The following is a 133,763-nucleotide window of genomic DNA, read 5'->3' as shown; positions in this document are numbered from 1 at the left end:
GACCTTTCCGATTTGGATATTCTATTCTCATATTTGGTATGGAGTTTTGAGTTGATAAACCTAAACCTTGAAAATTTTATTTCCATTTTTTCTTGCACATCATGTAATTTTAAGGAAAATTCTTTCCACTTTTATCATGAAATGTTCAAAATTATTGAGTCAAGTTTATCCTCATACGAGACTTTGTTTTATTACTAATTAGTATATATTTTGTCAGTTTAATCAATAATTGACCATAATTAACAAACTATTCTAGTTATTTTTTTTAAAAAAAATCTTTACTAATTGTAAGATATTATTCTTTAAACTTCTATGCAAATGTGCAACAATTCATTTTTTATTTTTTTTTGCATTTGACATGAATGGTAAAAAAATAATAAAGAAAAAATATAAATGTTTAACTTCATGTGTAAACTAGCGATTACACTGTTATAAAATTTAAAATAAATATGCATATTTCAAAAATAATAAAATATTATAATCAAATTATTTCAATAAGTACGTAAGTTATTCATAATGTAAGAAAAAAGAGTTAAAGTTTCTCGTATAAAGTGACAAATAGCATAGCACGAATAAACAAAATATGTAAAAATGTATAATGCTCAATAATAAATTTGAAGGTAATTAAATCAATTATATATTTTTTATTTCATGCTAATGTCTAAAAATTGATTGTAGCAAAGACTAGAAATGGGATCAACACTCCATTCTGACTGTAAAAAAAAAAAAAAAAAGAGGAAGGAAACAAACATAAGATTCCACATTTGATTAACGATAAGATATTGTAACTAAGAAGTATTTTTTTATTTTAAACTCTTCAATCATCCAAAGTCCTTTATATCGAAACCAATAGGATTCGATATTGGGTTTTTAGAAATAATGCTATAATGTTACTTTTAGGAATTAGAGATCCTAAGTTTTGATTTCCCTAACCCTTCTCCGCTTTTTAAATCCCATCATTTTCCTACTAATTTTTTTTAAAAGAGTTACTCATAAAAAATGAAAAAGAAATGCTATAATCATTTCATAATATTTTAGTATTAATCAAATCTAGTCTTTTCGCTATGTTTATTGCCTTGGTTTTCTTATTTTTCTTCCTTGAATTTTGCTTTTCGCGTTTGCATTTTGAGTGCAAATGTGGAAATCAATAATCACAAGGTAGAAAAAAGTGAATAGTATTACAATAAAGGATAATTTCAAAAGCCTTTTCCAAGGTTTCTGATAATTTCGCATTGCACACCTCTACATTCAAATATTATACTTATTGTGCTTTTTTAGAGACTCAAAATGACTATAGCAATCTTCATAAACTTTGCAAAAAATTCTGGCCATAATTTTTTGAAAAAGGGAAAAAATAAGTGATAAAATGCTTAACAAACTTGAAAAATGTATCACCAAGAATCTGCCCATTGCAAAGTACTGTATTACCCCTATGCTGCTTCTTTCCAACAGCTTCAATCCACCTTTTTTTTCACTATTAAAAGTTTTCTTATCCTTTCCATTGTCCAAATCCCCATGTCTCACAAATTTTAGTGTTAATAATGCTTTTTAATTGACCCATCTCTCACTCGTTCCATTTATTCTCAATTTTTTCTCCGACAAAAGTTTAATAAATAATTGCAAACACAAATATACAATAGTAAATTTGGCCAAAGGAATATGGAGGGAATGATTTAGGCCTGAGGCGAGACTATTTAAGAATAGGAGAAAAACAAAAATATATACATTGAATAATTTGATTAAAATATAAGACTCCTTAAGGGAAATTTGAGGCATTAATATGACTTTTTTTTCCCCTTACATCAGCCAAATAAAACCTAAAACTACCATTCTAGAAAGGTATGCATAATTTTTTAGGGAGCTAACTATATTATAATTGTCATAAATCTTTCGGGAGGTTTGTGAAATTATCCCTTGGAAGAAAGAGGAGGTATGTTGACATGAGATCTCACAACATCTAAGATGAAAGGTTACGAGGCATAAAAGAGATTAAAAAAGTAATAATTTGTGAAAGAGCATTACACTGGAAATATTTTTCCTAAAGAAGGTTATTTTGGAAATAAACTCCTCGAACTAGTAATGTCCTTAACATTTTGACCAAAAAAAAAAGGTATAACTTGAAAACTTGACCGTTTTTTAAAAAGAGAGGGATAACTAGCTAAGAAATAGAAAAGAAAAATTATGGTTGTTTAAATTATAACTTCGGGGTTAATACCACTTTGTCCTCCCAAATTTTGGACGATTACCCACTTCAGTCCCTAAACTTCAAAATGGGACATTTAAGTCTCTAAACTTATAAATACCTCCCACTTAAGGAAAATTGTTAACAAATCCTGAATGCCATTGGTGGTCGAAGTGTCCCATTTTATAAGTTTAGGGACTTAAGTGGGAGGTATTTATAAGTTTAGGGACTTAAGTGGGAGGTATTTATAAGTTTAGGGACTTAAGTGTCTCATTTTGAAGTTTAGGGACTGAAGTGAGTAATCATCCAAAGTTTGGGGGGACAAAGTGGAATTAACCCTAATTGATGATATAACCCCTCGATTGAACAAAACTCTACAAAAAACTGTAGTGGCTTTTGAAGTGTCTTCGCAGAGTCCATTTATCGAAACACTCATACAAAAAACTGTGAGTTATGAAAGGGAACAAAACTCTACAAGCTTTTTTATTAAAAAAAAATAAAGGCTAAAGGTAAATCAAACAAATTCGAAAACTACCAATTATTTCTACACACTTCCACACAACAATTTCTCACACTTTCGGTGGTAAATCAAAGAAAGCACATGCATCAGGCAAAACTGTGATGAACTTGCGCAATTCATCCACAATCTCTCATCTCCTTGATTGTAATTAAGATCGATCACTTGCCAAATCTCCAAAATTTAGCTGCCACCAGTTAAATACTCTCAACTAATTTATCCCTGTGCCCAACATGCCAGAAACACAAAGAAAGTGGAGAATTTGGAACTGCAGGTCTAACTTGCCTGTTCAATCAAAATGCCAAAGATTCAAGATGCCATCTTCTGGATAAGAAATCCACCAGTTTCTGGTGGATTAGCAAAGCCCAATCATTTATTGCTTTTCTGGTATTTCAAACATAGGTACAAGAGCTCAAAATATTTGTCTACGTTGTTTCAGATTAATTGATAGTGTGAAGATTTTAACAACTGGGCGAGGGTTGGGTGGTACGGGGGAGGGAGTGTAAGTGAAAAGTCTCGAGTTCGAGTCCTCCTACTTACATTTAAAAAAAAAAAAAAGCAACTCAAGAAGCAATAATAAATTATACTTGACTGCATTTTATTCATTTAAGTGTTTACCTACTGAAATTTGGTTCCACACCACGGTGAGGAATATGCAAGCCTGCTTGTCTCGATCATCTAATTAGAAACAGGGTCTCATAAGTTGAGTTGTTGTCTAGTAAGCTGTGAAATTCTTACAATAATTGATGTAAACTAGTACAATTTTAATATAGAACTTAAATTTGTAATTTATGTAACTAACTTTTTGCAAAGTTCACAATTAGAAAGAAATTATATGAATTTACATCTGATACTGTTAGATTTACATAATTTGTTTGAAATTGAACTTGTGAGGCTCCAAATCCTCATCTAATCTCGTACCAGATATTTTGCCGGCCAAAACACGTCTTGATATTTTGTATAGAGTATTATTAAACATCGTGAATTAAGAATACAATTTTTTTTTTGTCTCAACAAAAAAAATGTATGACCACACACTATCTTATGATCTATCACAACTTCACACTTTCATGTACTAATTTTTTTTTTTTTTTTTTTTGTACAATGAGGAATATTTGATTGAACAAGACGAGAACCTATCCAATTAACCATCCACATAAACAACAAAAAACATTTTAAGGGGAGAACTTTGAACATCACATTATTGTATATGTAATTCTAGGATTGAATATTTTCATCGATATTTCACTCTTTGTGCATTTATTTATTTATTTTTCCTCATTCAACTTTGTGGCAACAAGGACAACTCTTGAGGACCAAAATGCACTCTATTCTATTGAAAACCTTTTGTTATGACTACACAATAAATTGCATGCAAGGACTTGGGTATTCCACTCCTGGCTATATACGATCGTACATACCATGTTTACAAAAAAAAACCCATATACGATTGTACGTATCATATTCGCATGTGAGAAGGGATGAGTTGGATGGTTCAGCAAAAGGGAGTGTAAGTGAGAAATTCTGATTCAAACCCTCCTACTTATACAAAAAAAAGAAAATTTTTATTCAAAAACTAGTTTAAAATTAATAAAAAAAGAATTTCAAACAAATATATCAAGGGTTTGACAATTACTGACATCATACTACTTTACTTAACATGTACATTTGCCTAAAAACCTTGTATGCAAATAGTTTATAATCTTGTGGGAAGTGGCATATTTTAGACCCTAAGTATGGTTGGGATGCTTCTATATATATAGAAGATTTAACTATTAACTAGTTGAAGGGAAAATTACTTGATTAGTCCTCAAAGCATTGCTGAAATTTTAATTTAGTACATAAGTATGAAATTACGCAATATCATCTTCAAAATTTTAATTTTCTTTCCTTTTAGGTTTACTATAGGTGGAGGCTGAATTTATATCAAAGAAAAGCATGCATTTCCATTTATTGTAGTGTGTAATCAACTCATCATCTTTTGCATTTGTCTTTGTTACAGGGCATACATCGAAATTGTGTGATTCTTTTTTTTTTTTCTTCAAAAGATTGATTTTCAGGCTATAATACAATACAAATTTTAAACATTAAGGACTAACTGCACTCCTTCATATTTTAGAACTATATTAGAATTTTGAGCAACTAAATTTGCTATACTTACTAGTGTTAGATTAGAATCAGGAGATGGTGGGTGGAAAGTATTGGAGGAAATTACAATAGAAGGCCTTGGAATTTTGTGAATTTTGTGTTTTGATCCTTAACAATAATCAAAACATAATATTAGCTCTCATGTTTCATTCTCAGTCACCAATTTGGTTCAAAAGGTCACCTCTCTACCATGCGTGTTAACTACACGACAAAAATAGCCACACATGACCCAAAAAAAAAAAAGAAGGAACAAACACATGCATTAATCACTAAGTTCAAGTGTAAGTTAAAAAAATAAAACAAATCTTATATATATTGACAGCGTGTACGCTATCATCGTTATATTCATACAGGTATGCAAAAATTTATATAATTGTCATTCATCCAAAACTGATAGTATATACACTATTAGTGTAGAAAATATTAATCCCAATAAATAATACATATATAGTTATTTAACTTTTTTTTTAATCTCTTCATTTCAATAGCTATCTAAGTTGTGTATTCACACATGCTAATCAACTTTTCTGCACAAAAAATTGGTTTGATACATATAGAGACCAAACTGCATGATTTGTATGTAAGAAACTAAAAAGGAAGGAGAATTGCAGACATGAGGGACCATTTTTGCAGTTTTTCCAAACACTAATCCAAACCATTGGTGAGTGGTTTTTCAGGAAAAGTACACATAATCCAACAAAATCCGTTAGTATGCGCACTTAAGGTTATCCCATGATTTATGTTGTAAAGCAAAAAGCTAAGCCGGCAGAATTCAGAAATGCTCACTTTTCAGTGTTCCCTCCTCCGCTCCTTCACGCTCCCGCCCCCTTAAATCCATTGTTCTAAAAAGTAAAAACATCTCATGTCAGATTCTTACATCTCAGCTTAATATTAGATCTGCTAACCAACTGTCAGGTTCCCTTTCCTCTCTCTGTCCCTGTTTAGTAACTGTTCAAACTTTTTTTTATTGGCTATTGTAACTTCCTAACTGTCCAAGCAGCTTTTCAGGTTTTTCCACCTCCTAATCAGAGTCCTCATGGAGTGATCAATCATTGCATTGTAAAAAAAAAAAAAAAGTATTTGAACGAAAGAAAACTAATCACCCTGAATTCTAGGGAGAATCCAAAAAATTCAAACGTTGTTGCTTCAATCTTCTACCATATTTCCTCAATTTGGGCTCCCAAGAACAAAGGGTGTTTGAAAAGCTTTGTTCTACCATACTTAACTATTTCTTGCTCTTTTTTTTTTTGCGCTTGAAATCTGGGATGGCTTCAGTTTTACTCCATTTTTAAATTGAAATAAAATATGTCGTGTGCATATATGTATGCATAGTTTATACTACTAGGACATAGGATCTGCTTTGTTTGTTGATCTTACAGGTTTCTCCATGTGGGTATGTTCAGTTTTTTTATTCTTTTTTCTGAAAATTAGAGTTGAATACAATCTTCTTTTGAAAAGAAATTTTCTGGGTTTTCCTTGAATACCAAAGCAATCAAAGCATTTCTTCATTTCTTGAAATATTTAGATTTTTCTGGGAAGTGAATATAAGGTTTGTATTTTTTGGCTGAGACTTTTGAGAAATGTTCATTTCTTCTGAGAAAGAACAGATCTCATTGACCGTTGACAATGGGGGATGTTTGGTAAAAGCTCTTCTAATGGAGTCAAATTCGAATTCAATTAATGGGGTGTCTGCAGCTCCTGGATTGGATGAATCCTCGGGAGAGGTTTCTGGGACTTTTGCAGATACTAATGCGGTTGCAAAGCAGGAAAAGGATCAACTTGAACTAAATATGAAGGATTTAGAAGGTAAAATTTTCTGGGATTCCGATTCTTTTTGTGGGATAATATCTTGCTTCATTATCTGAAAATGTCTCTTGTTGGGTTATGCAGGAGAGATTGAGAGTTTGAAGATGAAAGAGAGATCTCTAGTTGAAAAAAGAAGAACAGCACTTAATAAGATTCTAGACATTAAAGGTGATATTTAATGTTTGTTTATTTATGATTTTCTTGAACAGTCCCCCCCCCAACCACCACCACCACCACCACATTCTTTTTAAATTTTTTCTTCCTTTTTGGATGTTTCTGTGCTTCTCTGTTGTTTCTTTGCTAAGGAATGGGATTCACTTGTAGGTTGCATCCGAGTATTTTGTCGTGTTAGGCCCTTTCTATCTACAGAGAAGAGGACATCTCTGCAACCGCTTTCAATTGAACCAGAGAAAATTGTAATTAAATATGGTGGACAGAAGAAAGAATTTGGATTTGATAAAGTCTTCCCTCAAGAAGCTAGCCAAGGTTAGTTACTAAGTTTCGTTTCATTTTCTTGTGTTTTCCCAAGTTTGGCTGGTTAGCTTTTCTGGGTATATAAAGGCTTTTATTTTATTTAAACACTCTGTAGAAGATGTATTTGTTGAGGTTGAGCCAATTCTCAGATCTGCACTTGATGGGCACAATGTATGTATATTAGCTTATGGACAAACAGGCACTGGCAAGACATATACAATGGTTAGTTATTCAGTTCTTTGTTGCCTGAATGTGAATTTTATCTGCTCATTTTAATTTGAAAAGACTGTCATCAGTTAGTTTTGGGGCAAAACATTTCAATCTGATGCTGTATGGGATAAATGATAACACCAAACTCTTTGACTGTTGTTCTTTAGGATGGAAAAAGTGAGTCACCTGGAATTATCCCTCGTGTTCTTAAAGCACTCTTCAATAAGACATCCTTAGAGAGCTGCACTTCCTTTGCATTTTCCATCAGCATGGTGGAAGTTTATTTAGGTAGTCTCAGGGATTTGCTTGCTCCAAAACCATCCTGCAGATCTTATGCTGTATCAAAATGGTAATTATTCTCAGACACCTTATTATTAATGCCAAGAGACAAGAATGTATTCGACATTTAGTTTTTAGATACTTTTGGCTGACTCTACTACAGCAATCCCACTATACAAATAGATTCAAAAGGATCAGTTGAAATTGAAGGTCTCACTGAGGTGCAAATTTCAAATTTCACAAAAGCAAGTTGGTGGTACAATAAGGGGCGGCGTGTTAGGTCTACTTCATGGACTAATGTGAATGAGGCATCAAGCAGATCGCACTGGTAGGTTTAGGGCTTTATGGGCAGATTTATTGCTAGCTATTAGATTATTTGACTTGATAATAATGTGATCTATTTAGCTTAATGTGTTTAGCTTAACAAGGATCTCTATACACCGCCTTGGGGATACTTCAGGAGCCAAAGCTGAAGTAAGCAAATTGTGGATGGTTGATCTTGGGGGCAGTGAGCGCTTACTGAAAACAGGAGCTACTGGACAAACACTTGATGAGGGGAGGGCTATCAATCTTTCTCTTTCAGCCTTAGGAGATGTCATTGCCGCCCTTAGAAGAAAGAAAGGCCATGTACCATACAGGTGCCTGCTCAGTTTATTTTTGTTATTGATCTTTAAGGTGAAAGTGCAGTATGTGGTTCTAAGTTCTTGAAACTGTTTGCAATGGCTTCCCCATTATCAGAGGATTTATAGACTAACTAATGGATAAACTTCCACAGAAACAGCAAATTGACTCAAATCCTGAGAGATTCGCTAGGTAAAAACAATTGCCTTCATAAATTTCAACTGATTATGTTGTGTCAGTGATTTTCATTTACTGTTCAAATTGCAAATACCTTGTGTACCTTGATTCCTTTACTTTAGGTGATCGATCAAAAGTCATGATGTTTGTGCATGCGAGCCCACATGAGGAGGATGTTGGAGAGACATCTTGTTCGTTTTCTTTTGCTAAGAGAGCAAGAGCAGTGGAGTGCATTAGAGAACTTTCAAATGTATGTGTTTCAAATATCTTTGTCACCATTTCTTTGTTCCTTGTACAAATGACTACAGATCATAACCTATCCTTAGCACATTTCACTCAGGAGCTGAAAAGGCAAAGAGAAAAAAAGATTTCTGAACTTGAGGATGAGATGAAAGAAGCTGAGGAGGAGTGTCAAAAAATTCGAAAACTGATTCTAAAGGTTGAGTATCTGCTGCCTGAGAATAAAAGTATTTCTTTGGTGACTTGTCAAAATCTTGAAGAAGAAGAAAAGAATCCCACCAGCCCAAAAGAATATTTAGGTGAAGTGTTGGGGACCCCTAGAGTGTCTGCCAAAATTATTCGGAAGACTGTTGGAAATTCATTGCCTCGATTCATGAATTCTACAGTTGCTAGTCGGCAAAGAAAGAGCACTGCAGAAAGAGAGATGATTAGCAAAACAAGAAGTGTTAGATCAGAGACTCGAAGTTCAATCCAAATTTCAGGGTCACAGTCCATCAGCTGTTCTGATCCCCGATTTAAAGGGCTTTTGCGGAAGGCAAACAAAAAGCCAAGATATGGAGAACCGATTAGTTTGCTGATGGAGGATGCTAAATGTGAGGGCCTAGATTCAAATTCGCCTGCCATGACTCCATGCACCACAATTGCTTCTTCTGATCCCTACTTGAAAGTTGGACTTAATCATCATAGAAGAAGGATGTCTGATGTTATATAATAGAAGAAGGAAAGTGTTAACTACTTTAGGTCCAAAATATGTGATTTTTTCACTTTCAAGATGGCTCTTACCGTTCTCCTATTTTTCAAAGGAGCAGTGTGTTTCTTACACTTACAGGTTTTGGATAAAGATTTGGAATTGTTTTCAGCTCGAGGGGATCATCGAATTATTTGTTCCCATGATCCTCACTCTGACATGTTTTATTTGGGATTGAGGTCTTTGAAATGTTCACTTTGTGCCATACATTTAAGCTGCATATAATGTAAAATCTTGGTTTGAACTTTTTGATAAATGGTGCTTAAACATTTTCTGTCTATATTTTTCAATCATTAAAGCTGTCATAAAGCTATCCAGCTTCTCATTCCTTATCCCATTTGGATGTTCAATCTTTCGTGTGCTTTAGAAGTAGAACTTCATGTTTAACTTCCTAGCCACTGCTCTTGGTTCATTGGATTCTTGAGAGGATAGGACCTTTCTGTTTTGCTTTATATGTTCTGCAACTACCTTGCAGAGTTCTCTACTTTTCTCCATGTGTTGATTCTTTACTTGAGATTGTCAAAACTTGGTTGGAGATTTTCTCTTTCTCATCTTTTCTTTGACAAAACTATTTGGAAAATTTTTAGTGCATTCAATCTCAATGTGGTAAGAGACCAAAATGGAACAACTATCAGGAACTTCTATTGGAAGGGAATAAATTTCGACCCTCATTCCCTTTCTCTGCAATAACAAACCATTTATATGATCATTCATTCAGAACTTCAACTACGAAGTCATTCCTGAGAAGGTAAATGGTCCAGGGTCTAGTTATTGATTTATTATACGATGATTTCTTAGATAGTCCTGATGTGTCAAGCTTATGCATTAAATTACCAGTCTATAGGATGATTTTCCTTTTTTTTTTTTTATGATTATATCAAAAGCGATTCAAGGTCTTGCAATGAAAAGGGGGGAAAAGAACTGTTTGAAAGTTGAGCCAAGAAACTCAAAGTCACTTAGTTAATGTTTCTGCTAACTAAATCAAAATTTGAGGACTGACATGATGATCTTTCTAATAGAGTTGCTTGTAGTACAAATTGAAAAATCTACCTGAGTTGAGTGAATTATACAAGAAATTTTCAATATTTGTTTTGCTCAAGATTCTCAAATTCCTCTCAACAAAGTTGTGATTTTTTTCCCATTTGTTTTGTAAGTACTTCATATTTGTGAAATCTACATAACCCATACAAGTCAAGTGCAAAGAAAATGTAAAACAAGATATTAGTGTGTTAAACTTGTCGTAAAGGTAAATCTTTGATTTTTGGCAAAAAAAAGAAAAAAAAGTTTTTTTCAAGCCAGGCGCAAAAGAAAAAGAGTGTATGTTTAGAATCGAATAAGAGGTAAGGACGATTATTGTTGGCAAACTATGTACGAAACAAAAATTTTTTCGAAGGATATATGAACCAAAATTGATTAACAAGACCAAAATGAAGACCAAAAATGCAATTTGCCTGAATTACATCTTGTTGAAAGGGTGCTAAAATGTTATGAAATCGTTAAGCCGATAATTATTCTTGCCCCTCTCCCTTTCATGATGGACCTACCACCTTCAAATTGATCAAACTTCAGTTTCACTCAATTCCTAATACTTTGACTATGGGGCTTGATATGCCATCAAGTAAATAACTGCATAATTTAAATCTGCCAGCTCAAAACAAATAATTGCACCACATGCATTTCATTCGGCTGGTGATACTGTCAGAGCAAAAATTAGGATTCCGAGCAAATTTCTGTTCATGCGACAACTTTGCCCATACTTAAGATTTTGCAGTTAAATTTCAAATTTTTGGGATTTCAAACGAAACTCCTAAATTTTAATTGCTTCTCCTACATTTCACAAATCAATTAATCATTCCTTGTCTACCCCACAATGCTTACCGTCGTCATTCTCCTTGCCCCTGTGTTTGGATTGCAAATTTATCTCAAATAATATTTCGCTTATATCATAAACACATTTTCCAATCCACCTTTTCATATTCCCAACTACTTTTTATCTCACACACATTACATCACAAAAATTGTTACAGTAATTATTCCAAATAATATTTCAAATAATACTCTAGCCAAACACACCTGACACCCCAATTAGCAATGCAAGCAACAAATTAGAACCCAAATGAACCTTGTGAATTGTTTATTCATTTCGCACCTATTGGCGACTCTATCAATATCCTCCACTACTGCGAATCACTTCTTTTTCTTTTCTTATCTTCTGAAATTGAAATCAATGATCGTGAAGAAAGAACAAACAAATGGGTTCCAGAAGACATTTGTTTTTTTCCCAAGCATTTAATCACCCTTTTATTTGTTGAACTTTGCATATTATTTGTTTGGAAAAAAAGTCAAACGGGAAGTTTGTCAATTTCAATTAGGGAAGATTTAGGCCTGGCTTGGATTGCATTTTCTATCGGAAAATGCTATTTTCTGCAGGATGGGCCCCACATTTTTACAATGGAAAATACCCTACGTTTTTCACAGCTTCAGAAATTACCCATAAAAAATTTTGGACTGTTCGAACTGTAGCTAACAAGACATATACCTGTGAATGGTCCTCACTTTATTACTTTGTTGTAAACGGTCAGGAATCTTGCATCAATGCTTTTTTGGGTTAACTTTTGTTTCAAAACATATCCTTTGAACTGTTTTCCTTTTCCGCCATCTCAACGCACTCCTCTTTGGAGATTGCAGGGATCATTCACATCCCAAGATTTGTCTATCGTCTTGCAGCAGATTAGCAACCATTTACTCGGTCGGCAGTAGTTTGTGCCGGGGGAGAGCCTAGTTAGTTTGGCCGTAGATTGTTGCTACTGCGGCTCAAACGTTGCTACCTAATGGCGGTGGCGGAGGCCTATTTTTTCGGCGGAGATACTACATACCAGGTTCGTAGCCCTTTTATTTTTACTAGATCGAAAAGCAGCATTGTTCTTGAAGAGGAGAAACATACTGCTGAACTTGTGCATTCGCTAATTAGTACTGTTGAATGGATTTGTACATTGGTGTTAGCTGTACGGATCCGCCAAAATGGCAGGCCATGCTGGCCGTGGTTATTTGGTTGCCGAAATTGACGTCACTGTTTAACCAATGCAATGATCGTAAGCATTGTATTTGTGGGTAATTTGGAGTGCACATTGTATTGAATACATCTACATTTACACTATTTCCCTTTGGTTCGTGAAACATAGCTCCCTATCCTGCTTAATCCGCCATAATTTCTGAATTGTTTGTCGATTGTTTTGGGTGTACCAAGTGTATCTGTTGTAGGGAAATTTGCTGGTTTGCTCTCTGTACATCACGATAATATTGTACCTACATTTTTTTGGATTGGACTCTGACATACAAGTACCCCTTACGTGAGTGTGGTTACGGGTTGCAAATTTCTCTATGATTGCCAATATGAATCTTTTCATTTCAAAACACAGATATGAAGCTGTCTGTGTTAAAATTTGATGCCATTGTTTGTCATATTCTAGCATCTGAACACGCCCCTGCTGAGGTCATATCGTTTGAAGTGTGTATTGTATTATGGGTGCCATGAATATCCATTATTAGTATCAATGCTTGTCACCAATTGTAAAATAAGCAACCTTTTCATAACTGGAATTATATAACAAGAACGTAATTTGATTTATTGAAACGGGGGCCTGTTGTGGATCCAGCTCGGGGTCTTTTAGAAAGTTTTTGGTATTGCTATCCAAACCACTATTTAATACAATTGAAACAGGCCAGATGGTTGGTTAATATTATCAATGACGTCTTATGTTCTGAACCTTTCGGCAACAGAAAACTTTTTTAGGTACGTCTTTGTTTTGGTTGCATTCCTTCCAGGCATTGGAATACCCTCTGATCTGTGCTGCATCTATTTCGATCGCCTGCACACCGTTTGATGTCTTCGAGTCCCCATAAATTAAAAGGCGAATTACTTATGTTTGCCTTGTATTCATGGGTGCATAGTAAATTGTCCTAGTAGTATATATGTTACTGCTTTGGGTTGCATTTACACGTACTACACCTTATTTTTCCTAACAGTAGTCTTATCGTTTAGGAACCTCCCCTACGCCGTGTTCTAGTACCAGCAACTGTTGTCAATCAGAGAATGGCTCAAACGACTTTGAGGTGTGCTTGAAGTACTACCACAATCGTACTTCCGCGCAGGTTTTTCAAAGACAACCCTATTTGTTGTGTGGTTTTTAATGCCTTTCAATATTGCCATTAATGGTCGATTGATACTACTTTATTTGAAATTTACGTCTTAGATGGCCCGAGGCAAGACTAATGACAGTGGAGGTTCTAGTACCATAGCTAAGTGGGAATTCGAAATAGAGTGCTATTATGTTCAGCTGTTGCAGGAACACAAAGAAGTTGGCAACTTGTCTAAAAATAACATAAATACTTTTGTGTTTGAGGATGTATGGAATAGGTTGAACATAAGGTTTAGCCATAAGTCATACGATTATGAGCAAGTGAAAAGGAAGTACTACAGTTTCATGAAGGTTGCACGACTATTCAAGGAAATTGGGGGCCAAACTGGCGTAGGGTGGAATGAAACATTAAAGTGCTTTGCTGCACTAGATTATGTTTGGAGATACTATGGCCAGGTTAGGGACTTCTACTTAGTCAATCCAATTATCTAATACTCTTTACGATTGTCGCGTCCAGAAACGTCTTAATTTGTTTCATTCACATTCAAGCTAAGGCTGTTGCGTATTTTGTGTAGGACAAAGACATAAGTCTTGTCAAGAATCAGCACAGCGACCATTACTGGAATTTGGTTGAACTTTTTGAAGATATTGGTGCCCTAGGAACTTACGACTAGTCTTCGAATGACCCACCTCTAACTGGGAAAGAGGCCCGATCAAAGCAAATGAACTATGGTAGAAATGAGGGTAACTATACAATAGGTACAGAGGAGTCTGCGCCAGGGTTGGAAACGCCAATTGATGTAGATGCTGAGAACTGCGAAGCGGTCTTGACAAGGAGCCACAATGCCGGGGTGCCCAGAAGGGGAAGCGTAAGAATAGTCGAGGTACTTCTTCGTTGCAAGAGGGTTCAAGGTCTTTGTCTGAAAAGAGAAAACGTGATGAAATATATAATCGTGCTTATGAGGAGTTTGGCCTTGCAGCTAAGGCAAAGCGTGAATACTACTCCAGTAAGTCTGGATCATATAATTCTCCTGACCCCAATTCTCAGTACTCCGCCGCCAACTGTGTACAAGAAGTGGACAAATTGGAAACATTCCTCCTTCCCGGCCAGACCAATAAGGCATACGCTTTCTTTAAGGAAGATGTATGGAGGCAGATGTTTATAGCAATGTCTGCTGCCCAGAGGATTTCATGGATTAATAGCATGTAACGTGATAGGTTGTTGATCTAACAAGTCATGTTGTTCTCTCTAGGCCTGTTCACCTTCTACTTGAGAGCACTTGGTCAATTTTAACATAGGTGGTTGTACGCTTATGCAGAACGAATTTCGTGTTATATTAGGGATTAGTTGTACTTAGATGTTGTCCGAACTTGTATTTCATTGCTTTGTAGGGCAAAATTGATGTTACATTTTTAGTTTTCTCCGCTTTTATGAACAGTTGCCTGTTTTTTTGGCATTGAGTTTTGTTGTATGAACTTGGTTTCCATTTGCGCCTTCTTTGTTCACCCAAATATATCTTCTTTTTCTCTCTCTCGGCTGGATATCCTTCAACTCTTCAAACTTCCAATGCACTAGGACCAACTTTGTATCCTTAACTGGAGACCATATCGTTTGCAGGTAAAAGCCACAATGCAGAATGCCCTTGAACCACAACATGGTGATTCATCGTCAGATGATGAAGAATTTGAGTTCTTAGCTTTGTTTGGTGTGAATGCATCTTTGAATCCATGTTACACAGTAACTGGTGTGGTTGGCGAAAAGCGAATTTGTCATGACTCTGCACAAACTGGAAAAGACTGGATCGATAAACTTAAAGCAGGACATCATGATAGAATGCAAAATGCCATGAGGATGGATGTTCCTTCTTTCTTAAAGCTATGTGAAATCTTACAAGCAGGAAATTTCATTAAACAAGATTATCGCAAAAGGGTTCAAGCTGAAGAGGCTATATGTATGGCTTTACATTGTGTTAGTCATGATGAACAGCACCGAAATCTTGCAGAGAGGTTTCGGCACTCCACTGAAACGATCCACAGGAATATTAAGGAGGCATTGCAAGCTATTGTGCGTTTAGCCCTGATTCTGATAAGTCCGAGGGACGAAATTGCTGTGCATCCCAAGATATACAGCAGTAACACCTTCTATCCATGGTTTAAGATAAACACATCTAATCGTCCCATCATATTTTACCCGTTCTCTTGGCTACAATTTCAGTTGATAGTGATGCGTTTGGTAATTGCCCGCTTTTAATACTACTATACACTTAACTTTGCTCAAATAATAGGACTGTATTGGTGCTATTGACGGCACTCTGATTTTTGCCTCTGCGTCATTGACTCGGCAACGTGCTTTTTGTAGTAGAAAGGGCGAAATTTCACAGAATGTGCTAGCTGCTTGTGACCACGACATGCGCTTCACTTATATTTATGCTGGTGTTGAAGGGAGTGCACATGACGCTAGAGTTTTTCAGCATGCTGTCCTATCCCCTGATTCTTCATTTCCAATGCCTCCTACAGGTTAAATTAGTCTTCACAATTTGCTTGGTTTTACAAGTATCAAACTGGTCATTACTCTTGATTGTGTAAGCTCTCTTGGCCTAATTAACAGAGTTTGCTTTTGTCTATATTCTCAACTAGGTAAATACTATCTTGTGGGCTCGGCGTATAAAAATATGCCTAATTTTTTGGCCCCGCATAAGGGCCACAGATACCAACGAGATCAGTTCGGCGGGAGAGCAGGAGGACCAAGAGGCAAGTATGAGTTTTTCAATCATCGGCACTCACAACTTCGCAATGTCGTTGAGCGGACCTTCGGAGTGCTAAATGCTAGATTCCCTATTTTGAAAGGGCCAATGCCAAACTATTTGATGAGTAGACAAGCAGAATTGGTAATTGTCTGTTGTGTATTACATAACTTTATTAGGGATGAGCATCCACATGATAAATTGTTTGCAAGGGAGTCCTGCAAAAATGAAGACTTAAATGCGGATCCCGATGCACAACCTCAGCAAATTGACCTATCTGCTGCGGCACAGCGTGATTGGAATACTTTCCAGATGGCCATAACTGGTCATATGTACGACCACCGGAATGAAAGAATATAGTTACTCCGGTGGCAAAATTCCATTACGCCCAAAATTAGAAAGTGCTTGCTGTTCTTACTGATGCTTTTATATATGACTGCTAGTAGCTATTTTTGAAAATGAAAATGGCCGTACATCTAGTGTATTTATGCAAGACTGCAACACAATGTAAACTCGTGAGAACTTGCTGGTTCTGTGTCTTGAACGAACTGTTCTGGTTCATTGTGCTTTTGCGTATAGAAGTATGCATTGTGAGAAATTGCTCTAACGGAAGGAATATTTTAAATCTGTATCGAGAGTGTTTCTAATAACGCTTTACTTAGAGTGCTGCTCTATTGGTTGTGTTATATAGATAGATATAAACTAGTTATTGTGTTGGCAATCCTACTGATATGAATAGAATTTGGTAATTGGATGTTCGTGGTTTAGAAGTTTTGAATGGTCAAAACCGGGGCGAACCCCTACAAACACCGGCGCCAGTTAACACAGGACTAATTCGAGTCAGGCTAACAAATCATATAACAATTGGCCTCTTATAGGGCAGACAGATATCGGCGCCGGAGTTTTATCGATTGGGAACCCCAGTGTTTGTCTGCTTCGCAAACATAACGACTTTGGTTACACAAACACTGGCGCCGGTGTTTTCATTTGGGCCTGCACCGGTGTGCGTCTGGTTCACCAAAACGAGGCCCAAACTTTGAGAACAAATACCAGTGCCGGTGTTTTTCAGCCGGTCTTTGTCTGATAATAATAGCCAACTGTTCTACAACTGCTACCAGATTCATTTTTTCTAGTAGTATAACATCGGCGATAAGATCCATGTAAGATCGGCGTCGGTGTTCTGTTTTAACAATAATTGGATGTTCGTATTTCTGGAACCCCTTCACTTCTATTTGTGTATCTGAAGGTAGGGCTGAATTGCACTTCCAAACACACCGTATTGGCCGCCGCACTTAACGACTATTGCTCCGCCCAAATACTCCTGCGGTCGAAAGACCTCACTTCGGCACTATCAAGGACGCACCGCCCATCTCCGGTTCGGCAGCGCACACCAGGTTCATTGCTCTGCTGGCGTGCGCAGGTAAGTTCACTGAGACTCATACTTTCTTTTCTGTCTTCCATATTTTCGCTTAATGGTTTTCAGGGAACACGTCCTATCATGTTCCTTCTTAATATGGTTAGGGTTATGGCTAATTACTGCGGGGGACGAATTCGAACCCCAATTAATAGATTAAAGTAAAGTGTTTCCCTACCAAAGTTGATGAAAGGTCATGTTAAATAAATTTAAATTTAGATGAAATAGCTATGGACTAGTATGCAATCTGAGAGGAATCGCAAACCCATATGGTTTGAATATCTGTGATGACAGAATAACATAATCCCTCCAAAAACAATCGTTATTCCTAGGTATCTTGTAATGCAAGCTGATGTAACATTCGTTACCCAATAATGTATGTGTGTCAAGTCAGGATCAAACTTTGCCTTTTGTTATTTTCAGCTGCTTAATTGAGTGAGATGCAAATTTATCTACGGCTTGGGGCTAATGTGTGTAACAAATTACATAAATTGGATGTTGGTTTTGCCTGATTTGGTCAGGGAAGCAGCGTTGCAAACTCAAAAATAGGAAAAAATGCCACCTAAGACTAGAAAAACAGTCGTGGCCAAGAGGAATCGGGACCCTTTTTTTGGTGGTAGCACCAGTCAAGTCCCCAACTTTGATGCATCTAGGTTCAGTTGTGTTGAAAACCAAAATTGGTATATCGTTCGGGCTAATAATACGATTCTAGTTGAAGTCGACCTTGATCCAGGGTTTGATGGCATATATCATTTTCGTAAAAAGTTTGAAACAATGGGTTGGAACTGTATGTTGAATTTACCTCGACGGTATTTCTCGAATTTGGTGGACAATTCTATGTGAACATCTCGAACAAACGAATTGTCAGTTCCATCGAACTAGAGAGTTATGTTAAAGGTGTACGTATAATTCTAACAAGACAGTCATTGTCTGAGATTTTAGGAGGAATGGACGAAGGTTTGAGCATGGAAAGTACATTGTCCGAGGGGATCCGACATGACAATTTGAGATGACTCTCCCTAAGTATAGAACTAGATTTAATTCTTTTAAACAGGTAGCAGATCCTGTGACTGGGGACGTAAGAATGGAAGTAGCACCTATTCCCACTAAGAGTCTTAAGCTACGGCATAGTTTATTAGTGTATTTATTTAATCACAACATTCTTCCGACTTCAAGCAATAAAAATGAAGTCCGGGTAATGGATATGTACTTCTTAGACAAATTGGAGGCTGGATTAGGCAATGTATTACGGATTCCGATATCTACAATCATACTCGGGGCTATGTCAAGAACTGCAGCGTTTAAAGGGGCTAAGAAAGCACTACCATATGCTAGAACCTTGACGCGTATTTTTGAGCACTTTAGTGTAGATTTGACAGGGGAATCGTACAACACTGTATCAACCATAGTGAACCAAGCCACTATCAATCGAATCGTCTATCGCCATGAAGAGGAATTGGGAGACGAAGAGGAAGAAGTGAAGAGGAACACATGCAAACTAGTACTGCAGTAGGCAAGGTTCGCCAACTCGGCCGAGTCGTCAGTCATAACCGGAACTGTAGGTGCCGTTCCAATACCGATACCCGAAACGCCGATTACACCATATCCGATTTAAATCGCTCCGAATCAGCCGATATCGTCCGAATTAGAACCGTGTAGCAAGATAACAGCCAAATTCTCGGATTCGATTCGGATATGTACCGGTAAACAAGTTTAAACAGCAACTGGGAAGCTATAACCAAACAAAAAAAGAAACAAACACCGAAAAGACACAAAAGGCATCGCACCACAACTAGCTACGGCTATTGCAAAGCCTTTTACAAAACCAAATAAAATTCAAACATAGAAGTAAATTATTGTCCTACAATTACAAAAGGTGGTCCACCACAACTATACGGTTGTTGCAGTCTTTTCCTATACTTTATTGTTTCATTTTTCGGCCATAAAGACAACCGGCTGGAGAAAGGGAGAAATTTAGGGAAAAGTGGGGCTCAAAACATACTAGCAATTTCAAATCGGCTGGAGAAATTTAGGGGAAAGTGGGCTCAAAACAACCAGTTGAAGAAATTTAGAGGAAAGTATAAAGGGAGAACCATACCAGCAATTTCTGCATAATCCATCACTACTTTTTGAGTTTCACTCCAGAATCAAGGTGACGGCCGGTTGGAGAAACAAGCCGATCGGTTCTTCAATTTCTTCATCGTTCGGCTGCATTAGATACGGCTAAAAATGAAAGAAAGACTCGGGGAATACTCTAGTGAGGTGTGGCTGCACTAAACAGAAGATGGGCTTTTGTATCGTGTAGCAATTTTTTTTTATTGTATTAAACTAAACACCTCTACTTCCTTTGTGTACTGAGATTTGTATTGTATTATGTAAGATATGATGATTTTATTCTTATATATATTTTTTATCTCATATAAGATAGAATTAGAACGTACACTTTATTCTAAAATCATTTATTGCTAATGCTATAAGCCCTTATGGTAATGACAACATTACTTTATTTAATAATTAGTAACTATATATGATAATGTAGGTATTTAATAAATTTAAGTTGATAATTGTGCTTTTTATGGTATTTTCTATTTTTAGTAATTTTTTCAGATTTTTTGAAAATTTTTATATACTATAATATATGTATCACCTGATATTCATCCAATATGCCACGACGGATGTAGAACAACCGAGACCGCGACGCGACCGAGATCCGCGACGGCGAACCATGGCAGCAGGCTCATCTGAGACTACCAATCGCCCAACCATTCACGACCTCCTTCAAACCGTGATTGCCGAGGTTCGTGGAATGCGTGAGATTGTTGATAGAATGAATGGGAGAGTGAATGCTGTCGAGGGTCGATTATCTACCATCGAAGACAGACTGGCGGCGTGGAGTCAACAAAATTAAACACTGTACCATGTGTATTTAACTGCAATGGGTTAACTGTTTATTTTCTGGATGAACCTTAGCCGAGATAAGTTTGTACCATGAATGTGCTACCCAAATGAAATCAAGTCATGGCTAGTTGTGTGGTCCATTTTGGCTTTAAACAACCTGAATATCACTAATTTTGTACACTTACCTTTGTTCATGTGCTTTAGATCCTTTTTGTAATTGAAAATTTGTCCGTAATTCGTTATTTTAGCTTGTATGTCCTGAAGATGTAATGCTTTGGTGAATGTTTCATGTTAGAAAAAAACCAAAGGTGGTGTTCTTCTTTAGCTGCCTAAGTTGAATCTTTTTGCCTTTCTCCCTAATGGACTCCACTTTTTCTAAACATTTGACGACATGTTGATCACACTGTCCTGATCCACTTTGGATATGATTGACTACTTACATTTACCTATATGTTGCATAAGGATGCTATCCCCATTTCAACACAGGCTCAAACTGGTCTCTGATTTCTCCTTGGTTTAATGCGGACCATATGGCTTGATATATACCATCGTTCAACCCTTTATCTAAAAGCATTGTCATTAGAGGGTCTAGCCCAAAATTTAAACCAACAATATGCAGGTTTGTACAACTTTGGTAACCTTTTTGGCATGCTACTCGTGTTTAGTAACTGTACACGAGTTTGAAGTGCACCTTTTAGTTCCATTATAGCAACCTAAGCAATGTTCATATCCAAGCATCGAAATTGCTTGCAGATATCTCACGTTCACCAACATGTTTGCATTTACCAATAGCACCGCCAATTTTGTCCAATCGTTATTAATCACGGTATTACCAGGAACGCGTATAGATGCTATTTTTTATAGCTACGCCTCATAGCCTTCACTAGAGACTCTGGTCATACATATGTGGGGGCCTTATTGTAGTGCTTTTAACCAGAAATTCACTTTCATTTTGCTTTTTATCTAGACCAAGGTCATAATAAGGCATAAGGAGCCAGTTGTTAGCACCGTATTATTTGAAAAAGGTTGGCGCCATATTTTTTTGTTGAAAAATCATGCAATCCAAACAACATATTTGAGCAAGTGCAATCCAAACAAGTTTTCGCATTTTCCGGTGGAAAACTACAGTGATTTTCTGTTAAAAAATTGCAATCCAAACGCAACCTAAGCTGTTGTTCAATTTTTTAGATGAAGCTGGGTTGAAGATTAATGGTTGTGGCAGTGATAGTGGCTTTATTGTCATGGCGATCATGATGATCAAGAATCGAAAACTTTTTGTAGTTGGGAATAGGAAAAGGAAAAAAAAGTTTGTCATGGGGTTTAGAGAATTTAGTTGAAAGAATGATTCTTAACATAAGGAAGGGCAAAGTTGTCCTGTGAAGTGAAATTTGCTTTGAATCCTATCTTCTGCTCCGGTAGTATCATTTTTCGGACCAATGTAGAGAGCATGAAAAATGAGCTAAATTATTTCTAAGCAAAGTAGCAAAAAGAACACAATCAAGCAAAGTAGGACGAAAAAGAAAACACTACACCACGAACTCTTCAAAAAATTCCCTAAAAATAGCAAAAAATTCCCTCTTCACTAATGTAGAAGGGAAAAGGGAAAAAATAGAAAAGAAATACAACCAAACAAAGTGGGAAAAAACCACTAAATCACCAGGGAAAAGGGAAAAAATGGAAAAGAAATACAACCAAACAAAGTGGGAAAAAACCACTAAATCACCAGTTCTTTGTGCCCTGAATTTTCAGATATTTCAAAACACCAAAACTAAGTATCATAAAAAAAAGAGAAAAATCATAATAACAAAAACTCAAAAAATGATAAAAATGTCACACACAAACGTTGCCTAATATTTCACATGTAGAGAAATACGAAAAGAAGAGGAAAAAATTTTTTTAAAAAAAAAACTTAAAAACTTCTAATCCCTCAAAAAAACCAAATCTTACCCTATTTAATACTTCCGCAGACCTTTAAGACACCCAAATGCTGCCTAATATTCCACCCGGAGAAAAACAGAAAGAGAAGAGTAAAGAATTATATTAGGCCAATAGAAAGCCACCGAACAAAAAAAATTAAGAAAAAATCAGTGATTCTATACACTTTAAAACAACCAATGCAGCCTAAGGAAGAGAAGAGAAAATAATTATATTAGGCTAGCGCACAGAAAATGAATACAAAAATTAAGAAAAATAAAAGAAAAAGGCACCTGTTTGAACCCCGCTACAAACCTTTAAAGGATCCAAATGCTACATAATATTTTGCCTAGAAAGGAACAGGAAAAGAAAACAAAAGCAAGAGGAAAAGTTTTAGAGGTTGGGAAATGCACAATACGAGTGATAGCAAGAGAGAGAGATGAAGAGAAATGGAGCGGAGAGAAAGTTTGAGAAAGAGGTGTCTGTATCTAACCCTACGTCGCCGACAGAGGATTAGAGGAATGGAGACAAAGTAAAAAATGGGGAGAAGATGAGAGGTGGCCTTTGACTCTCTAAATTAGGGCTTGAGTCTGATTTATAAGTAGAAGAGGTCTAATAACTTAAGTCTGTGCAATGTGCTCAAAAAAATGGAAAGGAGGGTCATGTGAGGACAATGAAATTCACACGTAGAACGACGAAACTCTTGGCTCTTTTATTACTTATGTAGAATAATGAAGATACGCATTCAGGTATGTGTTGTAGAAAATGGAGTGAAATCACTGGAGAGGAGCCAAATTTGTGCCAACCTCGCCCTATTAGTTCCCGCCTCACAATTAGTATTACCACATTGGTGCAAACAAAAAAAATAAATGGCTGAATTAGTGCTACCATTGGAGAAGTATAATCAGCGCTAGAGACTTACTTGAAAGAGCTGCTAGGAAGAGAGTAGGGGATGGTCCCACTATAGACATTTGGAGAGATAGATGGATACTAGATAGAGGAAAAGGAAAGGTATCTACACCAAAGCCATCAAATTGCCAATTGCAGAATGTGCATGAACTAATACAAAATGGAAAATGGAATGTGGATAAGATAAAGGGTAGTCTGTAGTGAAGAAAACTACAAGAATATTATCAACATCACAGTTAGCCTATGCAACGGAAAAGACAGATTATTATGACCCTATTGAGCTACAGGAGAGTATACTATCAAAACGGGATATATCGTAGCAAAGGAGATGCAGAAGGAAAAAATGGAAATGATACAACAAGAAGAGAATCTAAATATGAAGCAAAAGCTCAAACATTTCATATGGAAATGTCTCCACAAAATCATTCTAGTGAATGAGGTGATTAAAAGCAGGACATGAAAAGATGATGATAAGTGCAGGTTGAAGAGGTGATTTTTGGTGAGTAACTGGACCGACCTAAATCAGTCCCTTCTCAGATAAGGTGAAGTGCGTTTGCTTATCCGAAGTGGATGGCGGGGCTTCTCTCCTGGGATAACTCCTACGATCAAGTTAGTACGAGAGAAAAGCAATAGTATATGTGAGTGAACAGTATGCTTACTTGTTGGGAGTACATGAGGGGTATTTATAGAGCGGGAGCGGAAGGTAGGACGGAGGGCTCACGCTGGTGGGACCCATGTCCTGGTCATTACGGCTCTGTTCCCTGCCAGGAGGTCTGACTCTGACACTGTAGCCGCCTGGACATGATGACGGGGAACCTTGCGTAGTAGCCATTCAGAGCATCAGGTGCTTTTCAGATAAAGCACTGGTCTCGGATGATGTCAGGTGCGTTGACATCATCAGCGTGTAGCCGAGGTGGAATCCTGAGGTGCAGAGGTCACCTGAGCAGCAGACCAGGGACCTGCCCGAGCTCAGGGATCATGTTCAGGACATGACTGCGCTCGGGTGAGGGATGAAATTTGGTCACCTCGGCCGTATGGGGACCGCCGAGGTGAGCATCCTCAATAAACCCCCCAAGTTTCGGGAGCTCCAGGCCCGGGAAGTACTGAGGTTTCCTTGTGCCGAGGTCATTCAGAGTCGGGGACCCGAAACTGCTCCGAAAGATGCGGGGGTGCGACACGTAGGCAGGTCAGTTGATAGGACGTGGTGGACACAGCGGTTACGGGTAACCGTCGCGTCGTGAGGTAGTGGGACGTTTAGTGCAGAGAGTGTGTCAGTTGAAATGACGGGACATTAATGAAGAGAGAGAGGGGCACGTCCTTTTGAATTTGAACGTGGCTGTCTTTTCGCATTCTTGCCGCCTCTTCGGGTTTCCCCAAACCCCTATAAATGGGGGGTCCCTTTCACCGCACTTCTCACACTTTTTCATCTTTGCCTGAGACTTGCAAAATTCGAGAGCGTTGCCGAGGTCCATTCTGTCAGCCGAGATCACAGCCGAGGTCATCACTTTCATCCGGTTCCGTAGTCAATAGTAAGTATCTTTCTTTTCATCTCATGTTTCACACATGGCCAAAACGGCTAAAACACATAAGGAGACCATGAAGCCGAGCTATCAGGCCGAGGAAGGGCCGGACCCCTTGGAAGAAAAGACTTCGTCTAGCTCTGCGGGGTCAACGCCTACCGATGCGGGGGAATCAGCCGAGGAGGAAGTTGCCGGGACAGTTTCGGGGTCAGAATCATCAGAGATGAGTGATGATGGTTCCGATGTCGCATATAATACCGATCTCGGAACTGCAATACCCCATGACGAGGGCGTACTGGAGCCAGTTGCCCCAAAGAATGTCGCCAAAATTGACTTCGGTAAGATGCCGAAATTTAGAAGTCGCATGGGAAGAGACAGGGCCGAGAAGGTGATAAGAAAGTACCCCTTCAGACCGAGGTATCTCATCCCGTCGCCTGGGCCGAATGACTTGGCCGAGAAGCCCCCCATGGGCACTGTGGCTATCTACCTCCAGCAGTTGGAGGCCGGGCTGAGAATGCCACCGTCGAGGTTCTTCAGGGACGTACTCCGTCACTTCGGCGTGAGGATTACTCAACTCACCCCGAATGCGGTCCGCATCCTAGTAGGATTTGAGATGCTGTGCCAACATCAAGAGGCGACTCCCTCCGTGGACCTCTTCCGCCGGTGCTACACTGTCAAGGCACACGGGAAGGATAAGGGATGGTTCTACATCTGCAATCGGAACAATACCATCCCAAAGCTCGTGATTGGTGCTCCCACCTCGATAAAGAACTGGAAGCGCGACTTCTTCTTCGTCCCGACCGGGTTCTTCGCTTGGGGTTTTTGGTGGAAGTCAACTAAATCGAAAGCCGACCCTTCCGTGGGGGATCTCGAGGAGGAGGCCTTCCAGAAGCTGATGGGGTCAGGATTTCGGATATACAGTTGGGACTATCCCGAAACCGTGCTAGTCGACGGGGGGATTAGCCGAGCCTTTTTCAACCCTGACAAGCCTCCCTTCCTTTCCACTAAACTTAAGAAACCTTGTAATTTTTTTTTCATGACTTTCCTTTCATTTCGGCTGTGGAAAATAATAATGTTTATTTCTTGTGCAGTGGTTAGATTATCCGACATCATCACATCGGGTTCGGCCGAGGTGGCCAAGAGATCAAAGAGGAAGAGCTCCGACGAGACATCGGCTCCCCCACCGAAAAAGAAGACACAAGGGCAGGCAGCCAAGACTTCGGCTGCTAAAAGCACTCCAACCACGGCAGCCCAAAGCAGCTCGGCCGCTGCAGCCACTGGATCCACCACGTCGGTTCCAGAAGGGGCGCTCCTCGAAGGGGCCACCACGGCACTCCCGCCGCCTCATGACCGAGGTAAACAGCTGAAAGCTCCGGTCAATGCGGTTACGGGGTCCTCACTATGGAATCGTTTCCATAGCCCTCCGGTGTTTCCCGAAAAGGACAAGACCCACCCCGGTGAGCATTGGTGTCCGGAGTGGACGCTTTCGATCAATGATAGGTGCACCCATCCTCGAGTTGCACAAGAGTTGGTGATGCAGTCAAGCTTGCCGAGGGACGTGGAGTTCACGAGGAAGCTGACTCCTTGTCGAGGTGATTCAAAGCATAATGGTGACCACGGCCTCCAACACAGCATTTGTGGCCGAGATGGCACATCGATACTGTGCTCTACTCGAGGAGCAGGACACCGGCAAGTTGTAAAATCAGATCTCCAAGTTGGAGAAAAAACTGGTGGTGTCTGAATCCAAGAAGGCGGAACTTCATAGACGGCTTCAACAAGCCGAGACGAAGGAGGAGGAGGCCGAGGCTACCATCAACAGCCTCGAGTCGGCTCTCGAGGAAGAGCAGAAGAGGGGGGACGAGGTGAAGAAGTCCCATGAACAAGCCCTCGAGGGCGCTGGTGGAGGCTTTTCGGAGGTCTGAGGCCTTCACCCGAGATCTCGGTCAACTGACCATGCCGAGGTTTATGTTCGGTTACACATCTGCTGTTGACGAGACCGCATCTCACCTTTCCTCCGAGGCCTTGGAGTCTTTGAGAAACAATGCCAACTACAATGAGGACTCCAAGGAGTTTTGCGATCGGATGGCCGAGGGCATCCAAATTGGAAGGAACTTGGCCGAAATCCGGGACGAGTTCAACAAATGGCTATCCGAGCTCGACGAGGTGTTCGAGGAGAACGGAGGAGAATAAGCTGAGGGAGACGTTGGCGAGAAGGTTGGTGAAAAGCACGAATGAGGAGGAGGGGAAGAGCTTCACCCCGACGGGGAAGAGACCGGCGAGAAAACTGCCCAGGAGGGAGCCGAGACCGGGGTCTAGACTCGTAGGCGTTTAGGTGAAATGCCGAGGTAGGAGGTGCTTAGTAGCACTCCTGATCTCGGTCTTGTATTCTTTTTGTAATGTCTCTTTTCATTAAATGAAATATCTATTTCTTCTCATTTTGGCACTTTTAATTTCTCGCTTCGTCCCCTGCTTGTCCCCCTTATTTTTTAACAACGGATGTGTGCATCGTAGTGTTAAAAAATAACAAAATATTTGAAGTCATAACTTGATGAAATGCTCAAGCATAATACAATTTAAGATTCTCGGCGTGCCAAGTCCTCGACACTAGAGAGCTATCTCGGTAGTTCAGTTTACAATATTTACTAAGATTAGATTCCAGAACTCGGTAAGGGCCTTCCCATTTTGGGTACAATTTTCCTTGTGGCTCGGCTCGGCTGACTGAGTTTTTTCTGAGAACCAAGTCTCTTGGCTGGAATCGACGGTGTTTGACGCGGGCATTGTAATAGTGGGTCAGGGTGTTCTTGTAGGAAGCTATCCGAATTGAGGCAATGTCTCTTCTTTCGTCGACGAGGTCGAGATCCAACTGTCTCTCTTCTTCGTTCACCTCGGCTGCATAAGCCTCCAGCCGAGGACTGGGTGTAAGGATCTCAGCAGGGATGACAGCCTCGGTTCCGTAGGTCAAGGAGAAGGGGGTCTCTTGAGTGGCTGACCTCGGCGTGGTCCGATAAGACCACAGGACACTGGGGAGTTCTTCTACCCAAGATGATCCAACTCGGTGTAGTCGGGTCTTGAGGCCATGCAAGAGAGTTCGGTTGAAATTTTTTGCTTGACCGTTGGCTTAGGGGTGACCCACGGAAGTGAAGTGTTGTTTGATGTCGAGATTCTCGCACCAAGTCTTAAATGGGTTCTCGGCAAACTGCCTCCCATTATCTGAGATGATGACCTGAGGTATGCCAAAGTGGCAAATAATGCATTTCCAAAAGAATTTTTGAACCGCCAACCCTGTGATGGTCCTTAGAGGCTCAGCTTCCACCCACTTAGTGAAGTAATCCACAGCGGTTACAAGAAAGGTATAACCGCCGACAGCTTTAGGGAAAGGACCGATGATGTTTGTCCCCCATTGCTCAAACGGCCAGGGTGGGGTGATTGGAACCATGAAGTTTGAGGGCTGGTGGTGCTCGGGGGCGTGGACCTGGCAAGAAGGGCAGCCGAGAACAAGGTTTTGGGCATCTTGTCGAACGGAAGGCCAGAAATACCCGAGAAGCAAGGTCTTTTTGGCCAACATCCTGTGGCCGACGTGAGCCCCACATAAGCTTTCGTGTATCTCGTGTAGGACTTGTCGTCCTTCCTCGGGCGTAACGCATCTCAGCCACGGGTCAAAGTAGGAGCGTTTATACAGTTCTCCATCGCAGAGAGCGTACCGGACGGCCTTGCGTTGTATCTTTCTTACCTCGGCTCGGTCCTCGGGGAGGATTCCCTGCCCTAAGAAAATGATGAACGGACTCATCCAGGTATCTTTCGAGTGTACGGGGCAGGTCACCTCTTCCATGTATCCCGGCTCGTTCAGCACTTCCACTAGGACGGTCTTGTTGAGGTCAGAAAATGACGTGAAAACTAGCCGGGATAAGGCGTCGGCCCGCCTATTCTAGGAGCGGGGGATTCTTCGGATTTCGAAAGACTCGAAGTACGCGGTGAGTTGGTGAACTTTGGAGAGATATCGTTGCATGGTCTCATCCTTAGCCTCATATTCACCAAGAACTTGGCATACTACAAGTTGGGAGTCACTGCGGACGTGGACCCGCTAGGCCCCGAGTCTGCGGGCTAGTTGGAGTCCCGCGATCAAGGCCTCGTATTCGGCTTCATTATTGGTGGCCGGGAAGTCAAAGCGGAAGGCATATGAGCACACTTCTCCCTGGGGGCCCTCCAGGAGCAGTCCTGCTCCGCTGCCATCCCCATTAGAGGATCCGTCCACATACAACGTCTACAAGTGTGGGGTGGACACTTCGGCGATGGCGGAGGTGGATTCTCGACCTTCCGTGAAGGTGAGCTCGGCAAGGAAGTCGGCTAAAACTTGAGCTTTTATGGCGGTGCGCGGCTCATTCGACAAATCGTACTCCCCTAATTCGACGGCCCACTTGGTAAGGCGCCCGGAAGCCTCGGGTCGCACCAGTATCTATCGAATAGGCTGGTCTGTTTTAACGGAAATGGGGTGAGCTAGGAAATAGGGTTTCAGTCGTCGAGCCGCGTGGACCAACCCTAGCACGAGATTTTTCACTTGGGTGTACTGAGTCTCCGGCCCACCGAGAGCTCGGTTGACATAGTAGACTGGCACTTGGGTGTCCTCATCTAGGATGAACATAGCACTGACAGTCTCGTCGGTGACGGAGAGGTAGAGATACAGCTTTTCTTCGGGCCGAGGTGAGGCGAGGGTAGACAGGTGGTGTAAATATTGTTTCAATTTGTCGAAGGCAGCCTGGCACTCTTCAGTCCAGGCAAACTGATCAGCCTTCTTCAGCACCTTAAAGAAGGGCAAGGCTTTCTCAGCAAATTGGGACAGGAAGCGGTTCAGCGCGGCCAAGCGTCCGGTTAGTCTCTGGACTTCTCGGAGGTTCCGAGGTGGGGACATGTTCTGAATGGCCTTGACCTTGTCAGGGTTGGCCTCGATTCCCCGGTGGGAAACCAGATACCCCAAGAATTTTCCTGAGATGACACCGAAAACGCACTTCTTGGGATTTAACTTCATCATCGAGTCCTGCATGACGCCGAAGACCTCCCTCACATCTGACAAGAAGGCCGAAGTGGTTAAACTTTTGACTAGAATGTCGTCCACGTAGACCTCCACATTGCGGCCAATCTGATCTTTGAAGAGGCGGTTGATCAGCCTTTGATAGGTCGCCCCGACGTTTTTTAGCCCGAACGGTATGGTAGTATAGCAGTAGACACCTTGGTCGGTGTAGAACGCTGTCTTCTCTTGGTCCTCTTCACTCATTTCTATTTGATGGTACCCTTTGAAGGCATCTAGGAAGCAGAGGATCTCGTGTCCTATTACCGAGTCGACGAGGGCGTCTATCCTCGGCAGAGGGTAGCAATCTTTGGGGCAGACATTGTTAAGGTCGGTGAAATCCACACACATTCTCCATCCACCGGTGTCCTTTTTAACCATGACGGGGTTGGACAGCCAGGTGGAGTATTGGATCTCATGAATCATCTTGGTGGGCAAGAGCTTGTCGACCTCGTCGGATTGGTCTTGCTGCGTTCGGGGTCGAAGTGCCTACGTTTTTGCCTCACAGGACGGGCCTGTGGATTAACGTTAAACTGGTGAATCATGAGCTCGGGTGGCATTCCGACCACTTCATCAGCGGACCACCCGAAGACGTCCCGGTGGTCCTTTATCAAGTAGATCATTTTTTCCTTTAGGGGCGAGGGGAGTCCGGCCCCCACTTGGACCACTTGGTCAGGTCTCGCCTCATCCAAAATCACCTGCTCCACCTCATCCCCGGGTTCAAGCCTGCCGTGCTTTCCTACCTTCTGAGGATCGATACTGTCTATGGAGAGAACAGTTGACCTCTTTTCTTCAGCCTTCGACGCAGTCTGGGGAGTGACTGCGGCCTGGATGGTGGCGAGATAGCATTCTAGGACAGCGTTCACGTCGCTGCTCACTTCGGCCACCCCCGCAGGCGTAGGGAATTTGAAACTCAGGTGATAGGTAGAGTACACAGCCCTCAAGGCGTTGAGTGTGGGCCGGCCCATTAACATATTGTAAGGAGAATCTGCTTTGACCACCGCAAACCTAAGGGGTACAGTTTGTCAACGGGGATGACGCCCGATAGTCACCATCAAGGACTCCATACCCTCCGGGTGGACTACGTGTCCCCCGAAGCCGACGAGGGGAGTTCTGACAGGAGTGAGTTGCTCTCTGGTCAGCTTCAGACTTTCGAAAGTTCGGTAGTACAAGACGTCTACCGAGCTTCCGGGGTCAACATAAACCTTTTTGACAATGTAATTATTGGTGAGAACTTCGATCACGAGAGTTTCGTGATTGCTGGAAGCGGCAGGAACAGAGTCGCTGGAACCATAGGTAATCACCTCGGACAATCGGGAGCTCGGCTCGGCCACCTCTATACCGGCTTGGCGGTAGGTCCGCTTCCGGGAGTTCTGACTGTCTCCTCCCGTCGGGCCACCCGCGATTGTGTTAATCACCCCGGCGATGTTAGGGCCGTAGCCCGGTGACCCGTCGCGCGGAGGCCACTAGTCCTCCCTATGGTCCTCGGGACCTCGGCAATAACTCTTTGTGTCCCGCCTGTCTTCTCGGCGGGGGCCCCGGTTATCCCGGTGGGAGACGCTTCGGTTGAAGCCTCCATCCTTACGAACGAATTGTTTCAGGTATTCTTGTCGGATCAGGTTCTCAATCTCTCGTTTCAGAACGTTGCAGTCCTCGGTCTCGTGCCCAACATCTCGGTGGTAGGCACAATAGAGGCTGGAGTTCCTCTTATCCCTTCTCCCCAAAATTTCTGGAGGGGCTCGGCCGAGGTGATTCTGCCTCATCACAGCCAAGACATGAGACCGGCTAGCATTGAGTGGTGTCAGCTCGGCGTCCGAGGTGGACGACCGGCCTTTTACGATCCGATCGAAGGCACTCCGGCGGTTTCGGAATTGATTCGATGAGCCACTAGGGCCTTGTTCGACTCGGCCGGTGTCTTTTTTCCTCCGGGATTCTTGCCCAGTACGAGTGTGACGGCCCCACTTCTCCCAAGGGCGAACCCAAGGGTATCGGTGGGCCGCCTGCCTAGCTCGCGCCAGGACTCAAAACTTAAAACAATCAAAGCCAGAAAATTCAAAAGAGTACTATATACAACCCCAAAAGAGTTATAATTACATTCTCCAAAAGTATCGAGTCAGACCACCAAAACAAAAATAAACATCCTAACTGTTCAACTATTACAAGCCAATCTAACTATACTAGTATACGAGCCAAAAGTCCCCGCGTCGGCCCCTGCTAAGGAAAACAAAAGGAATGGGGTAAGTTATATGCTTAGTAAGTAAACAGGGGCGAAAGCGTAAATTCATGTAGCAACAATTACACAATAAGAGTAAAGCAAAAGCAGAAAAGAACAACATCATATAATAAGGATACGGGTGGCTCCAAAGCCAATTCATGTGCCATGCATGATCTCCTGCCGACACTCCGTCGACCGCAAATAATAGTCCGTAGAACTTCACTTGTACACCCACCGACACCTTATCACCCTCACTGGCCAGTCACCTCACAAACTTGCCCGGGCGAACGAAATCACAAACTTGAGCTTGAGTCACAAGCTCGGGTCACAAACTTGGTCACCTTCTCGGTGAACCGGATTCACAAAATTGGTTCATAACATGAACCTACAAACTTTGTGACCTCAGACTAAGTTGGACTGACTTCGACCAAGCCCTAACCGGCTCGAATAGTCCAACCAGGTCAAGAGTTCGCCCCAAACTCACAAACTTCACAAAATTATTCAAAATCACAAACTTTGCAAACTTCACAAACTTTATTCGAAAGTCGCCCCGAGCCACAAGCTCAAGGGTTTTGGTTCCAAAAGGTTCATATACATATGCCAAGTACAATTATACATTCAAATTAGGGTTTAGGTCGAGTGCGATAAAGTACACCCTCGCCTAAGTGCCCTTTTCACATATCTCAAACACATAGCAAAGAAAACACACCAAACTGGCCTGAATACTTACCCAAAATACAAAAGTAGTACTAAAGCAAAATCGCTTCGTGCGTGTTCGCTAGTAGTTGGCCCCACCGGCTCCGCCTAGCTCACCACTGTCTGAAATAGAAGATTGTGTCATAATATATCACAAACGGCCACTAACGTACTTAAAACAAGCAAAACGGCAAAATTGGCACGCGCCAGTGCGGAAACGGCAAACGGGACGGCCAGATCTGTCATCTCAAACCGTTTTGGTCAAAAGTTAGGCTAGGAGTGTCGGATCAAGGTGGGTGAGACACCGTTTCGAAGCTAAAAGGAAGAGCTACAACTTTAATTTAGGTATCTCAACCCAGATCTCAATAGGTATAGGTCAAAAATGCACGAAACAGTGCCAGCTGTTTCATTGCGGTTTACCAAACAGGCCCTGTTTGCAAGGCCGTAACTCACGGCTCAGAAATCGAAATCAAGAAATTCCAGAGGCGTTAGAAAGCTGAAACATAAGGCTAAAACTTTGATGTTTTGGCCAAGATCTGAATCCACTCAGAATAGAACGAAAATCGAGTGCCAAAATACCCGTCAGAACTGTCCAGATACAAGGCAGTTCTGACGATCTATATTGTTTGGGTCATAACAGAAGCTACGGAACTCGGATTCCGACGTACTTTATACCGTTTCAAAGCTGAGACCAAGATCTAAATTTCTTATGAAGGAGTCGACACCCAGATCGAATGGGATCAATACGGAAAAACCCACGGTCAGAAACTGAAATTCAAAACGTACACAAACGAACGTCTAAAACAGGCCTGATGGTTTTGTCCATAACTCAGGATACACTAATCCGTTTGACCTGAAATTTTTCAAGTAGATTCAGGACCTAAGAGGCTACAATGTTGAAGAAGGCCACTCAATCCAGTTTCGAGTGTAACTAGGTCAAAAATGCAAGATACTACACCAGCATCGCAAAAACAGATTCACAAAATGTATTCTAGCACAAACATCATAAAACAGGCTACCTAAGTCCAAATTCCGAGATTCCAAAGCCATATGAAAGATAAGATTTAAGGCTACATTTCATCAGAAGACCATAACAACCAATTCAGAAGCAATCCCAACCAAAACAACCAATTACAATCGCAGTTCTTACATTCGGCCAAAACCAGAACAGCAAGGGTAAATTCGACTTTTCTCACACTACGCTACTCCGATTGACCTGAAATTTTACAGGAACCTATAAAATGTCATTACCTACAACTTTTATGTTTTAAGCCAAGGCCAATTCGGCCTCTATCTATGACCAAAATTTTCGGACAGAATGAAGAACCAAGAACCCTAATTTTTCCAGATTTCTTCCAAAACAGAAATTACTTGAAATCTTCCACTTTTTCCACCCTCTAGAATCATTATATACCATTTCCAATCATCATAAACAACCACACCATCATAATCCAATTAAACCAGAAAAATCATCATAAAATAGAAAACTTCACCAAATCACTCCAAACCAAGATAAAAACCAGAAATTTCAGCACTTAAATCACCAATAAGCATAACATAAGCATCATTAGGTGTAGTAGGGTGGTTCAAGCCTCACTTACCAAGAAACAAGAGAGAGGAAGATGTTGGTCACCTTAGCTCTTCCAAAAAGCTTCACTAAACAACTTACTAACACTAATAGGAGAGGTTTTATGGAGTAAGTTCAAGATTAAACGGTTAAGTTGTTGATTTGGACAAGATTAGAGCAAGGAATTGAGAGAGGTTTTTCTTCTTTTGCTTGGAGAGAGAGTCGGCCAAGAGGGAGAAAAGAATGAGGAATTTTTGGTTATTTTTGGTGATTTATTTGGTCAAAATAGAAAAAGGTGAATAGTGGTCTTATGGTAAGATTAAATCTTATGGTGACACTTGTCACCTTTTATTAAATATCTACCTAACTTTTCTCTCTCATATCAATCCAAATTGCAACCTCTACTTATCTCTTAACACCCGGTAAATTTTACACAGTATCCGGAATTTAACCTAATTGGCCGAATTTTTCCGAACTTTTCGCACTAGTGGGTCCCACGTCCGATATACGTTCTAAATTTCTCAAAAACTAACTAATACTAAAAAAAACATCTAAAAACTCTATTTACTCAATAAAATTATCTGGGGAATTTTCTAATAAAGAAAATGTAGAAAAAACGGGTTTTCAATATTAACCGGAACTTAGGGTTTAAATCTTAATCCCTATTTAGGGTTTTCGAAATACTCCCAAAACCAAACGTTACCGCCCAATTAATGAATATATCAATGTAGAACGAGCTGGGGCCTCACAACGAGCTGTTTGGGCTTCTCGCTTCATGCGGTTTAGCTCCTCACTTCGGATTCCTTGGTCTACTCGCTCCCAGAGTTCCCGAAGTGTGCGGGGGTAATCCAGGTGTATCTCGGTATTGAAGATCCCCGCAATCAACCCGTTGGTGAAGGCAGCTATGGTTACCTGCTCATTTTGATCAGGTATCTGCACATTCTCCTCATTGAACATCTGCACATACGAGCGCAGTGACTCGCCGGGAGCCTGCTGTAGGTTCAAGAGATAGGCTGAAGTCTTCGTAATTGGACGGGACGATACAAAGCGATGGATGAACCGGTCTATCAACTCGTCCAGTGAGGAAATGCTCCTCGGTTCTAAGCCCCAGAACCATTTTCGGGCTGTCCCTTGTAGAAAAATGGGAAAAACTCGACAAATCACGGCGTCGGGGACGCAGTAGAGTCGGAAGGCAGAGATGAATGCGCGGAGGTGATTCTCCGGATCACCTCGGCCATCGTAGGAATGCAAGGCTGGGAGTTTAAAATTTGGGGGCACCATTTCCCCATTAATGTCATCAGTAAAGGGCGGAGCTCTCATGTAGTTGGCTGCTAAGCCTTCCGGGCGCCGAGGTGGGTCCTCAGCGCGCTTTCTCAGCAGACCCCGGAAAAACACCCGGAAAATAGAGGCAATTTTAGAGGTCGCCTTGGAAGAGGCGCGCCTGGAGGTACTCCAAGAGAGGTGCCCCTCATCAGAGTCCTCACCGGAAGGTACTTCAGGGGACTTCGTCGATCTCCTCTTGGAGGATTCAGCTTTTTCCTTCCCCTGTCTCTTGAAGTACCTCCCTAGTTCTTCGAAAATGTTGGGATTGTCAGCTACGAACTCGGCTATCTTGGCGATGGCATCCTTGTTGGATGGCTGGGCCCTTGGGGATCCTTGTTCTTCAGGGATGGGACCTTGCTGGGCTCCCGAGGTTTGCCCAGCCCCATTTGAGGGAACTCTCCCGCTTCTGGAGCGCGTGGATCTCATTTTAACAGTAATCTCGTTCCCACAGACGGCGCCAATTGAAGAGGTGATTTTTGGTGGGTAACTGGACCGACCTAAATCAATCCCTTCTCAAATAAGGTGAAGTGTGTTTGCTTATCCGAAGTGGATGGCGGGGCTTCTCCCCTGGGATCACTCCGACGATCAAGTTAGTACGAGAGAAAAGCAATAGTATATGTGAGTGAACAGTATGCTTACTTGTTGGGAGTACATGAGGGGTATTTATAGAGCGGGAGCGGAAGGTAGGACGGAGGGCTCACGCTGGTGGGACCCATGTCCTGGTCATTACGGCTCTGTTCCCTGCCAGGAGGTCCGACTCTGACACTGTAGCCGCCTGGACATGATGACGGGGAACCTTGCGTAGTAGCCATTAAGAGCAACAGGTGCTTTTCAGATAAAGCACTGGTCCCGGATGATGTCAGGTACGTTGACATCATCAGCGTGTAGCCGAGGTGGAAGCCTGAGGTGCAGAGGTCACCTGAGCAGCAGACCAGGGACCTGCCCGAGCTCAGGGATCATGTTCAGGACATGACTGCGCTCGGGTGAGGGATGAAATGAGGTCACATCGGCCGTATGGGGACCGCCGAGGTGAGCATCCTCACAGGTGTTGTGGAGAACGAATAAAGACAATTGAATATATACTTTTCTTCTGTACACATGTTGAGTTGATATGGAAAGCTGATCCAATAAAATGGGATGGAATCTAGGAGTTCAGAAATAACTTTTGACTTTGGTGGAACAACATTTTGGAAGCCAAGGAAAGACCTAAGAGGAAAGATCATATCATACCTAAGGGGAAAGATCATATCATACTAACGGTTAATACGCTACGATGGGTTTGGAAGTCGAGAAACCAAATTCAATTCAACAGCGAAAGGAAATGTTCTGGTATGATAGTTAACAAGGCAATGCATGAATGGATAGAACATCATATAAAGCACATCAGGAGGAGGCAGATGAAGGAAAAGAGAAGAATGAAGATATAAGAGTAGAGATCAAATCGCAACCACCACAGGAGGGCATAATCAAACTCAACATTGATGCTGCAGTAGACATTAAAAAAAAAGGCAAAGCTGGATGGGGAATTCTAGCTAGAATAGCAAATGGAGCAGTCATATGCATTTGGGTGGACCTGAACAAAGATGCCACTGGTTGAAGAAACAAGCGAATCAGGAATGCGCTTATCAAAGCAAAATTAGAAGGTCGGAGGAAGGTGAAAATTCAGTCAGCTTGCAAGGTGGTGGTGGAAAAAATCAATTTGGAGAATACAAATGATCCAAAAATAGGTACAATTCTCTAGGATATCAGAGTGCTTAGGAAAAATCTTATATAAGTGTTACTTGTCCTTTATTAAAATGCAAGGCAACCATGTCAATCACAAGTTGGTAAAATATGCCATAAACCTGCTTAGTGAAGTTGTGCGGAAGGTTACTTCCCTCTTTGGTTAGACAGTCTAGCTTGGAGAAGATGTGCTTTTACAGTCACATATGCATATGTTATTGTTTGGCAAAAAAAAAAAAAAAGAATTAGTTATTTCCAAAAATACTTAATCTTTACCTGAACCTTAGAAATAAGAACCCAAAATTCATATTCTCACGACCCAAACCTTAATAAAACCCACCCAAGCATCCGCCCATACGGGCACAGAGCCTAGCAGGGCAACAGGCAATCACTAAAAATTCTCACTCACTATGGCTCTGTCATCGGCAACATCACCAAAGGGGGTGGTGATATCAGTCCCAGTACTGGTTCTCTCAGTAGCCACCGCTGCAATTTTTTTCTTCTTCCTACTATCCTCCCTTTCTTCCTCCCCTCCTCCTTGCTCCTGCCCCACCACTCCTATTTCCACGGGGTATTCAAGAACTGATGATAAATCAATTGGGTTCTCGGGCCGGATCTCGGCTTCAAAAGAGGACATAGATTGGGTTAAATGCCAGATCGATGCCAATGGCCTCCACATGGCCGAAAATGTGCTCCGTAAAGGCATTAATCCCAGAACCCGCGAACAACAGCTCCAGGATCTCCTCCAGTGAGTACCCTTTTCCTCAGTTTTTTTTTGTGTTTATAACTAAATCAGGGATATTTCTGCTTTTTAATTTGCTTTTACGAGGTTTTAGCAATGTATGTTAAGATTTTTTTTTTCTTCTTTTTGATGTAATCGTTGCATCTTAGATGTGAAATTGAGGGTGGTTAAATAGTTTGTCTTATCCAATTAGTGGGTTCACGATATTGGAAGTGTTGTAAGTTTATGAAGTTCCAATTTTAGGCTAAGCATCAGCGGTTGTAGTAAATTGTTGGGTTTGCATTGGTTTTGATGTTAGCAAGGAAACTTTTGAGTCTTGTATTGCGCTTTTTTTGGTAGGGATAATTGTTCCATATGTGTTGATTGGGGTGTTATTGGCCAGCCTTTCGAGCCTAGGGGAATTGTTAGGTACTATAATTGTGGATAAGCCTGGAGTGCAAACTATTCAAGCTACTCGTCGGTAGCTTAATGCTTGGCTTGAGAAAAATTCGCCATATATGCTAGGTCATATGTTGTGGTTAAATATAGAGGATGTGAAACAGGGCTTTTGTAGCACTCAAGGAACCCTGTTCTGGGGATGAACATCTAGGAAATGAAGAAAACCCCTAACAGGCCAACTAACCATCAAGTTACTAGGGCAGTAGTTAACTCAAATGATTTGCACTAGCCGATGCTAGACAGGTTTGGTTGATATGTGAGAGGAGGATGTTATGTTAGATGATTTCATGCATTATTAGTATACCATTGTATGCTTTAACTGAGAATCATATGTGATTTGTATAATGTGCACTTTCCTTTAAAATGGGTTGATAGTATATCGTTGTACGCTTTAACTAAGAATCATAGGTGATGTGTATAATATGCATTTTCCTCTAAAATGGGGTGTTTTGTTTTGCGCTTGGGCTTTGACAGGCCTCTTGTGCGTAGGTATCTTTATGCCCTTAAGTACTGTGGTTGAATTGATACTGATGGATACTAGTAGGTAATGGAATCGTAACTTGGGTTCTGACAAATTTGTTCGTTATAGAACAAAATTCTGATTCTGTTTCTTATGCAGTTATGTGGACCTTTGGATTGTAGTGTTATTGTTTTCTTCTTTTCTTCTTCTTCTTCCCAGTACTGCTGTTTGATTGATTTCTTAACTGCCTTGATTTGCTGCGTGTTTGCCACCTCTGCCTGATACAGAGATTAGAGGTGTAAGTGGCAGGGGTTTGTAATTTTTTTTTCTGTTGTCCCCACTACTGCTGTTTGATTGACTTTGTCGCCACCTTGATTATGTTGATGGTGGTTTTTGGCGCCTCTGCCTGATAGAAAGATTAGAGGTGAGAATGGCAGGGGATGACAACATGGATTGCTATATGGATCGTAGCCTAATGGCATAATATTATAATCACCATGACCATGAGACTCTTGAATCTTTGGATCTTCCACATTGTTGATGAGTATACCAAGACAAAGCCTACCCAAGTATTTGCCTTTGTTATATGGTTCTCCTTTGATGATGCCTGATGTCTCATTAGTTAAATTACCTTCTTTTGTGTGGGTCTATTTTTAACTAGCCATATCGTCTTTCTTAAGGACTTATTTTAAAAATATATATGAACAATTTTTTTTCATATTTTTATAATGAAAGAATTAGACTGTCAAGCTACACCTCAACACTGGATGTTGCTTTTGACTTTTTCTTATATCTTTGTTCCTTTCTTTTTCTAAATCTTTTAATTGTTCTTTACTTTTGAGCAGTGGGTACGGTTGCAGTTAGCTTTTTAATGTCCATTTCCAGGCCATATTTGATAAATGATTGAATTATTTTTGCCATTTTTCAGGTTTAAGGGCATATCACACTATGAAGGAGAGGAAGGAAAAAATCACACTGCTTTTCCATGCCCTAGTGAGCTCCTCGTAGAACAGCACCACAGCAACTATGGGGAGCCTTGGGCTGGAGGCCGAGATGTTTTTGAATTCCTTGCAGAGTCAATCCATCTGACTCCTGACTCTCGTGTTCTTGAGATTGGATGTGGAACACTGCGCGTCGGCTCGCATTTTATACGCTACTTGAACCCCACACATTTCCATTGTTTAGAGAGAGATGAGCTTTCTCTAATGACGGCATTTAGGTACGAGCTTCCTTCTCAAGGTTTACTGCATAAGCGTCCTCTGATTGTTAGAGGTGATGACATGGACTTTAGTAAGTTTGGATCTGAAGATTTGTACGATTTGATATATGCAAGTGCCGTTTTTCTCCATATTCCAGATAAGCTTGTCTGGGTTGGATTAGAGAGGTTAGTGAATAGATTGAAACCTTTAGAAGGTAGAATTTTTGTGTCACACAACATAAAGTTCTGTTCGCGGCTGGGAGGAGAAGAATGCACGAGAAGGCTAAATCATTTGGGAATCGAGTATCTTGGAAAGCACACTCATGATAGTTTACTTTTTAATCACTATGAGATCTGGTATGAATTTAGGCGATCAAAACTTTGAGTTAGACAGAATATTTGTAGCCAAATTTCATGGCATCATGAAGCTCGATGGGGCTGCCCCAAAAACTTGCTGCAGTGACATCAACCATGTTGAGGCATTCTTTCTGTGCAACTTATTGTGCTGCATACATGTCGTCTGTTGTTGATCTTTATTATAAGAAGAATCGGACTCATTCTCTACGACAGATAAGCTGAGTGGATTATGACTTTGTTCAAGTGACAAGACACCTGCTTCACGTTTTTCATGAGAAAGTGGGTATACATGCGCTTGTATTCTATGTGCAGACGCTGGTTGTGGAGGCAGCTGGTGGTGCATTTATCCATGTTTGCAATGCTGGAGAGGGTTCTATCTGGAAACATCTGCTGACCTGCATTTCTCTCCAGTGAATATTGGACGATGGTCAATGATTTTGACGGACATCGACCAGTGATCCAAATTCTGTTTTTCATCACTGAACCCCATTCTGACTGACTTCATTTGTACTTCTATGACTGTTCTGCTTGCTTAATGATGAAAGATTTGCTGATTTCTGCCATGTTTAAGCTCTGGTTCTGAAGCAGCCAGCATCAAGGAGAGCTGCTCATGTCAAAGGGTACTTCACTTTTTGTATAAACCATTTTATCTAGGACAAACTTTGTGGTTGATCATAGCTAATGCCTACAACTACTTAACTAAGAAAGCTAGACGATTACTACAAGTGTCTTTTGCAAATAGACATTTCAATGCTTCAAGAATCCATATTCGTATTCTTTTCAAAAAAAAAAAAAAAAAAAGAATCCATATTCGTAAAATCGGAATTTTAAGAGCCCTCAAATGTTCTTTTAGTCCATCCACTTTCGCAAAAATGCATTAGTTAAAGCTATGAAAAAATTGCTCAAGTCATGCGTAGTTTTTCAAATTGAAAATGTTACATTTTAGTCCCTTACATAATTAAAGCTTTTATTTAATGGGTGTATTTTCTCAATCTAAGGCCTTGTTTAATAACTTAATTCAACACTTAAAATTAATGTATTCAGATCGTTTGACAACAAAAAATTGAACATCTGAATTAATTAAATGACATTGAATTTCTTAGGCAAAATTTGCTTTCAAAATTATGTGATAATCTATTCATTTATCACTGAATGTGATATGCACTCAAATGTATTAGATTTAATACTTAATAATTTTATAATTTGATAGATTCATACTTCAGATTTCAAATTTCAAACTTCAATTTTCAGACTTCAGTTTTATCAAACGCATCCTAAATTAAAGTAGTTCAAAAAATTGGATTCGACCTCCAAAATAAAAGGCACAGAAGGTAAAAGTTCGGATGAAGAAAACATTTTTTCAAATTTAAGGGACTAATGTCAGAGCATATAACCAAAAACGAGAAAAACAAATAAATAAAAAGTTGATATCCTTGTGACGACGTCGTATTTACTATTCCAAAACCCTTGAACTAAAACCCTTTTTTCCTTGCGCTTCTTCCTCACTTGCACTCCGAACTCTGCATTAAACAAATTTTTTTTTTTTGCAAACTACTACTATTGATTCAGTTATCAAAATGCTTCGTCCGAGAAATTTCTTCATCTCTTCAGCCTCCGCATTCTTCCGTCACCGTCACGGCCACCTTCTTCCTTCACAGCAACGATGGATCTCCTCCACGTCGCAGCTCCATTTCTCGTGGATGGACAAGATCAAAGGGGTCTTCACCGGCCAAAAGACTTCACCCGATACCACCTCCACCTCTTCAGAGTCCTTCACTCTCCTCCGTAAGCTCCTACCGTCAACCCGCTGCCCTTTTTTTTTTTAATGTTCATTTTCTTTTCTTGTAATTGGTTGGTTTGAATTTTCATTATTGATAATATCTACTTTTTTATGCTGAAAGATTTTTGATATTTGAGATAGTGAAGTTTTTTTTATATAAAAAAATGTAATTTAGTTATGAGAAAATAAAATTGAATTTAAAAAAAAAAAAAAAGAAAACAGGTTATCCATTGTAGACAATAATGAGTGGGTTTGCCTTGGGGAGAATGGAAGTTTGGGACTATAATAGGATAAAAAACTCCGAATCGCAGAAAACCGGAGTTAAAATTTAAGGGGACAGATATTTTTAAACTTCAGCTGCTTTCCCTGTTTGTGGGGAATTTTGAATTAGGAGTGAGAATCATCTCTTGATAAGAAGGGCTAAAGGTGGCATCTAAGATACAATCAAGGTAGATAAGACAGGCTAAAGGAAGTTGTTGGATGCTACGACTGCTTAATATATGGTTATTATTTTTCTTGTACGTAAATGAGTTGTGTATTCACTAGAAAATATGTTATGTTGCTTGTCTTTTTCTTTTTCATGTGTACCAAATTTGTTGAGATTTTGGAGTTGATGGATTTTAGGGTTTGCGGATGAGTTGAGCAAAGCTAGGAAGGTAGGGGCATTCAAGCAGTATATAGTGGGGCGAAGTAGTGAAGCTACTTTTTCAGACGCTTTTGAAAAGCAGGAAGCTATAATTCGTTATCTAGGGGGTTTTGACGCTACTGGAGAGGTAGCCATTTGACTACTTTTCTATGTAAGATTTACATTTGCACAAGTCTTAGCAGATGGAGATTTTGTTTTTCCTTTGTGGAAACAGTTGTCATGATTTTACAGTATGGATTGAGGTCGCTCTTTGGTGTTAGGATAATGTGGGATATCTGGAATTTCTGAATATGTGGTTTCGTGGCTGAACATCACTTACGCTTGTGTGCTCATTTTCATCATGTTCATACTTTGTGCTTTACTCTGTCAAAATTGAAATTTATTTTAATACATTGTTATATAAGAACTGACAAAGGGAACTTTAGGGAGCTATCTGTGAATTAGAATATATGTAGTGAGTGCAGGTTATGGGCCTCTGTGATGAGGACATCTTTGGCAAACACAAAGACTGTTACACCTAAGAACACCGGGTGCTTATGAAAGTAATAATTTTTCATGACAGTAATGTTTCATTTACTTGAGAAGGTGCTATAACTGAACCCATGGAAAGGTGGCAACCACTTGATGTTGCAGGGCATGTACTGTCAGATTTTCATGCTTGATACTTTCTTCACAAATGTAGTATAACCATTGTTCTTCAATGGTGAACAGCTTTCTGCCTTATACTGGAAAAAATTGATAATGCAAGACAGTGTAGAGAAAATGCTTGTATAAAGACAAACTCTTTTCCATGAGGATTAGTTTTATGAGACTGAGATATATGCCGAAACCACAGCAAACTTCAACTCTTAAAACATGTCTAATGCTTTTCTTTATTACTCTTATCCTGCATCTGGCCAATTGTGCATATCAAGTTGTCAATGTGCAGAATTTTACAGACTTGAAATGGTGTATCTGGATCTAGTAAGGCTTATTCTCTCTTTTGTAGCCCTGCCAAAACTAAACCCCTCTAGCCCCCAATGTTCACTTTAAAAGAGGAAAAAGAAACATTAGATGATTGAGGAAAGCTTGTAATAAAATGAAAAACTAAACCTCTACATACTACATAGCAGATGAACATCTGAAACTTTTCAATTGTCAAGTGTACATTCAGATGGAAACCTTGGGAACATGTAAGCTTGTAAATAGCTACTATGGACTATGTTTTTTTCCATAACCAAGCATCTGACCTACTCCCATGGTTGTCACTTAAAAATTGCGAAGCTGTTCCTGCTTAATCACCCATGGAATTTCTACTTGTTGGCTTGAAAATTAACCATGTTGTTAGGCATTTCTTTCATGATTTTTCTGATAAGTAGGTCTTGATGCTGATTCATTCTGAGTTATTGTACTGGAAAAATATTTGAAGTTGATATTGGTTCATAATTGCAAATTTTAACCAATATTTTAACTGAACAGCATACCCAACTTGGCACATCCATATCTTTTATTATTTTTGCCTTTTGAGATTGTTCATGGGGCTTTTCTTTACACACTTTTCCTTATAAAGTTATTCATTTTGTAGAATCTCCTAACTAGCCAAAAGCAAGAGGCTGCAAAGCACTGTAATTGCACAATAGCAGATGTTGAAAATGCACTGGCAAAGTTTACATGGGCTAAAGAAGCACAGAGAAAAATTGAGAAGTTAAAGGAAGAGGGTAAACCAATGCCGAAGAGTTTGAATGAGGTACTTTTTTTTTCATTTATGAACAATGTTGTCTTCATTTTGCTCTGAAGAGTTTTTACCTATCTTTCTTTATACATCCTGGATACTTCTGTATGAAGGGGTGTGCTTGTGCTGGCTGGGAGCCTGGTACTCTTTTCTGTGTAAGCATGTGATTGGTTAAGTTTGTAATAATGTGATCAGAAATTGTTGATCGCATTTGTTCCAGAGTCCCAGTGAGTTAACTGATGCATTCTAATTGATGTCTATGTTAATTTTATGCGGTTGCATCCATTTCAGTTTGTGTGAATTTTTTGGGGTAGCAATATTCCTATTTTTTTGAAGAGGTCTGAATTTTGTTCTCAGTTATGAGTTAAGAGCTTTTCTTTGTTCAAGGCTTCATAAGCACTGAAAGGATCCTTACAGCGGGTGAATCCAAGGTCAGCCAGCCAAAATACCTATAAAACATCTTAAGCAAATAACCATGCTCGGCTAAACAAAAACAAGTGGATTTACTGAATTGCATCGCAATAACTTAATTTTGTATCTGTTCCCTGGTATTCCTGACCTGACTAATTATATATACCAAATCTCAGTTTTCACTGTTCTCCAAACAGCCTTGGGGTCTTATTTGGTGGTCTCTCAAAAATTGGAAAAGAAATTTTTGTGGTGCATATTCTTCCATCATCTTGGTGCTTGAATCCTTTGAGCTATTCAATACTGCTAATGCAGGACTTAAGAACTTGATAGTTATCGCTGATTTTATCTTTCCTGTCTGCTTTGGCAGTTGGCTTATTCTGTCAAGTGAAGATGCTTTTCTGTTATTTGAAGTTCACTTTGTTTTTATCATGGATATTTTGTGTTTTTGTTTTGTGTTTTTTTGGTAAACTTTTTTCTAGTGTAATAGGATATAACAAGATTTTGGTACCTGAAATGTTTGATCTACTATGTCTTTTGTAACTTGTGTGAGATATACTTCACCATGGAGAAGAAGGAAAGAAGAGGGGAAAAAATTTATCTGGGAATATAGGAATTGCAAACCATTATGGCCGCTCCAATCTAGTCTGTGTTGTGAGATTTCCTGAGTACATGTGTTGCATCTTACTTTTGAGGTGAAATGTTAGTTAATGCTTAAGTTTCTGTAATGTGTTTTCTTTTCAACTGAAAAGCAATTGCCTACATCTGGAAAAATTGATAGCTTAATCATTAGATAAACTTTTCCATACAAATACTTGTTCTATCTATGGAATATCAATCATTTGAAGATTTGAACAGTTCGTTTTCTAAAGGATAACCAAGGTGAATTGTGAGAAATTATCGTCAAGTGACTTTTCAAAATAGAGATGCTGTTGCTTAAAGAACAGTAGGAACATGAGTATTTATTTGTGTTGCTTGCTTATGGGAACCAAAAAAGTGCCAGATTATAGTAGTTGCTTTGGATAATACATTTATCAACTGTTCTATGATTCTGGAAGTTGGATAGTGATGTTATGAGAAAAGACACTTTGATTTGCGCATCATTTCCAGTTTTGTTGACCTGGTGAAAGGGGGGTGGGGGTGGGGAAGAGACTTTATAATAGAGCATTCTCCATTCTTTCATTGCTATGTTGATGTGATTCCTTTCATAAAATCTGCTAAAAAGATGGAGCAATTTTACCATAATCTTCCTTGATTATGAAGATTCAGAAGGCCGAAAGGTGTAGTTGATGGACAATAGGTGAATTTTATTAGTTGCCTTCGTTTATCTATAGGTCCAGAAGTTGATGGGATCAACCCCAATGGATGTTGCTCGGTCAAACTTGGCTAAGAGTGGGCAAATAAGTAGGAATGCACCTTGTCCTTGTGGGTCCAAAAAGTTATACAAAAGGTACTTCTCCTTAACTGTTGATGAATAATACTGTGTTTTTGAGAGTTTTACTCTTCATGTTGAGAAGTGGTTCAGACTTTGCTGTTTAAGTAATAAAGCACCATGATGCACTTGAGATGCTATATGAGACAGGACAGTTTATAAAAATTTTATACAGTCAAAATAATATTATATGAAGACGAGCTTCCTCAATTGGATGATTTTTTTCTTTGACAGTGTTATATTTTCTCAGTGATGCATCTTGATTTGAGGGCTGGTAGTAGCATAGTTTTCTTTATACAATACAAAGGACCTGAGATGACATTCCAGTACAGATTGTCTCAGTGCATATTATTCTCAGTTTTGATTTTTATAGCAAATGCATTATTTTTCTAGGTAAAGGAGGGAAAGATCTACTTGATGCAAGTTTTGCAAGACATTTACAGTTGAGGCAAGGGGCATAATCCAAGTATACGTATCTAGTTTTCTTGAATTGTTTCCTGGGGGAAGTTCCTTGAACAATTCAATTGCCGAACCCCGAACTTGATAGCAGTGTGTGTGAAGCTTAGCTTATTGTATCTTACTTTCTTTCCTAACAAGATTTGATAAATTCCAACTTTCTCCAACTGTCCAAAACGTGAGGTCGGTGTGATCAATTATATCATTTATTTTTGAACTTCATTACAACCCAAAAACACTATCTCTAGTTTACTTGAGATGTTTCCTGCAGGAAGTTCCTTAAACAATTTTATAGTTGTCCATATAAAAAATGGCCAAAACCTGAACTAGACCAGCTTGTGAACTTTAGCTTACTGTATTTCATATCCTCACAAGTTTCCATTAATTCCAACTTTCTCTAAATATCACAATGGAAGTTGTTGTGATCAATTATACCATCTATTTTAACCTTTTTTACAACTGAAGGACACTATCTTGTGGTGTGATGTTGGCATTATCGCAAAGAAAATGTTCACTGGTATTCCCATTAGTCTCTGTAGTTAGGAGCACTGTTTCACCTTAACGAATGTTCACAAACTTTTTATTTTGTTATTTCAAGGCTTATCTCTCATGTTTGCTTTGAAGGTGCTGCGGAAAGGATGGGAAAAGTTTAGGTCAAACAAAGCTATAAGTACAGAGAATGCTTCTTATATGAATTCTGGATGGAGATTTTGGAGAAAGGTAAACCTGAAGTTGATCTTTGGTAAGAATGAAGTAAAGAAGGTTTCTAGACTGGATTTATTATTTCTTTTTCTGATCAGAGTACGGATGTACCTCATATTGGCTGATCAGATGAAGTTTTGTAAGTTGCATCTTTAGAACAAAAGTGAATTAATCTTTCCACAGGAAGTGAATAACGAAGTCCCTTATCCTCCTCTTGTACTGTTCTATTCTTCCCTCCTGAAAGACTGCATTTTACTCCCTAGTGAATACTTTTACCAAATTTTTCGAGAGAATCAAAAGCAAGTGGAGAAATGCATGATCTGAGATCTTCAAAGAAAGCTAGATAATGCACTAAATAGTGTTTGATGAATAGTGTCTGTTTTACGAGAAGGAACTGCTCTTCAGTTTTAAAAACTTAATCTTCTCACTGTTAATAGTGTCTGTTTTCATCTCCTCCTTTCTTCTTTAAAGTACGGTGAATGCATATGGTGTTTGATGAATGCGAGACAGCTCTCAATGAAGCAACCCAGAATATTGAAAAGATAGGTTGGACATTCTGCACTTGAAATTGTCTACCTTAGGAATTTGGCAATGGTTTAAATCCGTGTTTGTCAGATTTCTTGGAGGTAATGGCGATAACATTTGCACCCATAATTCCCATTAAGAAGGGAAGATTCCATCAGATGCAACATTGGAAAAGATAAACAGACAACAAAGATAGCTGGAGTATGCGAAACACAGCAGGAATTTGGGGACTACCATTTTAGCCTTGGCAAGTCCTCCATCATAACACCACATGCGGTTGTTTGGAAAAAAAAAAAAGAAAAGAAGCAATACCTTTTCTCTAGATCACTGCATGTCAAGATTGTCATCTGAGAATGAGAATAAATTATCGTGCGTACGACTAAACGTTTTTTTTCAAAAAAAAAAAAAAAATCCTGGGCCATATAACAAACCTTTTTTTAATGTGATTAGTCCAAAATGTAATATAATCGTGCTTAATTAGATTAGTTCAAAATGTGATTAAGATTGTTAATAGGGTCGGATCAACTCAAACTCACTCAATTCGACCTGATAAAAAGTTTGACGAACCTAACCTTTCATTGGATTGGGTTAAGTTTAGATTTAAATGTTAGGTTCGAATTAAATATGAGCCAAGTTTGGGTCTTACTAGACTTAAATATGATATAGAATTAAATGTGAGCCGAGTTTGGGTCTTACTACACTTAAATATGATATAGGTTAAATCCGTTAATTTGTGCCTATACATTTAGACAAAGGAACGACGAGAGCCTTAATCCCTTTGGTTTCTCACCTCTCCTATTAGTACACTAGCCTCTACTTTTCCAATCCCCACTCCACCTGTACGATTGGCCTCTCCAATCTTCACCTCTAATCTCCAATCTCCACATCCGTAAAGCATACATTGGTAGTTTCAATGACAAAGCATCAGCTTAATCTCAACCTGAATTGATCACCATCATTTCTTGGTCTATTTTCTTCTTTCTTGTAGGTTCTTGTATGACTCATGACTCATGAGACAAATCAATTTGTTTACTTCTATTTGGATTCAAATGCTGTATTTCTGTTCAAATTTGGACACTATAAACAAAATGAGTGGAGAAATATTAGTAGGTGCAAATTGAGAAGGTTATGGCGAAGTTTCAACCTTTGAATATGTATTGATTGATAATCATATTTTATTACTATTTTTCATGTATTTTGAACGAATTAGATAATTATTATTGAAAATTTCTTGATTTATATACTTTTTTAATGGACTATTGTTGGTTCGTGTATAGTTTTAATGTTGTGGATGTTAAATTAGCTTTACGAATTTATAGTTATAGTAATTATATTAAAGAAATTAAGGAGTAACAAGTGAGTTTGGGCTAAGTCTGAATTAAACTTAAAACCCCAAATGTTTTGTAAGTCAAGTATAAAGTTCACATTTATTAATTCAAAACTCATGGTTTGAAACCCGAAAGTCTTACTAATTAGATGAGTCGAGTCTGGGTTTGTTAACGTCCGATTCAAATGGCCCGATTGACGAGCTTAAATATGATTTTCAACTTTTTATCAAATAGTAATGTTGAAAAAAAAAATAAGAACAATGGGAATATGGTTACTAAATAGATTGAATGCTAAAATAATTATATAGTGGAAATTGAATGTAGAGAAATGCTTTCACTTGGAAATTATATGTATTTATGAGAAAGCGCCAGTGACCAGTGTACCTAAATTTGCAACTTTTATCGGCGCCAGCTGAGAACTGGATACAAGTATCCATCAGATGCTGTTGAAAAACATGTATTTTGTAATCCCGGACATCATGAAAGCGGCAGTAATAGGGTGAAGGGGTTCTTGGCATTGCTTCCTGGAAGAGTCATTATTTCATGCAATTTTCGGGTCACCATTTCTTGATGGTGCTGAATTTCTGCTTGGATTGATCTTCACAGAAGAAGTCCTGCATGTTCTGCACCCATTAGTATTTAATCATAACATAATTGAATTATAAATACCACACTCCGTGAACCATTTTGTAGACTGACACAGTTCCTAAATTTGATCAACTTCATTGCACCTACTCGAACGCTAAAATCTAACAACAGAAAACCAAAATAATTGCTCTTTATTTATTTTTCCCTTCTGCTATGGGTACAAAAATTGTCACCCTCGTTCTATTGCCATTCTTTTTCTTCCTCCATCTCGTTCTGGCAACAACCAGAATCCCAGCAACCTCACTGGCTACAGCTATTCAAGGAGAATGGCGTCTCTTGCAGGAATGTATTGGCATATCAGCAATGCATATGCAACTCTTGCACAACAACAGAGTTATTATGTTTGATAGGACTGACTTTGGCAATTCTAATATCTCTCTTCCGGGCGGGCGCTGTCGTCGTGATCCACATGACGTAGCACTTAAAACGGACTGCACAGCTCACTCTGTTCTGTATGACATTGGCACCAATAACTTTAGGCCGTTAATGGTACAGACAGATACTTGGTGCTCTTCAGGGGCAGTCCTCGAAGATGGAACACTGGTTCAAACAGGTGGATACAATGATGGAGATCATGCTGTACGAAAATTTTCCCCTTGTGGTGGTGAAGATTGTGATTGGGTTGAGTTTCCAAATGCTCTTATGAGACGTAGATGGTATGCAACAAATCAGATTCTGCCTGATGGAAGAATAATCATAGTTGGGGGGAGAGGACAGTTTAATTATGAGTTTTATTCTCAACCTGCAACCGTTTCTTATGATCTGGAGTTTCTTAAAGAAACCAAGGATGAAGGTGAGAATAACTTGTATCCATTTCTCCATCTCTTACCAGACGGAAACTTGTTCATTTTTGCAAACACAAGGTCCATTTTGTTTGACTACCGTCAAAGCAAGGTTGTCAGGGAGTTTCCTCAGATTCCTGGTGATGCTTCCAGGAACTATCCTAGTTCAGGCTCATCAGTGCTGCTTCCTATCAACGAAAATGGTCCAATAGAGGCAGAGATCATGGTCTGCGGCGGTGCACCTCACGGGGCGTTCACGAGTGCAAGGCAGGGATATTTCATCCGTGCAAGCTCCACATGTGGTCGCCTAAAAGTCACTGACCAAAATCCTGCCTGGGAAATGGAGACAATGCCCATGGCACGAGTAATGGGTGACATGCTACTTCTTCCTACTGGAGATGTCATCATAATCAATGGTGCAAGTTCAGGAACTGCAGGTTGGGAAAATGCAAGAAATCCTGTCACAAGGGCAGTGATCTACAAGCCCCGCGCAATGCAACATAATCGGTTCTCAGTTATGGAAACTGCACAAAGGCCAAGAATGTACCATTCTTCTGCCACACTACTCATTGACGGAAGAGTGCTAGTTGGAGGAAGCAATCCACATGTATACTACAAATTTACTGGTGTACAATTTCCAACTGACCTGAGCTTGGAAGCCTTTTCTCCACCTTACTTAGCACAGCTGCATGATCCGGTGAGACCGAGGATTGTTGGAATGGCTGAAAATATAACATACCAGCGGAAGTTTTCAGTGACTTTCTCAGTCAACAATTTTCTGAAAGTGGCAAGTTTATCAGTGAGAATCATTGCACCATCTTTTACTACGCATTCTTTCTCAATGAACCAAAGAATGGTGATTTTGAAGTTTGTTGAGGCCGTTAATGTTGCCTCGAGTACTTATAGGATTACTGCAATTGGACCATCCTCACCTGAGATCGCACCAAAAGGATACTATATGCTCTTCGTGGTGCATGAAGATATACCTAGTACTGGGATGTGGGTGAACGTTGTCTAATATGTATTGCATATTATTCATACGAATATTCATGCTTAAGAAAGTACGTCCTGTAAACTATAATCTCCTTATAACATGATGTAATGGCCTGAGAAGCTATAGATTATACTGCAATAATACTAATATCAGAATGATACTAGTAAAAGATGTTTGGAGGTTGTAACCATTTTCTTAATTTCTTGTCTAAGTTGTTTGCTTGCCTTAATATAACATGACTCCAAGTTGATATCTACAATTTTGGCAAACTAAGCTTGAGAATACACTAAAATCATAATTTTAATTTAGGATTATGTATTATTTAAAGTACGAACTTCTCATATTAAGGTGTTCCTGGCTTCGTTACTCTTCTTTCTTTCTTTTCTTTTTTTTTTTTCACTTAAAAATTGTATAGTCAAAGAACAAGTAATACAGCGTTTCACCTTAGTTTTTTCCCCCCCTCAATTATACACTAAACAACTTTGATCGAGTTCAAGAAAACTTTCGAATAGTTAATGAAAAATGGTCAGAAATCCCATCAACTAAACCTTTAGAAAAAAAAAAATTAAAGGTAAGAAACCCCATCAAATTTTTTCTTTCTTTATTTATTTCGGCATTTCGATAAAGTAATTACTGAAATGGATTCTAAAGTCTTATTTTTCTGTGATGGCTTATCCAAGGTTCCATGAAACATTGATGACATTCTTGTAAGATTTAAGCTCTTGCTAGAGGCTGAAATTTTGCTTCTACATACGTTCTTAGAGGGGAGAATATATGATTTTTATTCCTTCAGAATTTTTCAGAGAAGTCAAAGGACTTCATTAGTTTGATTCAATGCATATATTTAGAGACAGGGCCTGTGTCCACTTGAATTCATTCGCTTCTACGAAATTGTTGACAAAACCTCTTGGTGTCCCCTTGTCCATACCAAAATTCCGAGAATTTTAATGTTAGTTTTTTCTGTTTTTTGAAAGATTAAACCTCAAGAAAGTGGTTTTTGGTTTAAAATCTAGTTTTGATCTTCCAATGATTAGTTGGCTACACAATCACAGCTCTACTCAGCCACCTGTTTGGTAAACACTCTGAAATGGCAATGAAAATGGGTATCAAAAAAGTCCTCAATGATAATAGATTTTGGTCATTCCCATTTCACTTGTTGGTAATTGTACCGCAATGGCAATGTATTGTATCATTGTCACGATGTTTGCTTTGTTCTTCTATTTGGTCTAAACCAACAATTTTGGTACTCCGTAATTAGCTTTGGAAACTCCATTACTATCTTTTCATGAATCAAAATGGTTTAAATGACTTTTATAAAAGGAAAATTTGCCAAATTGGTCCTCGCATTTTGAGAAAAAAACTTTTTTAATCCTTCACATTAATTTAAAATCAGTCACAATTTGTCCCTCAGATATAAAAAAATGTCCACCTGATTGATTTCAAAACTCATTTTCGCTTACTTTTTCAGCCAAAAAGTGCACACCTCTCTCTTCCACCCATAATTTCAAGGGCAAATGAAAATACACTTTATTTCCTCTTTTTTTTTTTTTTTTTTAAAAAAAGAAGAAATGTAAACCACCAAACCCTTTTTTTTAAAAAAAAAAAAAGAAGAAAATGTAAGTCGCCAAACCCTTTCTTCCCCCTTTCCCCTATTTTTTCAGCTACCAAAATCCTAATTGTAAGCCACCAAGCCTCTAATCAAAGAAGAAATTTTCAGTAGGGTCACGTGCAAGTAGTAGAAAAGAGCAAGAAAAGATATAAAAGGAATTCACTCATTGAAGAGTACAATGGAAGCAAACAATTTTTAATGCTATGTGACAAAGAATCCATGATTGTGACTTCTTGGAAACCTGCAAATGTGGGAGGGAGATTCTATAGCTGCCCAAATTATGGAGCAAGTTTGAGCATATTTCATTTTGATTGTCTTGAAAAAAACTTGTTCTTGATATGGGGTGAAAATTGGTTCTTAATATGTGATATTCTTGCATTTTAGGTGAATCGTGCTTGTCGTTAGTTCAAGTGGTATGATCCTCTATTGTGCAGTAAATTGCTATCAATAATATTTGACTTGTTAAAAACTATCAATCGGCCAATGTGTTTCTTAAAAGGTTTATATTTAGGGTTTTGATGGATGATGTGTTCCTTAAAAGGAAACGAAGTGTGTTTTAATTTTTTGTCCTTGAAATTATAGACACATGAGAGAGGCGTGGGTTTTTTGGGCAGAGAAGTGGGCAAAATGAACTTCGGAACCAATTGGATGGACTTTTTACATCTGAGGGACTATAGTGAACGATTTTGAACGCGAGAGACTAAAAAAGTTTCTTTTTTCTGATAGTGTGAGGAACCGATTTGGCAAATTTTCCTCAATAACAAAATTGACCTTCTATACCTAGTCTTTTTAACTTCCTGTGTAACTGTAAAATGAAAAAAAAAAAAAATGATGAACTAAACGGTCACGACTATGTGACTATGCTGTGCGTTGATCGACTAAAATTAATGATCTCACTCTTTATTCTCTATATCTTTCACTTGCTAAGTCCAATGCTCCTAATCTGTCGCAAAAATATGTCCCAATCTACTATTCCATTGTTTAGCATTACAATCCGTAAATATGTTTGTGTTTTATGAACAAGTTCATTTAGCTGTGTGTTTATTGAGCAAAAAAATCTCAGTTAAGCATTGTAATGTGATCTTGCTATCAAAAATTCAAAGAAGGATCATTTATTAGAACAGGACACTTGATGTCATAATAAAACAGCTATTTACTCAATTTTTATTAGTTTAGATTAAAACAGAATACACTAGCTTTAGATTCTTCTAAAGTAATAGGATAAGGTTATTTTGACAAGAATCCATATCAACAAGAAGTCATTTTCTGTTCCAAAAAAGTAAAAACAAAATAAAGAAGTGATCTATTTCATGTTCCTTACTCCAACACTCAAAATTATTGTTTTCAAAATGTATGGTAAAAATGCCTTTCCATGTGTTGGCTATTTTCTCTTTGAAAAATTGTGTGGACGTAGATATTTCTACTTAATTTAAGGATCCTGAATAATATGATGATATATTGTCTTCAAACTAGTATAATTAGAAAACATTTTTGTCAAATTTCCCATATTCATGCATATAAAGGTACACACACACACAAATTATGTATACACATTTTCATTTTTTTTTTGAGTCAATCTTATATGCACTGACATTGTATGCACTATCGTGATTGGATGCACTACATATATGCAAAATTTAGATTGCAAATTCAAATTCAAATTATGTGTCATACATTCAGTGGTAAAAGTATACAATATATTATTATCTGTGTACAGAACATTAATCCCTTTTTTTTTTCTAATGGAGTGCATATAATGCAGCTCAACCTAAAACAAGAGTTCTATTGATAGTTTTAGAAATTCTGTAACTTTATCCAGGAAAAAGAGGTCTTATTTACTCTGAAATGTTGTTGAAATCAGTTTCAGCTAAAAACTTTTAGAACATTTCAGTCTACAAAGATTAATTGGTTGGCAGTTCCATCAAAAACCTTACCAAAAATAATTCACCAATGTCCACCAACATGCATTGACAAACTTCCACATGTATGGCATTGACGAAAGTGCTAAATTTACAGCACGAAATTTGTAACTAAACAATTTTTCAGCCAAACCCAAAAAAAAAACCCAAAAAATAAGAAACAAAAAGAGAGAAACAAAATGAATTGTATTTGTTCATGTTTAAATTTTCATGTACAATGCACTATTTTGAAGTACCCAACTGTGTCTTGGTATTGATTGCAAGTTAAAGGAAAAGAAAATAGGAAAAGAAAAGGAAAAGGTTTGCATTATTTCCTGTTGCTATTGACTTCTAGTCTTCCCTTGGGTCCATCCCGGTAGTGGGTTCTCTTTAGTCTTTACTTTCTTGATTCTTTTCTTGATCGCTGAAGTTTAACCAAGGCATTGAGGCAATAAGGAAGGCTTCCCTGGCATTTTTCTGCAGATTGTAAGAATTAAAGATTTGCATCATTGATGTTTCAATTTTGGTTCTGTGAATTTGAATTGCATTTGCAGAAGGTTTTTCATATTTGTTTATGCATGCATGCATTTGATGAATGAGTGTGGCATGAAATGGTCTGATCATTGTTACTACTTAAAAAAGGGTGAAGATTATTAAGTACGGAGCAAAAAGATAGAGAATTTGAAGCAACTTTTGAACGAGAGACGGATAATACTTGAATGGCAATGCTGCTCAAAAAATCTTAATTCACGATTTTCCTAATTGACAGCCTTAAGGGTTTAAATAGTAGCCATGTCTCTTGAATTCCTTCTTACTTGATATTGCTATCAATAGTTGGAATGCATGTCTCCTGATTTTTCCTTAATTGCTTGCACATCTTCTCCTTTTCCACTTGATTACATGTACTACTATATTCCATTTACTTGTGTATATGCTGTCATAAGTATATGATCACAAACGCAGATATGATTTTTTTTTGGTTCTTTACAACATAAGAGTAAAAATTTTACTTGTCTTAATGATTCAGTTCCACTCTTTCTGGTTTTTTTTTTTTTTAATAATATTTTGCAAATTCTCGAATCTTTCTGACATTAAAATAGGGTTGGAATCTAGCAGATGACAAGGCCTGCTTTAAACTATTTGGTGGGCATATTCTTAATTCTTTCCTCTTGAAGTACCATGTTCTCATGAGAAATTCAAAGTTAACACCCAGTGCGATAGCAAATTTTCTGTATACTCTGTAATAACAACAATAACATGTTCAAACTCAATTTGCTTCTTGCTATTACTTGATCACGTGACCTAGTTTTTGCAATTTCTTTTGGTTGCACTAGCAGCACTACACTGTTACTGGAAACAACATAAGCATGAGTAGAGTTCAAAAGGTGAACAGGAATGATGAATGCTCTGTTATTGGAGACAAAGGTGAGATCAGCTTTATCGATTTTGAGCTTGATGGTCCTGTTTGCTCTGATGACCAAAATGAAGAGGATCCAGTGATAATCTCAACTCCTTTTCCCTTTACCCGAGGGAAGCCTCGGTCTGCTTTTGTTGGGGAGACTTCTTATGATGCAGTCACTATAACTAATACAACTAGAGAGCCTGTGCCACTTTGGGGAGTGAAAATTTTTGGTTCAAACCCTGCAGACTCGTTCACTATATCACTGCTGAAACCACCTTCAATGGATTCTGATGACGAATACATTAAAAGGTTTCTGGAGGGATTTTCTCTTGAAGATAGAACCCTTCAGCCAGGAAAAACGCTTACCATTTGGTTATCTTGCAAACCTAAAGACATTGGATTGCACACAAGTATAGTGCATTTTGATGTAGGGGATGAAAGGATAGAGCGTGTGATATTTCTCTTGGCTGAGGACAAGGTTTCCCAGTCTCTGGCTTCAAGGAAGTCATATGCAAAATATCAAAGAAATAGACAATCTACTTCTGAAACATTTGCTAGATATCCTGCAAAGAGATCCAGCAGAGGGTGGAAATATAAGCTTCGTCAGTTTGAAATGCCAGAAGGAACTAGGAAGTTATTAGAAGATAAGCAAATCCCTGCAGTTATATTAGAAAACTTAACGAAGGAGAATTATGCTTCTTATTTCGGCACCTTACTATACATGGAAGAGCTACATTTGGAGGTAACTTTCATTCAGTTATAAACATTATGGCTCTCTCGTCTCCTTTCTGTTGGTATAAAGTTATAAATATTTTGCAAACAGAAAGAAATGAGGAATTACGACATGCGGACTGTGGAACTGAGACGAAGGAAGGGTAACTTAATGGCTATTGAGGTCCCTGGGCTGGCAGAGAGAAGGCCTTCACTTGTACATGGTGACTTTGTATTTGTTGGGCCAGCCTACCAGCAGAGAAATGGTCTTAATTTCCAGTATCAGGTTAATTTCTTTTTGCAAACATGAAAATGTGTAGGGGCTAAAGTTCTGAACTCTACCACTTCAGAAGTAGCAAGCACTTCAAAATTTTGGATTCCCAAACTTCAGGTTGCTCTGTCCTGGTTGAGTTTAAATTACATCTCGTATCAAGTTCTTCTAAGTTATTTTATCTAGTCTCATGAAGACATCATGACAACTTTAGTTGGATATACATCACCATTTGGTGTAACAGATGATACGTTTCTAGAACCGTACCACTGTTTTTGCCAAAGTCAGTATTTGGTTGGCATAATATAGTGATTATATTTGGGTTCATGTAGTTAATTATGATCCTAGCTTCATAAGCTCCTGAACCTTGCTTCTTGAAAAAGTTCGTGCTTTGGATGATATTTTTCCAGAAACTAGCTCTCAAAGCACTGATCTCCTTTGTCATAATTCATCTCTTAATAGCTGTTGCAGAGTTTCTTTGATTACATTAGAAGACCAGGGCTAGATAAATTTTCCTATTTATGCAAAGAAATATTCTTGAGCTTTTATTCAAAGGAGAAACTCTAAATAAAAAGCAAAGGTTCTATCATTCTGAAATCCTATGATGAATTTGATAACATGAAAATGTTTCATTAATCTTCTTGGTGGGCTACTATATTTATTAGTAAATTATCCAGTTTGCTTGGTATCTGTCATCCTTCTTTTTATGCCTTCATTTATGTCTTGTGCCTTCAGCTACAATTCATAGGGAGTATCAAAATTAGGTAAGCACCATATGCAAGATCGTATTCTTCTCTTTAAAGCATTAGATAAGAAATTAGATCAAAATATGAATTATGTATACTTTCAGGGTTCCATCTACCGGATTGAGGCTGATGAAGTTCTTTTGAAGTTTGGCAAGGACTTTCACATGCAAAATCACCCAGGGAGTTTTTATAATATTTGGTTTACTTTCAATAGGATAAACCTGCAGAGATTACATCAAGCAGTTGAATCTGCACAATACCTGGACATAGATTTCCTGTTCCCCTCCCAACTTAAAGAACAGTCAAGTAATGGGATGCCAGTCACGCCTTTTACAAGTCTCAATCAGCAGCAGCTGCAAGCTGTTGAGAAGATCCTTAGTTCTGAAGGGGCACCTCCTTATGTCATCCATGGACCTCCAGGTACTGGCAAAACAGTGACTTTGGTAGAAGCAATCCTACAACTTTATACAACAAGAAAGAATACCCGCATTCTTGTTTGTGCTGCTTCAAACAGTGCAGCCGACTACATTTTAGAGAAACTTGTTCTCAATGGAATTGTTGAAGTAAAAGATAAAGAGATCTTCAGGCTCAATGCCACCAGCCGTCAATACGAAGATGTTCGGCCAGATTGCATTCGGTTTTGCTATTTTGAGGACTCTATTTTCAAATGTCCTCCTTTGGAGGCCTTAATGTGTTACAGGATCATCATCTCTACTTATATGAGTTCATCTCTCCTTTATGCAGAAGGTATAAGTTGTGGTCACTTCTCCCATATATTCTTAGATGAAGCCGGTCAAGTTTCAGAACCAGAAACCATGGTACCTATGTCCAACCTTTGTCAAAGGGAAACTACTGTTGTTCTTGCAGGAGACCCCAAGCAATTAGGCCCTGTTGTATTTTCCAGAAATGCAATGACTTATGGCTTGGGAAAATCTTACTTAGAAAGACTTTTTGAATGTAACTGCTATTCACATGGGGATCCAAATTTCATCACGAAATTAGTTAGTAATTATAGATGTCATCCTGCAATTCTTCAACTCCCCTCAAAACTATTCTATGAAGGGGAGTTGCTTGCATGCAAAGAAGATACTTCTTCAGCAAAGTCTTGGCTAGGTATTCTTCCTCGTGGAGAGTTTCCTATTCTCTTTGTTGGCATTCAGGGATGTGATGAGAGAGAAGGGTACAACCCCTCATGGTTTAACAGGATTGAGGCAAGCAAGGTGGTTAACTTGATCATAAAGCTGAGAGCCTTGTCAGATCTAAGAGAAGGAGACATTGGTGTAATAACACCTTACCGTCAACAAGTGGTTAAGATTGTCAATGTACTTGAATCAGAAGATATATTTGGCATTAAAGTTGGGAGTGTTGAGCAGTTTCAGGGACAAGAGAAAGAAGTTATAATTATCTCTACAGTCCGGTCAACTAGCAGACACAACGAGCATGACAAAACGTTCAGCCTTGGATTCCTTACTAATCCTAGAAGGTTTAATGTTGCACTTACACGTGCAAAATCATTGCTTGTCATAGTGGGCAATCCACACATTATCAGTAAGGTACTAATGTTAGATTAGACTTCCTCATTCTTTTTTCAATTGCTTCATCTGTACTTCTACTAGTTCTTACATTTTTGTTATACTCTCATGCCTTTGGATAATGTGCATAACATTGATGGTGTCAGATGTGTTAAAAATCAAACATTTGACTAGTCTCTGGTCATCAAAGCCAAGGAAATCATGCCGAGTGTCTGGTCTGTCCTTTTCTGCATACATTTAGGGTTCCCTTCTGCTGATACCGTCTGGCGAAAAATGCCTTAAGAAACAACAGAGCACCACTATCAGTTAACCTGGATGTGATGTACTTGTTTCTATGTCAGTCTTGTGATCAGCTAGAATTTAGGTGGAATTCTAATTTCTTGCTTAGAGATTTCAAGAAGAGGCAATAGATATAATTCGCAGTTCTCCAACTTTAAGAACCTCAAAAAACGGATATCCAACTATTGTGTCTAATGCAGCTTCATGTGAGTTTTACCAGCTGTTAAAATCTAAAAGCCAAAAAGAAACATGGTATTAGCACTTATGGTCCAACTACATATATAATGCCTCCATGCAGGAGATACTTTAGTTCACTTACAAAGTCATACATTTCTGTTTGTGTCTGTCTGTCTGAATTTTGTGCCTGCTCCAGGACTGTTGACTGACAAAGATATACAGATTTATGGACTATTTAGAGATCTTGGGAGTAGAAAAGCCAGAGAATATATTTGTACTCTTATATCTAATCAACTTATGAACCACATCTTGTGCTTGTGTATCAGTTGCCCTATTCTTTTTTATGCCTTTGCTTTTGGAAAATGCATAGGACATAAATCGACTCGTTAAATTATGTTTGTATAATCACCTCAATCCCCCAATTGATTCCGAGGCACATAACTGGTAAAAGATCATTTTGATTTCTGCATGGTTTGTTTTATTTTGATCCTTATCCCGTAGAATTTGTCATCAGAAAAAACGTCTGGCTCTAGGAAAATTTGCCACTGCTCTTGACACATATATGCTAAAGCAACCTTAGCATGCTATTCTCCTGACTTTGAGAAATTTCTGATCTTAGCTAACGCAGAGAGTAAGTAAATAAATTAATCACATAAAACCACATCTTCAGTTTGTGTAGTATTCCTGCCATGTTTTCATTTCATCCTAAAAGCCTTCTTCTTCATAGAGTGCTGCATATAAACAAGAAAAAGGTCAGCTAAACTTCCAAAACAGGTACTACATGTTATGTTCAACATATTGAGTTTCTTGAGCTGTATGACATATGAACAAATTGCACCGCCTGACGTAAACCCAACTTTGTAATGCCAGTAAGTTGTACATAGATCATATTGGTTGCTTTTCTGTTGCAGGATCTTTATAGGCATAAGCTTTTTTGGGTTTTGCATAGATCATATTGGTTGCTTTTCTGTTGCAGGATTTTTATTGGCATAAGCTTTTGTGGTACTGCAAGGACAATAATTCCTACCAAGGTTGTCCTTTGTCTGAAAGAGAACTTGATATGGTGGAAGACCTAGCGCCAGAGCACTGAATCAGAGTTTGTGGGCTCATATTATGAACAAGAAATCCTCTATATCCAGCAGGTTTCACATATGATTTCATTAAACTCAATAAAACAGCATGTGGATTTAAGGACTCTCTCAGCCAGATTTTCAAGACCTTTTACTTCATTCTCTTTCGCTTGTTGTATTACTGATTAATATATGGTTTTGGAGACCATGAAAGTCTCAGGTCATGGGTTTGTAGTTACATCCTAATCCAACATTGATAATTCAAACTTGTATTTTTGAAGTTTTTCTGCTTTCTGCTAGTGCTTCTTGTCACACCTGCTGTTAAAAGTACAGCAAGCGTTGACAGCGGCAAAAGCAAGTGCTGCAAATTGATAAGTTTTACTCTCAACTGGTCCAGTTTATTCCAAACCAGTATACTTATGGTACTTGTGGTATTCTATCTATTATTGTACAAAAGGTTCTAGGATATCTCCTTGAAGAACTAGTTTGAGAAAGTTTAAGGAAGAAAAGAAAATTTACGAATAATGGATCAGAAGAGGATACCTCCTTGAAGGACTAATGAGAGAAAGTACAAGGAAAAGAAAATTTACAAATAATGGAATGGAAGATAGGACCTAAGTCAAAATACCATAAGAAATTGAATTTACAACTAAAGCAAAGAATTTCACTTCACACTACAAAAACATGATTGGCAACTCATTTCCTTGTCCGAAAAAAGGGATTGGCCAATCTTTCCAAAACAATTACCTTTTAAAAGGCAAATTGGCTGCCATTCCTTTTTTTTTTTTTTTTTTTATAATTTTCTTCTCCCCATCATCAGAGTTGTTCTTCGCTTCAGCTGCCTTCTCATTTAGCGTAACAAGGGCGTTTTGGGCAGCCAATCTGTGCCATTTTCTTCCGATGATTCTGAGCTGATCCCACGAGAACACCATCAACATAGGCTTTTAAAGTAGCCAAAGCCAACTGCAAGCCAGTGGCTTTAAACTGGAGGTTCCTAAGCCTGCAGCTGACATCTCTTTCTCCAACTGATAATTTGATGCGCAAAGCAGTTTCCAGCAAATCAAAGTTGATACACCTCACAACATTCTCTGGACCAATCTGGACCTATCAGGATGCTCATTCTACTTCAGATCAACATCTGCATCTATGCCAATCCAATTCGCTGCTGAATTTTCCACCTAACAGCTGCCAGCATTTTGCTAGAGAAATCTCTATAACCTTGAATCATTTTCCGGCTCACCACCTTCAACTCTTCATCTTGATGCACATCATCATTTTGATAGTTTTAGCTGCCCTATTCTCGTCATGCAAAATTAGGGGATCAAATAACAATGGTTCACCTTCCTTTGAGTCCTTTTCAAGGAAGGGCAGCGTCCTGGAGAGGCTAACATAGATGGAGCAAACCCATCTGCTTAAATGCTTGGCTTAAGCCATTAAGCCCCAAACCAAAAATGCATACTTAAGCATCACCCTGTTGATGAAAATTTGCTGCCACATCTAAGTGAGTAACCTTCATGTTTCTGGGGATACTTGAGAAACAGAGATTGACTAACAACCCTTTCATATAAGCACCACCCAATAGCTTCACTCTTCCACATCAAAAGTCCTGGCAGGAAGCAACAGACAAAGCTTCCAGTATCTGCACATATAAGGGTTCAGATGTCAGCTAAGTAACCATATCTATGAAATTAGTGTCTAAGATATCATTACACCTCTGAAGCAGGGACTGAATGAACAATTATATGCCAAAACTGCACAGCAAACAAAAGATTATTGTAAACTTTATAATAAATTTCTTTGAGCACCCAAAAAACATAATATGAGTTTTCAAGACTTAAGAGGTATAAAAACAAAATTTCGAAACTAGTTCTTCAATACAAAGATGAGAAGATAACCAGTCAACATGTCAGAGTGAAAATGTCAAGCACAAACCAGGAGAAGAGAAGATTCTTGCAAGTATGAAACACCATGGCCTCTTATTTGAGGTGGTAGTTCAAATACCATATGTGCAGGTAGTTATAGACTAAACAGCCATAGCTGCCACTGGTGTTAGCAGCAGCCACACTGTTGGCAATGGCACCACCAAGGGTCACCAACTTTGAAAGATGGGTTTTACCCAAAAACATACACCCCACTCAAATTTTCGAGTAAATCTCAATTTTGACCCTAAACTTATCAAAACAGAGAAACCACACAAAATCGCCCACGACAAGGGCAATATTGGAGAGTTTTCTCCCAATCAAGCATAATTTAAGTCAAGATGTTTATTTAAACAAACAGAATGTAAATCTCAGGACAATCAACTATAACAAGGAGAAGAACATGAACTGAAGCTCTAAATCAGAATATCCAAAGCCCCTAAATCTTAACGTACATGGGGTCAGCACCCAAATGAATCACGATAAGCAATCTTTATACCTTCAGCATCCTAGTTTTCCAGACAGACTCAGACAAAATAGCCTGAAAGGAAGGGACCGAATCAGGTCAACCAAGAAAAACCCAGGCATAAAGGTGTAGTTTCTTGTCTCCAAAATCAAAGATTTTCATCCAAAACAACCACTAAAGCTTTGAGAAACTCAGAGAAACATCATCAGTTGTTGATATTTCACAAGCAAAACAGTAGAAATTGGATTTTTTTTTTTCCTCTCAAGCATTTTTACAACAAAGGCAGAAATATTTTAAAACCAACCCAAACGATTTAACCCATGATTCTCAACCACTCCCACTTCCACAATCTCCATTTCATTTTAGCCCAAGAAAGAAAATTAACTATAGAAGAAACAAGAAGATAAAAAATTGTGAAATCATAAGAAAATTAAGAAAAGAAGGGGGATATGAAAATGTACTGGGCGTTCAGCATTCCAAAAAAAAATTCCACTTTTAAGGTTTATGCGTTATGCCTTAGAATAAGTCCTTAAACTGTGGAGAAAAAGAAATGAAAAAAAAAAGTGCATAGTGAAACTTCAAACAACTAGAACAAGTCTTCTATTTATATACTTACACATCTACAGCCCAAAAAAAAAATTATTTGCACAACTATAAACCAAGAATATCAGCCGTGGCAAATCGAAGAATTGAAGCAGAATAGGAGGGACTTCCTTGGAAGAGCCTACATCAACACAAATTTGCACACACAAATATTTAGATCAAGCAATCACATTCTGTAAGGTGTAAATTCACCTTTTGAGGACCATCCCGCATGCTAAGTTTGACATTCTGGACTTTAATGGACAGTAGCTGCTTATGTTCCTCTATATCCTTCAAAACCGAGAGAAGATTTCCACGATAAACTTCACATCTTCGATTAGCAGATTCCACCTCTTGCATAAGTTCATGAATTTTCGTATCCATGTCTTCCTACAATATTGTGAAGAAATTTATTAAGCACAGATATTTTTCTAATCAAAATACAGAATACAACATTTTACTATGGATGCATAATTTGGAATGTATAACAACTTCTACTAGACACGAAGTGGGGAAAATACTGCAAAACATATGTTTTCTATTTTATTGAGCTTCAATATTCTATTTTTAATCTCCAACCATTCAATGTTCAAAGGTAGTTCTCCATGTATTCAAAAGCCCAAGAATATTTTGCAAATCAATTTTATGCTGATTTTAAACCTGTCAATGAGGACAACTTAAACATTTAATCAAAAAAAAAAAAAGTCCACAGAAAATGGAGATTATTTCCAATCATGTATAAGTACAGGTATCAAGTAAAAAAGGGAAAAAATGCAAAACAATAAAGTAAAACCAAAGAAACAATCTACACTCATACCAAAACAGGATATCCAGAAAAAAGGTTGAGTGATCTACACTCATACCAAAACAAGATATCCAGAAATAAGGTTGAGTGATCAATAAATACAATTACTAAACAAGGTTAAGTGGTCAATAAATACAAATTACAGCTCACAGCTTGAACTGATAAAGAGAAACTTGGGAAATAAGAATCCTTAATATAGCCAAATTACAAGCATTTCCTCAAAATAGCTGAATAAAAAGATGCAGAAAAAAAATCCATGATCTCATAAGCATAACAGCTTGCAGAAAATTGTAAGCCAAAATATCCGCAGAACATAGTTTGAGAAGTACATCATGAAGCTGATATAAAATCTGGAATGATACATATAGACATTCTTAAAGAATCAAAAAGTAAGAAGGGAAAAGTAAGGAACCTTGTCTTGGGAAGAGTAAGTTAAACCAAGCAACAAATTGTTAGATGAGTTAAATACTGTAGAAGTTGCACCAAAATTCATGAACAAAGACCACCACAACATCATTAAGAACAGAAGGCTATCATCTTATCAAACTTTGCAGCAATCTGAACCTCTTGAATTTTCAAATCCCAGTCAAAACCACAGCATCACTAGAGATATAAATCAGGATTCAACTCAGTTAACCTACATTAATATCTTTAATTTTTAAAAGCCTGATCTAAATCGCTTTATTATATTATGGAAACAGAAAAAAGGAGATTCCAGCAAGGTCTGAAAAAGCATGGGATGCCTCTTGCTTGGAGCAAGAGGTAAAAGTGATTCCAATAGAAAGAAAATTCAACAAAAAAAAAAAACAATTAACGGCTAACCTCAGAAAGTTGTTGGGCAAAGCTGCCTTTATTTTGATCCCGGTTTTTATGATTTGCCTGGATCCCATTCCTCCTAGAGTCATCCCTAAAACGTCCATTATTTGCAGAAATCCTCCCCTCATTTTTTGTCTCCAGGTCAACTTTCTCAGAAGCCTCTGCCAGAGCTGCCATTGCCACATTGTACAAGTCAACAGATTCTGCTCCTTCATCTACAAATTTTAAGGCTTCATGCCGTAAAGTGTTATATCGAACAGTATGTGACTCCAGGTAGCTGCTAAATACATCACTAATATGTTCTTCTAATAGAACACTGCTCTTGGCATTTCTCGTCCATCGCTTCAAGATGTAATGTGATGGAAGAGTAAGAACGTTTGTCACCCTAAAGACTGCCAATACATGTCTACAAAGAAGGCCAGAAAACTCAAACATTCGGCAGCTACAAAAAGCTTTCATCTCTAAAACATTAAATCTGACACAGTAATCTCTGTGGTCCTCCCCAAATTTCGCGACCTGATACGTAGTGACATCTCCATCATCCTCTGCTTTGGATGCCATAAAAGTCAAAGTGCCTACTAACTCCTCCTGAAATCTCGTAAACAGTTTCCTTGTGTAAAGCTCAGATGCTTGTTTCTCCATAGGAGACGGGGTTCTTAAAGTTGGTGAAGTATTCATTGTATCATAATCTGCTTTAACTTCTTTCTCATTGCGACTTTCCAATGCTTTTTCATACAATCTAAAGAACTGATTCAAATTTGTTGATGCATTCACATAACCGTCAAAATATGAGTTCATACTGTCACTACGCTGGGTAATAGACATTTCTGCAAAAAATGTATCACGCAGGTAGACAGGGACCCACTGACTGCGAGCACTATAAAGTGCCTGAAGCCACTCATGATCCCTAAGTTCAAATTTATCAAGAAGAGAGAACCAACAGGACTCAAACTCGTCAATGGACTCTGTCAAGTTTACACACTTTTGGAGGTCTGCTTCAAAATTTGGATGTTTAAGAAATACGTGGGACAATTTCTCCTGGCATTTCTTGAATATATGCCACTCGCAAAAACGGTGACGAGTGTCAGGAAGAACCTGCATGACAGCTGACTGAATTACAGAATCATGATCAGTGGTGATGGACACTGGAGGACAACCAGACATAGCCGCAAGCCAGGTCTTGAAAAGCCATACGAATGATGCTTCTGACTCATTTATCAGGAAAGCACAACCAAACAGAACAGGCTGTCCATGATGGTTTACCCCAGTAAACGGTGCAAAGGGTAATCTGTACCTGTTGGACCTGTAAGTCGTGTCAAACGTGACAATATCCCCAAAGTAAGTATAGTTGGCCCTGGCCTTAGGATCAGCCCAGAAGACATTGCCAGTAGCGTGATCCTCTTCTCCCTGAACTGCATAGAAGAAATTGGGGTTCTCAGCCTGCATTTGCCTCAGATAATCCAGAAGCAGCTGAATATCTCCTTCGAGACTCCTCTGACGATTATTTCGCATGTAATTTCTGCAATCGACCTCCGTGAATCCAACCTTGCTAATACCGCCATACTCCTTAATGAGAGCAGACATAATTCTGCGGGGGCCCATGCCAGCAGCCTGAAGGGTATCAATCAAGGTCTTGGCAGGACCAGAGATTTGGCGATGAGAACGGAGGCAATGGACTTGGTCTGGGGGGACCAGCTGGTGATTATGCTCTCTGACAAAGTTGGACACAAGCCATTTACCAGAGTCCTGTATCTTGACAGATAAAGAGGCCTTGCAACCCACACGGGTGATGGTCCGGGGACGCTTGATTTCTCGGTCCTTGGTGCGCTTCTCATTCAAGTTGCGGAACCCTTCTTTAGCACAAACAAAGGACCTCTGGATGATGGCCCCATCCTTCCTGGAGCGACGGGAGGAGCTGACGCGGGTACTGAAGCCAACACGCCGGGCATATGAATTGTAGAAAGCCTTAGCAGCCTCCTCTGATTCGAATTCCATCCCCTCGTAAGGTTCTAGATCAGGGTCTGCCTCAGGAATATAAGTTTCTAAAGAGGCACTGCCCTGGAAGCCACCCATAGCACCAGCACCAGCACTACTACCGGCAGCAGTGGGAGAACCATCAACCACTGGGTCATCCTCTTCCTGTTCAATATACAGGCCATCATCTTCACCTCCACCTCCTGAACCTCCCAAACCTATATCGTAGTCCATCACCTCATTCTCCATATCAGTTCTCCAACAGGTTAGCTTAAAATGTAAAATTCACTGCACTGGCAAATCAAAACCACAAAAAATAAGTAACTGAAAAAAAAAAACTAAGTACCAAGAAAATTGCAAGAATCAGCACCTTCACTGAATGCTCGAATATTCAGACAAAACTTCTATCAATTGAAAATGAAAATTTATTCAGATACATTAATAATCCCGTTTCTAATAATTCACAGAACCCAGACTGCAGAGACACAGAAAATAACTAACTAGAACACAAAATTCTTCTTTAGAGATGCTAGTTGCACTGTTAAAATTTCCAACCCAAGTAAAATCATGTTCCTTTTCTCACCCCATAGTTTCTTTTAATATTGTTTATTGTTGTTACTAAAATTCATACTAATTTATATCACCATTTTAGCAGTGAAAATCAGCACAAAAAAAGGCAGAGAAAATCCAAAATAATATGCAATATTCTCCTGAAATGTGTTGAATTGGCAAAATATTAAAAGCAGAGGGACTATTACCTTAAAAGCTTGAGATTAAAGCACAAACCCTAGATCGTCGATGATGCTAAGAATTGGGAATTGGCTTTAGTTTACAAGCTATGATCTTGTTAGAGCCAATGCCGAGAGCGAGAAGAAAGCGGGAGAGCCTATAGAAATGTGGATTATACAACCCACTACAATTGGGCAAAAACCCGGTAAAAGTCTTAGGTGGACCCCTGACTATAAAAATGTGTGGAAATTTTATTATTTTAATTGATAAATATATTTTAATTGATACATTATTATTTTAATTGTGTTCTCCATTCACCGTCAAATAGAATTTAAAGGTTTTTAAATTTGCCTGTAAGAAACAACTGAAAATAAATTATGAGATAGATTAAAAATTTCTATATCTGATAGATATATTCATAAAAATAACAAACTATCTTTTACTTTTATATAATATACAGCATATATGACGTATAGAATTTTTTTTTTTTATACCAATGACATCAACTAAAATGGTTTTGACCTATATTAAACATTTAAATGTAACTCCCATCACAAGCAAGAAGTTGGAAGATTGAGAGTTTGGATATCTCCATTTGGATTTGGTTGATTAATGGTTGTGTTAGTTCGACTAGACCGGTGATTCAGAGGGATAGTGGATTATGGATACAACTTAGGGCCTAATGAACAAATTAATGATGAGCTTGGCCTAATGAACACACTAATGATGAACTTATCGAAATGGTCTCCGCCACTCTCTTTGGTCTCCTCCACCCCTTCTATGGAAAGATAAAATTGAAAAGAGAATTAAAGCATAGACTCTAATAACCCTTTTTTCCCTTTTTCTATTGGATTACTGATCAAGTGCATAATTAAAATTGAAAGATGAACCAAACTATTCGATACTCTAATCGAGTTCGATTTGATATAGGCTTGTCAACGGGTTGAGTTTAGGACGAAATTGAAAATTTCGAACCCTAACCCATTATAATGTACCAGTTTCGGATCCGATCCGCATACTCGACGAGTCTTGTGCTTAGGGTCCCGGAACCAAGTCCGATGGGTCCCGGGTCTGCCTCGAAAAAATAAGGCCAACAAAAATAAATGTATTTAAAAATATTATTGTATTTAGAAATATTTATATTATTGTATTTAGAAATAAGGCCACAACAAGAATAGGATTTGTTAATTTGGTAAAAGAATTATTATTGTATTTAGAAATATTTATATTTTATAATTATTAAAATATTGTCCGGGTTAGGGTCGTATATGGGTCAGAATCCTATATTCTGTATCCGATCTTTTTTGTTGTTAGAGTAAACAAATCCAGGTCTTGGTAATAGATTTGTTTCTCAACTCATACCCAGAAAAAACTATTGGGTCCGTAACCCCGAACTGTTGATAGCCCTAATTTGATAAGAATTTGTTCGAACTTGGATTGCCAATTAGTCAAATCAAGTTTGAACAATATTTTATGTTAAATAACATTCAAATTTGATAAAAAAAAAATTCATTCAAATTTCATTCAGCGACTAAACAAAGCAAGTTTAAACAAAATTTTAAACTCGTTAAAATAATCAAACAACTTTGAACACCAGCATGTTTGATTTTATTAGATTCGTTTACACCCCTGTACATAATTACCTCTATTTGATACTGCTAGTATATGAAGGATTTAAACACGGTACTTCATAGAGATAGTGTGTTAATCAGTACTGTTAGCTAGCTAATTGTGATGGTCACGCATGCACCACTCGTCTAAATGAAATCATGATGGAAAAAATGCATTTTTCATCCCCAGTGTATGAGGTGTTGAACAATTTCGTCCCTAAAGTTTCAGTCAAATGTATCCTCATAATTTTATAATTTTGATAAATTTCATTCCTAAAGTTTCATGAAACACATTTCATCCTCATATTTTCATAAATTTGATCAATTGAGGACAATCAAATGATTGTTAACCAATTTGAATAGAATATCATCACATGACTAGTATATCCTGTTAATAATTGTATTGTTAATACCTAATTCGGTTATTTATTAAATTACATAAATAATATTGAGCGTGTTCAGAAAAGAGATTTTGTTTTTTTAAAATTTGCGATATGATGTATGTGAGATAAAAAATAGATTGGATGATAGGTAAACAATTTGAAAAACACGTATATGATGCAACAAAACAAAATTTTGCAATAAATGACAATCTAAACAATTCTTTCTTTCACATTAATATTTTTCTCCAATTGGTTGCAATGGAATTATTTGAAAATTTTCTTCAATTGGCTATAATAGGGTTGTTTCTTCCCCATGATGTTGTTTCCTCTCAAACTTTTGTACAATTTGTGATTAAGAAGAGAGTAATAGTAGCTAAAATTGTTTTTTAAATAATAAAGTGAATTAAAAAATTATTTTTGAGGTTTTTGTTGATCCAATGTTTTGTTGTATTTTACTAATCGACATGCTATGGTCAAGTGATGATGTTCCATTCAAATTGATTGACAATCTATCAATTGTCCTTAATTAGTCAAATTTATGAAACTATTAGAATGAAATATGTTTGCATAAAATTTTAGGGACGAAATTGATCAAAATTATAAAATTATGAGGATGAAATGTGTTTTGACTGAAATTTTAAGTGCAAAATTGTCCAACACCCTAAACAGTGAGGATGAAAAGTGCATTTTTCCCAAATCATGATGATGTAAAATAAGGCTGGACTTGACAAGTGTTCTTGCAGTGCACAGCAGAGACACATTATCTATAAATTTGATTGATTGATTGATTATTTGTTTATGTATGGCAGTACTGAGTTGTACAACAATATATAACGTTCCATTAGACTTAAAAGGTTAGTATATTCCTTGGGAGACCTTTCTTTAACCACTCTTTGTTCTGCAATCATTTCCTCCATTTTCACATTGTTATGGACCTTTCACGCATCACGCTCCGTCCATTCAGGCTGTCGGACGCGGATGATTTACTTCTGTGGGCAGGTGATGATCGAGTGACTCGGTCCATCAGATGGAAGACTCTGGCATCAAAAGAGGAGGCATTGACCTTCATCGGGGAAGTCTGTATACCCCATCCTTGGCGTCGTTCGATCTGTGTCGACGATCTTTCGAAGGGTTTTGTATCAGTTTTCCCTGGATCAGGGGATGAGAGATGCAGAGCAGACATAGGATATGCTTTAGCAGTTGAATATTGGGGCCAAGGCATCACTACTGAGGCTTTAAAGTTGGCTGTTCCTCAGGTGTTCAAGGACTTCCCTGAAGTTTTAAGGCTCCAGGCTTATGCTGCTGCGGAAAATATAGCCTCGCAAAGGGTACTGGAGAAAGCTGGGTTTCTGAAGGAGGGCACATTGAGAAAGTATAGCTATCTCAAGGGGAATTTATGCGACTTGGTTGTTTACAGCTTCCTTTCTACAGATATCAATCCATCAGTCTAATTTTCATTTTCTGGGTGTTCACACAAACGCTTTGTCCTTTCTCAAATGCCCCGGAATCTTGTTTGTAGTAGCTCATTCTGAAGCTAGCCTATGTTCGACCTATAGCCTACTGTTAATCAAGCCTATCCGCCTGAACTTTTTGTTTATCCGGGAAAATCCACTTTTAGTTCCTAAACTTTAAGGTAAGGATACATTTCGTCTCCAAACTTCTAGACGCATTACATTTGGTATATGAATTAATTATTTTTTGCCGCATTTTATCCAAAAATGGTAAATTACTTAATACAAATGGAGAAAATCACGTGTTTAACACATACCTGTTAAGTAAAAACAATTTCTCGATCAAAATCATCGGCCATGTCAGCTTTTTCCGTCCAAATTGAATATTTTATCCTTTTTGGACTAAATGTAATCCAAAATAGTTAATTTATGTACTAAATATGGTGCATCTAAAAATTTGGGAACAAAATTTGTCCCTAACTCAAAGTTTAAGGACGAAAAGTGAACTTTTCCCTTTGTTTAGCCAAAAAAAAAAAAAGAGTTAGTGTTGCAGCCTATAAAAAGTTTGGGGTTTTATAATCAATCCGCGTGCATTCTAGTAATAAAAACTTCAAATATTTTCACTCTGGTAAGTTTTGCATGCACCAAGGGAAAGGAAGAGCTACGCATGCTGAAGCCATGTAAATTTCACCCTTTCTCCCTCCAGGCTCATACATGGGGTGGAGTTCAAGTCAACACTTTCTCCAGGCAAAAAAATATACATATGTTGAGCATGACTTTTGGAATAATCAAATAACTTTAACTGTACAAAAGGGCTCAGAAGACTTTAGATTCAATTGGTTTAACAGATTCCAAAGAACGTACATCAGTAGCTTGATTCTGATGATGGTCAACCTCACCCTGCTCATCCATCTGAATATCAGTATTTTCAGTTGACCCCGATGAAGCGCTGTTAGCATCATCATCAGAATCACCTACAGAATTTCTATCATCAGAATCATAAAGATCTGTGGCTTTAATTCTGACACGCTTTCCCTTGATATATCTATATACCCACTTTGGTGGTGGATATTTCTTGTTCAGCTTTAGGCACTTGTCCATCATACCAAGCTTCTGAAACACATCTCCAATCATTTTCACAATTGACCTAGTAGGTGTTACTCCAAGCTCTTCCATGTCAGCGAATACCTATGTTTAATACAGGAGCTCGTAAAGGCCAAATCCCTTTTAGATGTAATTAGGAACTGGAGAACTCCACGAAGCAAATATTTTCAGAAAGGAATGCAAGACAGCAACTCAAGCAAAGCAAATGGCATCCAAAGATCTTCTGAGTGAAAGGTTATATTAAGGGTATCAAAATATTAGCAATGAAGTATAAAGTGACATAAGTTAAATGATACAATAGTATGTCTAACCTTGTATGTTTGCCAAATAAAGTTGGTCCATTACATGAACTAGAAATGGATGTTGACTTCTAAGTAATGTTCCCAGTTTCAAGCTCATGCAGATTTAGGAACTGAACTAACTATATTTGTTGGTTTCAATGCCAGGTCTATACGCTTTCACAGGCCAAATGCAAAATGAGTTGAATAAATGTGAAAAACATGTGTGAGTGTGGTGGTGGTTTTTTTTATTGGAGGGGGGGCAGGGGGCAGGGGGCGGAGAGAGAGAGGAGGAGATTCCACTGAACTAAAAAGGAAAAAAGGCACCAAATGATGAATGCAAATGAAAAAAGCAAAAATGGTACCTCAAACATCTTGTCATGCATTTCCCTGCGATAGTATATGGATACCATTTTCTCAAAGAAAAGACGAGGCATGCTTTCCAGATTTTCGGAGAATAACTTAGTCCAGAGTTCTTCAGCCTCATCAAGCCTCCCATCCTCAGCCAAAGCATTAAGCAACGTGTAATAGGTTCCCATGGTCCTTCCTTGACCTTTGCTTAGCATCCACTTTGTGACCTGCAATCAAAGGGGTCCTATTAATTTGTTAATAAGATAAGGACACCAAAAACCCTTGAAACAGCAGCAAGGGCCACTGGATTCATAATACCTGAATTATTCTCTTCCATTCCTTTTCATTTTCAAGGGTCTTTAAAGCTTTCTTAACTGTAATTAGAGGGAACTCCAGTTCCCAGGCAATAAATGAATCGAGAGCACCGTAAACTTCTTCCTTGACGTTCGATAATCCCTTTATCTACAAGGATTGTTAACAAAATAAGTTTTAAGTGGTTCAATTCTGGCTTCAGCTGAAAAAAAAAAAAAAAGGAATCACAAGCCATAACACAAGAAGCATTCTGGTGACTTTGCAAAACCATGAAGGGAACCTCATGAAAGCTGAGGAACATTCTAGACTATAAAGATTTCATTTAATTCGAGCACAAAGATACATCATATCTTCCAGTTTGATATACTATCCTGTCAATAAAATAGTCTTTTCCTTTCTCCAATACTGAATTACAGTATAAGTCATTTAGTTTCAGTAAGTCCCTAGAAGAAATCATGGATGTGTGATTAATTACATAGGTAAACTTGGAATACCATAGAACCAATACCAATTATCTAAGATAGAATTCCCTAAAATTTAATTTGAGCCTATTCCAAGACAGAATCATTAGGGATTTTCCAGTCAAAATGTATGGAATTTTATATTCACGCTCAAAACTGTCCTAGCTGGACTAGCATCAAAGTTCCATGCATTGCGCACAGAACAAGACTACAGATGATGGTTTTCCTTTCAATATGCATTAAAAACTTCTTTCTGTTTTCCGGTTTTCCGGTCAGCCTCAAAATGGAATGGCTAGCTCAGGTATGAAAATTATAGTTTCTGAAGCTGTTAAGAATCTTAGTCATAGCTATCATATTTTTGACAAAAAAAAAAAAAAAAGGTAAACCGTTAGCTTCTTCCATATGCAACAGTCCAACAAAACTCAAAAGTGGTATGCAATAAAAGAGTACCTAAATCACATTCTAGAGAGGCAAAGAGAACTTACACATTCAACAAGTTTTATAGACTTGGAGATAGTCCCTATTTTCCTTCTGGTTTTCCAAACTCTGGGATACCTTGGTCGAGGACCTTTAACAGCACATACCTGAGGTATATTAAACTGTATTAAGCAGAAGACAGAAAAATACAAAGTTCTCACAATGACAAAAACTAGAATCAACTCATCTACCATCATAACCTTTTTCACTTGCAAGTTTCAGTTTGATCATTGTCTCTGTACATATTCCAGCCAAATTATAATTAAATTTCCAAAAGCGATGCAGATGATGTTGACTGACATGTGCCTATATATAATCTGAATAAAGACATACGAGACGCCAGTTTTGTCTAATGCGATAGATAGATATATACTTATATTTTTTATGATCATGAGAGGGAACATTATGAGTCAGGTGTACCATACAGTTGACCACTACCACACAAAGGTTGTAGCTTACTAGAACAGTATCCAACAACAAACATATTTTGCCATGTACAAGGCTACGCTATAGGATAGCTTATGAGAAAAGATAAATAAGAGATTATAGATCATTAGTTTAATAACAGCTTTTAAGCTTTAAATTCAGCAAACTCATCAAGAGAAGTGCCATATGATATCAAACAGGTGATGTATATAAATCCCCAATCTGAGAAATTGAAATTAACTTATAATGCTTGTAAAGATCGACTGAATTAATATCTTGGGCCCTTCTGAACCAAAATTTTAATTATTCCTTGAGTAAAAATCTTATTAAGGTCCATAAGTATTTATCTGCAAGTTAATGATATCCAGGTCAGTTTCATCTGAGCAGTAACATATTGTGCCATGGAGATAAGGTTCCAAACAAAATATGGAAGAAAGAAGTGTTCCATTAGGATACTAAAAATCTACAGCTTTGACTAAAATCATATAACATTTTATGCAACAAACAAGTTCTGAATTACCCGTTAGTGACAGAGTAACACCTAAGATTTTGGTCACAGTAGGGGAGAACAAAGAAAGACAGGTCCATCTAGTATTTTGCAAATAATCTGTCAGACTGCGAACATTAACGACCATCTGAGTTATGACTCAATCGAGTCAACTTCTTACTCACCCTACAAACCATATTCCTAGGATAAGCAGGTAACTATAGTGGATAACTTTATTCCAATTGTGAAGTAGGAAAATCATATGAATCAATCTCTGTCAATAATTTGAAGTTCCTTGAATATACAAAAGCAGGAAAATTAATCATTGAGCCAATTCTAACACCTGACCAAATAATGAAGCAAAGAAATACTGCAGTTGTCAATAAATAAGTCCTACTGTTAGCATTATGGAAAAGGTCCTAATACAGTGCTTGAAAACATCTAGATAGAAATCTTAAACTGTTGAAAGTCAGATACTTAAAAGCACTGTCCTATATAGTACTATACATTATCCAGAATGTCACAGACAACTGACACCTAGAAAACTACTAAACCCAATAAAGAGTAATAAATATGTACTGCAGGGAATGGAGAAACTTACCACAACATTTTTATTCATGCGGTGAAATTGAACCGGTTCCCACCATTTAGTGAAACTAACCGGAGTAAACCTCAAACAAAGCATTCTGAGAGAACACCCATAGCAGATTAGTATGAAAAGCCCATCATCCAATAATCATCATAATAAGAACTCTGAATGCAACCTATTAAAGTTTCCTTCTTTTTTTAACAGTTGCAATCTTCACATTATTTGAAAGCAGATAAATTTAATAAAAGAGAAAAACTAAGAAGAGTTAGAGAATATTTCTCTGCTTTAGAGGGTCTGGGAAACGCAAGGAGGGTCCCAAACAAGACCTTCAGTTCTGCGATAAAATGCCTTTTTCTATCAAATTAAATCAAACCAGCTGTTTTTTTATATTTATTTTTTTTTACTCCCCTGTTTCCCTTCAATTTCTGAGACCAAAAAACAAGGTCAATTCGCTTTAGGACTATTTTGCAACACTGGACTAGCATAAAAAATGGACAAAGGAGGCACAAGAAAGACTCTGAGTCTTCACTTTCTCTCTCTCTTTTCAGCCAGCAGCATCAGAAGTTGTTTACGTGCTTAATCAAGCTTCTGACTTGCAAAGCAACCTTATCTGTTCTTTTTTTTTTTTTTGAGGATGTAACATTAAAACAATAGGGGGGAGTTCTAAATCTATGGCACAATAGGAAAGTTAGATAGTAGATAGTTAAGAAGCAAGAATGGCTACTATTAGGTACACGCCGAATTCAGCAACCGTGATGTACTGAAGCCATTTTACCATACCATATGAACAATTGTCTTTTGACTTCAATATTCAGATAAAATTGAAGAAAAATCAAAAAAAAAAAAACCAACAATATTTTACACCAAAATGAAGAAATAAAATATCCCTTTTTCCTTCATGTCAAGAAAATGGGATTGAAGGCAGGTTGTTGGACTAACATGAGTCAGGCAGAGAGGTGCAATGGAAGCAGCCACATATTTGGTATAAGTCAAGAAATTACAGAAAATGATAGAAGTAATAAAAAGGGGGAAGATGAAGCTCACTTGAGTTAACCACCTGCCGGAATTCTGGGCAAAATAAAGGTGGTGGACCCTTGCCGGTGGGGCTGGTATGGTGGTGGCGGCACTGAAAGATGTAAAGAGAGTCACAGCAGAAAAAATTTTCAGAAAAGATGTGATTTGAGGCAGTTGGCACAAGCACGACAAAGCACAAATGGCAAAAGCACAGCAAAGCGCATATGGTGGTGGCGGGACAGAAAGACAGAGAGAGAAGGGCAAAATATGCATTTTAATCTTTGTTTTCCTATTTTTTTAATCATTTTGTCATCTTAAAATTCATAATTGAGGTAATAATTTATTTCACATAACCCCTAAACTTATCGCTGCGTTTGGATTAGCTGTTTTTGGGAGTGTTTTACCAAAACACCACTATTCATTTTTTGGAAAACAGTGAATAGGTGCGTTTGGGTTGTCAATTTATGGCACTGGAAAGATTTCACTAAAGTTGGAAGAGAACTGACGGGAAATGTACAGCTTGTGTGGCCGATGGAAGGCTTAGTTCAATATTTTACTAATTCAAAAGAAGAAGTTCTTGTCAAAAGTCAGAAGAAATATGATAATGTAATTCACATTATCATACTACCCTGATTTAGATTGGTTGCCAAAACCAATCTGTCTAATACATAATCGCACAGAAAATTAGTTTTCATTCTAAGTCACGCACAGAAATTTTACGCATAGAACTGATTCTGAATCACATTCAGAATCGGAGACCGCTTATTCAGAAAAGCACAGTACCTATAACCAACCCGATTTCCTGTCTTTTCATGAGCCAATGACTATCAATATATGCTAGCAATGCAAGGATCCAGATTAATGCAGGAAACTTTACCAAAGATAAAAGCAGGCCACGAATACAGCATTAATAACAGGAATCCCTTTAACTTACATGGGCTTCACTCTAACTTACATACCAAAAAAGTAAGCAATTCATTCAAGTTCGTCAGTACAAGCCACCAGATAAAAGTCAGAGTTAACCCAATAAAGGCCACAAACGCTATCTTTGTCTAATTAACAAAGAAATTTGCGGGCCTTAAACGTCAGACAAAGCATCTCGAAATTAGCTTTGGAGAGAGTTGAAGCACCACCAAGCAGACGAAATCAACCCACTTCAGCCCCTCAAAATTACTGGCCATAAAAATTTCACTCTATATCTAGCCAAATAGGGACCGTAATTAACCTCATACAATTAGTCAAAATACAACCTGCTCAATTATTACAATTAGCCACTTCGGACAGCAAAATGTACGCACAATCCGTTCGATTATTACTCATTCCTGCTCGAAATATAACGTATGGGTTGGCAATAATTCTCACGTGGAACTGGCAAGACAAAAAATAGCCATGTTCATTCTGAAGCTTCCCCACCGCAAAACTTCAACACTCCCACCCTTTAAACCTCACATAATCAGCTGAGAATACGGTAGATTAAGCAGGGAAATCAGCAGTAACATACCTTATTCGACTCGCACAGTGAAGAGGCTAGAACTGTCGCGCGTTGCCGGAGCTGAAAATTGGCTGCGATTTAGTGCGTCGATCGTAGGAAACGACGTAGTATCGCGACGTAAATATACTCGATCTTCGTCACTTGTTAACAGATCCGGAGCATTTTGCAGACTTCCGAGCTTACTCTGGTGCTACACTTTTCTGCTGCGTTCACATTTTTCGAAGGGTTTGGGAAAGTAGTTTAGGGTTGAAACTCTCCGAACGAATGTGTGGCTAAAAACTCTCTTTTGGGCACTACGTAAAAACGACGCATGTAGACTTAAATGTAGTAGACCTACAACATTTGGTGTTTTTGAAGGACAAAAACAGTTTACTAAAAAATTGACAACCCAAACGCACCCATTCACTGTTTTCCAAAAAATGAATAGTGGTGTTTTGGTAAAACACTCCCAAAAACAGCTAATCCAAACGCAGCGATAAGTTTAGGGGTTATGTGAAATAAATTATTACCTCAATTATGAATTTTAAGATGACAAAATAATTAAATAAATAGAAAAACAAAGATTAAAATGCATATTTTGCCCTTCTCTCTCTGTCTTTCTGTCCCGCCACCACCATATGCGCTTTGCTGTGCTTTTGCCATTTGTGCTTTGTCGTGCTTTTGCCAACTGCCTCAAATCACATCTTTTCTGAAAATTTTTTCTGCTGTGACTCTCTTTATATCTTTCAGTGCCGCCACCACCATACCAGCCCCACCGGCAAGGGTCCACCACCTTTATTTTGCCCAGAATTCCGGCAGGTGGTTAACTCATGTGAGCTTCATCTTCCCCCTTTTTATTACTTCTATCATTTTCTGTAATTTCTTGACTTATACCAAATATGTGGCTGCTTCCATTGCACCTCTCTGCCTGACTCGTGTTAGTCCAACAACCTGCCTTCAACCCCATTTTCTTGACATGAAGGAAAAAGGGATATTTTATTTCTTCATTTTGGTGTAAAATATTGTTGGTTTTTTTTTTTTTGATTTTTCTTCAATTTTATCTGAATATTGAAGTCAAAAGACAATTGTTCATATGGTATGGTAAAATGGCTTCAGTACATCACGGTTGCTGAATTCGGCGTGTACCTAATAGTAGCCATTCTTGCTTCTTAACTATCTACTATCTAACTTTCCTATTGTGCCATAGATTTAGAACTCCCCCCTATTGTTTTAATGTTACATCCTCCAAAAAAAAAAAAACAGATAAGGTTGCTTTGCAAGTCAGAAGCTTGATTAAGCACGTAAACAACTTCTGATGCTGCTGGCTGAAAAGAGAGAGAGAAAGTGAAGACTCAGAGTCTTTCTTGTGCCTCCTTTGTCCATTTTTTATGCTAGTCCAGTGTTGCAAAATAGTCCTAAAGCGAATTGACCTTGTTTTTTGGTCTCAGAAATTGAAGGGAAACAGGGGAGTAAAAAAAAATAAATATAAAAAAACAGCTGGTTTGATTTAATTTGATAGAAAAAGGCATTTTATCGCAGAACTGAAGGTCTTGTTTGGGACCCTCCTTGCGTTTCCCAGACCCTCTAAAGCAGAGAAATATTCTCTAACTCTTCTTAGTTTTTCTCTTTTATTAAATTTATCTGCTTTCAAATAATGTGAAGATTGCAACTGTTAAAAAAAGAAGGAAACTTTAATAGGTTGCATTCAGAGTTCTTATTATGATGATTATTGGATGATGGGCTTTTCATACTAATCTGCTATGGGTGTTCTCTCAGAATGCTTTGTTTGAGGTTTACTCCGGTTAGTTTCACTAAATGGTGGGAACCGGTTCAATTTCACCGCATGAATAAAAATGTTGTGGTAAGTTTCTCCATTCCCTGCAGTACATATTTATTACTCTTTATTGGGTTTAGTAGTTTTCTAGGTGTCAGTTGTCTGTGACATTCTGGATAATGTATAGTACTATATAGGACAGTGCTTTTAAGTATCTGACTTTCAACAGTTTAAGATTTCTATCTAGATGTTTTCAAGCACTGTATTAGGACCTTTTCCATAATGCTAACAGTAGGACTTATTTATTGACAACTGCAGTATTTCTTTGCTTCATTATTTGGTCAGGTGTTAGAATTGGCTCAATGATTAATTTTCCTGCTTTTGTATATTCAAGGAACTTCAAATTATTGACAGAGATTGATTCATATGATTTTCCTACTTCACAATTGGAATAAAGTTATCCACTATAGTTACCTGCTTATCCTAGGAATATGGTTTGTAGGGTGAGTAAGAAGTTGACTCGATTGAGTCATAACTCAGATGGTCGTTAATGTTCGCAGTCTGACAGATTATTTGCAAAATACTAGATGGACCTGTCTTTCTTTGTTCTCCCCTACTGTGACCAAAATCTTAGGTGTTACTCTGTCACTAACGGGTAATTCAGAACTTGTTTGTTGCATAAAATGTTATATGATTTTAGTCAAAGCTGTAGATTTTTAGTATCCTAATGGAACACTTCTTTCTTCCATATTTTGTTTGGAACCTTATCTCCATGGCACAATATGTTACTGCTCAGATGAAACTGACCTGGATATCATTAACTTGCAGATAAATACTTATGGACCTTAATAAGATTTTTACTCAAGGAATAATTAAAATTTTGGTTCAGAAGGGCCCAAGATATTAATTCAATCGATCTTTACAAGCATTGTAAGTTAATTTCAATTTCTCAGATTGGGGATTTATATACATCACCTGTTTGATATCATATGGCACTTCTCTTGATGAGTTTGCTAAATTTAAAGCTTAAAAGCTGTTATTAAACTAATGATCTATAATCTCTTATTTATCTTTTCTCATAAGCTATCCTATAGCGTAGCCTTGTACATGGCAAAATATGTTTGTTGTTGGATACTGTTCTAGTAAGCTACAACCTTTGTGTGGTAGTGGTCAACTGTATGGTACACCTGACTCATAATGTTCCCTCTCATGATCATAAAAAATATAAGTATATATCTATCTATCGCATTAGACAAAACTGGCGCCTCGTATGTCTTTATTCAGATTATACATAGGCACATGTCAGTCAACATCATCTGCATCGCTTTTGGAAATTTAATTATAATTTGGCTAGAATATGTACAGAGACAATGATCAAACTGAAACTTGCAAGTGAAAAAGGTTATGATGGTAGATGAGTTGATTCTAGTTTTTGTCATTGTGAGAACTTTGTATTTTTCTGTCTTCTGCTTAATACAGTTTAATATACCTCAGGTATGTGCTGCTAAAGGTCCTCGACCAAGGTATCCCAGAGTTTGGAAAACCAGAAGGAAAATAGGGACTATCTCAAAGTCTATAAAACTTGTTGAATGTGTAAGTTCTCTTTGCCTCTCTAGAATGTGATTTAGGTACTCTTTTATTGCATACCACTTTTGAGTTTTGTTGGACTGTTGCATCCCAGATAAAAGCAGGCCACGAATACAGCATTAATAACAGGAATCCCTTTAACTTACATGGGCTTCACTCTAACTTACATACCAAAAAAGTAAGCAATTCATTCAAGTTCGTCAGTACAAGCAACCAGATAAAAGTCAGAGTTAACCCAATAAAGGCCACAAAAGCTATCTTTGTCTAATTAACCAAGAAATTTGCGGGCCTTAAACGTCAGACAAAGCATCTCGAAATTAGCTTTTGGAGAGAGTTGAAGCACCACCAAGCAGACAAAATCAACCCACTTCAGCCCCTCAAAATTACTGGCCATAAAAATTTCACTCTATATCTAGCCAATAAGGACCGTAATTAACCCCATACAATTAGTCAAAATATAACCTGCTCAATTATTACAATTAGCCACTTCGGACAGCAAAATGTACGCACAATCCGTTCGATTATTACTCCATTCCTGCTCGAAATATAACGTATGGGTTGGCAATAATTCTCACGTGGAACTAGCAAGACAAAAAATAGCCATGTTCATTCTGAAGCTTCCCCACTACAAAACTTCAACACTCCCACCCTTTAAACCTCACATAATCAGCTGAGAATATGGTAGATTAAGCAGGGAAATCAGCAGCAACATACCTTATTCGACTCGCACAGCGAAGAGGCTAGAACTGTCACGCGTTGCGGGAGCTGAAGACTGGTTGCGATTTAGTGCGTCGATCGTAGGAAACGACGTAGTATCGCGGCGTAAATTAACTCGATCTTCGTCACTTGTTAACAAATCCGGAGCATTTTGCAGCCTTCTGAGCTTACTCTGGTGCTACACTTTTCTGCTGCGTTCACACTTTTCGACGGGTTTGAGAAAGTAGTTTAGGGTTGAAACTGTCCGAACGAATGGGTGGCTAAAAACTCTCTTTTGGGCACTACGTAAAAACGACACAGTTTTAGTAAAATTTAACTGTAGACTTAAATGTAGTAGACCTACAACATTTGGTGTTTTTGAAGGACAAAAACAGTTTACTAAAAATTGACAACCCAAACGCACCCTATGGGTTATTCAAAAATTTAGCACTAGTGGAATTTATCCATTCCAAGGTCCGGCATATGATATTGGCCCAGCGTGGCATAAGGTATATATCCACTATGGGATAATCGTCTCTCTCGGAAGTATACTTAATATTGCATTTAAGAGTACGGACTAGGGATGTAATCGAGCCAAGTCGAGCTCGAGTATCGCTATACTCGAGCTCGACTCGACTCATACAAACAGAAGCTCGACTCGAAGAATTTCCTTTAGGCTCGAGACTCGACTCAATAAAGCTCGATCTTTAATCGAGCCTTATCAAGTCGAGTCTTATCAAGCTTTTTGACTCGATTTGACCAAAAAACCAGATCAAAGGTGACGTTTTGGGAAGATTCAAAGGCAAGCAAGTAGCTATCAGCTGGAGTAAACGAGGCATAAAATCCATGATTCATCAATACAAATACAACCAAAAGTATCCACATTCTACCTCCCACAGTTAGCATCTTTAACACCCCTAAAAATCAGATTCACCACAAAGAAGAATAGAGAAGAAAAAAGGGAAATTCCCACTTGCTGGATTGCTTGACATGAAACTTTCAAATTCAGCAATTACCCACCAACGGTAGGTGCCCACAAGAGCAGAAAATATGGATGATTCTAATTCCTCGGATCATAGTTCCTAAGTGTGCTGCAAAAGTACCCAAACTAACCAAAATTCCCCACAAAATTTCAAAACTCAGCAAAACATGAGCTGAGCCACCAAATTGAGAGACAAACAATTATCTCAAACAGCCACAATATCCCAACTACCACAAGCTCAATTCAGAAACCAATGCCAAGATCTATCCAGAAATTCCTTTTCCCCACAAATATCACTAATTACTAACTAAAGAAAGCTGCTTTAAACAAGAACATGTCAGAAAAATATGTTCCTGGTTCAGAAAAAAAATCATGTTGAAGTTAGAAAAATGGTCTCTCATATTTTTCATTCAGTACGTTATGACCAGGCTAAACTAGGAAATCCCATCCCAAAATGTCCAGTTTTAAACCAAAAGTACAAGGTTTAATGTTACCGCAGGACAGATGGTTCAAGTGGAGTAAATCCAAGAGCAGGAGACTCTTTGTTCTGGTGGACATATACAACATGCCTAGCCATTTCAAGATCAGCATCCATCTCACTGTTGTGTTAACACTCACAACTATCAAAGCAAAAATAATCAATGCTCTTAACTTTAAGCAGCGTGGTTTGCATGGTTTACGGCATAAGCTATGCTACCATGCTCCTTCGTTCACAAGTGTGCCTTTTTGACTTTAAAAGAAAAAAAAGAAAAAAAATGCCACCACCATAGGAAGAACAGAATGAATGAATCTTTCTAACGGGTAAAAGGTGGAATTTTTCCCCAAGGCCTTAACTTTTAAAGGCTGCACAACTGGAGAGAGCTTCTTGTGTATAAAATACAAAGCTTATGTTATATCACACCTAATCTAAACTACTACAACAGTTAGAGTTTGCAATTGGAAGCTCAGATTTCGTCCCCTTATCAATTCAGGATAACAAGTTTCCTAGTCGATCTTGGCCCATTTTAATGCCAGAGACACAGAGCCAAAAACAGAGGAGCACTTACCTAAGTGAGCCAGAGATGAGCAGTGATGAACCAGCGATGAACTAGTGAGATCTTGGTGCTTCGTCTTCGACACTCGGCAGCGATGAACCAGCACGGCAGGACACAGCCGACAGGAGACGTAGAGCGCGGCGGACTGGCGGAGGCCGGAGAGGCAGAGAGCAGCTTCGATTTGGGACTTGGGACTTGGGACTTGTTAAGGCGATGGCGATGGCGATGGCGATGGCGATGGAGTCTCACATATGCGGCGAGCAACGGCGTCGGCGACGAACGGAGTGAGGGTGTAGATCTAAATCAGTCAGAGTCAGTGGCTGCCGGCTGGTAAAGTGAATTTTTTTGCTAGGCTTTCTTCGAACAGAGAAGAAAGTCGAACAGAGAAGGAAGAAAGTCTTTTCTTCCTTTTTTTTAGACATTTTTTCTTTTTAGTGTTTTTTACAATTATGTTATTACTTTTTTGCCATTATAGGATTTTATTATAAAGAAGGGTATATTGTAAATTCCATATAACTTATACCCATAATGGTCATTTTATAATTATAATAAATATATATTATTTAAATTATAAATATTTTATTTAAATAACTCCGGCTCGTCGAGTAAATAAAATTATAAATATTTTATTTAAATAACTCCGGCTCGTCGAGCTACTCGACGAGCCACGAGCTCGGAAAATGCGACTCGAAACTCGACTCGATTTGTAGTCGAGCTACTCGAAACTCGACTCAAACTCGGGTTGACCGAGTTCGAGTCGAGTTGTTGACCGAGCTACTCGCGAGTAGCTCGGCTCACAAACATCCCTAGTACGGACTACGGGCATATATCCACCGGGCATCAGCCCCAATTGCCTTGCATAATGGTTATTATAGATCATAGCTTCTCTTGTAGTAATTATCTACCCATTATTGTTTGATCAAGTGACAATAAGTTTGATATCTGTGGGACCTGAGTAGGAATGGCATCGGGGCGCGGGGTGGGACATGGAATTTTTAGCAAAATTACTTGAACAAGCATGCTAAAAATAATTTTAAATTAGTTAATTGGATTTAGTGGATATCTACGTGTGTGTGTATGTGTGTAAAAATAGTTATTTTAATCACAGTATTTCTCACTCCTACGTGGCATGTTTAATTGAAAAGAATTAACGGGTTACGGGTCATTTGGATTTTACCCATACTAATTCGATTTGGATTATATTATGTGTTTAAAAATTATCTCTAATTTTAAAATAACTTTAAAAACCAACAATCTTAACTAATCTTATCTTAATGATTGCTGTTTTCCATCAAATTATTACAATGATTATATTATATGTTTAAAAATTATCTTTAATTTTAAAATAACTTTAAAAAATAACTAATCTTATCTTAATGATATCTACTTTTTGTCAAATTATTACATACAAGTATAGTAAAACCTTTGATGGATCTGCATTTATGGATGATAAATCATCAAGGGTCGGTGTTATTATCCGAGATGATAAAGGAAGTTTCATTGCTGGACTTTCCAAAAAAATTCTCGGGATATTGGAGCCAAATGTAGTTGAACCATATGCGGCCAAACATGCTCTTCAATTACTACATGATTTCAGTTTCAATAAGATTGTTTTGGAAGGAGATTCACAAAAGGTCATTAAAATGCCGGACCATTTGGAATTTGATGATTCATCATGTGGTTTGTTGATTCATGATGCCATTATCTTATGTCAAAATTTCATGTGTTGGGAAGGTTCATGAATTCCTAGATCTTTTAATATTCCTACTCACAACCTTGCCAAATAAGCTGTTAATCTTTTAGATTGTATATATGGAAAAACTCTCCTCCACCTTTTATTAGTTCTGCACTTGTTGCAGATTTGATCTCATGATTAATAATATTATTCTATTTATTATAAAAAAAAAAGTATAGTAAAACCTTTTTAAATCACAATTATTGAAACCTTACATCCCAAAAAATTACTTTCTTGCACCACCATAATCTTATTTCTACCAAATTATTACATAGAAGTATAGTAAAACCTTTCTAAATCACAATTATTGAAATCTTACATATCCCATAAATTACTTCATTTCATCACTATATCATTGATTAGTATTCAAATTGCTCATCATCTTTTCTCTTAATTTTGAATTAATTTAGTGTAAAAAAAGAATTAACTGTTACATTGATAGATTTATCAATATTATTGAAAACTAAATATTTATTGACAAAGAAAAATGGATTGCTAGATCTTTTTATGAATACATAGTTCTAGGTTTATGGTCATTATAAAAATTTAAATTATCTAAAAGAACATTTATTAAAAAAAAAGAATATCTACCAAGTTTTTGATATGTGGTATATTATTTGATGTATACTATCATATTATAGTAAAAGCATGTAAACAAATTTTTAAAAATTAGTAAATAATTGAACATTTAATATACATTAATTTTAAAATTTTTTAAAATTAATATGAATGAATAGGTCAAATTATTGTTAATTTTTATATTTAAATTATTGGTATTTGTATAAATTCACAATGAATAAAAAATTTTTAAAAATTAGTAAATAATTGTACATTTAAATTACAGTAATTTTTTAAAATTAATATGAATGAACATGTAGAAATGTTGTTAATTTTTATATTTAAATTATTTATATTTGTATAAATTCACAATAAATAAATAAAAAAGTCCGTGCTAAGGCATGGGCAAAATCCTACTTGTTGGGTAACCCATTTTATATCCATATGTAAAAACTTAATATACCCATATCCAACTATTCATGGACAAGTATAGGTAAAATTAGCTAAATGGATTTATTTGCCACCTATAAAGTACATGTAATGCCTTCTTGCTAGTGGTACCAGCACCAACACGAGGTAATCAAGAGTAGGGGTATAAACGAGTCGAATTTTGGCCAAGCAGAGCCGAGTCTCAATTTAGTTTTATGAAACTCGAATTCGAACTCTCAATGTAAAGTTCCAGTTAAAAAGAACAAAAAAAATAATTATTTTATTTTTAAAAAAATAAATAAAATATTAATGTTTTAACAAATAATAAAATATTAAGAATATATATATAATTTTACTATTAAAAATAAAAATACAAAATAAACATATATAATCGAGCAGGCTCGCAAACTAATGAGTCAGGTATTTTTTTTTATCTCGAATTCGACTTGATTAGCTTAAACTCGAGTTGGATCTCGATGTTGATCGAATTTGACTCGAACTCGGAGTCAAACTGCTTGTGAGAGACTCAATTGGTTTGTAGCTCTAAATTCAAGAGCAATCAAATAGAACTTCTAAGGTTGAAACCAAGGCCATAAATATTGTTCATTTACAACCACAACCAAACTAAACACTAACTAAAATTCAGTTACATAGGGTATTGACAAGTAGAAATTAACCTATATTTTTGTATATATCTCTTATAGAGATGGGGAACGGCGCGATGAATGGGGTGGAGATACCTTATTCCACCATGATTTTTTTTCATGAAAATAGGTACTCTTTGTCGCTTTTTATCATGTATCAACTTTATAATCTTTCTATAATTTCTGTCTTCTAATAAAAAAATTCTGTCTCTCTGTCTTTTGATAAATTTGAGATTTAAATTGCTATATTAACTTTACTAGAGGTCTTTCCTCCAAAAAAAAAAAAAAAAGAACCTTTACTAGAGGTCTAAACTTCTCCTTCAAAAAGTAACGCATTCATAACGATATACTCTAAAGATGTATTCCTGGGTGAGACAAAATTGTCAATCTCGTTTTAATACAAGTCCGGAATATCGCATACCAAATTCCCTTGAACTTGAGAAACGGCCTGTTAACGCAACATTTTGACTTGGGATTTAATATCGCAAATCATCTGTTCATCCCCATTATAATTGAATCAGACAATTTGCTAAAGAAAATGTGTTCCAATGGCAAATAGCAGCAATTATTATCGGCTTAAAATGATTTTTTTTTTTTTTGCGCCGAGCAATGATAACATGGTAGCTTTTCAATATTTTTAATGAGACCAACAAGAAATATTACAAGACATCAAGCTATACATTTTAAGCATTGGGATCACATATGCACAAGCCACTGTACAAGAAGAGCCACAGCAAGTTTTGAGCTGCAGAAACAATACACACACATTAACTTTTGCTTTTGACCTTAAAACTGCATTCGCAAATTTGAGTTCTGACTCCCAACTCAAACAGCAAATCCCCAGCTTTTGTTTCCATCAGGGAAGCGACTCCAAAACTTTATCACTTTCTCTGAATAGTTCATGTTCGTCATCCTGTGCAAACACAACAATATTTTTTCACAGTTGAGGATCTGAGATGTGTCTTAAGGCGTGGAATTCACCGAGATCTCCTGAGGCATGGGTTGGCTTGGCTGATCTATGTGCGAAGGGATGACAAGCCGCTGCAATGGTTTCAATGCCACTGTGAGTTGACTAAATGAAGGGCGCAGATTTGGGTCCCTGGTAAAAGAAAATGGCATAGAACAGGCAAGACTGATTAGTTGAGGAAAAACTGACAAAATGAAAGAGAAAAATGCATCGCTGTAGTCATATTGTGCAACTTACGTTTGCCAACATTCCCAAATTATTCTAGCTACTAATGGATCAACTTCCTTTGGTATATCAAGACGGCGATTTTGAAAGCCTACAGCACCCACAACCTGCATTGGATTCATCCCATTCCAAGGTAGTCTGAGGGTTGCTAATTCCCACAAAATGATGCCAAAACTATAAACATCACACCTGCACAGAAATCCACAAACCTCTTAGTGCAAAGCTCCCTGCCCTAAATACCAAAAAGCACAAAAGACACTGGATAAAGCTCCCTGATTAACCCATATCCATTTTGTGCCCTGTGTTGGAGATGGTAATATCCAAAATTTCAAAGAATGGTGCTAAACTGCTAAAGCAATGTCTGTTCAAATTTCTTGCAGTTTCATCAACCTTTATTCAAGAATGAAAAGGGCAAAAAAAAAAAAAAAGGATTTGTGATGACCCTTGTTTACATTTAAGTAATGAATACAAACAATTATTGCCAGAAACTAGAAACCACCAGTGTCACTTCATACATCATAATCAGGACAAATGCGACTTTGCACTTCTAATGCTTTTACCAATTTCCAGTTTGCACCTGGAACTTCTATATGGGCATAATGCACTCTAAAGTTATCAAAATTTCCAAATAATCCTGCCAATTACTTATAATGTTAAATTTAAAATATACGCAAACACATCATGTGTGTGTCCCAAAATTGTTGACTACATATGTTCAAAACATGATATGGTCACTTTATGAAGCATGATGTACAAACACATAAGCAATTGGGCTAATTTGGGACAATTTAGAAAGACTAAGGTAAAAAATGTCCACAACAAGAGTTTGGGAGTCAAGGTTGAAAAAATGAAATGTAAGGGAAAATCGGTTTCGCAACTGATTATGGACTCAATTTCTTGCATCAGCCATCAGTTGCACGGCTCAATCACATGTTCGCCCCTTTAGACTATTGCTTTGACTTTTATGGAGCCCCTAGCCAACAGCCATACTCCAATTCTCAGGAACAAGGAGAATTGGAGTATGGCACCCGCCTAGGGCTTCTGGAAAAGTATTTTTGTGCAGAGTTACTAAAAGACAATTGTGACTAGGTTCTTGTTATAATGAGTTTAGATATAGAATCTGGTAGTATTTCTAAGTTTTTAAACTCTCTCGGTAAATAATACTTTGAAAAAAAAAAAAAACTCTCCTTGTAATAACACTTGATATATCTTAGATAAAATGATTTAGTTTGCTTTAAAAACTTGGTCAACCTACCACACAAAAATGAGCAAGCAGACAAAAATAGCCTACTTATAATATCCCGAGGGCGCAAGGACTTGCTAGGTTCAATTTAGCAATACACGAGACATAAGCATATTTCAAGTAAAGAAGAAGTTGTAAACAAATTTTAGGAAAGAAAAGATGAACATGAGCTCCAAACACATCGTGTGCTGCACAATGGACATTTTTAGGATCAGATTATAATGCCAACTCACTTCTCATTAGAAGGCTCATTTCGGAGTACTTCTGGTGCCATCCACTCTGGCTACAGGGTAAAAGTTATTTTCATAAGAAACAAAAGAACAAAGCAACTAAAGATTGAAATCTAATCTACTAAAGCTTGAAAGTGGTCATCCTTACTGTCCCAGCTGTCGACTTCGATGACAAAAATGTATTGTGCTTCAAACGTGACAACCCAAAATCACATACCTGCATGATAGACGTTATATACATGGAAATAAACAAAAGATAAGCATAAAGAAAGAGCTACAACTTGGAAGACAAGATGATTCTTGATTAGTTAATGAGAGAGCATTATGCAACCATCGAAAGGCGGGGGCAAAAAAAAGAAAAGAAAAGAAAACAGCAATAACAATTTTCAGTCATATAGATGATTCCACCCCATTATACACGGAAGCTAACAGGTCTAGCTAACAAATGAACCATTGGTCTCCTTTCATCACTAGTTTTAAGTGCTGCTTCATTGAAAGCAAGAAATATCAATTTGACATCCAGACAACCCCCATTAGGAGCACTTTTTCTCAATTAAGTCATCCTCTCACAATAGTTCAAAAGGCATGACTCACAAAAGCAGCCACGAGGATTACAAAAGAATAAATGATACTACAATTTTAGTTTGTGGACACCATAGAATGAGGCTACTGTTGAGCTGACTCGAGTTGTGCTGAATTCAGAAAAAAAAAATCTCAACAGTGTACATACCTTCACATTCCAATTATTATCAACCAACAAATTTGGTGACTTCAGATCACGGTGGACGATTGTAGGTATGCTAGTATGTAAGCAATTCATGCCCTTTGCCTGAAAAACAGAACCTCAAATGCAGTTTATAAGCAAAAGAAAAGTAGGAAATCAGCCAAAACAACTATCAACTATTTCATTATGCCATACCACATCTAAAGCCATTTTAATTCTTCGCTTTTCATCAATTTGACACTGTGGGCGATGAATAATCCGATATAAGCTTCCTCTGGAAAATAAAAGAATTAATGAATGAACTGAACTCACAAAATCTAGAAAGGAATGTTGAGGATAAAGACACAGTGATAACAACAATCAGCTTCTGACATCTGACAGCAGTACCAAGGGGCAGGGGACAATATTCATCTTAAGCTATCTCCTACGAGCAATAAACTCCCAAGTGACACAATGAATAGCTCACATATAAATTCTATTAACACTTCCTGAGCACTATAGATGAGTGCAGTTACCACTTAAACTATTGACCAGCACTTCTACTTTTAGGCAGTTATCATAATTTTATCACCATTGGCAAAACATATTACAACTGCAGCATAATCACTGTAATTCTTATAAAAAATGCAAAGCTTTGAGTTCACAATTTTGATGGGGGGACAGCTACCAGCATTTTGAGAACTGATACTTAAAAAACTGCCTTGTCTTTTGAGTCTGGTATAATTACTGCAATTCTTAAATAATGCAAAGTTTTGAGTTCACAATTTTGTGGGGACATAACCACCAGCATTTTGAGAACTGACACTTGGAAAATTGTCTTGTCGTAATAGCCTTGACATGTTTCTTTACATTTTGTTTTTGGTCCATCCTTTTTACATCTTTTGATAGCAAGAACCAACAGAGACAGTTACTATAGATACGTAAACTTCAATACTAAGGAGCAACCACTATGAATTGACAATATCTGATGCATCAAATCATCTCAAAAGAACCAACTCTTAAAATATGTAAGTCTCCATGAAAAACTAACGATAGAAGAAAACAGGGAAGCTACTTCACATGAAGCAGATTCCAGGATAATTTACAAAAAGTAAAGCATAAACCATAGCTTGTCTTTTAATGGGATGAATTGCCAGTAATTCAGCAAAACCAAATGCAACATGATATGCTATCTTGCAAAAGAGTAGCACCACCTTAATAGGTACCTTTGCACATAAATGCTAACTATAGATAATAGAACAGGGGAAAATTAAGAAAAGAAGGTAGCAAACGTACCGTGGTAAAAACTCCGTGACAATAGAGAGATTCGGAGGCCGAGTTACAGCACCCATAAAAAGAACTACATTTGGATGGCGTAACCTTTGCATTATGCGCACCTGCATGCACGAATAAGCGTTGCTCATCCCTTGTGAACCGATTTATTGTAAAATGGAGATTTATATCAATCTCTGTTTACTCTTACCAAGAAATTGAAAGGAGAACAAGGTAAATAAACATTGAGAAAATCTAAAAAACAGCATGACCTCATGTGAATAAAAACGGCTGTCTTTTAGTTTGTATTGTAACCACACATATCATATGTCAATGTACACTAATAAAGGTTATAGTATTTCACTCAACAAGTGGAGGACTTTAAGTTAATTCCTCACAAATAAATTTCAACTTCAGCATCAAAATTCATTGTTGCACCCAGCGCTTCAAAACCCGCACTCACATTTTTTTTTATTTCCATTTTTAACACTTCACCTTATGTTATCGGCTTAACTAAGAATAGTTCACAATGCTTGCTATAATAATGATGCTATAATCTCTGATTTCTGTAAAATTCTGCTCTCTTGTATACCAAATATTTTTGGCCAAATAAACAGAACAAGAATAATGTACTTTATTATGCGCATAAAGGCACATAGATTAACACAAATGACATCACAGTTACCAGTCAAATGAAGAAGAAAGATGCTTCTAAGAAATAGTTCTTACTTCTCTCCTAAACTCAGCCAAAGCAGCACCCGAGAAATCTTGGTCAAGGAACTTTTTCACAGCAACTTCCTGATCCAGACAATTCACCAGACAAGTCATTAGAGCCAATGACATGCTTTCTTGCAGGAAAAATGAACAGCTATATCAAGTTCAATATCACACAAGACTGTCCTCCAGAAAGAGGATTAAAGTCCCAATAAAAACAGATGCAAACATATCTCATCTTCAAGAGTTTCAAAAAGTTAGTGATGAATTAACAAATGACTGCCGAGTTGATACTCACCAAGGAGGAGGAGGAGGAGGAGGAGGAGAAAAGAGGGGCAGGGGGTTGCAATCCATGCTATGACATATAATCAATATAAAGATTTTTGAGCATAACATCAGAAAGATGTAATCCCCTTTCCGCCAAGCAGTATAAATGGTCCCTTCATTATACTTTCAAGTTTTAACTACAGTAGTGATCTTGGGTCAAGAAATAAGCAATTTAATATCAGATAAAGCCATCTATAATTAAGTTGATCAAAAAAGTGACTGAGACAAATTCTAGTACTGACACTTGAGCTTAGCAGCAAAGCAAATTTGTGTACTTGTCCCTTCATTCACCCATTAGCCTATACCGGCTTCTTTTACGGTTGCCTGATATTAATTCATTTGAATAGGGTATCAGCTAGTTTAAAAATTTAAGTCGACAATAAGTAACATTAAAGGATGGCTCCTTCCTCAGTTTTCATAACGATAGCAAGCTGGAAAAACTGTTCAAGAATGCCTTGGAGCCCAGAACTACTTCCAAATCCAGTTGCAAACAAGCAGAAAGCTCTATAGGTTCCTTTAAAAGTGAACTACTTGCTGAATTAAACCTTAGTGGAATTTTAGAAGTATCCACTTTACGAAGAACTTGTTGGTAAAAAGATTAGGAATTATTCCAAAGAACCTTTACTTAATATTCCTAAGAATGAAATAAAAAAGAAAAAAAAAAGAAAGAAAACATCACAAAATTAGGCATCTGGATCACCAGTAACTTTCAATTAAAAGTTTCACAAGGAGAATCTCATAAGAGACAAACTTCTACTTCTCAGATATCAAGTATGAAAGTAGCAGAACAACTATATTAAGCATGAAAAAAATGACTTACGGTGCCATTCAAATCAGCATGATATACTTCACCATAGGAACCTGTATATAAGGTGGATAATTAAGTATCAGAAAGTTACGACAAGCAATTATATGTCAATGCTAACTCTAATGGGTCGGAGAACCTTAAAAAGTAAAGCAGGCAGTTCCATGTATATACCTAGTCCAATCCTTTCACCAATAACTAGATCTTCCCATGGAATTTCACATTCACTGACATCATCAATTACAGGATCAAGTTGAGGAACAGCTGGATTAACAGAAGAGCTTGGATATGCTTGATCCTTGAATCTTAAATCAGTCAATGTAAAACCATCTTGCTGATTGTTTCTCTGGTCATGCATCCCACTAGCATCCTTCCCATACTCTTTTGTAATATTTGATTGGCCATTCTGAAGCATTCCACCACCACTTTGATAAGTTTTTTTCTGATCAATGCCCTGGTCATCCTGTAGAGACAACCGATTGAATTGCACCTCAGCTATTGCCAAATTATTAACAGCATACATGTTTGCATCATCCTCTCTGTAGGCATCATCAGACTTTCTAGCTACGACTGGAGGAGTGAAGCTTGTAGAAGGAGTTGACAACATACTGCATTCACCAGCTGTGCGATTGCTCTTTGAGAAGAGGCTCTCAACAAAGTCATATTCATTTTTCTTGGAAGCCTCATTATATATCTGGTTACTTTTTTGTGCCAAAGGTACTGGAGGTCGGCCACTAAGAAGGTTACCTTTTGGCCGTGGTATTTCATTAAAGTTTTTCCTACCATAGTCCCCTTGCAACGAAGCCTTACCGGATCCTTTTATTTGGAATGGATTAAGATCAGCAAAAAGATTTTTTGGGTCTTCAGTACTGCTCTGATTATATGGAACCAGATTCACATTCATTCTTGCACCATCACCAGCTGCATTGGGCCCACGACCACCTTTGTACAAAGAAGTCCCAATAGCCAAGGATGGGATATGATCCATCTGGTTGGAAGCTGGTGCCCTTTTGTTCAATCCAGAAGAGCTAACACTGCTACTGGTTCTTCCATTCTGAGGAGAAGGCAATGAATCTGTCTTTTCGGAATCTTTTTGTGAAGAGAAACTATTTTCCTCTGCAGAACTCTGTCCAGATAATAAATATGGATTTGATTGAGCAGCTCCAGTATCACTGGTTGCCTGAAAAGTGGGAAGTTTGCCTAATTTCGGAGGATATGACTTGAAAGATCCATCTTTTGCACTCAAAACATCAGCAGGGATGAGTGCCCCAGGTTCACCCATGAGATCAACTAAGAACTCACTGCAGGTAAAGAGATTAATTTAGGAGCTTAAATTTGGAGAGCAAATGTATAAAAGCATTAATCAACTAGAACCATATATAGGATTATACACTTGCAAGAGTACCAAACGTTGACTGTTCTATAAAACAACTATAGAGTATTCTTCAACATTTCAGCTATAATTAGAGACCAAAATTCCATTATCATTCATTATGAATTCGTCCTAGTAAATCTTCAAACTCACCCCAACCCAAAAAAAAATGATGGAGCACTTGTTGATCATTCAATACCTTAAATGTGAAAGGATTAGAAGAAACCAGGAGGAGGAAATTAATCATTTAGAAAGCATTAATAACCACGCAAATAGATAGGGTAAGCTCCAAAGAATAGTTTTTCTGATGGGTTTGCTTCTTTTATTTATGATATTTATAAGGTTATGAGTTAGTGCTATAAACAAGCAGAGATAAGAAGCAAAAATGTACTGTTTCAGTCAAAAACCAAGTCTTCAAGTTTAATGAAGATGCTATAGGATGTAATGCTTTACAAAAGAAAGCAAACAAAGGTAGCTCAACAAGAATAACCAAAAAAATACCACTGGACAAGAAAAAGTAAAAGAACTGAAAGCCAAAAATAACTTAAAAAAGTACTGCTAATCTAAAATGGTGTCAACTGATACAATTAATCGAGTACTGCAATACACGCGTTAGTTTACTGGAAAGAACTATTTATCTCTCAATGAGGCATGAATCTTCACATTCATGTAAATGAAATGGTAAAACAAGGGGAACAAACGTAGAATAGACATCCTACAAATTTTCTTTATCCACACAGAATCCATAAATTTCATCACATTCTTTCACCAGGCAGCAATTAACTTTAGTCTTTTGTGCACGTGTTGAACTATACATGTCAGTGTTTTCCAAGAACTTTACCCCAGCAATACGATTGAAACCATCAAGATATAAAGGGAACTAGATAAAAACACAAACCTCAACCTTCTCAGTTTAAAATACAGAGTACAATACTGATATTAGAAGATTGAATCATGTATCCTCCATTTTTGTTCAGTGTCCTTATCTAATTATTTTACAATGTCAAACGGTTTCCATTGTGCTGAGCATTGATACAATCTTCATGAAATCATAGAATTTTAAAGTTGGGCCTACAACCTTCAAGTTGGTATAAACTAATTATGATAATGAACATAATCAGTTCAAAAATTCGCTCTTGCTACTTAATGTCCCAGTTGGTACCCACAGGCAGGATCTATACACAATCAGGAAAAGTCCTCAAAAGACTAGTATTAATTCTCTTCCACTGGCGTCCACATAATAGAAATCTTTGGGCTGTTGTGCTCATTTTTGAATTGTAAGATGCGACTCAGACATCAATGATACTGATGCAAAAATCCCTGCAAATCGGACATCTAAACAAACCAATTTCTGAGTGCATTCAAAGACTTAAGGACACAAGAACAATACCAAAACCCTTGTTTCAAGAAATTCAGTCCAGAAACGGTTGAGCAGCAGTCCCTTTTCCAGCACTACTTGTGACTCAATCCTTTGCAATTTATTTTCGATCAACATCCTTGGACTTAACAACTCAAAATACAGAAAGACTACTTGTTTCCAATTATATGCAGCCTTCAAGGGATTATGCACATTTAAGTGACATACAAGAACTTGACATCAATCTTGCTGCCTCTAACAAGTTACATCAAAAGCATCCTCATCCTAATCCCTATTGACCAATATATAATTGGTAGAGAGGAACTAAGCAACTTCCACAACCAGGTTAAATATAGTTCAGTAGTTCATCTTGACTCCTATTTCAGCAAAACAGCTGTACGCAACACGACACATACATGAAAAAGGTTCAGCCAGTTTTATCAACTATCCAACAAAATCCACAATATACAACCGCATTACCAAGAACTAGGAAATCTGCCATCTCTAGCACACACGCAGACTAAGGAAATAAACAATTGAAGGTACTGTCATCCAATCTTTTAAAAACACAATGTACGATCAATAACTCAAAGGTGCATGCCATAACCTTCAAAGTTACTAAGCTAGAAAGCTGAGAAATAAGAACGAATACCCCAAATTCAGAAACATATGAGCAAATCATACAGCTATAAAGTTCTGAGATAAGTGGTCAATTTAAAAGTACATGAAGAGTAAAAAGGAAAAGGAAAGGCACAAATTTTACCTTCCGTCTGAAAACTTTACAAAGTTCACAACATCAACCTCATTTCCAGTGTATTTACTCCAATTCGCCAATTTACAAGGTATACCAACATTGTCAGCCAATACCTGCATTCCAGCAAAAACAAATAAAAAAATCAATACAAAACCGAAAAAGGTAAGACATGAATTAAAGTTTTTACAGCATTTTCTAATAAAATTTGGTGAAGTACAGAAACAACACTAGATATATAGCAAGCAAAGGACACAATTAAGTTCAAAAGAAATATATTAGCCCCAACCTTAAAAAGCAGCGATCGATGACGTAAAAGCCCAAGTCTTAATGACCCAAGAGGTCGCACAACTGTGTGGAGAGATGTCCTTAACTCTGTGCTTCTTTCCAGCCATTTTGCCATTATGACATTTGCATCCTTCACTGGTCCACCCATTTGGTCTGCAACAAGTTCAGCAAGTCTCTGTACTTGAAGACCAATCTCAGTCGTTGCTACTATACACCGTGCAATCTCCACCAACTCTCTCAAAGCAGGATCAATAGATTTGTTGACTATTACTACTTCAAAATCAGAGCCACCAGGATTTGTCTCAAGATCAGTAAGAGATGGCATTTTTCCTTTGCTTGCTGGATCTATGGAGAGACTGAAGACATCATAGAAGCCTTCAACCACCTTTTCCTCATAGTCAAGTCCACTATCTTCCTGACAAATCAAAGATAAATGCTAAATAAGTATTTTATTACTTTGAACAGGAAAATTTCCATTCTCATTACTTTATATCCATTATTCTATTTCCTAATAGTTTGGCATAACGCAAAATGCCTCAAAAGTATTTGTCGCATATGAATTTTAAAAGCTGAAATCCACAAACCAAAACACGTCTAATACAGCACTCAATGGCGCAAGTAAAGCCTGTAAGGCAAATGAACCAACAACTCTCTTCTCAAATCAGTAGAGTGCGCCAATACAATAATGGTCTGGCAATTAAAATTTCCAACAATTCTCAGTATCGTGCATTGGATGAATAAATGCATCACTAACCCCAAGACCAAAATCTGTGCAGAGTGGCTGCAAAACTTGCACATCAGAAACAATTATCCTTCATTTTAACTCTTACTGCAGACAGATTCTTACTGCTCTAGATTAGATATAACTGAAAATCTCAAATGTGCCACGATTAAGTGTGCAGGTTAGTCATTAGTCCTAAGTGACAAGAAGAATATTGTCAAACTGCATAAGCAAAGAACACTTCAATATCGAAAGGCTCATGGAAAAGGAAAGGATACTTCCCTGTTATTTGAGTTTGAAATAGACAATGCCAATTTCCTTGTTATGTGAGTATGATTCAATGTTTCTAACCTGAATTATATTACTGCTCTACCACAGAGAAGGTTCACCAATAAAGGAAACTATTTCAATCTCTTGCCGAAAAAAGCTCTCCTTGTCATTGTAAGGGATTCTAGAACTGAACAATTAGCAATGACCAGTATTCAAGCTCAATGATAAGTTGCTAGATGCATATAGTTGCTAAAGAAAAACATTGCACAGCTACACAGAGCCACCACTCAAAACCAGGTCAAGCTTTCATTCAACAGTCTCCCTGATTTTAATCAGAAAAAGTAGAAAAATCAAATTCTCTCATTCACTAACCTTTGATTTGCCAACACATCTTCATAACAATAGTCTGCACTCAGAAAGAGTAAAAGAATTCTTGCATTAATTTGCACTAATTTACACTACCAACATAAGCAAATATAGATGTCTGTACAACACCCAAAATGGCTAAATCAAGCATGTCAAGCACTTCCTAATTATGCCTAATATTCTTTCTCACTCAACTCTCCCATTTTCTCGGCCATTTTGGTCTCTAATTTTTGTAACTTCACATAGCTATGAACTCAGCAAATATAGTAAGAAAGAAATCTAAAGAGTTAACAACATCACTGAATAAAGAAGCAGAATAAAATCTGCAGAATAAGGGCATTTTTTAATCCAGCTTCGACATTTACATGAAATTAATCAAATTTACCACCTTATTCAGATTCGACTTAAAATAACAAAATTTTCCAATTCAGAAGAATGCAGTAGCCTAACTGAATTTTGGAGTAGAATTTTTTCAGGAAAAAACAAAAAGAAAGCTTTAGACAAAATTAAAGCAAATTCGACAAGGACAAAAGCTCACCCAAAACCGTCTGGACAACAAGTCCGCAGCAGCATCATCCCTGTGGCCCACAGAGTCGCCACCTTGGCCTCCTCCGAGAAAACTCTGATGATGATGATGATCAGTATTCCCATCGATAGTACCAGACTCCTGCGCCAAAGAGGCCGAGACGCTCATTGCCATGGCTAGCTGCATCTCAAATTCCTCCTCCGAATCAAAATAATCCTTCTTCTGCTGCTGCTGCTGCCTATCCGCCACAGCTGTAGCCTCCGGAGAAGTGGCAGGAGCAGCAGAAGTCGGCGAAGTTGTAGTAGGAGAAGCAGCGGTAGCAGTAGTGGGAACACACGCCGGAGCGTTGCCGAAGTTGGAAGGCCGGTGATCGGAGACACCACATGACGCTGACGTTGACGCCGGCGCCGACGATGATGACGTGGACGAAGAAGTAGAAGATGTTGATGAAGAAGATGGAGTTTCGTTGGATCGATTAGGGTGGTGATGAAGCTTTTTCAAGAGGTGCTTCATTTCTTTCCTCCTCTTCTTCCCTCTTTCTTTCGGTCTTCGTACTTTCTCTCTCTAAATTTATACACAAACAGTCCATATGGATAGAAGAAGACGAGTGTCTAACTTCACTAAGTCCTACTACGCGGGTATGGGTTAACGGTTGCGGATATTTATTTTTAGAAACATAACCAATTTTATTTCGGGCAAATTATCCAATTGGCCCTTGAACTCTTTGTCTAAGTAAAAATAAGCATCTCATCTATTTTTTGTTGACTTTAAACCCTCAAACTTGTAAAATTGGGCACCCGTGACCCTTTTAGCCAGTTTCTCCGGTTTTGCAACCGGAAGGTCAATTTACACGAATGTCAGTGTGCTTTTTCAAAGGGTATTTTTGTCCGCATTTTCTAAGTAAAAAGGGGCAACTTCTCCTTCTTCCCTTCATCTAACCTAACCCAACCGCTAACTTATTCAACAAATGAATTGCAAAGGGAAGAGAGAGAAGTCTGCAAAGAAACAAAAAAAGGGAAGAAGGTAAAATCTTTGTGAAGGGAAGGAAAAAATAGGAAGCAGAGGGCTGCGATATTTGCGCATTTTTTTCTTAGTTATTGTAACAGATACAAACTTTCACCAGGTAAACTCGGGTTCCCAATCATTGGAGAGACACTCCAAATTTTCTCAAGTGGCCCAGAAAAATTTTTTCGTACAAGAATGGAAAAATACTCAGAAGAAGTATTCACAACTTCACTGTTCGAAGAAAAAGTGGCTGTAGTTTGTGGTCCAGCAAGGAACAAGTTTATGCTCTACACTGCAAACGATCGTCTTGCTCCTTGGGTTCCTTCTGCAGCTCTAAAGTTATTCAATTGGTTGGATTCACCTGGTCTATCAGTCAAAGAAGTAATTTCAAAATGTCGCAATTTTCTTTACAGTGAAATCCTGAAGCCTGAATCTTTGAGACAGTACATCTCCATCATGGATTCCTTGGCCAAGGAACAAATGAAAACTTACTGGGATGCTTCCCAAATGGTAAAGGTTTATCCTCTTACCCAGAAATATACACTTTCATTGGCCTGCAAATTGCTACTTGGTGCTGAAGATGCTCACCAAGTTGAAAGAATATCTGAATTTTTCCATCTCACATTGCAAGCCTTATTCTCATTGCCTATCAATCTGCCTGGCACCACATATAATTGTGCTTTGAAAGGGCTAGAAAATCTCAAGCAGCACTTCCCGGTTGCAAAACCGGAGAAACTGACTAAAAGGGTCACGGCTGCCCAATTTTACAAATTCAAAGGCTTAAAGTCAACAAAAAATAGATGAGGGGCTTATTTTTATTTAGACAAAGAGTTCAAGGGCTAATTGGATAATTTGTCCTTTTATTTCTCACATTTTACAAAAATAATTTTCGCTCATGCTATAATTGCGAACCAAATTCATGATATTTAAAAGGGTTAAAAACAAAAAAAATCCCTGCGATATACTTAATACACAAAAAAGTCCTTCATGATTTCAAAATATACAAAACAACACCTCATATTTTGAATTAAATTATAAACTAGCAGAATTCGTTTAAACTTAACGGAATTCGGTAAACTTAACAGTTGAGACCGTCATTTTCATTAAATTTAACGAATTCTGTTAGTTTACAATTTAATTTAAAATATGAGGTGTCGTTTTATATATTTTGAAATCACGAGGGGTTTTTTTTATGTATTAGATATATCACATGAAGTTTTTTTGTTTTTAACCCTATTTAAAATATTGAAACTACTATATCTTTAAAATCAACTTTCAATCCGAATCCAATCACCCAATAACCTGATTACAAAATTTGGGAATATAATTGATAGATCACTTGGTAAACTCAACATAATTCTTAAGGAAATAAAAACCCAACAAGAAAAAATAAAAAATTATAACATAAAAAGGAAGGATTAATTTTTCATATATTGTTATTGTATGCACTGACGTACCTAGTTATCTACTGCATCATATTAATTTAAAATTAAACACCAAAATTTATATGTATGATATACATCTAGACTCGCAAAATGTATATACTAACGGTGCATGAAATGATTGATCCAAAAAATAAACTCATTATTCCAAGACAAAGAACGTCCTTTTTATGTTATAATTTTTAAAATTATATATATATATATCCTTTCATGATACTACAAAAAGTTTATGATATGTATGTACATGGATAATTTTAGAAACCTCCCTTAACGTTTGTGACAATTTTATTTAGCCCCCTGAACTTTAAAAATATTGATTGCCTCCATTATTTTTAACTTTTTGTAACATTGGTAGCACATTTCAAAATATATTATCCAAAAACTTATTTGTGGATAGAGAGTATATTTTCATTCCAATATTTTCTTGTGAACCATTTTGTTTACATAACAAATATAGTTAATCTCTTAACTTTTGAACACTTGGCCGATGTGATTTTTTAATTAGGAATTATAAAGTGGTTAACAAAGTTGAAACACATATTCTTAATTTTCGTGCCATTATTCTACACAAGGAATTTGATAAAATTTTGAAATTCTAAAAATTTGCATGAGAATTTTACAATGATAATAATAGCATTTTGCACCTTGAAACACCTCAAATGAGTTTTTAAATTTATAGTTAAGAATTCTATGTTATTCAAATTTTCAAGCCATTGATCTAGTCAAAGAATTAGCAATTCAAAAAATTTATACACAATTCATAAATCTTTAATTTCATTCATAAATATTTTTGAATTAAAAAAATGACTTTTTTCTTTGAGAAAACCTCAAATGAATTTGTAAACATAAACATTTTATCTTTTTAATGATTTACAAGCCATAAATCTAGAAAAGAAATTTACAAACTTTTAAAAGTTTAAAAATTTGAAAAACTCCTCAAATTGACCAAAAACACTTTATAATAAAGGAATAATCTTTTTTTTTTGTTGTAAAAACACTTTGAATATATTATTAAAATAAATTTTGTGTACATTGATATACTTACAATTATATTGTGTCTTTCAAAATTACACATTTGTACAATTCGTCTTTATTTAACTTTTTATGACAAGTTTACAATTTTGAAAAAAGTAGGACAACAAAGTGTATTTTTGAAATGAAAACATCTCCTCTATCCAAAAAATGAATTTTTACATATTATATTTTGAAATGGGTTGACAACATTACAAAAAGTTAAAAGTAAGAAAGACAAATGATATTTTTCAAAATTATGTGATGCTAAGTGAAAATTTGAGAAACCTTAAGGGAGGTTTGTGAAATTATCCCATCCATGGCTTAGCGCGTTTAGGAAACTTAAGGAAGAGGGGAATTGAATTGACGGTGGTGATATGAACAAAACGGGCCCCACTTCTCTTACATTGTGACACGTGTTTGCGCCCCAAATTTATTAGCAATGGTGAGTCCCACATTGGCAATGAAATTTTATTTATTCGAACTAACTTCTTTTTTAAATCCTACAAACAAAAGCATTGCTTTAAGCTTTTTTAAGAATTACTGAAAAATTATACTCTACTGATAGATTTCAACTCTTGTCTTCCCTTTCCTCGAATCGTCCCAAGAAAAAATAGGGCCAAAACCAGAATAATGGAGAAAAGGAGGTGTTTGATAAATAATGTAGAAAATGCAACCAGAAAATATTTGCTGAATTTACACCAGAATTATTTGGAACAAATACACAAATAGCGCTGCAAAAACAATGGGATACAAGATCAGAATTGACGATGGTGTTATAAGAGAAAATATGGATGAGAATCTCCAGTATCATACTGGAAAAGTGGTTGGAAAGATTTAAACATGTCCATTGACAATGGAATCATAATTCCTTCTGAAAAACAAAAGCTTGACAAGATGCAAATCCTCGTCATATCAGTTCAGAATTCTCAGTTGACCACCGGAAGATGAACCAAGTCCCTCCCTAGGCGCAGGTCTGGGGGTCGAATCCCCCTAACTGCGTTGCTTCCTTCCCTAGAGCATGACTGAAGGTTGTTTAGCTTTCTTCAAACCTCTCAATAGATTAGATAGGACCATTCTCGTCCACTTCCAGTATAGGACTAATTGTAACAATATTGTGCTGAAAAAAATTCAGAATTAGATTGAAATGGTACAATGAGTACAGCTACTGATACAAGCCGGTTTGGCAGTGGGCAATTTTGTTCTAATACAGGCAAGAAGGAGACTTGATGCAACAAATGTCACATTGCTCCCTCCTCTGTAATGCGAAAAGCCTACAAAACTGAGTTACAGGGTTTCCTTAACTGGAAGAGCTTGCTGCAGGAATTTGTCCAAAGGATCAAATCATTCTCTCTCTTCCACAAATTATCGACAGCACAAGCAGATGGCGAACCCCTCATCTTATAGCAGGGAGTCCGGGATGATTTACAAACTCGTCTCTCTTTGGAGTCTCATGTTTCATTACTCATAAGTTATCTTCTATTTCATCCGGTACATGCAATTTTTCAATGGCAGCCTGTTCGAGGAAGGAATGAAGGGTATACTTAAGCAATGATCAAATAAATTGCCCAGCTTAATAAACCACAAGAGGAAGTGCACCATAATCTATAATTGATTATGAAGATGATAAATGACTTCTCTTGATATCTGAGCTATAGAAGTACTATCAAAAGATTGAATCGGTAGGAAATACTTGTACAGATAAAATGTAGGGATGGAGAGGGGTCAAATTTTGTGATTCAACAGAATGCACTAGACCAGTATTAAACATGAGTTGCAATCTCACGGTTCAAGTCAAAGTTGATGGTTTATCCAAAAAATAATACTAACAGTATCTAATTTTAGCAATTTCTCATGCTGAAATAATAAACAAATAATACCAGTGATTCTTGTACCAGTACTTCAGTAGCACCTATTACAGGTAGAAACCATAGATAAGAAGCTATATTGTTACCTTAATGGTAGCAACATCAGTTGCAGATGGTTTCATATCCAAAGCGAGTCCAAAATGTAGCATGGCCTTGTCGTACATATCACGCCTTTTGTAGATCCTACCCATCAGTGCATACACGCTGCTCTCCCGCGGCGCATACTCCTTAAGCTCCTCCAAGACTTCCAAAGCCCCATCGAAATTCTCCACGGTCACAAGAATATTAGCCTTCTGATAAAGTGGGAGAGGATTCTTCTTATCTGCCATAATAGCTTTCTCCATAATCTCCAATGCTTCCTTATTTCTCTGCCAAATTTAGAAGATGCCAATGGTTAAAATTGAACTGTCTTAATAAGGTTCCCAGCTCATAAAATTTGACAAACCTTCAACGCATGTAGAGCTGTCCCAAGATATGACATTATAACAGAAGAACGTGGATTTATTTGAAATGCCATTCGGAAGTGATGCTCTGAAAACTCAAACTTCTCTTGCCGAAGGTAGACCATTCCAAGACCATACCAGGCATTGTAATGTCGGGTGTCAACACGAAGAGCACTCTGATAGCTCTTTATACCATTCTCAAAATCCTCAAGGGCCACATATCTGTGAATATAAAACCTCAAATTAAATAATCTCTAAACTGATACTACGTTTAGGTGAAAAAGAAGAGAGATCCCATCTAACTCCTGGTTTCATTTTTTGCCTAAAAGAGCAGATATATATTCATACTCATGACCACAAAGGGTGTGGGCATATGCAAATCTTGAATCTAGCTGCACTGCACGCTGGAAATTTTTGAGTGCCGTTTCATGGTCTTTCTGCAAGCTATAGCAATTTCCCATAGCACACCTGCCATATCAACATAAAATTTTTTTAAAAGAAAGTGACCAGAAGCAAAAATGTCTGACAGAAGAAAGGTGTTCTATGCTCATCAAAAGACTGCTTATATGACTGCAACTAAAGGATTTATAACCAAAAAGTGTCATCATATTACAGTGACAGCAATAAGCACCAACTTGAAAAAGCAACAGAACAAAAATAGCAGGTAATATTAAAATGGCCAGTTCCAAAATAGGATGGAAAAACGACCATTTTATGATTAAAATACTCAAGACCATCACAAAGCACGTAAAAGTGTTTAATTTCAGATAAATGACAGATTTCATCAACTGGCAGTAAATCAGCTCACTTAAGTCCCAGGCTCAAAAGCTATACTGCACAGATTTTGCATCAGGTCAGAGACCATTCAGCAACCGTTTTTGCACGGATGACAACTTCAGGAAACCAAGGAACCCATCTCTATTTAACATGTGAAAAACCAAGGAACCCATGAAATGTTGCATTTTCCAAAACCAATTGATTCTCTCAAGTGTAAAAGCACAGAAAAAGGGAATGTGTGCTGCACACAATGTTCTATTGAGAAGAGAAGACACCTGGCAGAAACTAATTTTTCAAGATTAATAATTTAGTCAAACAAACACAATCACAAATATAGCATATCTACCATGATTGGGGAGCCAGACGGTCAGTTGATATCAGCTCTTGAGCCAGGTAACTCAACTTCATATCCTCCTTGAGATGCTGATATACACGGTTCACATAAAATTCAGTTAGGTTTTGAGGGGTCCAGGAAAATGCAGTTGGAAATGAAGAAATCAACTTTCATGATAACTAAATAAAAGCAGCATAATCCTTCTTTAGTAATTCTTTTATTTTCTATGTTGATAACCTTGAGTTTTCAGGCTAAATGAATAAAACAACCTCCTGCTCACACTATCTCCACAACTACTTTTTACATTGATTGGAAACTATTAAAAACAGTCAATTACTTTAGCATCTTTAGGAACAAACAGCAGGGAGCTTTTTTGCAATGCACAGCGCCTTTTTGTGCTCATGATTCAAAGAATAAACTTTCCAAGAGTGTTGAAAACTCACATATAATACTGTAGAATAAACATCCATTCCTTCTAAGCTATAGGGGGAGGCAAGACGAGCCAGATTGAAGGCATGATCTGCTTCTACATAATCAACCATTTCAAAGTATGCTTTTCCGACCTGCAACAAATCCGTATACATGAAATAAGTATGTAAGACATGTCACTGATTATACATGGTTAGTAAGGAAGACCTATCACTATGTTCTGCCTAAAACGAACATAAAGATGTAAATTGCAGCTTTGTCCTCTGGAAAAACCCATGATACCATTAAATAGAGTTAATTCACTTTATCCCAAAGTGAAAGTTGCCATTCGACAGGTCTTCCTTTAATGAGAAGTTTGGAATATTCAATAGTCCAAGGAAAAAATAGCAACCAGATGGGGCCCAACACTTAAAGTGCAAATGTACAAAGGAAAAAGCGAAGAAAAAACAGGTCCCTATTTTTTTGGCTGCACCAAGCATGTCAGAGTTCAAGATTTCCAGTTGAGGAAAAGTCTAAATTAGTTTGGGGAAAGGAAAGTAAGACACTCAATTTGGACATATTCAGCTCAACACACCACGTTTGAAGCTATCTTTTCTTTTCCCCTCAAAATCAACCACATCTAAAAGCTTGAGAACAAAGATTCTGACCACTGGTAGTGGCAACCATCTCTCAAGGAAAATTTCTAGATTCAACTCACACTCCCAGTTCATTTATCCCACTAATACACAGAAGAAGCCAGAAGAAAAGCTTTGCAGGTGATGTAGAGAGATGGGATGCCAATGTCTGTGAAGTCAATTGCTTGAATTGGTGCATGCAAATCATAAGATCCACAAGACATAAAGCACGAAATAAAGCTAGCAAAGATACCTGGGATAGTACCCAGCCTGTATTATATTGCTTCTGCGGGAGTTTAACATAGACATCCAATGCATCCTGTCCTAGCAAGAGGATTCATACAACTAAATATAGTTTCAAGAGAGACTGGAGATTTCATTTCTTCAGGATGTCAAATGCATACCTGACATCTATATCCACAAGAGAGTCTATAACCTTCCCCAAGTATTCTCAAGAGCGCCAATAAATCCGAAGCACCAACTGCGACTCTTGAGCCGCTCAGGCAAACCCCAGCTGCAGACGTAGGCCCTTCTTGATCCAGAGATCTAGATTCACTAGACGGGGATGAACAAGTTGTGCTACTATTACGAGAATCATCATAACCATCATGCTTAATCCCTGCAAACGTTAACCACTTCTTTTAGCTACTGGAATACTTCATATATAAGAGGCCTGACACTGGGAGAAATAGTGGAATATCTCTTATTAGTCCTTTACTTGCGACATCAGTTAAATTCCTATTTTGACGTGGTTGTTACTTGACAATTGCTCAAGAAGTTTTTTCAACTAATGTCTGTCTTAAAATCAAGCAGACCAACTTCCCTAATTACCAAGTATCATAAGATCTTTATGCACAATAATTGCTCATACACCCCCAAAAGCAATATGAGAACATAATAATTACCTTCCAAAACAAAGAATACAATGCATATGAACCCGTTCTGACTAGTTAATGGGCTTAAATGGAAATTTCTACTCAAACTCAAAAAAAAAAAATTAAAACAAATAGTGAACAAAACTTTGACCTTGTAGAATTAGGCAAATGCTATTAACTTGTATCTATTGTATGAGAATAATTTCATAAATTTTGTAGACAGTTAAAAAGACAAGAATATTGTAATTTGCGGAATTATCCATACAGATCAGAACTTTTAGTATAACCAGCTAGAGACCTAGTAAAGGAAGAAAAAGCCCTACAGCGAGCTCAACCAGATTATATTCAATAAATTACAAGGGCCAGTATGAAGAAGGGAGTCTCAGCCCTAGAAAGCCACCCAAAATTGGAATTGCAGCTTGGTTTTTTCTGCAATCCTAATCCTTGGAATTGATGCATACTAAATATTTGAACGCGTGCTGATATTTTACATCCAAGCCTACCAATCAACTGATATATGAAAAAGTTAACAAACAAATGAGCAAGATAGATTATCAGGAGCTTTGCCAACAAGATTCATCACCTTCATCAAAATTTTCATTAGACCAAGACTGTCCTTTCCGACCTGTCACTGGACGTACTGATCCAGTTGCAATCTTGGAACCACCAAGGTATTTTGACGAATGATTTGTCCCATTGCCAGACACTGTTGACACATTTGAATTAGTGTTGGCCACAGAATCTCCAGTGGCAAGTCTTATGCTCCGTCGAGGGGCAGAATCAGCAAATAACCTCCCTGATACCTTACCACAATCAGGATGAGTTCAAATCAGTAACACAAGACACTATCAGCCACAAATACAATGTCAGATGAGACTTATATATGCTAAATAGAACTCGATGTGCAATATGCACCTAAAAGGAGAACAAAAGCACAAAAGGATGCAAAGCAGACGTACAACTCTGTGATGCCCAAGAGTATTAGGTTTCAAATGACCTTAACCAATAACAAATCGAAAAGCCAACTTCAGGTTGAATCTTGCCTTCAACATGACTCTGAGCTTTGATGGCCCAGCATAATCAATATCCACCTTACCGTACAAAGACCATCTAAAGATACAGTCCTGAAGTTTCCTTTCTATTTTCCATATCATTTTACTTGTACTTACTACTTGAGAGTTTAGACTAGATGCCCACCCCATCCATTTATTTTAGCCTATGTTCCATCTCAAGGCAGAGCCTCACTTCCCTACCAACATAACCCAGATCTGGATAGTTTTCATACATCTGAAAGGTTCTCAGCTCATTTCCGTAGTCTCTCTCTCTCTCCCCCCCTTCCCCATCCCCCCACATAACTTATCTAATGCTTTTACTATATTTTACTTTTTAGACTAAAAGAAACAAATACAAGAGTATCCAAGTTACTTTGGTCTGAAATAGCAGGGTAGAAAAGTGCAATATATGGTGAAGTGTGCTACCAGAGTACTCATTAGTGTCAAAGCCTAAAACTACCTTAGCAAAATTAAGGACCTTTCTACAGCACACATCTGGGTTTAACAAATGCCATCTACCTTTTAGTTACTACAGTTGATGCAGCTTTACAGAAAGCAGGCACCAATCTCTCCTACAAACATTATTTTGGTTACAATCTAACAATCAGGAGGTGAGACAACAATTTCAAGCTAGAGTTGTATCCTTATCAGCCTTCAGGTGAAAGACACATAGTTCTTATGCATTACTATGATATGCTCCGTCCAAGCATGACATACTTTAAAAACATTGCAGGGGAAGTTTGAATAGGTAACAGAAAAAGATGGTTATCAGAAGGTGCAACAAACCATGGATGGCATGTGGAACCAACACTCCATTTCCCTAGAGATCCTATGAGGTGCTTGAAAGCAGTCAAAAGTAGTTGACTAGGAGCATCACTATTACTGGTTGTCCTTTGAACAGGCACAAAAAGCAACATAACAACTTTCTAACCTTTCTTAGTTTTCCTTCATCAACAAATTTCCTCCGAGGGGCCTGAATCGTTGAGTTCACAGTTGATCGTGGAGAACTATCAGCCCCAGTTGCACAAGAATTTGGGCCATTTATTTGCATATTTCTGCATATAGGAGGTGGAGCTACACCTGACAACTGCAAGATATTAAGAAGCTAAGACGGGCAAGCTATCTGCAAAACTCATAAAGAATATGCAGCTATTGAAGCTTAGAAAAAGAAAAAGCTACTATCTAATTTATGAAATTAAATAAACTTAATTGCAATTATAGAATCTCCAAAAGTAACAATAGAATGATATTATCTGGCCAAGATCACCCAATTGCCCTTCCCTGGCAAGATACTCTTCGTAAGCTATAAGCTGATTGTCATACCTGGGAGGCCGCAGCCATTGGTGAAGGAGTACTGTAGAATGACAAAGTAGTAGGACCACCATTTAAAGGCTGACTACCAGTTCCTCCAGGCTGAGGTGCACTGTGATAGTTCCCAGCAGCATCTCGTTGACTATTGCCATGGATATTTTTCAAATGCCTTGGACTCAAATCTTCTGCACCAACATTCCTGCTAGAGATTAGACCCTGATCTTCAGCAGATGCTTGCATACTTTTGGAACCCAATCCATGAGGCAAATGCTGCTTTTGGATACAAAGAGAAGCAGCATCACCAAAAACTGTAGCAGCCTCTTCAGCAGCACCTGTCTCCAAAGTGTGTTTTTAGCTCAATCTTATAGCCACAATACAAAACAATTCCAAGCAATGTTAGACAAATAAAATAAAGGTAGGTAGTAGCTTAAGAGGAATATGCAACACAAAAAACCGAATTGCTCTACTGGTGAAGACCTTACTTCAGCCAAAACAAATCATACTGTTTCCATAGTAATCCAAGGGACTTTCTTTAATCATAAAACTGGAAATTGGCCAAACAGAATCTACATTAACTGCTGACAATTTGAGCTGTGAAAATCATATTCAGTGGATAAAATGGAATAATACCTCAAACTGGCAAAGAATTTTATTCCTATCTTTGTTCATAGAAATTCTTTTTTCTTTTGATTTCCTTATTGTGCTGATAAAATATAGTTTTAAAACACGATCACAAGCTGTATGACTTCAAATTAAAGGTACTATAATTGAGTTAAATTAAAGGTACTATAATTGAGTTAAATTAAAGGTACTATAATTGAGTTGACCAACATGATGACGGCAGCCATCATTTTCAGGTTAAATGGGTGCAAAATATGGAGAATGATTCAATCTTTCTCGAGGAGATAGAATTCTGCGTCTGCTATCTGGTCACAATTAAATCAAACCAAGCAACTAAAACCACAAATCCTGTGGAAATTCAGGTCAAGATTTTCCCTTTAGTCCATTTCCCCAATACCAATGAGATATAAAAAATGAAAACTATTCATGGTTGCTGGTCCAAAATAAGAAGTAGCCAGCACTATCAACTACTTATCAAATAACTCAACAAGATTAGTGTAATAAATTCTGCCAAAAGAAAAAAGGAAGATTGAATAACGCCAATGTTCATTTACAAACCTAATATGCACAATTCCTCATAAGCAGCCCAGAGCAATGGATCCAAGGACAAAGCTTGATTAAAGTGATAAATGGCACTCTTTCTTCTATCTGTGCATCTGAAATACATGGTGAAAGATCAACAGATCAACAAAAACTTATAGAAGACACTTTTCTTAATAAATACACAATTTTGGAACCCAGTAAAACAGAAGTCAAAAAAAATAAAAATAAAAAACCCAAGAAACGAATGAAAAAACAGTAAGAAGATAGCTGAAAAAGAGGAAAAAACAACAAAGCTGTGCAGACAGGCCATAAACTGTGAAATACCATTCAGAAAATACTACTAGCTAGTAGCAGAAATTAATAAGCAGGTTATAAAAGGAAAGCCAAATCATAGAAGTAAACTGTTGCATTGATAAAAAAGCATCATCCACAATCCAAAATTCCAGTTGCTGTAAAGAAACTTTAAAAATGTTCAGACATAATAGCTCAAAGCACTCGGGAAAAACAAAAGAAACTAACAACCATGATATAAAGTTATAATATGTCCAAAACCAGACACATTAGAAATTGTATTTGTGAAGATACCAAGAAAAGAAATCTGTGCAATAGTATCATTAATAAAAGTTGACAAAATATTTCAAGAACACACCTACACAGCCAGCCCACATTCTCATGTTTCAACACAGGTAAACTTTGAATATGCCATTGTTCTGAGGTTGGGATATTAAATGGTGACAATATGGACAAAACTTTTAACAGAAAAAAGAAAAGAAAATTTCTGAAATGTTCATCTCTAGTCAAGAAAGAACTTTCGGGAAGTGATGTTACAAAGCCACACTTTGGATGTATCTAATTACATCAAGTTTTAGCAAATTAAGTACTAAGGTAGCAGACTCCATTATCCATCCAGAGGAAGCTTCTCCAAAACTTGCAGACATAATGGAAAACGAATGATCAATTCATAGCAAAACTCACATAAATATAATGACTAAAAAATGATAAATAACTAATGAGAACCTGTAAATAAGCCCAAGAAGGTAATGCCCAGCTGCACCATTTGGAATCTGCCAAAAAGACATACTTCAAGTAAAATCACCTGAATATAAGGTTGATAACTACAAAAGAAGGCGGCACTTGTATTTGTCTAGATTCTAAGAAAGCATTGTAGAAAGGTTTTCTATTTCTGTCATAATACAGTGCCTACTTTCTACTAACTTTTTCCCCCTCTTGATATCATCATTATTTCTCCATGTATATTACTGCACCTTGGGTTATACTTCCAACAATTTAAAATCAGAATGAAGTTTATCTATCGATATTTAGTTTAATCCTGCCACCAAAAACATTTAACCATGACCAATATACTGAGTCAAGCAACTTAAATTTCACAACTCTAACATAAAGCAATTGAAGTGTATTTTTCACTCAGGAAATATAGTGCCCAAGCTACTGAAAGCAAGGAAAACAATATAAAGCAAAGTGGTCAGATATAATTTCAAAGTCAAAACAAAATCCTTAGACACTGCCATATATGAGTCTGTGCCATTGCCTCCCATCCAAAACATTATGCTCTTTCCAACTCTCTAGTCAGAAGTATTAATCAACTCATAGCTACATGCTTTAGCATCAAGCAAAATATGTAAACTTTTATTCAAAATATTTACTTCTTTGTTCCAGCACTTAACTGGAATAAAGTTTGCACTTTCCATAACACTAACCAGCATTTTGAAGCTCATATTGGACTCATCATGCATTATCATTGTCCAGTAAAGACCTGTTATACATCTAGGGTGAAATTTAAAACATAATACGCAGACAACATCCTGAAGAAAGAAACAGTTATTGTTTACTTCCATAAATAAGGTCATAGGTAATTATTCTGGAGGAAAAGGATCCTTTACTTAATAGACCCTTTTTTTTCCACCAGAATTGTAATCCCAGAGTGTTCCTTTATCCATTTTTCACTGGCTGTTAGCTTCTCCAGCTGAATACACTACGTCACATCTTTAAACAAACAAATATATCCAAACTAATCTACATGTAACACAAATTTATATAGCAATACAAGCATACAAATGCACAAGACAGTTCCAGAAGCTGACTTCCATATTTGTACCTCTGCAGATGATTCATTAGGTGGGCACAATGCCGCTTCCGCTTCATTTAAAAGGTCCATCTTAAAGCATGATTGTGCAAACAAGTACCGGGAATGAGCCATATGGTTTCCTTCAGAAGATATTTGAAAAGAAAAGTAAGAAGACCAGAATAAGAACTACTGTGCCAAACAAAAAAGAAAAGCAAAAAGTAAAGAACCAAGGTGCATGAGAGAGTAAAACCACTAGCATAACCAGTAAAACATACCTTTTAAGATGTGGTATGCAGAGTAAGCCTGATTGTTCTGCAAGTAACAGACAGCTAAGAGCTGCGAATTTGTCTGAAATACATGAAGAAGACATTGAAAAGTAAGAAAAAAGTTATCAAAGAACCAAAAGGCTTGCTGAAACCTACTTAATGAAAATGCATGGCAGCAATCACTAAACATATAAAAACGTGGACCGTATGCTTCAAACTCAAAATAAATTTGGAATTATATAAAGGATACTGGGGCTTCTTCAGAACTTCAAAAGGCACAGTACAACTAACCCTCAGCATCGAAATGTACTTGAATAAATTTCAATTCCTAATTGTCCAAACTTTCAAAGCAGCTAGCCCTATTTTGCCTCGTAAAAATTGCCAATGCACAAATATTCAGATTTTCCATAAAACTACATCTCCATTTTGTCCAAAACATCTCTATTCATCTATAGATACCTAAACTTCAATTTTCCCCTTTCCATAAAACTCATCACCGAAACCCCAAAAACATATACCCAAAATTTTCAAACGTATCCACTAATTTTCCAAAAAAGGATTCTACTTTGCCTACACTTAAGAATACTAATAACAACAACACTAAATTGTACCTAAAAAATTAATTACTAAGCAACTCTAGGGTTCAAAATAAGTAAATTCGTTTAACTTTTACTCAAAGAATTAAAAAAAAACAGAGGAAAAAAAGTGAATTATAAGCTACCTCAGAGGGAAACTCAGCGCAAAGGCGTTCGCACATGAAAATGGCGTTGCGGTACATGAAATGCCGTAAGCTGTTCTGCGCACACTCCGTCAGTATTGCCTCCATGGATTCCGATTTTTAGACGCAGAACACACAGTAATAAAGAGAGGGGTTTTGATTTGAGGGGAGAGGGAGAAAAAGGGTTTTAATTTTGGGATTTGGAGGATTCTTGTAATTTTATATCCAGATTTAATTGGAGTAGTCGGAGGAGGAAGACGAGGCACGTGACATTCGAACTCTAATTCAAAATGTGTCACGTGATGAGGGGGGACTGTGGCCGTTGGGGCGGAGCTGGTAAGGAGTTTCCATTTTCCGCGAACGCCATTATATGAGAAAGAAAGAGGGGAGACACTTTTGAAAAGATTAATTTTGGGAAAATTGCTAATAATGTCCCTCAATTTCTCAAGTGTATCTTTTGGTCATATACATTTTACATAAAATGCAATTTTTTGGCATAAAAATGCAATTTGTTTACTCACATTAGTCACATTTTTTAAATTTTTTCTCAAGAATTCTAAATTCGGTGCTCAAGCCACTAGATTAAGGCATCCTTGGTTATGGTAATCCATATCAGTTACATGTATGCTATACGCGTAATTTAAGGGCGTGCTTGGCATCTCAATTCTTTCCTTGTTTTTATTAGATAAGTTTTTTGGTTTATAAGAATCCTTAAAATACATACAAAAAATGTGTTTGGATTGAAATGTTTTAAAATAAAATAATTTGTTTTACAAATTTCAATTACCTTTTTATCTTTCCAATCATCTTTTTACCTCACATACATCACATCACAAAAAGTGCTACAATAATTATTTCAAATAAATTATCCAAATAAACTCCTATCCAAACAAACCTTTAGTTTTTTAAATATACATTTCAAAATATCAAACACACACCCAATCCTTCTTTTACCACCACTATTCCTAACCCTTTGTACCTCTACCACTACTGCCCCTACCTCATCCCACAAACCACCACTTGTAGTCACCTCATTAGCATAGGTCACCCTTCTTCTTTTTTTCCCCTTCTCCCTTTCTCTCTATTTCTCTCCCTATGCTACTCCCTCTTTCCCTTTTCTTCCCTTAATTGTCTTCTCCTCTCCCCTTTTCCTTCTTCCCTCTTTTCCTGACACTCTTTCTTCTCCTCTCTCCATCCCCCGCTGTACGCAATAAAATTTCAAGTCTACAAAATGACAAGTAAAAATACACCGATAAATATGTAATATATAAATTTAAGAAAATATGTGAGTACATTCTCCGGGATTTTCTCAAGCTTATAGAGAGTTTCCTTCGATTCTTCTCCTCAAACGCCAGTCCAAGGGTTTCGCAGTTTATTCTTGGATCAACCACTGATGCCTTCAAATCTTGATATGGAATATTTGAAAAACTTGAAAGATATTTGAAGATTCAAGACTTGATATATGAAAGACTTGAAGGGCTTAAAGATCCAGATCTTTGTAACTTGGAACTTCAATACTTGAGCGTATGAGATGCCTCTTGTTTTTTGTCCCTTGATTTAGTAGAGAGACCCCTATTTATAACTGTAATATGAGATAGAAATTGAAGACATTGTTGTATTAGGACTGTTCCAGTTTAAATATTATCTATTCTTTTTGTATTTATTAATAAAGAGATAATATCAATGAGTGGTTCCTTGATTGGCCAAACTTGCAGGGACATATGACGTTGTGCCATTTGGTTGGACAAGCTATTGCAGTATATAAGACATCTACATATATTAAATAACCCTAAATATTATTTCTTTAATAAAGAAATAATTATTTAGATATTTATCCATAATTTTGCTAAGTCATATAGACATGTGACATGGTATAATTTGATTGGCAGAGATATTCTGATAATTTTAATTGGCCGCAACACCTCATTTCGACATGTGAAGAGACATGAATAGCTGTCGAATAGCACAACTTCCAAGTGTGCATGATATATGGCAATATTCGATTGGCTAAGTATAAGCCATAGAAATCATTTATAGACTAATGGTAATTTTAGAATTTAATTAAAATTCCATTATCTATAAATGTCCCCTCGAAACTTGTTCGTGATTGCTAGAGACTTGAAGCAAGATTTGAACGGACAATCTTCGCATTTTTTTTTCAATTTGACTTGAATGCCATTGGAATATTTATTCTAAAAAAAATGGACTAGAACTTGAAGCTTTACAAATCACATGGCCGTGGCTTTCGAATGGACATAGGATAGCCATGTAAAATATTTCCCAAGTCATCACTACTAAATATCAAATGCATGCATAACTTGGTGAAGTCAATGGTTTCAATTTCTAAGACTAAATCCTTCCATGCAATAGTTACACCATGGCCCTAGCTTTTCCGTTGCTTTCGGGAATTCAAATATTATATACACACGAGCTCTTTTCCTTTTAAGACTCGAACAACCTCTTTGAGCTAGACTTTGCAATATTGGTAATTTGTGCAACTTTGTTGTCGAATTGAATAAAAAATCCAATGCGGATTCCAATATGATTCTAGTTGTCACGATCATGGCCCATGAATTACAAGTCTTTTCCTATTTCAGCTATGCTTGCTCAATTCCAAGTCAAATTGGAATTCTTTGTCATTGCAAATTAGTTAGTCGAGTATTACTAATGCAGTCCATAAGATCTTGACAAACCGGTTTTGGATCAATAAATCTATTCCAAAAAGGAATAGACTTTTTTCCAAATTTGTATGGAAGAAGACTTTCTTTCAATAAGAGCAATCCTTCCACTATATATAGTCAAGTCAAGGCCACAATTTCTTGGACATGTTTTATTCCTCTCCTTTAGCTGCATCGTTGAGTCGTCATTGTTGCTAATATCTGTCATTGCTGCCGCTATTAAATTGGTGTCGCTTGCTAGTGCTCTTCAACAATATTGCCTTTTTTCTCTGTCTTGCCCACCAGGTACTTGAAGCTTTCCCTTTACTCACAATATTTAATTGTTACAAGAGACTTCGGACAAAACGGTTCCTTGAGTGCCATGAATCTGATTAGTACTTGAAATTTGCATGTCTATTGGGCACGTGTTTTTAGACTTATAGAATTGCATCGCCATATATTATAAAATAGCCTGACCGTTTGATTCATCTATTAGAATAATACCAAACATGACATCTGAGCAATATCTTGTGGCTAAAACTCTGGTCTTAATTTTCACACCAGTCCATATCAATGTTTCAACTTTGTTAATTTACTCCCTTGTAGAGAACCAAAATCGCGCTTGAAGTGGAGTTTGAAGCAATTTCGGGGACTCGAGAAAAGGACAACCAATTAAGTAATTTAATTACCAAAATTTTGTAAGAATTTCCTTTCATCATCTAATATTTCTTTTACAAAATTTCAGCAACTATGCAAATTAAAGATTACGCCACACTATTACCACATATTTCATTGACGGACAAATGAGAAGGATCTGAATCGAAAAGTCTATCATTATATGTCAATAAGCAAGCAATCGGCGCCTTTGCTGAGTCTTTTATACTCCTTGAAGGATGCTTTTATCTTGAAAATTGGACTAGCAAGTGGACTAAGGAAGTTGTAGCACCATCGACTTTTTCGACTATGTCGAGGATAGAAAAAGTGGTCATATTAAACTCGTCACTTCATAATAGAGATCCAAAAATGGTCAAATTTACGCTTTCATTTGTGGGATTCAATAATGACAAAATTACATGGAAGATTCATTCTTTCTTCTTTGGCGAGGCGTGCTTCACTTCCTACTATTGGGATTGGGTCGTGGACATCATTGGAAGGCATAAAGAGGTACTCACACGTGCCGACGTATTTGAAACCGTCTACTCGTCGAGATTTTTCGACAACCGTTGTGAAAATATCTCGCGAGGTTTCTTTAAATATTGGTGTCTCTCAACAAATACACTCCATACGCCTGTTGGGGAGTTATTTATTATGCTTTGGGACCTTTATCGATTTGGTGATCTTTCAATTGATGGCTTATTCTTTGATGAAGTTGATCTTTCGGCGCAGGAACTTCTCACTTGTAACAAAGAAGTGAAGCCACTTCTTCCTGAGAGTTGTAGGCATCTCTTTTTCGCTTACTACCACCTTTGGACGAATGACCAAGGAGTGTGGATGAAAGACTGGATCCATTTCTGGTTCAAAGGAGAGATTAGATATAAGACTCCTCTGAAGAGGGCGAATAGAAGAAAGACCACATCTAAATAAAAAATGACCTATAACCCTTCTGGAAGCATAGAATCTCATGACCTTGCTGATACAAAGGACTTCAACATTCCTTTTGACACATTGGATATCCCAGGATCCTTGAGAAAGGAAACCTATATTGCGGCATTCATAGCGTGTTGGATTTGCAAGTTTCTTTTGCTAAGCAAAAAGATTGATCACATTCGTCCAAATGTCTTCAAGGTTGCATACTTAATGTGTGACGCCCCCACTTCTCCCTAAGGCGAACTAAAGGGTATCTGCGGGACGCCTGCCTAACTCTCGCCAGGACTCAAGTAATTTCCGTTTGAGCTTAAAGTAATACTATGCATCACAATCAGATAAAATAACGTCAAAAGTACGGAAGCTTTCAAACTTAACGATGTTCAACAATTATCCAATCCTTATCTCGGATTTCCAGATTACATCTCCAAACCCAAAATAAACAACAACCAAGATGTCTAACCCAATACATTGGAAATCCTATTACAAAAGTATATCAAAAGGGAGTCCCTTCGAGTCTCATCCCAAACCCATTCCTGTTAAGGAAAACAAATCTACAGGGTGAGCAAAAAAGCTCGTGAGGCCAAGAACACACATGCAAGCATATTGTTCAGATAACAATTCCAATTTAACAAGTCAGGCAATAATATTCCAATAAATGACAATTCATGCTAGAAAGTAAACAGAAATAATTCAAGGATATAGGAGCTCTCAGGAGCTATTTTCCACTTGCACGATCACGAACCTTTACAAGTTGACACTCCGTCAATCGGGTAAGTTTAGTCCGTAAAAATTTCACTTACGCTTCCCCTTTCACCTTGCATACCATACCGGGCCCGCAATACATTTATGAGGCGATACTCTGCGAGTATGTCAAGTAAGACCTCTCAATAGGTCAAGTTTATATGATCTCATGGTTCACCATGGAGCCCGACCAAACCCATTCCGGCTCGAATCCAAGGTTAGCCAGTAAGATTTGGGCGTCCCCCACTTACCACTTGAGTCGAGGAGATTCACTCCAATCGACTTATGCAGCCATAGCATAAATAATCACTTAAATATTTCACTTAAATTCACTTAACAAGTCATTTCAAATATTTCATATCACGAAATTCAAGTACACTTAACTTAAATGAGAACGAGTGCGATAAAGTACACACTCGATTCAGCATTTTCAAAATCTCTATTTTTGATAACACTTAACACTTATCACGTATATCACATAATCCACACACTTGGCACTCACCAGTAAACAAAAGAAGAAGTTTCACTGGAAGTTCAGGTGTCCACCGCGGGATCCTCTTAAAGGTGCTCGTGCGAGTCTGAGTAATTAATAATGAACAATCACTTATAAATTCCAATCATTAAGAAAGATTGCACACTTGTGCGATTTCAAAAAATTTCACGAAAATGAAGCTTAATTATTCGTAAATCGAGACTCAAAAGTGGAGTTTTAAAACACAAGCGAAATCTAATTTCCGTTTTTGAAATCGAGGGTAAAACAATCAAGTGATATCAAAGGAAACGAGAGAGTTTGAAAAAAACTCCATTTCCTTTAAGTTATGAATTTTTAGATTTGTTACTCCCACTTTGCAAAATCGTATCTCACTCTCTACAACTCCAAAATTAAAAAACTTGGTACCGTTGGAAACCTCTTAGAAAGTACTAAAAGTTTTTAGAAGACACTTTTCCATGATTTAAATAGAAGGTATTCAAAATTTGGCCCAAAGTCACTATTTTGGACACCAAGGCAGTTTTTGAGGTCGGTCTTCGGCAAAGTTGTAAATTCGGTAAAAATTCACACAATGCAAACCAGCCTCTGAAATTTGGAACTCCATTAGAGTTACATACAAGGTTTAAAACACAATAAGCGAGTCAACAATCGGAGTTTTGAGCACCAAGATATGATAGCTCAAAGTTGGTGAAAAATCGAAACTGTTAAACAAAATTTCAGATTTAAACTTCAAACTTTGGAACTTTGGTTAGGTATCGTAACGAACTCGGAATGGTACCAAAATTAGCAGTATTACACTACCATATAAGGGCGACTCTTCTATAAATTTCATAGAAAAATATGTACGGAAATCGGTTAACGAGACCGTTGAAATCACAAGAAATTCTAAGGCTAACCTGCCTTTGAACTTCCATTTTGCCGTTTCCAAACATTTGGTCAAAGAACATCTCAAACATGGTCCATTCCAGTAAGAAATGTCTAAAATATGTCCAAGGTACATTCGATAGGTGATTTACACTAAGAAACTTCGGATAACAAGTCCCAAATCATTGTTAGTTTCAAATCTGTCCAAATGCATGGTATTCCTTCACAAGACCATATTCGAATTTTGATCATAAATCACTCAATTATGAGTTCACTCAATTCAACTCAGAATTGAGCATGGTTGGTGGCGTTGGAAAATAGACTCATAAGGGTATATTTTCTCAGAAGAAACTATTTTCAAAATCTGTCCATAACTAGCTCGTTTGTGAGCATTAAGTTACAGCTCATGTGCTGCCTTCCAGGAAGCAACGAAACAGGACAGCAAATTTCAACGAATGTTTTGGCTTGCTCAAATGGAACCAGGACAAGCATTTTATACCAACGGAAAGCTGGGAATGTCTAATTTCCAGTGCCACAAACGGCACTCGATTCTAACATCGGAGCAATAAGTTATAGCCAAAACAAGATGACTGTTTGGGTAGTGACGGGAACCAATTCCAGATTTCTAAGCTTCCGAAATTCCAACATTTGGGTGACCAAATCAAGTTATTTTTCAATGAAAATTTTTACACACTCAATATAACATGTAAAAAACATAAACAAGCCATTCGAACCTCAAAATTTTGCACCAAACTGCTCGAACAAAGTAGGGGCAAAATGGTCACTTTTGGTTATTGCACCATCCTTGAGTTTCTATCAACAATCCAACATTAATCCACTAGTTTAGGCACTAAATAAACATTATTACCAGTAAAACACCACAAATCAGTCCATATATCCAAGGTGGGAGTTCATAGAGCCCACACAACCATTTTTCACCATAAACAAGCTGCCCATGAACACGCATGAGTATATAAGGGCACTAGAACTTCCATAAACCAAGTTTTGAAGGTTAGATCGTTACCTACTTCACTTGGTGTGCAAGAACAGAATTTTCGGTCCTCTCCTTGGCCAAGAAAACCGTGAAAAGCTCCCCCTTTTTGTAGTTTAATATGATCTTCAAGTAATAAGTTAAGTGTAGTTAAATTTTGGTGCAAAATGGTGCAAGTTTGGTAACGGAAATGGAGAAGAAAATTGAAGGAGCAAGCTTGGTTCTTTTCCTTGGAGTTGCACGCTGGAAATGGAGCTAGGAGAGAGGAAATTCTGATCTAAAATGAATCTTCCAAAGGAAGCTTTAGTGTGTGGTCCAAAGTTGCCTAAAAGTCAACCCTCCTTCGCGAGCGCACGCGCGCGTTTTGTGCTCGATTTCTCTTGAGTTTATTTTACTAATGCACTAAACCTTCAATACACTTATATTCATATAAATATTATTCACTCTTAATTGTCCCAAAATGAGGGTCTAAAGTTTCTCAATTAAATCGCGCGTGTGAAAACGCGTATTTCCAAATTAAGCGCGATAAAGCGAAACCTCTAAGAATTTCTTATAACGATAGTACTAATAACTATCACTTGAGTACTTAAACATAAAATTACCTATTTTAGGACCATTGTGTAAGTTTCTAATTTTTCAAACGTATTGTATTCTCGAATCGATTATTGACTCCAATCGCGTATTCACTATTTTCACTTAATGAGTTTTCAAAAATTAAATTTTGAAACAAGTCACTTTAAAAATATAACGAAACTATAGACTCATATAATTAGGTCTAAAGAGGTTAGAAAATAATATTCGGAACAAACGGTCCATTAAATATTTAAATAAACTCGAAATGAAATTTAAAATAATAATTTTTTGTAAATCCTCACATAATGGCCACAGAAAAAAGATTTTGCCTTGCAATTTTCGTCCTTGCGAGCATATATCATGGGTTGCGGGAGATCGTCTACGCCCTTAACCTTGGAGAATGTGGGATAATTTTTCCAATCCATTACGTCTATGATTGGATTGGCCAATACTTTGATGTGTATTATGAGAATAACTAAGTGAGTAGCCACCACGCGTGCATAACAAGATTTAATGGTGAGAAAATGACAATATTTTATGGTAAATCAGAAGTTGAGGAAATCTTCAAAGAAGTGAATCCCTTGATACTTTCCAAATTGTGCTGGATTGAGAATGAAGAAAAAATGTTGATAGACGACGGATCCTTATCATTAAGGCTTATGAGCTATTTTATCAGTCAATGCTCTTGCCACTTAACTCTACGTAGGGACAATATCTTTATTATTGAAAAATATTATCCTTGTAGATTTAGTAGGAAATTCGGATTCTGTCAGGATATTCCAAATAATTTGAAAGAAATTACTCACATTTATACTTTGGGTGAGACTATTCAATTATGGGATTTCTCAATTCGCACGCAGACGCGATCTCGGATAACTATACCTATGCATAGGAAGCATTCATTAATGACAAAAGACTACGATACCTGGTGGTCAATACGGTCAAATAACGTCTCTTCAACATGTTTTAAATTCACAATTAAGATCTCTCAGTAATCATCAAAGAAGGGCAAGGTTACCTCTATCAATAAATCAAAGCATCACAATAGAGCCGTAGATACTAGAATGAATTCTAATACATCTACCTTGTAAGAGGGCAAAATGACAAGCACTCGGTTGAAAAGTGTTGTCACGAAAAATAAGTTTTTAAAGAATTCTGAATGGGCTATCAAAGAGACGAAACTAGCGACTCCAATAAAGAAGACACCATCAATAATTTCAAAATCTTTAACCATGACTTCTATGGGAGAAGATGTCAAAATTGAAATGTTGAATGATCACGATTCTATCAAGACTATTGAAAAGAAAGAAATTCAAGTCCAGGGCACCGGATCTACCCAAGGAGGAACCCATTCATTGGCAAGCGACAGTAGTAGTCAACACCGTCATTGAAATTAATCAAAAAAGAGGATTTCTTCTGATTTGGAAGAAATTTTCTTTATATCATTATAAGTTAGAGTGTCACCACTTAAGATAATTAAACTTATATTATCTCTTTTTTTTTTCTTTTTTTGTAAATTTTTTTTTCTTTTTCAACCCCATTTTCTTGAATTTCGCCAAGAAGATGTTGGTAACAATTCACTAATTGAATTTGAAGCTGATAGTGCAATTTCAAACAAGAAAGGTGACAAATCGTCGTTAGCATTTCAAAATAATTTGCCACTAGTGGATGTACCTTATCAATGCATAAGAAGAAACTGATTAGTTCGCACGAGATCCAAAAGAGGCATAAGGCAGTATTGGTTTCAGAATTTCATGGACAAAAATTGATCCAAAAGCATCGAAGGAAATATTTGTAAAATTTGTGGATGAATTTTCGTGAGCAGATTTTTGACACTCCTATCGAACACATCTCTTCTTTAAAAGAGTGCGCAGAGAAAATTATTGCAGAAATCATAAGGACAGATCTTACCAATGGTCTCTTTAAAATATTCTTTGATAGAATTGTTCGCTAAGGCAAAGACATACGATATTTTGGCATCTTCATCCTGGGAAAAGATGAGTAAAGAGACACATGCAGAACTTCTTTCTAAAGTGATTGCACAACTCGGGAGAACTAAGGTAAAGGAAGAAAAATTAACTTATCAACTGCGAAATCTTGAAAAAAGGTTGCAATCTATCGAAGATAGGAAGAAAGTTCTTCAACTGGAACTTGTTGATTTGGAGAGACAAGGCACGAAAATCAGCTCAACTATCGATCAGAAACATGAAACTTTCAAAAAAATCCAAACTGAGATAAACCAAATGCATGATGAGCTTCCTCTATTGAGAATGCTAGCGTCTTAACTAATGATGCAGCAAAGGAAATTGAAAATATGAAATTCGCACTCGAAACATGTAAAATAATTGTAGTGAATCACAAGTTTGACATTTAGATTTTCCATCATGTCCTTCGTTTTTTTTAAAAAAAAAATTTAATCATTTTTTTTCATGTAATGAAACTTTTTTTTATGAATAATAAAACGCTTTTCATTTCTTATCTCTTATTTTTTTTTAGAGAAAAGAACTTTAAATTTAGCATTTTATTTTTAAATAAAGAGAGGATTCTTTTTTTTTTTTTGCAAGAAAAAAAAAGATTTGGTTTGGGAGGTGTAATTAAATTTAGAAGTTGCCTCTAAACTGCCTACGTATCCCAAAGAGGGAATCAAGTTACACGTAGTTCCTGTCGTTCACACTTTAATCTCATGCGAGTCAGGAGTATCTGTTTGTCTACCATATTAGATTTGGTAGAGTGTTTCAGCAGTTTAACCACATACTACACTATTGATGGTGGGAGTTTTCAAATTATGCATAGTACCTTTTTAGGTACTTGCCATTGATGGGGCTAATTCTTTATCCATCATTAGCATCAATTTATATGAATTATTTATATACACTTCTCGGACAATATATGGATCATCCCATTTAGGTGTGAACTTCTTTTACCTCCTATAAACGAGAATGATCGGTCTCCGAATAGTGAGTACTAACTCTCTAATTTGAAAAGAGCGTGGTCAGACATATCTATTGAATGCTTTTGAAAGACGAGTTTGATAGCACTCAATCCATTGTTGAGCTTCCAATCTCTTTTCATCAAGTGATTCTAACTCCTCAAGATGAAGACAAATATTATCTTCTTCACTAAAACTTTCTTGAATAGTAATTCTTGGTGAACGTATTTAACATTCAAGTGAAAGAACAGTTTCAATACCGTAAACAAACGCGTATGGAGTTGCTTGCGTGGGAATTCGAAAAGTAATTCTATATACCCAAAGAGCTTCTCCTATTCGAATATGCCAATCCCTTTTTGATTTATCAATAATTTTCTTTAACAAATTACATAAGGTCTTGTTGAAGGATTCAACGAGTCCATTTGCAGCAGCGTAGTACATAGAAGAATTATATTATTTGAAGTGAAACTTTTCGTAAATCCTATTCATTACTGTATTGCAAAAGGACTTACCATTATTGGTGATGATATAACGTGGAATTTCATACCGGTAAATGATGTGTAAACGAATGAAATCTACTATATTCTCCTTTTGATCTCTCTTAGAGAAACTAGTTGATCAATCCACTTTGAGAAGTAATCTGTCGCCGCCAAAATAAAAATGTGTCCACTAGAAGATTTTGAAAGCGGTCCAACTATATCCAAACCTCAAGCATCGAATGGCCAAGAAGTCACAGTTGGGTGCAATGGTTCAGGAATTTGATGGATGAAATTGCCATGAAATTGACAAATTTAACATCTTCTAGCAAAATCAATGCAGTCCTTCACCATCATCGGCTAGTAGTATCACATTCTCTTAATGCGAAAATATAATTTCGAACCAGATTGATGAGCACCGCATACTCCAGAATGAGTTTCTTCCATTGTTTGCATGGTCTCATTTTCTCCAAGATATCGTAGAAGTACTCCATCAAATGATCTACGATAAAGCGTCCCTTTATAGTAAATGAAACGTGGCGCTCAACAGCGTATGTCAACCATTTTCTTGAAATTTTCTGGTAACTTTTCATGATTAAGATAATCAATGATGAAATGACGTCAATCCTTTTTTTCAATCTTATGGACGTAAATATGACAGGCATTTTCTTCCCTACCATTATCTCCTTCATCGAACATTAGAGGCATGATCTAATTTTGACATATTAAGATTTGATTTCAATGAGAAGACAGAGTGAGCATAGACACCAATCTTGCCAAAGAGTCAGATTGTTAGTTAAATTTTTTAGAGATATGTTCTATGGTGACATTATTTAAATATCCTATGAGTTGTCTTGCATAATCATAATATGAAATTAATTCAGATTTCTTGACATTATAAATACCAAAAAGTTGATTTATCACCAATTTTGAATCACCGTAGACCCTAAGATGTAATTGTTTCATGTCTACAGCCGATTCAAGACCAAGAATTAACACATGATATTCGGCCACATTGTTTGAATATCGTCGTCTTAAAGTGAAAGAGTACGACAATATATCTGTCTGAGGAATAAAAAAAATGGCTCCTGCACCAATCCCATCAAAGTGGGCAGCCCCATTGAAATACATCGACCACGAAAATTCGACCATAAATACTTTTTCATCGGGAAGTTCATCTGTCAACTTTCATTCGCCGGGCATGGGATGATCAGTTAGAAAGTTTGCTAATACTTGTCCTTTGACAGCCTTTGTAGGTACATAAATAATTTTAAATTATTGAAATTGAAGATAGCATCTAGCAAAGCGGTCAGACAGCACAGGTCTTGTCATGACATATTTAATGGAATTAGATTTGGATATTAGTCGAATAGTGTGCACTTGAAAATAATGTTTCAACTTTTGAATGGCAAATATAAGTGTCAAACACAACTTCTCGATAGGTGAATAATTCAACTCATTTGAGGTCATCACCCGATTCAAGTAATACAGCGCATTCTCCTTACTTTCATCATTTTCTTGAGCAAGTAGGGCTCCAACCGATCGTTCTTGAGCGACAATGTAGATAATTAATGACTTTCCGAGAACTGGTGCAGCTAACACAGGAAAATTCATGAGATAAGTTTTAATATTTGCAAAAGCATTTATACACGCTTCATCCCATTCGAAAGGTCCCCTTTTTTTCATTAATCGACTAAAAGGTTACACCATCCAGCCAAATTAGAGATAATCTTCGAATATATGCCAATTTTCCTTGAAGACTTTTTAATTTATGAATATTTCGCGATTCAGGCATATGCACAATGGCAACAATTTTAGATCAATAAACCTCTATTTCCCGCCGGTGAACTTTCAAGAAATGACTTCGAATGCACACTTTAAAAGAATCATTTTCAGCTGATATCTTCGAAGGCGTTGAAAAACTTTTCGAATGTCTTGAATGTGATCTTCTCGCTTTTTTATTTCACAACGAGGTCGTCAAAGTAGTACTCCACATTTCAATGAAAATATCATCAAAAATTTTCTGCATTACTCTTTGTTACGTTGTTTCGACATTTTTCAACCCAAACAGCATTACTGTATAACAATAATTCGTTTGGGAGTTCGAAAAGCAGTGAGTTCCTCATCTTTAGCTGCCATGCGTATTTGATTGTAACCAGAGGTTCTATCGAGAAAAGATAGTGCTTCGTGTCCCGTTGTAGCATCTACTGTCAATTCTGTGATGGAGAGTGAAAAATCATCTTTTGGACAAATTTCAGTCTAATCTTGAAAATCTATGCATACTCGTATTTGTCCATTCTTTTTTTTTCAAGCACGATACTCGAAATCCATGTTGGGTATTTCACTTCTCGTATGAACTCAGTTTTAATCAACTTATTTACCTCATTTTCTATCAAATGAATTAATTTGGGTCGAAAGCGTCTTTGACCTTTGCTTAACAGGTTTTGTTCATCGTTTGACCGATAAATTATGAACAGCGACTCTTGGATCCAAACCAAGCATTTCTGAGCAATTCCAAGCAAAGACATCATTGAACTTGAACAACAAATCAACATATTCTTTCTCTTCTTCAAGAGTCATACAAGAACTTATTTAAATTGGACGAGAATCATCGCTTGTGCCAAGATTAATTTCTTTTAGCATATCAGCTGTATTTTTTACTCCTTGTTCAAATTTTGGGGGAGCATCATCTGCATCTTCTTCTTCTTCAGATCATTGATCGTAATATGATGGCAAAAAATAATACTTTCTTGACCCTGCTCTTTAAAAATGGTTTTAATTCTTACATTAAACAAGTTTTTATAATGTATGAAGAAATTGGAGGCTTGCTTTCTCGAGCTATTCTTTTTTATTGGAGCGAGACTTTCTTCCCTGAAAACTTGCTGCTCCCTTTTTTTATTGCCTAATCTCTCATGGATAAGCGGCTTCAAACTCTTTGATTGTGGGTCAAATCTATCAAATACAGCAGTACGATTTGACTTAATTTTTAATCTATTGAAAACAGACATCTTCTGACTTGTGACTTTCATTTTTTCGTCACATAATTACAACTCGTCCTTTTGATCACTATATGAATGGGAGAAGGTTGTCGATAATCAAGACCTTTTGATAAACTTTCACCATTATAACCTCTTTCTTTCAATATTTTCTGTGTAGGTGTCAATTCATGAGTCTTCTCGTCAGTTATTTCAGGAGGAAGTTTGTCCAATGCATTCTTTTTACTTGGGTTATAACCTACCTTAACAAGAAGCATATATAGATTTGGATCAAAACTTTCTTGAATCCGATTGGTTAATAATGAGTGATGTTCCACTGCAGGTTCTTCTCTGGGATGGACAAATCCTTGCAAGTTCATTTTTTCACTTTTAATCGGCTCTATTTTGGTGAGTGGAACATTTAATGCGTGAGAAAAGAAGACTGACATTCTTTTCTCTTTGATTTTGGGATGTAATGCAAAATAGGTACTTTGGAATCTTGAATTTCTTCTCTCACTGATTCTTTTCTTTTTGGTTCTTTTTGAAAATAAAATTTGGCAACGGCAAAGTTTGTTTCAATTTCAGTGAAAGGCTTATCATCAGCAGTAACCTTCTTAACTATACTATCTCGACAATATTTAAAATATTGATGAAGAGTAGATGGTATAATTTCGTTCTCATGAATTCAGAGTCTTCCTAGGAGCATGTTATAAGAGGTTTTGGCATTAATAATATGAAATAACGTGCTTGAAGACATCTCACCAATAAGCAATTCAAGTCTTATGAGGCCAATCACTCTTTGCCCCATTGATTAAATCCTTGGATTATGAGACGGTTTTGGGAAAGCTCATCATTTGAAATTTTAAGTTCATTCATAGCCCGTACGGATATGATATTGATAGCATATCTCCCATCGATGAGTATCCGACTCATCTTCTATTCTCGGACATATGCACTAACAAATAAAAATCGATTGTGGATTTTAGAGTCAATTGTCAAATCATCATTATAAAAAATGTTAGTCGTTGCACAATCTACAGGCGATTTATCATCGATTTTGAGTTTTTCCTCAAATTCGGTGCCAATTTGTGTGACTTGAGGGTTTTCAACCTTGATGACGTTACAAGAAATAAAATCATCATCATCATCACTTAAACATCCTTTTAGCAGAAACTCTCTCAGTGTCACAAGTTGTCGAATCTCTTAAAGAAACTAATGATTTGAAGGAATTTGTGTTATGACTTCTTTTTGTTTCTTTATTGCATTTCGTTATTTCTTTTTTCGCTTTAAACTCTGTTGGACGAACGTTGAAAGAAGCATTCTTCTTTATCTTCGACTTGTAAATTTTCTTCCGAATGATTGAAGTCCATCTTTCATTATCGTCTTCGACGACACTTTTAATTGGAGATTTTTTAACCTCCTTTCTTATAGGAAGAGTATTGTTCAATACGGATAGAACTTCTATTGGATAACATAAAGAATCAAACATTATTATTGTTTGATTTGCTGACACTTTGTTCTTCTCGAGAAGGATCTTCCCTTGACGGGTTAATTTCATGATTTTGTCTTTAAAAACAAAGCATTTGGTGAGAGGTTGGCCAATCAACCGATAATAACAGCAATAATTTGGATCATTGGCTTGACTGACTTCCTCTGGGTGCTTCATGTCGGAAAGTTCAAGGAGTTTCTTCTTGAAAAAATCATCTAAGAACCCCCTCTAAGTCAGATTCAAGGAAGGAGTATTCATTTTCTTGCATATCTTTTAAAGTGGGCTTTCTTACTGACTTATTTTGGGGGAGTCTAATTTCTTCGTGACTTTTCGACTTACCTTAATAGCAATCTTCATGGGAGTCGTGTTTTTTGCCATGGACTCTTTATTACTGATCCTTGAAGGAAGTTTATCCCCTTTTTTTATTCTCTTGTCTCTTATTGCTTTGGCGCAACGGTTGTATTCGTGGAGTTTGAATAGGAAGTCCATCAGTTGCATTGGCTGCGATGCTCAATTCCATATCATGAGTACGAGTAGCTAATTCTTAAAAAGTGTTTGGATGTATACCTTGTAAAATGTAACTTAAACTCCAATGCATATCTCGGATGCACATTTCTATGGCAGAGGGTTCAGATAGTCTATCTTTGCAGTTAAGATTCAAACTTCTTCACCTATCGATGTAGGTGACCACAGGTTCATATTTTCATTGACAAGTGTTGGTCAATTTCAGTATATTAACGGTTCTTCTGGTGCTGTAGAAACAATTCAAAAACTCTTGTTCAAGTTGTTCCCAATTGTAGATAAACCCTGGTATAAGATCAGTATACCAATCAAACGCGTTGCCTTTCAAAATCTAATAAACTGTTTGACTAGTAGGTCACCATAGGTTCCAATATTATTGCAGGTCTCGATAAAATGGGCCACATGTTATTTTGGACTGCCTTTTTCATCGAACTGTTGAAACTTAGGCTGTTGATATCTAGCAGGCATTGCTAGGTTGTCAATTCTAGCAGTGTAAGGTTTGGAGTAAGTAAAGTTTTACTTTGAGCCACCTTATTTTTGTCTTTAATCACGTCTTCAACAAGTTCCTTCAATTGTTCTACGGGGATAGTCCCCTCGGAGGTCACATATACTTCCTTCACCTTGCCCTTGCCTTTAGATGAGGAAATTTCGTGCTCTTGATACTCCTTAGAGTTCAAATGGTTTCCTTCAGGAGCGTGATCTTTCTGGATGAGCAGTTGGGTGATACGAGCGTCTTGGTCCTTGATGTGCTTCATCATGGTCTCCATCATTTTGGATATATTCGAAACTTGTTTTTCGAGACTTAAAGTGTTTATCATAATAGCAGATATGGCGGCAGAAGAAACAGCAGAATCTTCAATAGAAAACTTTGATTGAAAAGTTTCATGTGAAGAGGCTGATCCAGTGCTTGATGAATCATCATTATCATGCTTAGAAAATTTGGATCCGGATCCAAATTTGAGCATG

At 37.4% G+C, this 133,763-nt stretch overlaps 11 protein-coding genes and 1 long non-coding RNA gene across 19 annotated transcripts; 8 read left to right on the top strand and 4 right to left on the bottom strand.

Moving 5' to 3' along the window:
• Positions 1–6,732: 6,732 nt before the first annotated feature.
• On the top strand, positions 6,733–9,567 carry LOC140037345 (kinesin-like protein KIN-14U). Its single transcript, XM_072081471.1, has 9 exons — positions 6,733–6,821; positions 6,978–7,139; positions 7,243–7,349; positions 7,505–7,686; positions 7,780–7,944; positions 8,036–8,254; positions 8,392–8,429; positions 8,537–8,664; positions 8,755–9,567. Exons 1-9 carry the CDS (start codon positions 6,758–6,760, stop codon positions 9,364–9,366), a joined length of 1,677 nt encoding a protein of 558 aa, XP_071937572.1. The 5' UTR covers positions 6,733–6,757; the 3' UTR covers positions 9,367–9,567.
• Positions 9,568–37,837: 28,270 nt separating this feature from the next.
• LOC140037041 (uncharacterized) lies at positions 37,838–41,283 on the top strand. The gene is made up of 2 exons (XM_072080728.1): positions 37,838–38,273; positions 40,094–41,283. The coding sequence occupies exons 1-2, from the start codon at positions 37,936–37,938 to the stop codon at positions 40,746–40,748; spliced, it is 993 nt and encodes a 330-aa protein (XP_071936829.1). The 5' UTR covers positions 37,838–37,935; the 3' UTR covers positions 40,749–41,283.
• Positions 41,284–42,205: 922 nt separating this feature from the next.
• LOC113727496 (uncharacterized) lies at positions 42,206–48,067 on the top strand. 2 transcript variants are annotated; one of them, XM_027251699.2, is made up of 5 exons: positions 42,206–42,505; positions 43,125–43,273; positions 44,711–44,872; positions 46,600–46,715; positions 47,091–47,800. In XM_027251699.2, exons 1-5 carry the CDS (start codon positions 42,298–42,300, stop codon positions 47,092–47,094), a joined length of 639 nt encoding a protein of 212 aa, XP_027107500.2. In that variant the 5' UTR covers positions 42,206–42,297; the 3' UTR covers positions 47,095–47,800. The 2 variants fall into 2 exon arrangements, with proteins under 2 accessions (XP_027107500.2, XP_027107499.2); XM_027251698.2 differs by having other exon boundaries at positions 42,207–42,505; positions 47,778–48,067.
• A 2,328-nt stretch (positions 48,068–50,395) lies between these two features.
• LOC140037344 (aldehyde oxidase GLOX-like) lies at positions 50,396–52,319 on the top strand. Its single transcript, XM_072081469.1, has one exon. It carries the CDS (start codon positions 50,510–50,512, stop codon positions 52,154–52,156), a length of 1,647 nt encoding a protein of 548 aa, XP_071937570.1. The 5' UTR covers positions 50,396–50,509; the 3' UTR covers positions 52,157–52,319.
• A 3,677-nt stretch (positions 52,320–55,996) lies between these two features.
• On the top strand, positions 55,997–62,215 carry LOC113727494 (probable RNA helicase SDE3). 3 transcript variants are annotated; one of them, XM_072080726.1, is made up of 6 exons: positions 55,997–56,125; positions 56,977–57,783; positions 57,865–58,038; positions 58,874–59,189; positions 59,514–60,322; positions 61,734–62,215. In XM_072080726.1, exons 2-6 carry the CDS (start codon positions 57,007–57,009, stop codon positions 61,845–61,847), a joined length of 2,190 nt encoding a protein of 729 aa, XP_071936827.1. In that variant the 5' UTR covers positions 55,997–56,125; positions 56,977–57,006; the 3' UTR covers positions 61,848–62,215. The 3 variants fall into 3 exon arrangements, with proteins under 3 accessions (XP_071936827.1, XP_027107494.2, XP_027107495.2); XM_027251693.2 differs by having other exon boundaries at positions 58,874–60,322; XM_027251694.2 differs by having other exon boundaries at positions 56,011–56,125; positions 56,974–57,783; positions 58,874–60,322.
• A 137-nt stretch (positions 62,216–62,352) lies between these two features.
• LOC113727495 (protein FAR1-RELATED SEQUENCE 5-like) lies at positions 62,353–69,333 on the bottom strand. Of its 3 annotated transcripts, none has more exons than XM_027251696.2 (5): positions 69,148–69,333; positions 66,422–68,682; positions 65,008–65,184; positions 64,202–64,287; positions 62,353–63,466 (listed from the first exon to the last, which is right to left on the bottom strand). In XM_027251696.2, exons 2-4 carry the CDS (start codon positions 68,636–68,638, stop codon positions 64,240–64,242), a joined length of 2,442 nt encoding a protein of 813 aa, XP_027107497.2. In that variant the 5' UTR covers positions 68,639–68,682; positions 69,148–69,333; the 3' UTR covers positions 62,353–63,466; positions 64,202–64,239. The 3 variants fall into 3 exon arrangements, with proteins under 3 accessions (XP_027107497.2, XP_071936828.1, XP_027107498.2); XM_072080727.1 differs by having other exon boundaries at positions 66,422–68,677; XM_027251697.2 differs by lacking the exon at positions 64,202–64,287 and having other exon boundaries at positions 69,148–69,332.
• Positions 69,334–71,905: 2,572 nt separating this feature from the next.
• On the top strand, positions 71,906–72,768 carry LOC113723613 (uncharacterized). The gene has a single exon (XM_027246631.2). It carries the CDS (start codon positions 72,041–72,043, stop codon positions 72,560–72,562), a length of 522 nt encoding a protein of 173 aa, XP_027102432.1. The 5' UTR covers positions 71,906–72,040; the 3' UTR covers positions 72,563–72,768.
• A 571-nt stretch (positions 72,769–73,339) lies between these two features.
• Positions 73,340–85,166, bottom strand: LOC113732699 (pentatricopeptide repeat-containing protein At4g21190-like). Its single transcript, XM_072077814.1, has 6 exons — positions 85,066–85,166; positions 83,608–83,665; positions 75,554–75,652; positions 74,614–74,757; positions 74,310–74,522; positions 73,340–73,750 (listed from the first exon to the last, which is right to left on the bottom strand). The coding sequence occupies exons 1-6, from the start codon at positions 85,164–85,166 to the stop codon at positions 73,379–73,381; spliced, it is 987 nt and encodes a 328-aa protein (XP_071933915.1). The 3' UTR covers positions 73,340–73,378.
• LOC113732698 (uncharacterized) lies at positions 80,371–82,861 on the top strand. Its single transcript, XR_011840888.1, has 2 exons — positions 80,371–81,393; positions 82,801–82,861. It is a non-coding gene; the product is annotated as an uncharacterized lncRNA (long non-coding RNA).
• Positions 85,167–89,581: 4,415 nt separating the features above from the next.
• Positions 89,582–101,737, bottom strand: LOC113732697 (serine/threonine-protein kinase EDR1). Of its 2 annotated transcripts, XM_027258629.2 has the most exons (13): positions 101,121–101,737; positions 99,227–99,640; positions 98,950–99,053; positions 95,632–96,758; positions 95,473–95,513; positions 94,341–94,409; positions 93,636–93,736; positions 92,556–92,634; positions 92,367–92,465; positions 91,785–91,853; positions 91,640–91,689; positions 90,176–90,352; positions 89,582–90,070 (listed from the first exon to the last, which is right to left on the bottom strand). In XM_027258629.2, exons 1-13 carry the CDS (start codon positions 101,619–101,621, stop codon positions 89,935–89,937), a joined length of 2,967 nt encoding a protein of 988 aa, XP_027114430.1. In that variant the 5' UTR covers positions 101,622–101,737; the 3' UTR covers positions 89,582–89,934. The 2 variants fall into 2 exon arrangements, with proteins under 2 accessions (XP_027114430.1, XP_071936826.1); XM_072080725.1 differs by lacking the exon at positions 89,582–90,070 and having other exon boundaries at positions 90,224–90,352; positions 91,640–91,685.
• A 571-nt stretch (positions 101,738–102,308) lies between these two features.
• LOC113729318 (beta-amyrin 6-beta-monooxygenase-like) lies at positions 102,309–102,917 on the top strand. Its single transcript, XM_027253627.1, has one exon. The coding sequence runs from the start codon at positions 102,309–102,311 to the stop codon at positions 102,915–102,917; it is 609 nt and encodes a 202-aa protein (XP_027109428.1).
• Positions 102,918–105,317: 2,400 nt separating this feature from the next.
• On the bottom strand, positions 105,318–116,873 carry LOC113732696 (cell division cycle protein 27 homolog B-like). Of its 2 annotated transcripts, XM_027258628.2 has the most exons (16): positions 116,507–116,873; positions 115,795–115,867; positions 115,550–115,659; positions 114,451–114,497; positions 113,449–113,546; positions 112,282–112,601; positions 111,890–112,045; positions 110,490–110,709; positions 109,436–109,650; positions 109,285–109,350; positions 108,432–108,551; positions 108,001–108,077; positions 107,226–107,345; positions 106,880–107,099; positions 106,521–106,802; positions 105,318–106,082 (listed from the first exon to the last, which is right to left on the bottom strand). In XM_027258628.2, the coding sequence occupies exons 1-16, from the start codon at positions 116,609–116,611 to the stop codon at positions 106,032–106,034; spliced, it is 2,280 nt and encodes a 759-aa protein (XP_027114429.1). In that variant the 5' UTR covers positions 116,612–116,873; the 3' UTR covers positions 105,318–106,031. The 2 variants fall into 2 exon arrangements, with proteins under 2 accessions (XP_027114429.1, XP_071936825.1); XM_072080724.1 differs by lacking the exon at positions 109,285–109,350 and having other exon boundaries at positions 116,507–116,859.
• Positions 116,874–133,763: the final 16,890 nt, after the last annotated feature.

This window comes from Coffea arabica, chromosome 2e (assembly GCF_036785885.1).
Source record: "Coffea arabica cultivar ET-39 chromosome 2e, Coffea Arabica ET-39 HiFi, whole genome shotgun sequence".
Classification (NCBI taxonomy): Eukaryota; Viridiplantae; Streptophyta; class Magnoliopsida; order Gentianales; family Rubiaceae; genus Coffea; species Coffea arabica.
This window is presented reverse-complemented; position numbering and strand designations above follow the sequence as displayed.

Bases quoted from the DNA above. Each gene is read 5' to 3' on its own strand.
- LOC140037344 (XM_072081469.1), top strand. From the start codon at position 50,510: ATGGGTACAAAAATTGTCACCCTCGTTCTATTGCCATTCTTTTTCTTC.
- LOC113732699 (XM_072077814.1), bottom strand. From the start codon at position 85,166: ATGGATGCTGATCTTGAAATGGCTAGGCATGTTGTATATGTCCACCAG. The intron at 83,666-85,065 runs GTAACATTAAAC...AATCGCAACCAG, and splicing joins CTTGAACCATCTGTCCTGCG to TCTTCAGCTCCCGCAACGCG. The intron at 73,751-74,309 runs GTACCATTTTTG...TATTAAACATAG, and splicing joins TGCATGACAAGATGTTTGAG to GTATTCGCTGACATGGAAGA.
- LOC113727495 (XM_027251696.2), bottom strand. From the start codon at position 68,638: ATGGAGAATGAGGTGATGGACTACGATATAGGTTTGGGAGGTTCAGGA. The intron at 65,185-66,421 runs GTTAGCCGTTAA...ACAATATTGTAG, and splicing joins TTGCCCAACAACTTTCTGAG to GAAGACATGGATACGAAAAT. The intron at 64,288-65,007 runs GTGAATTTACAC...CCTTCCTTTCAG, and splicing joins TGCGGGATGGTCCTCAAAAG to GCTATTTTGTCTGAGTCTGT.
- LOC140037041 (XM_072080728.1), top strand. From the start codon at position 37,936: ATGGCTCTGTCATCGGCAACATCACCAAAGGGGGTGGTGATATCAGTC. The intron at 38,274-40,093 runs GTGAGTACCCTT...GCCATTTTTCAG, and splicing joins CAGCTCCAGGATCTCCTCCA to GTTTAAGGGCATATCACACT.
- LOC113729318 (XM_027253627.1), top strand. From the start codon at position 102,309: ATGGAAAAATACTCAGAAGAAGTATTCACAACTTCACTGTTCGAAGAA.
- LOC113727494 (XM_027251693.2), top strand. From the start codon at position 57,007: ATGAGTAGAGTTCAAAAGGTGAACAGGAATGATGAATGCTCTGTTATT. The intron at 58,039-58,873 runs GTTAATTTCTTT...GTATACTTTCAG, and splicing joins GTCTTAATTTCCAGTATCAG to GGTTCCATCTACCGGATTGA. The intron at 60,323-61,733 runs GTACTAATGTTA...TTTCTGTTGCAG, and splicing joins ATCCACACATTATCAGTAAG to GATTTTTATTGGCATAAGCT.
- LOC113723613 (XM_027246631.2), top strand. From the start codon at position 72,041: ATGGACCTTTCACGCATCACGCTCCGTCCATTCAGGCTGTCGGACGCG.
- LOC113732696 (XM_027258628.2), bottom strand. From the start codon at position 116,611: ATGGAGGCAATACTGACGGAGTGTGCGCAGAACAGCTTACGGCATTTC. The intron at 112,046-112,281 runs GTATGACAATCA...AATATCTTGCAG, and splicing joins CAATGGCTGCGGCCTCCCAG to TTGTCAGGTGTAGCTCCACC. The intron at 110,710-111,889 runs GTTAGAAAGTTG...GATTGTGGTAAG, and splicing joins ATGAAGGAAAACTAAGAAAG to GTATCAGGGAGGTTATTTGC.
- LOC113727496 (XM_027251698.2), top strand. From the start codon at position 42,298: ATGCTTCGTCCGAGAAATTTCTTCATCTCTTCAGCCTCCGCATTCTTC. The intron at 43,274-44,710 runs GTAGCCATTTGA...TTCATTTTGTAG, and splicing joins GTTTTGACGCTACTGGAGAG to AATCTCCTAACTAGCCAAAA. The intron at 46,716-47,777 runs GTACTTCTCCTT...TTTGCTTTGAAG, and splicing joins TCCAAAAAGTTATACAAAAG to GTGCTGCGGAAAGGATGGGA.
- LOC140037345 (XM_072081471.1), top strand. From the start codon at position 6,758: ATGAAAGAGAGATCTCTAGTTGAAAAAAGAAGAACAGCACTTAATAAG. The intron at 6,822-6,977 runs GTGATATTTAAT...ATTCACTTGTAG, and splicing joins TAAGATTCTAGACATTAAAG to GTTGCATCCGAGTATTTTGT. The intron at 8,430-8,536 runs GTAAAAACAATT...CCTTTACTTTAG, and splicing joins AATCCTGAGAGATTCGCTAG to GTGATCGATCAAAAGTCATG.
- LOC113732697 (XM_027258629.2), bottom strand. From the start codon at position 101,621: ATGAAGCACCTCTTGAAAAAGCTTCATCACCACCCTAATCGATCCAAC. The intron at 99,641-101,120 runs GTGAGCTTTTGT...TTGATTTGTCAG, and splicing joins TGTTGTCCAGACGGTTTTGG to GAAGATAGTGGACTTGACTA. The intron at 92,466-92,555 runs GTATGGCATAAT...TCTGTTTTTCAG, and splicing joins TTAAAATGGCTTTAGATGTG to GCAAAGGGCATGAATTGCTT.